Raw genomic sequence first — 144179 nt, 5'->3', positions numbered from 1 at the left:
GCTGGGACTGCAAGAATGTGACAGCATTGTGCAGCTGTACCTTGCTTACATAGATAATACACAGCCACGGTCAGATTCTTTTTCTCAGGCCAGGGTGATACCCCATCATAGCAATTCTAGTCATAGAGCTAATCCTGAAAAATCTGAGTGAGTACCAGGTACGGTGACCAAATGCACCGATTGGAAAAATGACTTAAGCTAGTCAGACCCACTGAAACACAAACTTCTCATCTTTTCTGAAGATCCCACAGGGATAGCTATAGGCAGGATGGCAAACTCCTCCCCACAGGAAGGGCATGCCATCATTAATGCCTCCTGTGGTTGGGCAGACCCTGCTTAACTCTTTCATGCCTGCTCTATTCTGCTCACAGAAGTTCTGCTTTCCACGGGATGTACTTGATCATCTTCCATCCTTCACACAATGTTTAACCCTTAACCTGCCTGCCCTCTGTGTCTTAAGGCAGTGGCTGTCTCATTCCTTTTTTGTGGGGATAACCTTCTCAGTGCCTTGTGCATAGTTGGTAGTTGATGAGTACCTGCAGAAGAAGGGCAAACCGAAGAAAGGATGTGTATAGATACTACACACTTTCTGTTCACGTGCTGAAGGCCTGTGTAAGGAGTCATCAGGCGAGGCACGTTTGTAGCCTGTGGCCTAAATGACTTAAGGCGTGATTCAAAAAGCCTGGAGGCAAGGATCTATCACGGCAAGTCTTCCTTCTTTACCCAGAGACTCAAAGATAATCTTTGATTGGCAGGCACAGCCTTCTGTAATAGAAAGGGCATGAGTTTACACAGAAACTGATTAAAAGCTAGGCCATTGGTACAGATACCCTGGGACTCTAGAATACTAAGACATTCAGACATGAGAAGAAGGGGAAAGAGATGGGAGAAACTGTCTGGACTCACAAGCACAGACACACACAGACACACATACACACAAACCCTCTTTGTAAAGCTATAGAAGGTTTGGAAGAATTTTTTAACATGTGATGGAGGGCATGAAGGAAGAACAAAGGAACTCAGAAATTCCCAGCTTTCTCCAAAAACAGGACCTGTAAGAGACAGGACTCTGATTTTAATAAAGATATGTGGGTTTGAAATCCAAAAAAGAAAAGCTGTGTATGGTCGTAAAGGGCCTTTCTTCTCTTTCCCCATTGCCATCCTCTCAGCCTCTTGACCTCTGTGTCAGAGAAAGAATTTCAGTTTGGCTTTGTAGATGGAGGAAAACAAAGTAAGTGTTTATTTCTGGCCTTGAACTAGAGAGACACAGATCTCCATTCAAATTTTAATTTAGAGCTGGCTTCAATCCCCAGCACCCACAGGATAGCTCATAAACAAAGAATGATATGTACCTCCAGTTCCAGGGAATTGGAAACCTTCTTTTGACCTCTTCTGGGAGTGCACAGATATAAGTGCAGGCAAAACACTTCAACATGGCATGGAGCACGTTAACCAAGCTTGGGTGTTGCAGAATATTTGTTCCCTGTGCATAAACAACACTGTGGGTGTTGCTGTGATTGGTTTAATAAAGAGCTGAACGGCCAATGCCGAGGAAGGAGAGAATAGGCAGGATTCCAAGGAGAGAGGAAGAGGAGGAGGAATCAAGGCACTGCAGATTTCAACCTCAGACTCTGAGATCAGGATATGTAGCATGGCGGTGAGGCGACAGGTGTCACGCAAGAGAATGGAGATTTAAAAATATGGGTTAATTAACTTACAAGAGTTACTTGAAAGAAGCCTAAGCTAAGGCCAATATTTCGTAATTAATAATAAGTCTCCTAGCCATTATTTGGATGCTGGCGCTCCAAAGATAGTCCCACAAGAAAGTTTGCTACACTTAGGGGTTCCTCTAAGCCTTAGAGTCCAAGGGCAGGGTTCTGAAGAACTGAAGATTTAGCCCAGGCATGGTGTCCTGGGTGTTAGCTGGTTTCCTTTATTGTAACAAAGACCCTAAACAATTCACTTTAAAAAAAAAAAAAAAAAAAAAAAAGGAAAGGTTTATCTGATTCACACCTTGGCGGACTCATTGTTTTGTACCTGTGACTTCACACACCATCCTCTGGAAGCCTGTGAGAAGGAGCTTCACCCCAAAGCAGAACATGAAAGAGAGGCAGAGATTAGGGTCCCACAGTTCCCTGTTAGGGCCTGCTCCTGAAAACCTAGATGTTTCGCTAAACCTGGCCTCATAAAGACCCCACGGCTTCCCAACAGCATCAAGCCTTCAACATGCAGGTCTTTAGGGAACATCTAAAATCTACAACATAGCATCCTAGGGACTTTGAGTTTGTTTATGGGAAGACAGTTGATAAAAAATGACCCCTCAAGGCTCTTGTGAGGGTGGTCTGATTTATGAGGTGCAAAGTTCCCTGTTAAGGTAAAGGTTCAGTAACTATTAGCTCCCTCCCCGCCTTCTTCTTTCTTTTCCTCTCACATTCTTCACTATAATAGGGATAATATGTTAAATACACCTCTGCTATTGGTTAAATTAACTGTCAAAGAAACAAATATAATGTACATGTAGATAATGTTAGAGATAATTTTCTATAATAGCAGAGAGCGTATGGGATGATTGAAATCCATGAATTATCTCAAATCACCTCCTGAGCCATAACATAAACCTTCTCCCTATCAATTGCTTTTTAATGAGAATTAATAGGAATCCATTTTTCTAGTGCCATATTTCACAGTTGCACGGTATAGCACTAAAATCAGAATAAAGATCTCCTCCCAGCTCAGCTCCATCCACATCAGAGCGCTGTCCTTCAGGGATCTTAGCATTCACCGCACAACCACAAAACAGTGTCTCCTGTGTTGTGTGTTTTTAACAGACGATAAATCATAAGGGTTGGTTTTGTTTTGCTTATTTTTTATAGTCAGTTCAGACGATAGCAGCTATACAATGCATACCAAGTGCTCTGAGTGGGAAGCTTCCGAAGTTTCTAGGAAATTCTCTCCTGAAAACCTTGAGAGGCTGTCAGAGTGTCTGCTATGTAAATTAAATCTCAGCCTTGGGCAGCAGTGAATTCTGGGTCATTCACAGTATAAGGCGAAATGTCTTACTTTCTCTTAACTAACATGAATTCCCTCTAGATTTAAGGTAAGAGGTGCACACAATTACATAATAAGTACGGAAAATGCAAAGGATCAGGCTTTGTAGTCAATCACGTTATAAAAGAGTATAGATTTTACAGACACTGAATAGTGTGTTTCCCATCCCCTCTCCCATCTCTTTCTCTTTCTCTCTCTCTCTCTCTGGGTGTGTGTGTGTGTGTGTGTGTGTGTGTGTGTGTGTGTGTGTGTGTGTGTGAAAGGACAACATGCAAAAGATAATTCTTTCCTTCCACTGTGTGGGTTCCAGGGATTGAACTCAGGTCATCAACAAACCTCTAGTCTCCGGTTTTATCATGTCAGAAGCCATCCCTACTGCCTTCATCACAATAAGGAGCTGAGTGGTGTCCCAGCACTTGGGGAGTAGAGGCATGTGGTATTTTTGTGATTTGAAGACAAATGAAGACAATGTATCTAATTCTAAGCTAGCTAGAATAACAAAGTAAGAGTCTATCTAAAAAAAAATGATAGTAACACAAAGAGTGACTAAGGAAGACACCCAATCTACACAAGCACACACAAATATGTATAAGAATAGACATATGCACACATGAACATGTATGTATACATGCCTACAGAGAAGACACACACATGTGATGTGGGTGGAGTGTAAACTTACTCTGACCATCAGCAAGCTCAAATCTGTATGCATAGCCACACTGATTCTAAACAGAAACTAAGCATAGAGACTAATATTAAAATCCATAACAAACCAGAGCTGTGCGGAACCTGAAGCTCTAAGTGATGCCTCTGACAGTGCTAGACTTCTTGACGGTCAGAAGAGAATGGAAAAGACATGACTGTCTTGAAAATAGCCGGGCCGCTTCTTATTCAATGTAGCACATACACCCAGTCTATTGCACTTATTGTTTTCTAGAAACAATGTTTTTTAAACCTAATAGGATAAAAATAACTCATGGGGGAAATTAGGGCCTGGAAATTACTTTGGAAACAAAAGGAAGGAGTAAGAAGATTTGAAGTTAATATTGGTGGCTTTGTTGGAGATTAAACTCAGAGCAGTAGACATACACACACTAGAAATTGAGTTTCATTTAGGGAGGCTAATGCCAAAGATCAAAATTTTGACTCTAATTAGCTGTTTTTGTTATTTGTAATCATTTAAATTAATAATTAAAATCTTTGGAATTTGAAGTTCTGATCTTTTGCTTTTTAAAGGATGAAATCTGTGGGGCTGGAGAGATGGCTCAGTACTTAAGAGCACTTGTTGCAATTGCAGAGGGCCCAGATTTCCTGCTCAGCACCCACATCAACCAGCTCCTAACCACCTGTAACTCCAGCTCCTGTAGAGTCTGCTGACGCTTTCTTCTTACTTGTGAAGGCACCCTCATATATGTGCACAAACACACATCCAGAAAAGCACACATACACAAAAACAAAAACAAATCTTTAAACTCAAATTTCTTGCAGTTTGAAAATTATATCTTTATTGGTCTCTTCAAAAAATTCCTTTTAGGTTCTGGGAAATTTTGCAGCGGAAAGTGTTACCTTGTGGATGAAATTGTTTGCATAATGTTTTAGCATCTTAGAAATTTCCCTGGATTACAAAACACTTCTTCTAACAGCTAAGAGTAAACCCCTCCATTTAAGGTCCCCCAGATGTGGGTCCACTCAGCCTTGATTAAAGGTCAGAGAGTTTGAGCCTACTCTTGCTCTTTCAAAGTTATTGACAACGGGTCTGATTCAAGGTGTGGCTACAACCAAGATATCCTGATTTCGGGTATGGTTACTTGGTAATTTGGGTATTGGGATGGCCAAGAGAGGTGGATCCGCTCCACCTTGACCAAAGGTCAGAGTATTCAAGTCTATTCCTGCTCCTTCAAGGAGATGACAGGAGGTTTGACCCAGGGAATGGCTGCCTACATGATGCTTGCTCTAAGGTGTGGTCACTACATGTCCTGTCTAAATAACAGAGAACTTAACTAAGGATATAGTTGTTTGATGCTTCATGTATTGAAGCAAGTGATTGTTCTGTCTTTTTCATCATATTAAAGTAGTCCTTTGCCTCCCTGCCCCTTTTGATTTGTGGTATATAAGCATATGGAAAATAAATGGGGGCGATTTTTAGTATTCACTGAATTTCCTTCCCAGTGCTATCCTGTGTTTCTGTCTTTTCCTTTGTACTTCTGATTTTTCTGCCTGCCATTTTCCAGTCATCATGCTTCCCTCCAAGCACAGACAAGTAAGTTGGGCGGGACCCGATTGATGTTGTACCTGGTCGCAGGCTACGCCATCTCTGTAGTTGAAGTAGAGAGGAAGGTCACAATAGCTCTAGGTAATTTTTTTTTTCATACTGCAGAACATTTGCTAAAATTCTCCATCCTTCTTGTAAATTAAAGATTAAGGCAAGGGCATAAGGAAATTGGATATTGGTGATGTGGAAGACAAGGATCAGATCTTGAATGAATATTCAACGCCCCAGATTCTAGACACTGATGCAGCTGCTCTTGCAGCAAATGGACCGCAACTACATATTTTGAATTATTGAAGCGGTGGCTTGAAACTATTCAGTAGATCAGATGTATTGCCTTCCTCCGTGAGATTGATGAGAATTCAGCTCCACTCGCCACACTCCAGTGCAGAGGACTGGAGGGCATTTAACACACTGAGAAAGGTCAGAGTCAGACTGCATCGGTTTCTGAACCTAAGAAATTCCCAACTCCTTACTACGCATTAAAATGAATGAAGAAAAGCTGTGTTGCGATGTGTAGCATCCCAAAGACTTGCTTGAGGCATAAGGGAAGAAGCTACGAGGCTTAGCCAGCGAGAATCTCGTTCCGCGCCTTCCGGAGCGTGTAAAGAAAGCGTGTTACTGTGTGCTCTCTCATCCCTGGGACGTTATCATCATCTCAAAAGTTATGTGCAGCTTAAATAATGAAGATTCCAACATGGAAAATACATTATTACTGCAGTTGACCCTACTTTCTTGGCAGATATTCCAAAAACAAAATAATAGCAAAATGATTTTGTGATTTGAATTGATTGCAAACTGGATTTTTCATGCAAAAGCCTGGAGTCTGACTTCACTGTAGGCAAGAGTCCACAATAGTTTTTTTTAGGATGCTAGGTTCTGAGAAAACATTTCCACTATGATCGAAGGCAGCTAACTCTGAAGTTCGACTTTGCTGTTTGAGCCACAACAGTACTAAATAGTAGTACATCTTTGTTTCCTAAGTGAGGTATACCCTCCACTAAAGCTGTAAGACAACTATTGCTTCAGCTGAAGTGCTGTGGATTTGAAAGAGAGGCTCACCTTCCCCTTCCCTGGTTATTTCCTTCTGATTAGCATATCTGATTGGTCAGGATAACAGTTCTTCCCCACAATTCTTTAGTCTCTCCTAACAGAAAAGATGACACAGAACTCAACACAGTTTTTTAATAATTTTGTTTCTTCTTCTGAAGGGAATATGGTATAACAAACATAGACACACACACGGACACACACACACCACAACAACATATCCTTACGGTTCCTTTTCTTATAATTGACATCCAAAATTACTTCTAGTGTCCTCATCTATATTAATTATAAGGTTCAAAATAAGATCTTCCATTGAGACCCCATGATTAACAAGCTCCTGGAGAAAGAAAGAGAAATATTTATTAGTGGTAATTGGGAAAGCCCAAGGTAGTTGAGAAAAGGAGAGTGGTAGTCAGTAAGGCTTCACCGACACTCTGTTACTGACTAATATCTGACACACTTGTAATCATTTATTTAGCACAAATAATTTATGAGACACAAATTTGAAGAGTTACAAGCTGAACTTTTTTTTTTAGCCATAAGTATCTATTAAGGAAGAGGGAGAAAGAAAGATAGAGAAAAGAGATAAAAGGAGAGAGGAGAGATAAAAGAAGAGAGAGACAGAGAAAACGCATGCACACACCAAGGAAGCAGAAAGAGGAAGGCACAAGCTGAACTTTTAGCTTGAAGCTTTTAACCAATGATGTGGCATCTACCCATATATCCCTTTCCTGTTCCATTTGTCTCCTCCTTGACACAAGATAGAACTGTGAAACTTTTCTTTATTCTTCCCATAATGTTGCCTTATAGCTCTAAAAAAAAGTTTCTTGTTGTTTGTTGTGGGGTGGCATGTGCGCATCTTTGTAATGTGTGTGCAGGTGCCTATACACATATGTGAGTGTGGAAGTCAGAGGCAGATGGTAGGTGTCTTTATCTACCTCACTCGAACTTATTCTCTTTTGAAACAGTCTCTCACTGAACCTGGAATTCATTGATTCAGTTAAACTGGCTGGCCAACAAGTCGTAGGTATCTTCCTTTGTCTATCTCCCCAATGCAGAGACTATATATGTGGTCTCCTGTATCCCACTTTTGTGATCCTAAGCTGGGGGTTCCAATTTCTGATTCTCAGCTTGAATGGGAAACAGTTTAGTCACTTCCGCTTCCTCATGGCTTTTCATCACCAATTTGTTGGATGAAACAGTATTTTGTTTGATGAAGGAGGGTAGAGATTTGTAAAATAGATAGCCATTGTAGTTACCACTCTATTATTTGCTTGTTCAAACAAATGATCTACCTCAAGAAGGAATCCATGTGGTTGCTAGTAAGCGTAGGTCTAGAGTTACTTTTCTGTTGCTGTGACAAAACCCCATGAGCAAAGTTACTAATAAAATAAAGCGTTTAATTAGACTTGTGGCTCTAGGGGGTTAGAGTCTATGATGGTGGAACAAAGGGATGGTGTCAGGAACAGCTAACAGCTCACGTGTTGACCTTCAAGTAGGCTCAGAGCCCACAGTGGGAACGACAAAAGGCTTTTGAAACCTCAAAGTCTACCCCAACTGACACACCTCCTTCAACAAGACCTCCTAATCCTTTCAAATCAGTTCTACCAGTCAGGACCCAAGCATTTGAATATCTGAACCTATGCGGGCTGTTCTCATCCAAACCAGCACAGTGGGGTATTCATTTTCCCTGTCACATGAAATCACACAGTAGGAGCACCATATCAGAACATGGGTGGACATGCCATTCAAGCCTTTACCAACTCAATTGGAGGCTGAGAAGTTGACCAATAAATTGATTTTGATCTGTATTATCTCTTGATGAATTATAATCTTTCATAGGAAATAAGCAAAAAAGATCCCTGGGGTCCTTGGATTTTTGGAAGAGGAACACTGGGTCCTTTAGTTAGTATGGTGGTTTGAAAGCAATGGCCCCCAAAAGGAGTGGCACTCTTAGGAGGCGTGGCTGTGTTGGAGGAGGTATGACCTTTTTGAAGGAAGTACGTCACTGTGGAGACAGGCGTTGAGTTCTCACACATGTTCAAGCCATGCTCAGTGTCTGAGACTACTTCCTGTTGCGTGCTCGTCCATATGTAAGGACCCTGAGCTGCTGCTCCAGCACCATATCTGCCTGCATGCTGCCTTGCTTCCTACCATGACAATAATGGACTAAACTCTGAAATGTAAGCAAGCCAGCTCCAATTAGTTGTTTCCTTTACAAGAGTTGCCATGGTCATGGTGACTCTTCACAGAAATAGAAACCCAAACCAAGACAGTTGGTTAGCCATGTCCTTGGACCTATCAATTATTGTTCTCTTATCTTTTTATTCCTTCGCTTTGCTGTCCCTTTTCCCCCTGTGTACCGGTTTTGTAACACTACATCCTGCTTCATAATCACTCTAAATGAACATGATTTGAGTTTTGGATTCTGGAAAAGAAAAACAATTTTTATCTTAATGAACAGAGTTGGCATTTTAAATTGAATCACACCTGGGTTTAAATTTTGATTCTTCTGTTTTCTAATTTTGCAATCTTGGATTATTAACTCTCCCGTGTTTCAGATTTTTTTTTCCTTTGAAAAGATGGAAATAAAGGCATGTGTTCATAAGATTGACAGCGCTGTTAAACAGAGTAAGATATTAACGCTCACCATTATGTCTGGCCCAGAGAAGGTGTTGCGACGTTCAAGAAATAGAAAGATTGACAAGTCAATAAGCAAGGGAGTGAGCAAAGAAGCCACAAGTGAGCAAAAAAGGAGAAAAATGCTGGCAAAACGATGATGGAAGTCAGATGCATGTACCTTCAGCAAGGGCTACTGAGGCCATAAAGGTCCAGATGGCTTCCTTCTCCATGGGATGCTACACTGCACAAGGGATGCTACACCACACATGGTAGTGTGCTTAGAACTGGATGGCACCGCAGCTTGCTCTATAAAGTCCTCATTGAAGAAGATAAGAATGATCTTGTTGAGCAGGGTCAGAGGGACCCTGATCGGGAACTTCCTGACCAATGGCCCTCTTCGGAGCTCCCTGGTGGGAGACTGAAGCACAGACATCAAGGAAGCGGCCTGAGTGCTCTAGCTTTTGACAGCCAGAGTTCTAAGCAGGACCAAGCTGAGAAGATAGCAGGTGACCTGCTGCCACCATAGCTGCCAGCCACAATGCAAACTCCATGACAATTCTTCACTCATTGGTCCCATCTCTAACCTTGTTTGCACACTCACCTCTAGTCAGTCTCAGCCTCCTGTACTCCTGTATAGACTCCCTTTTGTCCTGGGTAGGAAGTTCACCAGAAAGGGCCTCTTCAAAGACTTCCTACGGCTAAGGTTTTGAGCCAGACTCTAGGATTCAGCCAATGAGTGCAGGCAGAGGGGCTGATTCTGGTCTCTTCCACCAGTGACTGCAGCCTTTGAGACCTGCTGGTGACAAGAGACCTGTCGCTAGTATTTCTGTCAGTGACTTGTGGTGTGACCTGCAGGCTTGTTATGCAAGGGTCTGCTCTTAAAGACTGGGAAGCCCTTCAAGAGGGGCAGGTCTGTAAGACTTGCAAGCTCCGGGATGAGCGCCTCAAAGCCTACTAAGGGATTAGAGCTGGAACACTCACAATTTCCTAGATGGAATCCTGTTGCTGCAAAGGGCCTCAGAATTCTTACTTCCTGTACAAATTGTTACTTACATGTGACAAATCATGGGGGGGGGGGGATCCCTGCAAGCATCCCAGGAGGCAGGGAAATAAACTGTGAGAGGCAAGAAGCAAAATTCAGTTTGACTCAACTTAGTTGGCACTGGGTCAAACTTCTAGCGAGTCTGACCCCAGAGGTGGTTTATTATAAACATATTTAAACAGTACAAATTGGGGAAAAAAAGGTTTTCTGGTGCAATGCAATCCCTAGTGTACAAGGAGGCATAATTACGCCAAAACTCAACCCAGAGGACATGGCATTTCTTCCAAGAAGTTGGGTTCTAGAGATAGGCCACATTTACTAGCTTAAGGGCCTAGGGGATTCGGTGTGTGTTGGGTCACACAGATAGCCTAGAGGTCATTTGGGCTACACAGCCCATGTGACATCTCCCCTAAGAATGGGTTCTATTGACTGAGAAATAAAAGCTAAAGAAAAAAGTCTGGGGGTGGGGGGGATAGTCTGGGATGAACATTCGGGGGGATCGGGCCAGTGAGTTCTGGCTCTACAGAGAGCAAATATCACCAGGTCACCAGGCTACTCCCAGAGTCCTGGGTGGAAAATGAATGTTTCCTCCTTTGAAGAGACAAGCCTGCATGATTAACATTCCTGGTTCCCCTAATGATCTGTGGGCACAAGGGCATTTGTGTAACCAACAAAAATCAAAGGCGCCCTTGTTTTCCCTTTATTGTCTTGCCCGCCCCATTCTTTCGAGGTCAGACAAGAACCTGGGTGGAAACAGGAGGCTGTCTCTACTGACCACTTCGGTGTGGCAAAAATGAAGCTTTTCTGCTTTGAATGTCCTGACACAGTCAACCTGAGCAACAGTCTGGATTTAGTATCACCATGGAAACAAACCTAAGGGCATGTCCAGGGGGGACTTTCTAAATTGGGTTAACTAAGGTGAGAAGACCCACCCTGAGCATGGGTGGCGCTAGTCTCTGGGATACTGGCTCTAATAAAGTTAAGGAAGCAGAACTGAGCAGCAGCATTCATCCCGCTCCGCTTCCTGACTGAGGATACAACGGGACAAGCTGCCACCACGATGGCCCCACACTAAGGGACAAGATCCTTGAACTCTGAGCCCAAATAAGTCCCTCCTTCCTTAAGGTGCTTTGGTCAAACATTTCGTCACTGCAACAGGGAAAGGAACTAACGTAGTTGCCTTGCGTACTGCTACTGTTTTATCTCAACTAGGCATGGTGCAGTCAGACCAGACTTGGAAAATCTAAGACACCTCACCACGACAGAGCACGTACGTACAGGAATCAAATGAGCCTGCCGGATTCTCCTCGGGAGAAGACGCTCTGTATTAGCTGCTTTTCTTCTCGTTCTGGCTGAATATCTGAGAAGCATCTTAAGGGAAGGGGGGTATTTTTGCTTACAGTTTAATTGGCACCACGTGGAAGTCACGGCAGCGGGAGTTAGGCAGGTGCTCGCCTTTGGAGTCAAAAAGAGATGGAAAGTGAAAGCCAGGCTTTAAAAATCTCCAGGACGCCTTCTGCAACTGACTTCCTCCAGAGAAGATCCCCCTGAAAGTTCCAGTACCTCCCAAACAGCCCCACCAGCGGGAGTTCAGATGTTCCTATAGGTGTGCCTGTGGAGAACGCTTCACGTGGAAACTGCAAACGTTCTCCTGTCTAGTTCCCTGACTTTCTGATTTCCTCTACTTTCTGATCTTTGTTTTCAAAAGCCCTACTCCTTTATACGAAGAAGTTCTGTGCAGCCTGTGTCTAAATCCCTTTCTTTTCACTTTCTGGACATCTCTGGAGAAACTGTCATTTTGCTTGACTGTTGGGTATGGATAGAAGAAGCTATGCCCAGCTTAGACAGAGGATGTTATGGTTTATGGTGGTGCAGGTGACCCGGGCAGGGTCTCCCGACCCTGGGAGACCGACCGAGAGCTTGGGTATAGAGTTTATTTAGTGGGTATTGGAAAGGATATAAGGGTGGGGAAGTTATGGAAGGGAGAAAGAGGGACAGAGAAAGAGAGGAAAGAAATAGGGTGGGGAGGCAGAGGCTGCCTCTTCAGAAGAAGGACAGAGAGAAAACGAGAGGAGGCACAGATCAGCTTCCCTCAGGGTGGAAAGTGGGGAATTGGGAGTAGGCAGAGCTTCTCTTAAAAGACAGGGTACCCACGTGACAGGGCAAGCCAGCATTAATTATAATTGTAACACAAGATCCATAGGATTTGTACAGTGAAGTCTTTCTGTTAGACATCACTGTTAATTTGAGTAAGCCATGGATCAGTACACGGACCTTAAACTTGTAAGTTTCAATTTCTTTCAGTACAATTTATAGGCGAACATTTAATGAAAGAACAAGAAAAAAAAATGGCTCTGTCCTACCAGATTCTGCCTACCTACAAGATTGAACTTGATCAATCATGGTCATTGCAGCCCTCTTTACCCTTTCTACATCTTGATTCTCTTTGAATTGCCCACAGTTGCCTCTAGATGATGATCATAGATCCAGATGCCTAGAAATCATATTCCCAGATAGGACAACACTCTGCTCTGGAAGCTTCCCTCGTGTATCTAAGTGATTTTCCTTTATTTCATCTTAGTAACCTCAAGGGGGAAACTGTATCACCAAGAGCCTGGTAGTTTTTTACATAATATCTCAGCAGGCCTCTCTTCTCATTACTAGGAATCTCTGAAACACAGGACAGACAGACTTTGACCTGCTGGCTTCGTGGCATCCTTAAGACTAGCAGGGTAATAAGAAAACAATCAATAAACAGAATAGTGTTGAAATAGGAGCGGTGGCGGGGCTGCGTCCCCAACACCCCGGCCGCTTGGCTAGCTCATGCCCGAAATAACAACAAACTGTATTCATTTAAAGAACTGCTTGGCCCATGAACTCTAGCCCTTACAGGCTAATTCTCGCACCTGGACTAGCCCATTTCTAGTAATGTTTGTAAGCACCCCAAGGTGCGCTTACCAGGAAGATTCTAGCCTATGTCCATCTTCATCGCGTGTGCCTCAGAGAGCAGAGCTATCGCGTCTACCCGGGAGAGCTGAGCATGGCGTCTCTTCGGGAGCAGAGCAGAGTCTGACCTCACTTCCTTTTCCGCCCAGAATTCTATTCTGCTTACTCCTCCCATCTATGTTCCAAGCCATGAGGCCAAGCAGCTGGTTTATTATAACTTAACCAATGAAATCAACAGATTGATATATGACACTCCCACATCAGAATAGGTTATATACAACATGTGACATATAAAAGTTACAAACTTCTCATCTTATGCTATGTTGTGTATCACTCGTGGTGGTTACAGATACTAAGAACCTTAATACAGCTTTCCTGGGGACATTTGTGGTACCCCATCTCATGCAGTATTCCTGAATGTTCTCTAGGGACATTTGTGTTACCGCATTTCATATAGTATTCCTGAATGTTCTCTAGGGATGTTTGTGGTATCCCATCTCATGCAGTATTCCTGAATGCTCTCTAGGGATGTTTGTGGTATCCCTTCCCTTCTCATGCAGTCTTCCTGAACGTTCTTGCTCTTTCTCTCTCATCATATGTGACTGTCACTGTGAGCCTTTCTCAAGCTATGGGTATTCTTTGTTGTCTGCTATTTACTTTCAGGTCTATGCTTTTTGTTTTTGTTTTGTTTTCTTTTTCAAACAAGGTTTCTCTGTGCAGTGCTGTCTGTCCTGGAACTCACTCTATAGACCAGACTCATCTCAGATTTACAGAGATCCTCCTGCCTCTGCCTTCTGAGTGCTGGGATTAAAGGAGTGTGCCACCAACACTCAGATAAAGTCCCTGTTTTGTTTGCTCAAATGCTAGGATATGTATATGGAATAATTGTCGGGCTGAAAGACAAAAAGTAAAATCTATTTCCTTCCCAAGAACAAAAGAGGAAGACACGAAATAAAAGCCATTTCCTTTCCAAGAACAAACACTTCAGCATTACTCTTCTGTGCTCCGGGTATCTCATCTCCTCACAGACAGCCTGCCCTTTGCACTCTAAGGACCCTCCCCTGGAAAGCAAAAGTGCAAGAGTCTTCATCCGGATACTTAGTCTACATTAGAATTATAAGCTTGTTTTTCTTACATAATACTAAGTCCAGCATTCACTGTGTCTTTCAAATGCCATGGAAAAATCTAGGTTCATTCCATCTTTTTGCTGTGTGTACTTAATGTAAAGATTCTTTTCTTTCATTTACAAAATAACGACTTCCCCTCCATGCCTCACATCTATGTTGAGAGAGGAAGGAAGCAAACTAGCAGAAGACTAATGTGCCTTCCTCTCAACAGGGTTTCTCTTCTGGGCAACTCTCTCCCCTCTGATCTAAAATGATATTACCCCTGATCAAAACTGTGTTCTCCTGGACAAGCCAGTCTGTAACCACAGCCGGGGCGCAAGTTATTTTAATTTTCTAGCCTTTAAAATAACGAAGAATATTTTACAAATATATCACCTCTTCCATTGATTTAAGGGAATTATATTCATCAATTTAAGGGAATTATATTCATCAATTTAAGGGAATTATATTCATGGGCTGTATATACTGTGTGTATACTGCTGTGTATATAATGATGTGTATATCTTTTACATTTTATATTGGATTCGATGAGGTTCCATCCCTAAGGTACTACAAGCAATTCTCAAGCGGTAAACATTTTGCAGAATAATTTCTTAAAGATCCTACTACAGAGCTAGAAGTATGCAAAGGGGGTAGGAGAAAGTGGCAGAAGGCAACAACGGGAAAAGAAACACTAGAAATGAGAGGCAGAAGAAGAGAAACTGAATCAGATGTCAGGACAATAAGTTAACAGCCGCCACAAGTGCTTGTTTCTCAAAATCAGAGTCAGAGCACACTCAGTCTCTCTTCCCAGGGTGTTGATGAGGGCACCGCCGGAAGAGAAACACATCCAGATGTTTCAGTGCCTCCACAAAAACACATATGTAATGTTTCTAAAAGAGAGAAATTATTGATTGCATTATACTGCATAAGAATATTCAAGCACAGACAAAGATATTTTTTTCTCTTTTGTCTCTTAGGAATTCAAAACTAGCAATAGCCTTTAAACTGTATCCAAAAGAGACCCGCTAACAGTATGCCATGTACAGAAACTAGAGGGAGTCCAGCTGAGGATGCAGCTCAGTTAACTGGGAGAGGATTTATCTAGTGTGCATGAATTCCTGTGTTCCATCCCCAGCACCACAGAAACCAGGGGTGGGGATCAGAAGTTCTAGGTCATCCTCAGCTACATAATGAGTTAAAGGCTACTTCTACATGAAAAAGAAAAGACGTGGCCATAGTCAAAGCTCACTTCACTCCAATTTTATACTCCAGGCTTTAATTCTTCAATTTTATATTCCCTCCTTCCCTTGCTCTTTTTCTTCCTACACACACACACACACACACACACACACACACACACCAAATCTCTATATCCCTCTAGTGTTTTGGACAAATACACACAAATTTTCAAAATAGCAATATGGTTTTGCAAGTAAAGGCAAAATATTAAAATATTAGAGAATCCTGTTTAAGGAGAGGAACATTTTTAAATTATTCTTTTTAGTTTTATGTCTTTAAAAATTAAAATGGAACAAAAAATCCAACTAATGTCTTGTTCTTCTTGTCACAGCTTACATCCTTATGCATGAAAATACACAGATAATTTACCACACACTTATTATGCAATCCTGAAATAGTAGCAAAAATTGTTATTTCCTTTTAAGGTTTATGTCTCTAGCATCTTAATTCTGTATTTAGTTCTCACTTTCAGAAGCACTTCAAAATCCACTTTTAATACGTATCCATATACCATGATTCCACAATTACAAGTATGTTGTAAGCTTAAAATATTGCTCATAATTAATACATTTAAGAGAGATCTCATGAATAGTATTTAACATTTTATCACAGTAGGATGGTCACATTTTAAATTCATTAATTCACCTGACTTACTCGTCTGCACCTGAGATGTACGAGTATATGCGGTTGCGTTTTTCTTCCTGTGGTTTGTGCTAAGGAGACTAGGGATAGACTCTGCCATCTTCTCTAAAGACTGCCAGCATCTACTGTGGTATCTGGACACGGTTAGTGTCCAGCAGACATTTCGGAATGAATGGATGAGACCAGCCTTCATCGTCAGCATTTGTTTCTGCTTTCTGCTGCATTTCTTGGCAGCTAGGCAGCTGATTCCTTCTCTCCCACAGAGCAATCCACAGCCAGATAGGGTCATTTGTCTATCTGTTGCTTTCATTGGTTAATTAATAAAGAACAAAAAAAATGTTGAAAAAATCCTGTAGATCAGCTAACTTCTAAATAGCTCTTAGAACTTGTACTGTCGACAGGAATCCATATTTTTAAATAACAATGAATGAGAATTCTAATCCTGTTCTGTCACTATTTTGTTTTGTAATCTTTTTCTCATTCCATCATAAAATATACATAAACTTAAGTTTCTTAAAAGGGCCTATGAGGTCTAATTAGTATATTAGTGTGTGTGTATGTGTGTGTGTGTGTGTGTGTGTGTGTGTGTGTATGTGTCAGTCTTGGAAACTCAGAGAAGAATTATAGTAATTCTGAGTGTATAGTAACAGTATATGCTTATAGTAATTCTCTAAGTTTATACATATGTAACATATAGTATTTTTATATATAATTCTACATAGTTATAAATATATAATATGGTAATTCTATATAGTAATATAGTATATAGTAATATATTATATATAATATACTCAAGTTACAAAGCAGCTTTATAACAATACATATTTTCAATGTGACTATTTTAGGGTTTTGTTCCTCATGCCAATATTGGAATCTAAAATAATGGTAGTAGCTTTGCTTCCCGAAAACAAACGTAGAAACACCCTTTTCTTAAAGCACCCAATGCCCCTCATTTCCCAACCATTGTTAAAGTAATAACCTTAGTACTTTCTGTTAAGAACCAAAATCATAAGCAATAAATTCAGCGTGAGTAAGGAAGATGGCTGCTACACTTGGCTTGGGCTCTGTGTGTTTCTAATGACATACTGACACCATCCATGATGCATTAATGTTCTATGAGTAGGGTGCTCAGGATCCCTATAACGAGCCAAATGTTAATTTAAAACAAAGCTGAATGAAACAATGCCTACGGAGAAAAAGGCAACAATACAAAGGGGTGGGGGCAAACTCTGAATGTCACAGTGACAACCCCAAATTTTCTTCTGTTTGTTCCGCTGAACTGAAAGCAATAACAGCCATCATGCATCTATTATGGATTGATTCCCATAACTTGTCAGTGACTAAAAAGCAAATGTCCAATCACTTAAATATTTCCAGTACATATCAAGAGTGACAGTATCAGATTCCCTCAGAGTATAGATTTTGTTATCACAGAATCCAATTCCTTTGCCTGCCAAATCCCTCATACATATATACACATAACATATACAAATGTACATATATGTGCATAAATATATATACTTATATATATATATAGTGACATCCTTCTAATAACAGAATTATTTGAACTCAGCCTGCCTATCTTTTTCTATTCTCATCATTACTACTAATCAATAATCTAATTTCATCTGCACTCTGGGTATTACTGCTTCTGTTTCTACAGCCTGTCACTGAAGTCGGCCCTGTCTGTTTCTGCCAAGATAACTGATTAGAGGAATTAAGAGTGGAACTGGAGACCAAGGCGAGATTGCAGGGTGGGTGGACTGGGGGTTCTGATGTGACTTTGTGCTGTGCATCAGGGTGGAGGTGACTTTTCAAGCTATGGTTCTATAAAGAATTCACTTCAAAGAGTGAAGTGTAACTCCACAGCATGACAGTAGGTTCAGTGAAGTCGGACAGCGCAACAGCCGGTAGCTCAGGATAGAAACACTACCATAATTCAATCCTCTTCATCCCATTCCTATTCACTCCACATCTGTTCACACCATACCTGCTCACACCGCATGGTTGTGTACATTCCAACCCAAAACAATACCAACTAATAGGACTCATTTTTATTGTTTCCTCCTTCAGATAGCACCATAGTTAGGGACACAATTGGAGGGGGTGTGTGTGTTGCTAGGGTCTTACCCAGAATCTCCTCCAGGGAAGGTTAACATTCTATTATTGAACTATATGCCTAACCCTTCATTATTTTTTTATTATCTATTCTTCTACTATGGTCTTAGCTTAGTAACAGTAGGGACTTTGTCTTTTAATCTTTGTGTCCTCAACAGAACCTAATATATCATATAGAATTCATGCATCTTATATAGTGAAGACATTGTCTAGGATATAACAACGTCCTAGTAAAGAATATAAGCCACATGGAGGTTCACGGAGGTTCAGTAATCCTGCAAGTTTCCAAACATGGGTTTATCATATGGACCAGAGAAGCCATAGGGGGAAGCAAAGTTATTTACAGGATTGTCTACACAACACTTCTAATCACACACACACACGCGCACACACGCACACACACACACACACACACACACACTTTTCTGTGGCCCATACAGAAAAACTTACAGCATTTTTGCTCCGAAACTAGAATATGATTGTTACCAGTGAAAACTTTTTCTGTAAATATCTAGACTTTCTATTGTAAAACTCTACATAAGGAGAATGGTAGCAGAGACTTTAGACCTACGGAGGAGACGGAAAAGACAACTCTGCCCGAAAGAAAGACTCTAGAGAAATCAGCGTGATCCTTGCAGCTTGTATCTCTCAGCTCCGCTTCCTTCCACTCCCATTCATCTAAGTTGAAACAGTCATGATTATAAAGAGAAAACCCCAGATGTCTACCAAATGCATGGAAGAAAACTATTTGGAAACAGATTGCCCAAGCATTGGTGTGAACCATTGCAATGTATTTTAACATTAATTGGTCGTTTCTTAGGACTGCTCCATAAGGTATCTATAATCTGACAGATAAGGTTAAAATGGTGAAGTGATCAGTCCATCCTCACAGATCTCAAGTGCAAAGATATGAAACTAGAAAGTTTTGCTCCATACCTCTGTATTTTTTTTTACCACTAAAGCCTCGGTGGAAGAAATCCAAGAAAATTCCTCATGTTGATTCCTTTGGCTTTCCATTCATTAATGGAACAAGAAGGGAGAAAAACAAGACACTTGAGGTGGATATGTAACACCAAGTAGAGCGGCTAACATAATCAAACAGAACAATTAACACGATGGGAAGCAAAGTAAGTCAGGGAAATTATTTAGTAGATGTCTAATAATATCCCTTAAAAAGATTCAAGGGGCTGTTACCTTCATAACAATTCATATAATCAAGCTGTTTTGAAAGATGAAAAATCAGAAAATAAAAAAGATCTTGGAAGTCTAACATGTTGTTGAAATTTTCAGAGTACAATTCCTCTCGAAGAATAAAAGAGACACAACATGAAACCAACTGGTAACACCTGGTCATGGTAAAGCAATCCCAGGAAATGTAGCAACAGTAGCATGCATAATGTTTAATGTGATTGACACCATTTTTATATGAGGAGCTGATCGAGGACAAGGTGTCATAGTTAGCTCCATCTGTAAACCTAGAGCCATCTGCTGAAAAGAAACCTCAATGGAAGAATTGCCTCTCTCAAATTAAAAGTAAGTGCCACAATGCCTGACAAATACCCCAGATTTAATAAGAAGCATCTAGGCAAGCGGGAAGGCTCGCACATAAAAGTACTTGTCTCCAAACCTGATCTCCTACAGTAGATCCCTGGAATCCACTGGAGAAGAAGAGAAGCACATCCCAGAAATTGCCCTTTGGCCTGCACACCTACACTGTAGTATGCACATGCTTGCGCGCGCGCACACACACACGCTCACACACACACACACACACACACACACGCACGCACATCATATAGACAAAAGCAGTATCGTTTCAATAAAAATGTGATTCTAGAATGTCGATCTATTTTGCCAATAGAGAAAAGAAAATTCAACAATGAACTCAAGAGAATACATAAAGCTCTACCAGAAAGCCGGGGTTCTAAACTGAGTCAGGGGTTGGGGGACTGACTTTCTGCGATCCTTTGTAAGTCCACTTGACATAATGTTAGACCGTTCAGTGTTGAGGAGTGTAATTTTAATCACATATGATTGTGTTTTCCTTTTTTTTTAAAACTGGCAAATCACACAATTTGGGTACTGATGTCTCATGTTCTATAATTAGTTATAAATATTATTTTTAGCTTATAACTTTGAGTCGAAATATTTCCAAAATCACAGAAGTTCTGATTTTACTTATAAAATGATTCAAAATAAATAATTTCCTACAATGGACAGTATTAGAATGACAGAATTTAGAAGACCGCTAGGAGTGCTGGAAGGACAAGTTAAGGGCCTTTCCTCTTCACATTGTGTAAAAGTACCTCAAGAGATTCTACTGAAATATGATACACCAAAAAAACAATATTAATGTTTAAAATTACAGCTGTTCTAGTTGACCTTGTATCAGGTTAACCCATACTAGAGTTACCTAGGAAGAGGAGATCTTAATTAAGAAAATGCCTGCCCCAGATGGTTCTGTGGGCACGTTAGTGGGGCATTTTCTTGATTGGTGTGGGACAGGGCAGCTCTCTCTCTGGGTGGTGCCACACCTGGGCTGGTGATCCTGGACTGTGCAAAAAAGCAGGCTGAGAAAACCATGGGGAGCAAGGAAGTAAACAGCCCCTTCCTTTTCATCCTATGGCTTCTGCTTCTGTGCCTGCCTCCAGGTTCCTGCCTTGAGTTCCTGCTTTCACTTCCCTTCACGATGGACTGTTTGTTACCTGGAAGCGTAAGATAAAATAATCTTTCCTCCCCAAGTTGCTTTTGGTCACACGGTGTTTTGTCACAGGAATAGAAACCTAACCAAGACGATGACAATCACCGCTAGGGTAACTAATATAACAAATGGGAAAGAGAAGGAGATTTGGATAGAAATGTAATTGGGGTCACTTTCAATTTGCAGCATTGTTTTCATTAATATCATCTAAATTTAAGAGCAGCAGGTGTACAATCTTATTAAGAGATATAATGGAAAGCTTCTAGAACAACAAACGGTATGATACATAAACAAGCGTTCCTATAAAATTAGTAAATATCTTGGCACCTTGGTAACACCTGGCTAAAATAGTAAATGGAGAAATTAATTAGTCTTCAAGTCATATGGCTCAAAAACAACATGTTTTTACAAATTGAAAGCATATATTGTGAAAACAATAAATTATGTGACATTAATTCCAGAATAGTGACCATTTCTTAATTGAACTGAAGACTAAACAATGTCAGATAAGCAAAGATACATAAAATAATAAATGTATTTAAAATATTCATTTGTTTTAATCACCAAATTTCTCAATAACAAGCTTTACTGTCATTATCACTATTTGCATGCGAATCAGAAGGTCGTCTTGGACAGCTTCTTCAGTATTTGGGTCTGGTGTAGTGAAAGAATAATCTAGTAACAGTCTGAAAAGTGACAGCCAGGCAGTGGTGGCACACACCTTAAATCCCAGCACTTGGGAGGCAGAAACAGATGGAGCTCTGGGAGTTTGAGGCCAGCCTGGTCTACAGAAGAGTTCCAGGTCAGCCAAGATTATACAGAGAATTTCTTAGTATATATTTGAAAACTTCAAATATAAAAAATACAACATGGAACCCCACTCCAAATTATCATACAGCAATTAATCTTTCCTTTCACCTACTAAAAGAGAAACTGTTATCATTTTATTTACTTAGTTTTAAGACTTTGCTTTTTAGGAATATAAGATTTACAACAAAATTTGAGAAAAGGCATAGAGATTCTTACCTCCCTGAATAGGTATAATTTCTCTTTTATTTCCTGCCCCACCAGAGTGGCACATTTATTTTATTTGCTGAGCCTAGACTGTACATCTCAGTTACCCAAATGCCATAATCTACTTTTTGGGTTCAGGTTTTGGTGCTTTGAGGTTATTTTCATTTTGTTTTGTTTTGTTGTTGTTGTTGTTTTGTTTTTTGTTGTTGTTGTTGTTGTTTGGGGTTTTTTTGAGCTTTGAGATATTTTCGTTTTGCTTTCTTTTTTGAGATAATGTCTCATATAGCTATGACTGGCCTCAAATTCATGTAGTCAAGGCAAGATGAATTTTTTTCCTGATATATTTCGTGAACAATCATTTCATTCCTCACTATCATTGGTATTTTAAATTATTGATTTGTCATTAATTCATGAGTCAGGAATACATTTAAAGTGGGGTTAGTACAAGACATTTTAGATGGGAACATTATGAAACAGCACTTCTTGCAGCCTGTGAGATGGTCTGTGAAGGAGGCTGAAGGAGTTTTGCTGGTGTGATCATGGAAATGTGCTGTATGTGGATGAGCTTATGTGCTGGCGTACAAAAGAGTTCCACAATAGCCTGGAATGGAGTATAACAAAGGTTTATTTATCTGGGGATAAACTCACAGAAAGAGTAGTGATCTGCAGTCCTCTGTGTGCGCTGGGAACTGGAAGAGAATCCAGCAGCCAAGAGGCCTTCGTACATTTTTGGTCTGCATTTATAGACCTGAGACTATGCCCAAAGTGGGTGGGTATCTTAAAGGCTATGGGCTGAAGGAGTTCCCACAGCACTTAAGTTCCAAGAGAGAGCACTATCTAATGAATATTTAAATGAATAGCTTTTGCCCAAGGAGTCTGTTGCCTTGACCCAAACTACCTGAACTTCAATCTGTAACTCTTCCTTCTGATTCTGTTTTCCTCTTCTCTCTCACAGATACCAATCCTACACCTCACCAATCATCCCTCCAGGTCACAAATAATTCAAATCAGGAGAAAGTCTAGGATTTGAGGATCATGGAAGCCTTTATAGAATTCTTATAATAACCAAGATAGATACATTTATTAGCACTGATGGCATGTTCATACATAAAAATATCTATGTATGTGCATTTAAACATACAGAAAGGAGGAAGCAAGGAAAGGAGGGAAAGTCACAGAATTCAGTTTAACATCTAGAATTTTTATTATATTGGGACTGGGGAGGGTAGCAGAGCAAGGTGATCTCAAAGTAGCTCTTCGACTAGGTTTCCATATGTTGCTGGGCCCCTGGATTGGAGATAAAGAAAGAACCTGAAGAGAAAGAAGAAAAAGATCAAGAGAAATATGGCTGACTTGTCTTTTGGCCCATGTGGTTCCTGCTTCTGAAAGGGAATCCAGCTTGTTGAAGGTCAATCAAGCCCATCTGAAGTTATCATCATTACAACTCAGGGGCTAGGAATTACTTACATTTCTTTTCTAGCAGATCTAAATTTGTCTTGATGGTAAATCATGCTTGTTTTTGTAAAATGCGTTTTACATAAAACGGTTTTATAAGAACTACCTTCTAGTAGAGGTCAAAGAGAATTAAATTTGCCAAAGGATTTTTTTTTTGTCAGAAATGGTATGTCTTATGCTTAAGCAGCTCTTGAGGGTGTGCTTATGTGTCTGTGAGTTTTTTGCAGTTCCCTTCTGTTTCACCTCTTACATTGGCAACCATGCTTCAGATAGGCTGTGTTTTTCTAATACCATGTTTTTCTTTGTATGCCAAACATGTCTCACAAGTTGGTTCACTGTTATTTTATTAATATAAACACAAACATCGTATTTGAAAGAATACCCAGAAGAGTACTAGGTATAAAAACACAGAAGCTACAATGAATAAATGCTGGGAATTGACTGATAAAACAGAACATTTATTTGGAGTTATTACAATTGTCTGTCTTCAAAATTGCAAGGACATCAAAAATGGTCCTTTAGTGTGGTCTGTTAAGGGACACTATCTAGACATCCGTAAGATTTACTAGAAAACAAATTGAATGATGGACTAGAGAGATGGGCCAGTGCTTAAAAGCACCTCCATCAGGAGGTTTCCCTTTCCCTGTAACTCCAGCTATAAGGGATTTGATACCCTCTTGCCTCTTCTATGCTCCACAGGTATTGCTCTCTCTCTCTCTCTCTCTCTCTCTCTCTCTCTCTCTCTCTCTCTCACACACACACACACACACACACACACACACACAGAGAGAGAGAGAGAGAGAGAGAGAGAGAGAGAGAGAGAGAGAGAGAGAGAGAGAGAGAACTGAAAGTATTAGATACACAAGATCCATTAGGAGCCTCCACAATAGAGAGGGGGCCAAAGATTAAATGAGGAGCCTGGAGTCTGGGTAAGACAGCCCTTGTCTGGATTGTTTTGTTCCAATTGTAGTAGCACCTAGAGACCAGAAAGAAAATAAACTATTTGGTGGCCTATATTCGTTATGTTTATATTGATGTCATGAGGCATGATATTGGGTACAGCACACAATAGTAGCAACAAAGGTTTGCTAAGTGACCATTTAAGTGATGACTGGGTAGCCAGATCCTGGAAGTACATCTTCTTGTGCCAACAAGAGAACTAGGCTCTGCGGACATTGGATCTGATGCAACATGCCTGGCAACTTTTCTTTTTAGATGTCATAGTAACCTGACAAAATTAACTTTAATAATGAGTGTTGGCAGGATACTGCCAGTGTGATTTCATCTGAGGTTAAGAAAAAAATCCAGAAGTTAAGATGAATCACACATAATAAGTTCATTCCTGCTTTCTTTTTTAAACAAAAAGAGGATCCTGGAAAGACAAAATGTTGCTTTCGTTACTTTAATTAAATATACAAATATCTAACAACCTCAAAGCACTTACATGTTATTAAAATGAAGTACAATGTGGGTAGGGCTGGCAAACATTTTCTATTTTGTTTCCAGACCAACCTATAGCCTAATTACTGGCGATAATTTGTTTCTGTTGTTTTTATGGTTCTATTTGGAGAAGTCCAATAAAGCATATGCCACCGAAAAGACAGGGTTTCTCTTCCCCATTTCTGAAATAATTCCTCCTTAAAAATGTCCCTGGCTTAAAGAAAATTTGAAACAGCTTTTTTTCTTTGAAAAAACTCACATGATTGAAGAGATTTCACCTTCAAAGGGTTTGCTTTCCAAAGGAGCCCCCTTTGAGAATTTTAAGTATTGCATGGGAAATATATTCTTTGAAGATTTTCATGTTAAAAAACAGTTGCGTGTCTTGGGTATCCTCTTTGAAGCTTTTTTTTAAAAACAATATTTAAAGGATTTCCCCCCTTTGAATGTTTTCATGAGACAGAGACTGGTTTTCCAGGAATATATTCATTCTGGTAGAGCCATTTGCTTTTCTTTCCCCCTCTCTATTACTCTACCTTTGATTATTTTGTTCTGGTGAGACTACTATAACAAGACTTCTAGATACTATGAAAATAAGATGGGGTTTCCCAGCCCCTTCCTGTGTCATCTCAGATTTAGAAGTATTATAAAATTACTAACTCCTAAGTAACCAATGTAGAAATAATGCCATGTCCCATGATATAGTTCTATAATCCTAGATATTCAGGAACTTTATGTAGGAAGCTTACAAATTTAACACCTGTCTGGGCTGCACAGTAAGTTCAGGACCACCCTGAGCCACCTAGCCAAGCCATGTCTCCATAATAGGAAAGAAGTAGGATGTGGTGTGGTAGTAGAGCATTTAGGCAGCATGCATGGGAAGTCGGAGTTCTGTCTTGGGGTTCTTGTTCTCATTGATACACGAATTTAAGAATGGACTCAGAACTGAAGCACACAAATAATTTTATTAGAGTTTAAAGGAAAACCTCCCAGGCCAATAAAGCTGTAAATCTTATCAGCTTCCTGGAAGAGAAGAATAGAAGAGAGAAGGGAAAAAAATAAGCCACGTTATAAAAGCCATGACAGAAGTCACCCATGTGGCAGACAAGAGTCCCGGGGGGGGGGGGGGAAGCATGGGTTTTTAGAGAAAGAGTGATGACGCCCAAGTGTCCTGGTTAGGGTTACTATTCTGTGACAAAACACCATGACCAGGATGAACTGAGGAGGAAAGGGCTTATTATTATTTGACTTGCATATTTTGAAGCACAGTCCACTGAAGGAAGCCAAGGCAGGAACACACACGGGGCAGGAACCTGGAGGCAAGAGAGGATGTAGAGGCCATGGGGGAGTGCTGCTTAGTGGCTTGTTCCTCTTGGCTCACTCAGCCTGAGTTATTATAGAACCAGGACCTCCAGACCAGGGCTGGCACCACCCACAATGGGCTGGGCCCTCCCACACCAATCAGTAATTAAGAAAATGCTCTGCAGGTTTCCTAAACTGACAGAGGTATTTTCTCAGCCGAGGCTCTGTCTCTCCAGTGATGCTAGCTGTGTCAAGCTGACATAAAACTAGCTTACTCACCAAAGGAAATGGGAAAACATCCTTAACTTGTAGCCAGCATTCAAATGAAAGAGCTGAGAAAAGAAAAGGAGAAACTCACACCTTTCTGATCCCGATCTCAGAAAGGCAGGAAGATCCGGCTGAACATTAGGGTGTCTCGCTGGGACTATGCTGGGGGCTGAGCAGGGGAAGAAAAAGTACAGTGTCTTACTAAAGAACAAAATATCCCACTGCCACTTTAGCATGGTTTAAAGAGAGTTCATCTTCTTAGGAATGGCCCCTTAGCCAGGCGATTGACCTGGCCCAACTCGAATGTTAGGTCTCCACTGTAGCCAGACAAGCTAGTCTCTTGACCAGGAGGTATTTTCACTGATCTCTGTTGCTACTCTGATATAAGGGAGTAAGGCAGAGGCAAAGATATCAAAACTAAAGAAGTCTTGGTATCAGGGTAACTGTAGCTTCATAAAAGGAATTTGGCAATGACTCTTCTGTTTCTATATTGTGAAATACATTAAGGAGTATAGGTATTAGCTCTTCTTGGAAGTTTTGGTAGAATTCTACATTGAAACCATCTGGTCCTGGGCTTTTTTTGGAAGGGAGGTTTTTGATAACAGTTTCTAATTCTTCGCAACTAACAGGTCTATTTAGATCGTTCACCTGGTCTTGGTTTAACTTTGGTATATGGTACTTATCTAAAAAATGTCCATTTCTTTTGCATTTTCCAGTTTTGTAGCATACAGGCTTTTGTAGTAAGATCTAAGGATTCTCTGAATTTCCTCTGTGTCTGTGGTTATGCCCCCCTTTTCATTTCTGAGCTTATTAAGTTGCGTGTTCTCTCTCTGTCGTTTGATTAGTTTGAAGAGGGGTTTGTCCATCTTGTTGATTTTCTCCAAGAACCAACTTATTGTTTCATTGATTCTTTGGATTGTTTTTTGTGTTTCTATTTCATTGATTTCAGCCCTCAGTTTGATTATTTCCAGTCTTCTACTCCTTCTGGGCAGATCTGCTTCTTTCTAGAGCTCTCAGGTATGCTGTTAAGTCCCCAATGTATGCTTTCTCCATTTTCTTTAAGTGGGCACTTAGTGCTATGAACTTTCCTCTTAGCACTGTTTTCATAGTGTCCCATAGGTTTGAGTATGATATCTCTTTATTTTCATTAAATTCAAGGAAGACTTTAATATCTTTCTTTATTTCTTAATATTAACTTGAGACATCTCCCTATTTGTTATGATTTAAATATGAAACCATAACTTGTCTCCCACAAGCTCGTGTGTTAAATGCTTGACTCCACCTGTGGTTCTGGGATATTCCGGAAACTTCAGGAATTGGTACCTCCTAGGAGGGAGCAGCCACTGGAAGTGGGTTGTTAAGCACTCTTATTCCTGGCTCTTTGTCTCTCACCCTTTCCCCATCCACCTTGAGGTCAGAAAGCCTCTCTCACACACGCTAATACTACAGGTACTTTCCATGAAGGCAAGAGAACTGGAATTCGGATCCCAGAACTCACATAAAAACTGGGTGCCCGCAGTCCCTCTTGCTATTCCAGCCTACAAATTAGAAGAGATCCGCAAACCAAGCTGAGGTCGGCTGAGAGACTATAGAAAAGGATATGTTGAAAGCGTAATCATGGAAGATTCTGACATTTACCCCATGTGCACACACATGCACACACACACATATGTGCCATACGTGTGTATACGCACATGAGAAGAAATAAATGAATATTATTTAAAGGAATGAACTCCTTTAAAAAGCAACTCTTCATTCCATTCTGATAGCCTATGGCAACCGCTCTTTCTGCTTTTCTCATCTTTGGCTTCTGCAGAATCCCCATATAAGTAAAATCACACAGTATATGATTTCATACTTTAGGATTTCATTTAGTTTGATGCTTTCAATCTTCCCTATGTTGTATCACACATCAGAATTTCATTCCTCTCTAATGTGACTACGTGTTTTTACTATAGCATCTCATGAGATGCTAACTTAAGGATTCCCTGAGATCCTCTTGTAGGCTTTCGTGCTTTATCTGACTCTAGCGCTCGGCAGGCCAGAGATGTGGGGTTCTTCCTGCTGCCTCTCTGCAGGCTAATCGTTTCCAATCTCCTATTTTAAAAAGGGGGGGGGAGCTAAAGGGAGCCTTTGGCAGCACCACCTGCTGAAGAGCAGGTCAAATACCCACAGCCTTGTCTCTTCCCAGTGCTGCCACACTTCAGTTTCTGGACCGAGGAATTCATGAACCTGGACCTTCCTGAATGTTTCACACATTGTCTGACCATTTATCTCCTCCTCCCAAGCTCCCAAAGCATCCTTCCCAATACTTCTGGGGTAATCGGCTATTGTGATATATTCACTAAGCATTAACATGTTGAGATTTGCTAAGAGGATTGGAATTCTTTATTATTTTAAAACACTTGTAGTCACTGAAGCATCGCTGGTCACTTGGAAGAATGCTTGATAATCGCACATGTAATTCCATGGTGACAAAAAAAAAACTCTCTGTGAATATGTTTATATGATAATATTTTGAAATGGCTGAGATATTTAATTTCCAGCTCCACTAAATCAGTTTTGTACCATTCTCTATATACCTGAGACGGTTGCTAAGGAACTATTCAATGTAAATATCAAGTAATTCAGATTTGGGCTTCAAAGGGCAAAGTGATAAATCTGAGAGATCAGAGAGAGATAATGGTGCTTTGTTTTCTTTTTCTCTTTTCTCCACTTGCAAATGCACAGAGATATCCTGAAGCCTCCTTTGTTCCTGTGTTAGGGGCCCCTATACCTTGCCTGTCACTGCACTCATCCCTCTTAGGATGCTATCAGGCCTCGGGGAGAATGTCCACAGTCGCCTAAGTACCGCATGAAGTCTGTCTTGTGTTTTTTCATGTTTCTTTCAATTTTGTCATTCAAATTGAGGCCTGACAATAAGCTTAGGCCTATTGTGGATTCTCAAATACCTGTTTTAAAATGAATAGATGGCTGACTAGACCAATGGAGTCCACTCTTTCTTCCTTTCCTAGCTTTGCCTCCCTTTCTCTTACAGAAGTAACAACTGGGTGTGCAGGTAACTGAGAAGAGCATACAAGTCCTCCTTCTAGGTTCCACTCTACAGCAGTTAACTCGAGTAGCAATGTGGTTCAAGGTTGACCAGCTCAAAATCAATACTTGGTTTTTCTTGGAGTGTGTGGGAAAAAAGAGAATCTTCTCATAGAGTGGCTGAATTAAGAAACTGTACCTCAGAACCAAACAGAGCCAAGCAGAAGAGAAAAGAGCTGGCAGCTAAATGGAATGTCTCGGGTTCCCAGACAGATTTAGGATCTCTGAAGCCATGTCTTCCTGACCTTTCCTATGTGTATCAGTTCCGCGAGCCAATGTATAGCCTTTCTATTAGCACATGAGTGGAAATCTGCTGTCATGTACAAATAAGATCTTGCTTATTGTAACAGTGAGCTTTAAAGTAGATGGTACATTTGAAAATCCGTAGTAATTATGAGTAAAACACGTCAATGTGAAGATAACTGGAATTGTTAAGGCTTTGTTGTTAATTTTCATGAGAACCGTTGTTCTACACAGCACAGGGTTTTTACTCTGTGGATTGACTACATACGAGCAACAACCTCTCACTGTTCTGCTCCTTGGAACCTCCCAACTGTTCCCACTCTTTTGTGGAAGCACACAACATACCTTAGCTCTCATGATTTGCTGGACCACGAGTGCAGGACCTAAATGGATGTCATCCACCCTACGAAAGAAATAGCGCTTTTCCTCAATGGTCTTAACCACATCCCTGAGATCACTAAGAACAAAGTGAGAGAAAGAGTACTCTCCCTGAGGAGGGTGGTGATGGGGGCATGCTGGTAATTAGGCCCCTGTTATATTTTTTTCTAGTTACCTATGACTGTTCAATACCAGACAATGCTTAGGATGCACACATACTGACAAGTAATAATATTCACCTTAAATTAAATTTAAATACTGACATATGACTAATAGGTAAGCTACTAAATAGCGTAGCTCTGAACTGAAAATCTCTCTGCTGTCCCTTCCTAGCCGAATGATTATGGTTAAGTGCATGAAACTTTGGTCTCAGGTCTCTTGCCGTTAAGACAAAGTAGAGTACCTAAGAATCCTCCAACCCTTAAAATCATTTCAAGCTGTCTGGTAGTTTTTGCTACAAGTTTAGTAAATTTTTGTAGGAAGTTTGATATTTTGTAAGGCTGTACAGATGGTATGAAAGTTTCTATATTCTTTTTTTTTAAGATTAAGTTATTTATTATATGTACAACATTCCTTCCATGTACACCTACACACCAGAAGGGGGCACCAAATCTCATTGCAGATGGCTGTGAGCCACCATGTGGTTGCTGGGAATTGAACTCAGGACCTCTGGAAGAGCAGTCAGTGCTCTTAACTGCTGAGCCATCTTGCCAGCCCCTCTATATTCTTTTTTTTTTTTCTTTTTTTGGATTTTTTCGAGACAGGGTTTCTCTGTAGCTTTTCTGGTTCCTGTCCGGGAACAAGCTCTTTTTAGTCCAGGCTGGCCTCAAACTCACAGAGATCCGCCTGCCTCTGCCTCCGGAGTGCTGGGATTAAAGGCGTGCACCACCACCGCCCGGCTCTCTATATTCTTTTTTAAAGTAACATTTATAGTAATTTTTTCTGACTTCTGAGTAGAGAGCACACTATATGTTGAATACAGCCCCCCTCCCCGCAGATTACTATGTTGATCTTAACTGCCAACATGATAGTAGTCAAAACTTAGGCCTGTGGTAGGTTAGGAAGCCATGAACATGAAGCTTTTGTAAATTACATTCTTACCTTTAGAGACTTTGTGAGAGACTTTCCTGGGCATGCGCGTGCACACACACACACACACACACACACACACACACACAGAGAGAGAGAGAGAGAGACAGAGAGAGAGAGACAGAGAGAGAGACAGAGACAGAGAGAGAGACAGAGAGACAGAGACAGAGACAGAGCTGGGGGAGACAGAGGGAGAGAGTCCATTTAAGAGAATCCATGACAAGCCAAGTTACAACCTGGCGAAACAATGAGTTTTTATGGGGGTTACCATCAGGAGTATGCATGAGGACATACATGAGCATGTTATCAGTTGTATAACTGAAAAGCCTACCTCAACAAGGGTTAGGACTCAAGAAAGCTACAACCCTGAAGCACCCTACACAGCTTTCTGACCGCTCCACAGGTCCGAGGATTTCCTCTCTGCTGGTTGGCTGGCCAGAGTCCTCCCAAATCAGTTGTTTACTCCCATTGACTCTCATGAAGAGCTTAGAGAATCTTCCCAGTCTCTCCTTCCTTAAACATGTGATGTTTTGCTTCCTGCCTTTATTTCTGGAGCCTCCCTCACCATCCAAGCTGGAACTTTCCAGCTAGCTCTTCCAAAGAACTATTAAGGTTCCTTTAGCCTGCACCCATGTGAAGACAAGGTTAGAGGGCACCGTCCCGGAATCTGGAAGCAGGTTCTCACACACTGAATATAGCAATGCCTTGGTCTTCCAAGTAGACTGCTGCTGTTTCTCAGAACCTGATCCTGTGGTGTTTCGATACATAAACCTCGACAGGTTAACACAGAACACGGGAGAGAGGTGATGATGTAAGAAAGCAGAAAAACATGTAAGGAAGAGAAACTCACTTATAACTAGGATGGCCATATAATTTGGACAAACGGACAAAATCATGATGCCTTAGACAGGGAGGACACTAAGGATAATTCCAGCGGATTGGCATCTGGGAGTTAGAACTGTCCCAAACAAACAGTACACACAGTGTGTGTAGTCACTCTGTGAATAACTCACCAAGGCATTTGAAAGTAAACTACCAGCACGCGAGAAGGTCAACATGACTTGGTTTGTAGACAGGTGCCATCAGATGTCACAGCCCAAGGATAGGTTTTGTAGCATGCAAGGAAATAGACGAGATTGCTTTCAGCCAGTTCTTCAAAAATGCCTTTCCCCCCGAGCCAGACCTTTGAAAGACACTGAATAACAATGCACTCAAGATTAGGTACTACGCAAACGCATCTCTTGAAAATTGCAGGTTGAAAACAGACCTGTGCATTTCGCCAGTCAAAGGAAAGGTCAGAACAGCGTCTCGTGTTATTAAAATTAGCAGTGGCATATGGGAATGTTTACTATCACTTTAATTCTAGAAAAATGGAAAAAGTTCTTATTTCTGTGAATAATAATTTGCTTACACGTGAGAAGGTGATTGAACTGCGACTTATTGCTGATGATGCTTTACAGTTTCATAGCGCTTGGAAAATAAGATAGATTTTTAAAAGATGGCACTATTATTTTAAGGTCTAGAGATAGGCTCAGTGGTAGAGCACCTGCTGAGCATGTGCAAGGCCCTTTCATTGAATCCTACATCACAAAATAACCAAATAAATAAAATACTATCATTTTGCTGCCAATTCAAACAGCTACATGCCCTTCTCCTACTTCCATTGTATTTAAGCGGTGTTTCTAAGTGGACGTCGTGGAGTTGGTTCTGCTTTTTCCTCCAGGAGCAGGATACGCTTGTCTCCATCCCTCCAGTGCTGGGGTCGCAGGCGTACACAACCATGTACAGCTTGTACGTGGTTGCTAAATATTCAAAGTCCAGTCCTCGATGCTCGCAGAACCTGAGCTCTTATCCGCTGAGTTGTCACCCGATTATAATTTTTAATAGATTATTTTTAACATGTCTACATTCCAATATGCCCACCTAGCAACTTTTACAATTCAGGTAAATTTAAAATTCTAAACTCTGGAAGCGCCATGTTATTTAAAAAGCAAACCCAACTGTATCTTGGATCTTATGTAATAAAATGGTAAAAGAAAATTACCTTCTTTTCACAGAGGTAGGTTTCCAATCCAGGGCTTCATGCATTCGAGGCAAAAGCTCTCCCACTAGAGTACACCACCAGCCCTGTAATAATGCTTTATGTTTTCTATTCCTGATCTCAGACTTGTTAATGCTTCATGATCTTTTTGCTGTCTTTTTTTTATTTAAAAGTTTTGAGCATATTATAATATCTAAAGTATCTGCTAAGCTCCGTCATCTCAGGCTTGGGTTAGAGCTCAGTTGGGGCAGCACTTGCCTGGCGTGCAGAGTTGTGGGTTCAGCAGCACGCACCTGGTTGTGGTGGTGTAAGTCGTAATTTCAGCACAAAGAGCTTGGAGGCAGGAGGATCCGAAGTTTAAGGTCATCCCTGGCTTCATAGTGAGTTTGAGGCCGGTTTGGACTATGAGATCCTGGTTCAGAAATAAACAAAAACCATCACCTCGATAATTTATGCATATAGTTCCATTGATTGATAGCTCTCTGATAGGAGACTCATTTTTTTCTGCTTGTTTGGATGGCTTTCAGTTTTATATTGAATTCTGGACATGGCAGTTTTTACATTGTGTATGTTTGTATTCTTTCTCCCTCTCTCTTTCTCTTTCTTCCTCCTGTCCTCTTTAGTCAGTGCTGAGGGGTTAATCAAGAACCTCATCCATGTTGAGCACTTGCTCTACCACAGAGCCACACCCCCAGCTCTCGTGTTTTTTGGTGGATGTTGACATTTGTTTGGCAGACATTTAAGGTCTTTTTGGATGAGACTGAAACTTTCAAGATTCTTTTTATAGCTTGGGTAGGGATGATCGTGAAGAATCTTAACACCAATTCAGGCTGCTCATAACTCATCTGTGGCCTTTCATGGATCTCTCCTGAATACCCAGGGGGACAGACTCCAGTTTGCAGGGATTCTAATCTCTCTCCACCTTATGTGGCACTGGGGTGTCTCAGCTGACACCTCCTCAGTCACTCTTACTGCTCTGATTTTCTCTCTTTATTGAAAATACACTATTTTCTCATACCACGTATCTTGACTACAGTTTCCCCTCCCTCTGTTTCCTTCCCATCTCCCATCCCAAGTGGATCCACTCTTGTTCTGTCTCTCATTAGAAAAGAACAGACTTCTAAGAGACAACAACACAATAACAAAATAAAACACAGTAAGATAAAACAAAACCACCACGTCGAAGTTGGACAAGGCAAACCCACAGAAGGAAAAGAGCCCAAGGGAAGACACAAGAATCAAAGACCCTCTTGTTCACACACTCAAGAGTCCCATACAAATACTAAGCTGAAAGTTATAATACATGGGCAGAGGGCCTGGGGCCGAGCTGTGTAGTTGCTTCCATCTCTGTTTTTTTGAGTCTCTTGAGTTCTTACGAGCTTTGCTCAGTTGATTCAGAGGGCCTTGTTCTCTTGGTATGCTTCATCCCCTCTGGCTTTTACACTCTTTCTGCCTTCTCTTCCGAGGGGTTCCCTGAGCTCTTAGGGAGGGATTTGATGAAGACCTCCCATTTATAGCTGTGTGTTCCAACGTCTCTCTATATAATGCCTGGTTGTGGGCCTCTGTACTCGTTCCCATCTACTGGTCTTGTAAAGGTGCCGCTCACTGAGCACCAGCACTCTTTCTGATGGCTGGACCTTTTCTATGCTCCTTTAGCATCCCGTCCTCAGCACTTCATTTCTGAGGTGCCTTAGCTTGGCCCAGATCTGAACGCCGCAATATTGTCTCTGCTTTGCCTGATTGTCACCTCGCGACAGCCCCATAACCACTTTATGGTACGAGCTGGAGGGTTCCCAGGGCTTGCCTCAATGTTTCCCTTTTCTCGCTTCTGCACTATTTGTCCAATATATGAAAACACAGTTCTTTGCATTTTACAAAGTTCCCCCACTGCTTCCAATTTTAAATCTTAAGGTGCGCTAAAGAATCAGCCATTATTCTCTAATGGAAAAAAAATCCTATTTTTTTTTAAAGAAGAAAAAATTCTTTGTGATATTCTTATATAAGAAGGGAACCGTGTCTATCAGAGCTCCTCAGGGAAGTGCAGCATTATTTGAGAGCATTGTTTCTTGGAGTTAATGCTAAAGGCTCCCAACACCATGTGTCACTGAAATGATACATAAGAGACAGGCGGGCTTGAACGTGAAAGGAGACCTAGCACTCAGAGACACCAGCTTGGTGCCTTTTCTTTGTGGTCAGTTTGTTTTATTCAGAAATGAATTTTCTATTTCCCATTCCAGCCACTGCAGCTGGGTTAGGGGGTTAGCCGAGAACCCAGATATTCTCATATGAAAATGTGTTCAGTTTGGGAGTCACAGACTGAAGACAGTGATCTTGGGTGGGGAGAAAGGGAAAGAGTGCTGCTCCCTGCGGCCATCATCACTCTGGCTCACAAACCTTGTCCCCATTCCAATTAGGCCAAATGCCCAGACTGTGGTGAACCTTATTGCTACCAGAGATTCACGCAAGATCTTGGCCATTATTTCTTACCCAGCTGGTGCAATGTAATTAATATTTTAAAACTTTTAGTACTGTAAATACTTACATGCTATGTTATGTACTTACATTAAATGTTATGAAATATTTCATAAAACACATGCTTATAGTGAGATAAACTTTGTAAATATGAAATTCATAATTTCCATTTTAATTTTTTTGAGTTGGCTGCTCCTATAAATACTTTGTTACCAAATAAACAACAAGCAAAGCAGACATAGGTTGGGGCAGGGGAGGTAACAATCTTCTTTCCAATGGATCATCAAATTTAAAGATAAAATATACAGAGGAAATGATGAATTGTTTTGTGTAACTTGGTTAAATATATTTCGGCACTATAGTACAAGTAAAGGGATTGGTTTATCAAGGTGAATGCAATAAAGTTTCCACCCTTGAGATACTACAAAGTGTGTATCAGTGAAGGACCTGAAACACAGACTTAGGGAGGTAAGTAGAGCATTGTCGATGAGAATGGATGGTGGAGATCCAAGGGATACTACCATAGCCCAAAGGGAAAGGCTCTTGTATAGAAGTGAAGCAGGCAGATATTAGTTAGGTGAAAGGTAGTGTAACATGATGTGGCATAGTTGAGCACGGGAACGCTAGATGTTAGATAAGGGCACTGAAGCAAGAGATGGGGTGGAGGATGTTAGTATCAGTGCCATAAAGTGGAAGGCTGGAGTACCTGGGAATGAGACTTCCCGTTATGAAGGTTTCATCCCGTGCTAATGAGATTAGACTTCATCTCTAGTGAAGGAGAGCCATCAATGGATTCTAAAACACGTGGTCCTATAAAGAGTTCTAGATTTTACATAGAGGGGAACGTGGAGCTAATTTAGATAATGATGACTTTAACGATCCAAACGTTATGATAGCAAATAAATAAAGAGGTGATCATGTCTGCCCCCCAACAAGGGGCAGTGTATAATGAGGGGTATTGATGGAAAGGAGAACACAGCACAGATGGGTACATCATAAAGGAACTGAAAGCTCTTCAGCCTCAAGACGAGAGCAAAAGGCTTGTGTGCACTGATCAGCATGAGGTCTGCTAGCTGAGACTTCTTTCTTTCCAACCGCAGTGATGACCATGAAGGTATAGGAGAGTTGGGAACCTTGGAAGGCGATTGAAGTCATGTTTACTCCAAGTTTCCAGAGTCACTTCTCCTTTTTACAGGAGTAATTACATTCCAATAGATGCCACAGAAAGGGAATCCTTTTTTGATCTCCCTGGGGGAATGTTTCTGTAAATTCCATAGACTCACCTACCAAGAGGTCCGTGTTACACTGGAAGTTCACACCTTAGTATCATAATAACACCTCAATGTTAGAGGAGCATGTTTTATATACAGATATATTGTCAATCTCTGTTACATACTGTACTAATTCTTACACTGTCTGTGGTGTACTTTAGTCTGATGCTGATATGTAACTAAATTTGATATATGTGTTTACATATGGAAATGAAGAGTGAAGGTTTTTAGTAGATATGGCTTTATCACTTTTTAATTGAGAAACTTTTTAAGGAAATTATATATGTACAAGCATACTCCCTTTTCTCCAAGCCTATGTCTTTCTGTTAGTGTTCATGTGTGATGCGTACAAACGAGTAAATGCGACGTTGCGTGCTCAATTTCTACAAAACATGTGCCCTTTGAAGTACCTCATGTTATTATGAAATAAATAGCAATGAAATGATTTTTGAAAGAAAAAAAAAAGACCACCGGGACTCGATGGCCAGCCAGCCTTGCTGAAATATCAGCTAGCTCCAGGATCAATGTCCTGTCTACAAAAAACAAAAGGAAGAGTGACAGATCATGACACCCAACATCTTCTATGGTCTCTTTGGGTGTGCATGCAAGCACAGGCACCTGCACACACACACACACACACACACACACACACACACACACACACAGAAGACAGCCTCACAAATACCTAGAGAATATTGCTTTATTCGTGTAAATAGACAAGGGACTGAACTTCACTTGCACATCAGGACCAAGTGTAAAGATGCAGGAGACAGACACACCAACTGTAGCCAGGGCTGATCATATGGAAAAGAGCCCCCAGGCCCAGGCAGTGATGCTTCACATACAGTGTACCTCAAAATTAGGATGATGCCCTGCCCCCTGCAGCTTTGTGTTGACACAATTCAAAGATTCCGCTCTGTGTCTCCTGACCTCCTTACATAGGCCTTATACCCCCAAGGATGCTTACTTGATAGACACCATTTCGAGTCATCTTTCTCAAGGGCATCCGCTACCTTTTCTAAGAGCAGCTGAAGAGAAAGTGACTGGATCCCTGACCTTTTATTGCTTCTAAGTAAACAACTTGAAGCACAGCTCAGTACTGTCATTTTCATATAACACGGCCATGACATTTTCAAACAGCAGAGCACTGCGAGCGTGTATGAGCTCTTTCTGAGAGAGGCCATACGAGCAGAACTATCCGTGCGTTCTGAGCCACTACAGACTGGTGGCGCTGGACTAGGCGAGAAAGCCACACTCACAACGACCCTCTGTTCACAGATCCAGGCATTGGCCCTTACAGGCATAGGCTGGCTGTCAGGTCTCTGTTGGTGGGCCCAGGACATTGTCTGGAGAAGGCTCATCAAGTCTGTCGCTATTATAGCTAGGCTGGACTAACCTGGAATTAAGCTAAATGTGTGCTCAGGATGTCAACAAAGCAGGGCCATCATACTTTTCTCTTTTAAAGAAACAGTTCCTAACTGTGACTGAAGGAAAAATGTGTTGGGCATGGTTTAGAGTTTTTGGGATGTGGGAACCTATCAGAGGTTACAGAGAAACTCAGCTGTGCTTTTGTGAGCAATTATAACTTCAAGACTTATCACTTGTATCTGTGGATGGATGTTATTAGCACACTTGGGAGCACTGGGTGATGAAAAAGTGGATTAGCTGAACAGGTTAAGGTAACTGCAATGTGATTCAAATTTCTGCTACTCTGATAAGTACCCAAAATAAACAAATTAGGTGGAAGAAATGCTTGCTTCGATGTATGATTGCTTGGTTCGGTAGCTTTGGGGCAATGGGAAGGCAAAACATGCAAGAGACATGTGGTGATACAAACATGTTTAGCTCGTGATGGCTAGAGAGGAGAGAAGGAAGAAAGGACTCCGTTCTTCTTAGCCCATGAAGGGCACGGCCGATGACTCAATGACCTTGCCTGAGACCCTACTTCAACCACCTCCCAAGAGCTGCACCCTGGAGACCAAACTTCCAACCTTTCAGAGATACTCTGGATCCAAACTCCAACCGTCATTGAGAAAGAAAAAGAAAAATGCCCTAGTGCATTTGACAAAGATAAAAGGCAGAAAATAGTTCATAATTTCAGCTTCATCAGTTAAGTCTTAAGTAACTTAAACTCTTATAGCTAACAAACAACATATTACTGAATATAAATTCCTAGGGGGATGATTTAATGGATAGATATCCTGAGCGAGGTAACCCAGACCCAAAAAGATGAACATGGGATGTACTCACTCATAATTGGTTTCTAGCCATTAATAAAGGTCACGGAGTATATACCTGAAAGAAAATAATTGTTCATAAATTAATCATAATTAGTATATCAATTGTATTTAAATTCCCTACTTGTGAAGTACTTGAAGTTGTTGAAAGTACTTAGAAACAGTTTCTGTTCTGCGCTGTTCTGAACACACTGTTTAGAAATAAATTGTAATAACTGTAAGCAATGTGGCAAAAATTAAATTTTATTCAAGTCCAGTTCTGCCTCAGAAATCCTAAATTATTATAAAATCTAAATGTTGTGGAATTTTAAAGGTAATTTGATTTTAACTTTTTTTTTTTTAAATGGGCATCATGGTTTGAGTGTGAAATGTGTTTTAGCTCCTCTCTTCTAGTTGTGATAAAATATCCTGACCTAAGCAACTTAACAGGAAAGGGTTTATTTTGGCTCGCAGTTCCTAGGGCTATGCCAAGCATAGATGGGAAGGCATAGAAACAGGTAGAGAAAGCTTGGCAGGCAGCAGGAGCAGGAAGCTGGCTAGCCACACTACACCCACACTCAAAGAAGAGTCAGAAGGTGGAACTCAGCTATAAAGCTTCAAAGCCTGGGGGCAGCGGCCCACTTCTTCCGGTGAGGCTCCACTTCCTGAGGGCAACACCACTTACCATTCTAACTCCATGTGGTCTACAGAAGTGAAGTCAAGAAAACAGCCGCAACACAACCAGACCCGTAGCCAGCAATCTTAAGTGATTAAAAGTCTCTGTAAAGACAATCTGAAGGGTGGATGGATTCACTCCTGAATTCTGGCAAACTTTTAAGGAAAAATCAAATTTTGAAGGAGTAATGCCAATACTTCCTCCAACTGTTCTAACAAATAGAAAGGGATGAAACACTTACAAACTCATTCTGCAAAGCCAACAACAGTCAGATAACAAAGCTGACATAGACACAAAAAAAAAAAGCAAACAACGTGCCAATTCCCCCAGTGAACACAAATGAGAACGTTCTCAAGAAAATTCTTGAAACTGAAGTTAAGAACACAGATGATCATGCAACATAACCTTGCGGGTATAACCCCAAGGATGCAAGTTTGCTTCAGCATACACAAATCATTAAATATTATACAACATATAAATAGGCTGAAGGACAGAAATCATATAGTCACTTCTATAGACTCAGACAGGCATTTGACAGAGCTCAACATCCCATCATGACAAATAGCCTAAAAAAGTTCAGGTTAGAAAGAACAAACCTCAACAGAATAAAGGCTACACACAACAAGCCATATAATAGGCAACATTATACTAAATGCAGGAAAACTAAGAGCATTTTTTTTCAAATTTAGAACAATATTTGGATGCCTCCTCTCTTCACTTTTAGTTGGCATAATGCCCAACGTCTTAGCTGAAATAATAAGAAAAGATAAACGAATTAAAGGAATACAAATAGGGATAGGAAAATATCCCTATGTAGATGACATAATTCTTTCTATACCTGAAAGGTCGTAATCACTCCATTATAAAACTCTAAATTCTTATAATGTCTACAAAACCAATGTATAAGACAATAACTCTGCTACATATCAATATTGAACTTGTTACGAAAGCAGAAAAAAGCACTCCATTAACAGTAGCTTTTAAAAAATACCTTGAAATAAACCTAACTAATGTGCAAAGTGAAAGAATTCTATCATGACAATTTGAAGACACTGAAAAAAATAAATTGATGAAGATACTAGAAAACAAAAAGGTCTCCCAAGCTCAAGGGTTGGAAAGATTAATATCATGGAAATGGCTATGTTATTGAAAGATGTGTACAGATTAAATACAACCCCTCATACACACATTCCAATTAATTCCTCACAGAATTAGGAAAAAGTGATAAAATTTGTGTGCAAACACACAGGGCTCCAAATATCCAAAACAGGGCTAAGCAAAAAGAAGAATGCTAGAGCTATCATAATATCGGACTATACTCCAGAGTTATAGTGACAAAGACAGCATACTTTTGGAACAAACACAGATGAGTAGACCAATGGAATAGAATAGAGGAAATAAACCCACACAGCCACAGCCACAGCCATCTATTTTGTGACCAAGGTGTCAAAAACACACATTAGAAACAAGTCAGCCTGTTTGGTAAAGTAGTGCTGGGGAAATTGGATATACACACAGATGCACGTTTCTCAATGTGCACGAAAATCAATTCAAAGTGATTCAAAGACATTAATATAAGAACAACAATGTTGAAATTGCTAGAGAAAAAAATTGCTAGGTAAAAAAATCTTTTAAGATATAGGTGTAGCCAAAAACTTCCTTTCGAGGGTAGAAATAACCTCAAATAGCAGTAAGTGGTATTACATTAAATCAGGTACTTAGCACAGGAAGCAAAAAAAAAAAAAATCACCAGAGTGGAGAGTTTCATATCTTGTTGTTATGAGGACACAGCCTGACAGAAGCTTCTTAGTGGAGAAAGGGTTTATTTTGGCTCGCTGTTGTGTGTTACTGTCTGCCAGAGTGAAAACTCACCGTGGGCACAGCATGAAGGAGCTGATCACATTACACCCATGATCAGAAATGGAGAAGAAAGAACGTATGAGTAGTGATATTTCATTTGTCATCTAACAAATAAAGCTTGTCTGAAGATCAGAGTGCGGAGCTAAGCCATTAGTTAGCCATAGAGGCCAGGCAGTGGTAGCACACACCTTTAATCCCAGCACTCAGGAGACAGAGGCAGACAGGTCTCTGTGAGTTCAAGGCCAGGAGATTGATCCAGTCGGTGATAGCTGGTAGCTTTGGTTCTAGGATTAAAGTACTTGGGAAACACAACCTTTAATCCCAGCACCAGGGAGGTGGAGACAGGAGTGATATGGCTGGGCGACGAGAGGAATATAAGGCAGGAGAAGAGAGGAGCTCAAAGCACTCAGTCTGAGGTTTCAGTCTGAGGAAGATTCGTGGAGACACGGTCTCGCCCCCTTTGGGTCTGAGGATTCGGCAGAGGTAAAAAGTCTCTCTAGTGGCTGGATCCTCCATTTCCCTGATCTTGATCTTTCACCCTGATGTCAGACTCTGGATTTTATTATTATTATTATTATTATTATTATTATTATTATTATTATTATTAAGACCAATTAGAATTCGCCATACATGCATGCTTGTGCTGGGTTCACTCTTTTCTCTTTTGTTCAGAACAAGTCCCTACCGGATGGAATGGAGTCACAGTTGTCTGTAACTTCAGTTCCAGGGAAGTAAATGTCCTCTTCTAGTCTCCATGGGCTCCTGCACGTACGTACAAATACTCTTACACGGACACGCACAAGAAAAAGTAAATAGATATTAAATCTTTCTTTAGAGACAGCTAGAAAGGGGACGATGGGCAGAAGAAAAACTCCTATGTGGGCGAGAGTGGGGATAAAGTCCATGTGACTGGATGAGCTCAGAAGAGGGGCTGTGTGGGAGGGGGGGGGGCGAGGGATTAGCAGAAAGCAGTTAGGGAGGTCAGAGAGAAGGGAGTGGGGAGGTGAACTAATGACGAGAAGGAAGCATATGTGAAAATGTCACGATAAAATCCATTACTTTGTACACTAACTGAGAAGTCCAGTTGTTTTGCTGACTGGGCCTCGCTATGAAGCCCTGACTGTCTTGGAACTTGGAATGTCAATCAGGCTCACAGAGCCCCACCCAAGCGCTGAGGTTAAAGACTCGCAGGTCCACGGGTGACTTAAAAAGTCTCTGATCCCTAACACCTGTTTTATCACAGCCACACCACTACTACCGCACCTAAACCCGAAAAGACAAAAGGGTCGGGGAACGGGGAGGACCAACAACAATGAACAAACGCCACCCCTCCGAGTGAGTAGGATGTAACAACTGCCGTAGGGAAAATGAGAGTGCACGGCACATTCATGATATCCCCAAAATATGTAATTGTAGGACTTTGCATTGGGTACACGGTGATGATGGGCAAGCCAGTGATACATTTTGAGAGATGTTATGTAACTTATTTTACAATTTATAGTCTCTCATTCCAATTAGTGCAGAGAAAGGACCATAGTTTTACTACTTTTACGTAAATGGTGGAAGATTTTTTTGTGGATTCAGTCAATTAAATACAAATGAGGAGAGGTGAAAATCAAAATAAAATGTTTATGGCTTAAGACTCTTACACTGTACCTAACAGAAGTAATTGGTTAGCTTTAAAAAAAAAAAAATAGAAGGAGGTGAACAGGGAGCGAGAAACATGCTGGGTGCAGAGAGGCAGAGAAGGAGGAAGAAAACAAAAACTCAAGGTACCAGTGTCAGATGGGCCATGGCAAGTCTCAGAATTAAGGTGTGACAAGCCAGAGCCTAAGTATCCTCTGTCCCTCAAGTCCCTTCTACTGTGTTCTCATCTCTCTACACTGGCTTCATTCTTTTGCTTCTGAAGAATTATCGGCCTCTCAGCATAAATAGAAAATGGCTGTTCACTACTCCTGGGTTAAGATGCCTACAGCCAGAGTGCTGGAGTCTTTCTCTCTGAATTTGTAGGCTGTAATCTATGACTAGACAAGCTGCCTGTTCATGATCGAATCAGCTATGGCCAAGAGGATTCTGCTCACAGAGTGCAAGCGCTGGAAGCCCCTCCGTGCAAAGAGGGTTTAGGATCTAGGAAAAGACACGGCGTAGAGAAAGGTTTTGTTTATGGAGAGCCCACGGAGTCCACACTGAAACGCATTATGATACATTCTAGAGTAGAAATCACCAGGTCCGGCCAAGGCTTTGTTCGAGACCAGCCTGGTCTACAAGAGCTAGTTCCAGGACAGGATCCAAAGCTACAGAGAAACCCTGTCTCAAAAACAAACAAACCAACAAACAAACAAAAAAAAAAAGAACAAGGCTTTGCCTAATGCAGGGGTGCCTTCTGCCGTCAATTCCAGACACCCAGCTGCTGCTTGTGCACCTCGCTAGCAGAGTTGACTAAAGCAGGAGGCAGTTCATTCCAGTGTGAGGCAGCTTCATTGTTAGAAGTTAGTTTTTATGCTGAGCTGAAATTTGCCTTTCTATAACTTTAATCCACTGTGCTCTGTCGAACCAAAGCTACAATAGGCCTAATTCCTCCTTTTGTATATGGCAGCCCTTTGTTTGTCTGAAGATAAGTGTTGTGTTCTTCTCTGGTTCTCCCCAGGGTAAACGTCTCTCCCTCCTTCCAACCTTCTCCGGAGGTCATGGATGGTTCCTTCTTCATTATTTTAATACGGAGTTGACTTTCAAATGTCTAAAAACATATTCTGACGCCAACACATGAGGTGTAAAAGAATTACCTTGCCTCCCACCAGATTCAGTGTTCAGAGGAGACGTGAGCTAGCAGTGGCATTATTCCTTCATGCCTTTCTCAAGGTGTAGGAAACAGCTACCATTCACCAGGTGTCTTACATTCCTGGGGAGGGAAGCAGAAACCAAGCAATGGATATTTTTTAAAAAATTACTATATAGCATGCTCTAATATTAACATGCGCTTTGAGAAAGTCAATACTACAAGGGCAGTATATTTACAGGTGGCTATTAGGTAGCTAATCAGATATTAGCAGGCTAAAAGGTCCATCATCATTAGCAGCTGATAAAACCAGAAACTCAAATTGCAGGACTTTGATTACTGGTCAAAGAAGAGATTCTGAATAGCATCTCATGTTTCTCAGAAACATGGCAAGTTCTAAGTTGCCCCCAGAGAATATAAAATTGCTATCTAGCTCGATGCTTTCTGGTAATGAACAACAACAACAAAAAAACCCATACCATTTGTCCCTCCCCTTAGGAGTTAATTCACAAGGTCCTGTCAATCACCTGGGCAGGAAAACAGTTTCAGGAAAGCTCTATGTGCTAGAGACTTGAGGAAAACGTTTAAAGCCTACCCTAAAAATGTAGGTTGATGCAATGGTCTCTTGGGCCTTTGCCCACTCTCATGCCCCACTTTACTAAGAATAACCTCTATCTTTTACTCTATGCTCTGTGTCTCATCTGGATTCTTTTGATAGAAACATAAGGAGGACAAGGGAGTTGAACAGAGGCCAGCATGGGATCCTGATAACATGATTTGGGTAACCCTCTGAGATGGCGGGGGTTGGGGAGTGAATAAAGACTGAGAAATGAAGGCATTATCTGTCAGGGAGACAAGAAATACTGAAGAAGAACAGAACAGCTTATACTAAAACCCTAAAAGGAGATGGGCTCTTGCATGCCAACCACATCAGGGACTGTAGAGGAGGCTGATGCTCTGGTCAGGAATGAACAAACAAGAGAGGAATGAGGTCAGAGAGAGGACAGCAGAGCAATGCATACTGGCTTCTAAACCTCTGTTAGGATATAAGTTTCTACCCACATGAGGGAAGGTTTCACCTCGGAGGAGTCTAAGCAGAGAAGTGAGAAGGCCATGCGTCCTAAAATGATCTCCTCAGTTCTTAGGAAGAACAGGTGGCTAAGGCATAGCACTGTTTTCTTTCTTTCTGCAGGCTTTACACTTAGGTAAGTTTCCCGTGTTCTCTGTGTGGTTACTGGTGTCCATCAGAGCTCTAAGTTCCCAATGAATGCATTTGCGCCATCATCAAGCATACATTTCAGGGTTACTGATTTACCTCTGAAGCGATCTATGCTTCAGCTTAGTTTGACTTTGGGTCTTACCGGAGCTATCATGGTAGCTGGGAAACAGTACCTTGATTAGCTTATCCCAGAGCTGGAAAAGAAGGTCAAATGCATCGAAATTGTTGGCTACTCCTTAAGGGAAGGAGAGAATGAAAGTAAATCTGCCCATCACAATACTTTCCCCATTCATCTTTACATAAATAGTATTTGCTTTCTTAATGCTTATTCTAATTCAAGACAAACAGTCAGCAAAATCTGAGTAGATGCCAATGGGACTATGGTGCCCTTAGTTGAGTACATTAATTTCATTAACAAGATCTAACACTTTAATTGCTTAAGGTCAGTGTCTCATGTTTTCTTTATGGGAATTGTTACAAAGGCACGAATCTCCTGGTATGTCGAGCACTTAACATAGCAGTTATTTTATTTTTTAATGAAATGTATTTATGTGTGTGTGTGCATGTGTGTATGTGTGTTTGTACACGTGTGAATGTGCATAGTATAGCACGTGTGTGGTTTCAGAGGACAACTCGAAGGAGTCAATTGTCTCCCTCCATTTTTTCGGGGCTGGGGATGAAAAGTTTATAGTCTTCACCACTCATAGAATTCACCCTTTTTACTTTGTGCTTGCTGTTGAAGCTGTGATCTCTCCCCTTCCTGTTTCAACTGCCTGCTGTCTCGCCTCCCACACCATTATGGATGCCTCTCTGGACCTGGAAGGCAAAATAAACTTTCCCTATAATATCTAAAGCATCTCCTTTTGTTTATGCTATTTTTATCACAGCAACAGAAAAGTAATGTATTGGGCGTGCTGACGAGCATCTTTTTCTACTTTGCTGTCTTGCTGCCCTAATATTTTATGTAGTTCTGTTTTTACATGTATTTATTTATTTGGGGGATGTCACAGAACACATGTAGAAGTCAGAGGACAACTTGTAGAAATCTATTCTCTTCTTCCCATGATGTGTCTGGGGAATTTGTATCATGAATTCTAGTTGGTCTGAATAATAAAAACCCATATTCAGATATAGGGGTTAATGCGGAAGAACAGAGAAGCAGAGGGGCCAGCCACTAGAGAGTTCTTTTACCTCTACCAATGCTCAAACCAAAGGGGTGAACTTGTCCTCAGACTGCATCTCCAGACTCCATCTGACTCCACCAAACCTCAGGCTGTGCTGTGCTCCTGACTCCTCTGGCCTTATATTCCTCTCTCTGCCCAGCCATATCACTCTTGTCCCTACCTCCCTAGTGCTGGGATTAAAGGTGTGGGATCCCAAGTGCTGGGGTCACCTTTGTGTGAGCTGTTTCTCCTTTAGACAGAGTCAAACTTGTATAACCCAGGGGGGTCTTGAACTAACAAAGATCACCCTGCCTCTGTCTCCTGAGTCTGGGATTAAAGGTGTGTGCCACCACTCCCTAGCCTCTAGTGGTTTAGCGCAGTACTTTGATCTTCAGGAAAGCTTTATTTGTTAAAACACAAACAAAATATCAGTACATGAATTGAAAACAGGTAACTGAAGTGTTGTTTTAATCTAAATAAAAGATTTCGTGTGTATGCTCATGGTGCAGTCCTTTCAATGTTTTATGTCACTTATTTTACTTTTGTAGTATAAGTCATCTATCACTTGAAAATCCGGTTACCATTATTTATTGGAAATATTCAATAAGAACAAAATTGCATTCCCTTTCTTTTCTTAACTTTTAAAAATTCCTATAGTTAAAAATAGGCATGGGGTGAGAAAAACATAGACTGGAGGAACAGTGCTTCATCAGAGACATCTATTATGAATCAATTAAGGACAACCACATTGGGAGTATTTTCAACCCTCATTTCTCATTTCATCCTTTCTATCACTAAAGAGTCAAACTACTTTGCAAGCTAGAAATAGTGAGAGATTTTTAAGAGGCTAACTACTTGTGTTTGCAATGTTCCTTTTTTTTGGGTAATATTTGTTACTTAGTCTACGAAAATTTCTTCCATGTAGTCAAGATATTTTGATCATATCCGTCCTACACTACCTCTGTCCAACTCCCACTAAGGTGCCATTTTGTGTTACTCCCAATTTTATATCTTCCCTTGTTGTTGCTGTTATTAACAACTTTCTGAATTCAATTAGTGATACCCATAGGAGAATGAATGTGGGGGTCATGTCCCAAACAAAAGTGACTCTTACCAGCAGTCATCAACTTTCAATAGTTCCTCATTTCTAGAGTGGAATCTTGAGGGTCCTTTCCCAAGCCATGCTGGAGTTCTGACTGCCTTGACCTAATATTGGTCTTATGTAGGTAATAACAACTGCTGTGAGTTAGTATGTATAAAAGCCATGGTCATAGTCAGAAATTTGGATTTCACAGCTCTCCTCATTTGTCAGCTCTTACATTCTTTCTATTCTGTATTTTGTGATGCTCACTGAGCCTTGGATTATGGGAGGTTGCTATAGATGATTTAGTTATAGCTAAGCATACTCAGTTACATATTTTGACACTTTGACCAGTTATTAGCCTCTACAATAACTGTTATCCATGATAAAAGGAAGCTTCTCTGAGCCAAGTTGAGATTAATACAAATCTATGGGTATAAACTTAAATATTTAAAAGCTGTTTGAGAGCATGACCAGTTAGCAAAACAATAGCAAGTTTCCTGTTAGAGCCCATAATCTTTCCCATAATGTTTGACCATGTTTACAGTCCTGGGAATGACATCCCTCTTGTGAAACAGGCTATAACCCGGCAGAAAGTAGTTGGTAACAATCACATCATTCACGCCACTATTGCACCCATAGGATCATCTTGTCATGCAGGTCAGCATGGTCTCATGCTGAGTCCAGTGTTGGGTGAAACCATTGATTTCTTTTTTTCCTCCAGAAGCCAGAATCATACAAAATAACATAGGCCACTGCCATTACTCTTGATTGCTATTATAGGGAGCCAGCTTTTCATCCCAGCCACCCAGCTAGCTTAGACCTGAAATAATCACACAGAAACTGTATTAATTTAATCACTGCTTGGCCCATTAGCTCTAGCTTCTTACTGGCTAATTCTTATATTAATTTAACTCATTTCGATTAATCTGTGTATCACCATGTGGCAGTGGCTTACCAGGTAAAATTCCCAGCGTCTGTCTCTGGCGGATCCATAGTGTCTGACTTTGTCCTTTCATTCCTCCTTCATTCAGTTCATTACTCCTTGCCTACCTAAGTTTTGCCCTATCAACAGGCCAAGGCAGTTTCTTTATTAACCAATGAAAGAAGCACATAGACAGAAGGACCTCTTACTAAGTGATAAAACTCTATTGCTGAAGACATCCTTTACTTTGGATGCAGGACATAAAAAAAAAAAAAAAGCAAGCTCAACTAACCATGAAAACTTTCCTGCTGGGTAGCTTACGTAGTGATGAAATCTGGTTCCTTTCTTTGTAAAGTTATAAAAGAATTTAATGTGTAAGCCTTACTCTTTCCTGGTATGACCTAAAATCTGTATATTCACAAATCACTACGCTTAGCTTCCATTTATGTGGGTGTTTGCACACAGCCACATATATTACGATATGGATTTCAGATTTCATTTGATGGCTTATAGTATTCCAAAGTGAGGTGATGTTGTTTCCTTTGTATCTCATTTCCCCACGTCTCTTTCACTTTTCTCTGTGTTCTTTATTTTCTGTCTCACCCTTAGGTTGAGTCTTTATGTGGTATCATTCTGAAAAATGCTGATCCAATCAAAGGTATTGTATGCTCTTCTAGGAATAATCTTTATCATGTGCACAATATGGGAAGGGCAACCATCTCCGCTGAACTTTCCTTCAGTAAACATGCTGACAAGCAGTACTGCTGCTGAATACAAAGAAGGCAGCACTGCATTGAAACCATACTTTGCTCCCTATGATCTAATCCCTTTTCCTTTCTTTCTTTTTTTTAGAATTATTTATTTATTTATTTATTTTATATGCATTGGTGTTTTGCCTGCGTGTATGTCTGTGTGAGGATGTCAGGTCCCCTGGAACTGGAGTTACAGACAGCCATGAGCTGCCACGTGGGTGCTAGGTATGGGACCCATGTCTACTGGTAGAGCAGTCAGGACCCTTAACCACGGAGCCATCTCTCCAGTCCCCACCCCAACCCCGTATGCTTCTCTTTTTCAATCTGAAACTTAGTTTCTATCAAAGTAAAACATTCACATAGCTTTTAAAACAAATAGTTCTGTATGATCCATGAGGAGATAAACTGAACCAAAACTGCATTTTAGTGACTCAGGTAGGAGTGACCACTTTCAAGTTTCCCACATTTCTCTGACCTAGTGACCTCCTATTCCTCGGCTCCGGTGTACTTGCTTATCTGTCATTTCTCAGCTGTGGATTGTATGCAAACTATCCGTTGATTTCCTGCTTCAGAAGATGAAATATTTTAACCCCAACACATTGGAGTTATACATGTGCACACACATGTATACACACGCATGCACACGTGCACACACCCACGCTTCTCTACTATTGTCTGCAAAATTGCTTCACAGTCTTAATTTTGAGTGTACTATGATGCTATTTCATTGCTTTTTAGTTATTCTGGAATTTTATGTTTTTAAAATCTGGTGTGGGGAAGATGGCTCATTGTTGAAATAAGGAGTGGCGGGGCTGCGTCCCCAACACCCCGGCCGCTTGGCTAGCTTATGCCCGAAATAACAACACACAAACTGTATTCATTTAAGAACTGCTTGGCCTATGAACTCTAGCCCTTACAGGCTAATTCTCGCACCTGGACTAGCCCATTTCTAATAATGCGTGTAAGCACCCCAAGGTGCGCTTACCGGGAAGATTCTAGCCTCCGTCCATCCTGGGAGAGTGGAGCATGGCAAGCATGGTGTCTCTGCTTCAGAGCGCAGAGCTCTCCAGGAGAGCTGAGCAGATTCTGACCTCACTTCCTCTTCCTCCTGTTTATTCCTCCCACCTATCTTTTAACCTATCAGGGCCAAGGAGTTCCTTTATTGCTTAACCAATGAAATCAACAGATTGATATATGACACTCCCACATCAGCTCATCTGGTAGAGGCACTTGTCCCTCAACCTGATGACCTGAGTGGATCCCCAGAACCTACATGGCGAATGTAGAGAACTTGCCTCTTAGAAGCTGCTGTGCACTTGCTCCCATGCTTGGACAGATGCAACACAGGATAAATACATCCATGTTAAACTTTTTAAAAGAAATTCCATGTATTTTTGCTTGTTTTCCTATGTCAAGAACCACAAGTCTCTTTTTAATGGATCTATATATTTAGTGCCTGTGCACTCCATGTCTTTCCTGGAGACTTTCCTGCAGCAGTTACTCTCTGTTCCTTCCACAGGAACATAGGGACAGTTTATAGCTAGGGCCTGGGACTTCTCTCGCCCACATCTGATGTCCTCTCAGATCACATATGGATGTCAGCTTTTCTGGAAGCTGCATTTCCTTCTTTCCTGAGCACTGAAAGACCCATCACAACAAAAGAGTTTGGGTGTGTGGAAGAGCTTTGTGGTTGTTAGTTCTGATTTGTTTTACTTTAACAAATACTTTAAGGCATTGAGAAGGAGTATTTTTTTAATTATTTTATTTTAATCTATGTGAATGTGTGTGAGAATGGGCAGGTGAGCGCAGGTGCCCCTGGAGGCCAGAGGTGTCAGCTTCTCAGAAGCTGGAGTTACAGGCATTATGAGCCATTGGACATGGTACTGGGACCCAAACTCAGGTTCTCCAAAGGAGTGGTACAGGCTGGGGTTTTAACTGCTGGGCCATCTTTCCAGCCCTGAAACAATTTCCTTCTGTTTCCACATGCCAATGACAGCACAGAAGAGACTCTTCTTCCCCGGGATTCAGTCTTGTGTTTGTCTGTTTTGAGGGATGAAAACAAAGCAACCCAGCACGGTATTCCCAGGACTTGGTTAAGTAACACCAAGGATATTGGTTCTCATTTCTGTGTAAACTTTAAATATCCTATTCAAGTGCTTTGCCCGTTTTTCTGTTTGATTGCTGGTTTGATTTGTTTACCTTTAGACTGCATTTTTATTTCTTTACTGTGTGTTTGGTATGTATGTATGTATGTATGCATGCATGCATGTGGATATATACATGCCATGACTATCTGACAACCTGTAGGAATTGGTTCTCTCCTTCCTCGGTATGGTCCTGCCACATGTGTGGGCTCTCAGACTTGATGGCACACTCCTTTTTCCTACTGAGACATCTCCTCTTGGCTTTTGACAATTGCTTAATTACATTAGCAAATTCTAATCGTCCCCAAGGGTCTCAAGTCCCATGTAGGACAATTTACTAGCATCTTTCACAATTAAGGAAAAAAAGAACAACCAACGCTTTACCTTTTAGTTTTTATTTATGGTAGTCACCTAGCAGATAGATGTATTCAGGTATGAAAAGTGACTAAGGAACAATAGAATTAATTGTATTAATTATTGTATTAATATTGTTCACAAATATTAATATAAAGGCCACCTAAGGCTTCATTGATGGCTAGTTAAATAAAGAATCATTTACTTGCGGAATACACAGCCATGTAGAAAGAACAAGATACTTCTAAACTCCATAATGTATTTTTATCTCTTAGATCTCAAGGATACATATCTTTAATTTACAAAATAATACCAGGCACATAATGATTATCACCTTTGAGTAAGAGAATAAATATTTTTGTTCTACTTTAGGCTCCGATTACTGGGATAAAATAACCGACAGAAACGACTTGAAGAGAGGAAGGGCCGCCTTCCTCTTACAATTCAGGTGGCACTGTTTTATTGCTGTGAAGAGACGCCAAGGCCGACTTATGAAAGGAAGCATTTAATTGTTGGCTGGTTTACAGTTTCAAGAGGATGAGTCCATAGCCATCCTGATGGGGAGGGTGAAGGCAGGCAGGCAGGTGGGCATAGCACTGGAGCAGTAGCTGATCCACAAACAGGAGGCAGAGAGTAGGACCGGACCCCAAAGCCACCTCCAGGAACACACCTCCTCCCACAAGTCCACACTTCCTAATCCCTATAGTTCTACCAGCTGGGGAACAGGTATTCAAATATGCGAACCTGGAGGAGGGGGCATTCTCATTCAGACCACTGCAGTCCATCATTGGTGGGAAGTCAAGGCAACAGAAATGTGAAGCTGCTAGTTACATCCACAGTCAAAGCAGAGAGCGAAGGAAATCTCTCATGTTAAAGCGAAACCTTTTGCCTATTTACATCTATTTTACACTCCCATTCCCAGTGCAGAGTAGCCTAGTATCTGCCTTCTGTTTCTAATTGTTTTCCATTTCCAGGGCGTTTGCATACATTTTTATAGCTTTTGAATTTCCTTTCTTCTACTTTGAATTTATATTAGCTATTTAAAAATAAAACATTATCTAATCAGCATTATTATTCTTTCTCTTGTGAAGAGTTACATGATTCTCTTCTGAACTCTAAGCAGACCATAGTGGGGCTAAGAATCAAATCCTCATGTTGTGAATACGGTCCCATTTCCTACTTTTACTCCATCAATATTAGACCTCATTTTGGCTTAGCCTGTGCTGAAATTTAGATTTAATCATTGTTCACATAAGTGAAAATCTCTGTAAAAGGTCAAAACATTTACCATTCAGATGGGAAAGAACAAATCGTTATACTGAAAGAAGATATGGGTATGAAAATAATACTGTCCAGACACTTCATCTTTTTATAGCCTTATTCTGTTCCGAGTCCATAAAATGAAGAGAATCTTGTCAGACATTACAAAGGCTGGCCACCCTCTACTGTTGAGATTAATAATCCAGGCCATAGTTAACCCATAAAAACCAAACAGAATGAGATTTGGGTGGGACTTTACAAATTCACCCATGACATTTCCCTTAGTTTATGCATTTGCACACTAGTTTCATTAGTGACACGTTTAACCTTTGTGAAGACTGTCCATACAAATATATCTACATGGACATTAGGCTGATGCAAAAATTCTAAAAAGCGAAACATATGGCCTGTTCCTTCTTCAGAGAATAGACCAATAAGAACATTAAGAACAGTAATCAGGGCGATAGTAACATTTACTGCAGCCAGTCAAACCCTTTGGGCTTCCCAGCCACTGAGGACGAGGGCATCACCTTTACTCTCATTTCCTTGAAAGAATTCTTCATCCCTGGGTTATAATGAACATGTCTAATGTCACATAGCTAATAAATGGGACATCTCAAATGTGCAGCCAGGCTCTCATGGGTATGTTCCTGCGGTATACATAGCACATAGTGCATATAATCTTATCCCACCACCAGGAGCCTATAATTGCAGATGGCACCAAACTCGGCATCTGTCATTTCTTTCTGTACATCCATCTTTACACAACTTATGATAAGTTAACTTCACAGTGCTAATAAATTAGACACAACCAGAGATTAACAATAACTAATAAAAGCAGAGGAATGTAAGAACATACCAATGAAAGCCAAGGGAATGTGGTTTTTTGAGGGTGTCTTAGGATATCTTGCTGCATTTCCACCTGCAAGGAAGCATTTCCCAACTTCTTGGCATCTGTGGACTGCCAGGATGACTAGCCTTGTGTTTTCGGACCACCGTTGAGTAAAATAAGAGGGTCTTGCACACATAAACCCTGAGGTACTAGGACAGTTAAACTGATGAGAGATACCTGTCCAGTGACTAACTGGAAGATAGGATACACAGCCTTGATACACTGGACGTGGAGATGATTCAGGTCCCGACTGCACAGAGAGGAGACTTCATTATGCTTTACTTGAATGGTGTATAATTTACAACTTCTAAATTGTTTCTTCCTAGAATTTGCACCGAATATTTCCAACCATGGTTTACCACTGAACAAATGGCTGAAATCGAAACCTCAGGCAGGTGTCCAAGGGAGCCTCCTGCTGTGTGTTGATGCATTACTATCATCTCCAACTTACAATATATTTAAAAAACACTCTTATTTCCTTTTCCCTGTTTTTTGTTTGTTTGTTTGTTTTTTGGTTTTTCAAGACAGGGTTCCTCTGTTTAACAGTCCTAGCTGTCCTGGAACTCACTTTGTAGACCAGGCTGGCCTCAAACTCACTGAGATCCGCTTGCCTCTGCCTCCCAAGTGCTGGGATCAAAGGCGCACACTACCATGGCCTGTCTACACTTTTTATTTCTTTACTACACTTTAAAATCTAGTACTTGATGTATGTTAACTTGTGAACTACCTCAAATATTTTCTATGGAGTACTGATTTATGTAAGCCAGCACATTGATTATGTTGAATGTTTGCTCTCCTCTACTTTACTAGGAAGAAAAACAAAGAATGGATTTCAACGAATACTTGACACTTGACAGAGAAATTCTGTCCCTCATGACACAGTTTGTCTTCCCCAAGATAAAGCAAGAACCAATTAATCAATATTGATTGAACCAATGTGAGATATATAAGAGTATGAATGTCGTATTCCTCCCCCTCCTTGAGAGTATAGAAATTTAATTGTTGGGCGAAACCATGTGAACAAAGCCACAACACATGAAAAACTATTATTAATGGAAATTATGATGCGTCCTTTACGTATCCTAAGTCAATTGTGTAGTCAAAACAAAGGCATTATAGGAAATTAGATTTGTAAAAAACAATTGTCAGTCCCTGAGGCAAATCAAGAATATTTGACCATGTGGTAACTTTGAAAAGTTATTATAGCAACGGAGTGTGTGTGGTGTTGTTTTTTGCTTTTGAAATAGGCTTTCACTAAGTTGCCTCATCCTCTGGAGTAGATGGGCCTGGTTCTGAAATATTATTTTAAAAAGTCATCCACAACCTACCCTTTAGTGAAGTGAAATTCCAGCAGGTAAGGGTAAGCGATCTAGAGGGGACATTGAGAACAATTGGAGAAACACGGTTGGTTGAGTGTTGAGAAGTAGGTTGAGAAGAATGAACAAAAGAGGGTGCCGGCATTAGTGTCACCCAGAGAGCATTTTCCAAAACCCAAACCTTGTTGATGCTATGCTACAGATACATTAAAGAAAAACGGAAAACGTGCACTATACTATTAAATTTAAGGTCTTGAGTCCTATGGGAAAAAGAGAGACTTTGTCTAGGCCATTTTAACATTTTCACCCTCTCTGACCAACGCTAACTCAATTGTCTTCACCCCATTCTCATTTTTTCCATATTCCCAAAAGTGCTGGAATGTACACCTCACTCAGCGTGCGACCATTCTCATTTAAGGAACTGGGAGATACGGTTTTTTGTTTTATTTATTGACTTTTAACAGATGCACAGCAATTACTAACCGAAATGAGGATCACGTTTTCATCCACTTGGCCGGATTGACTCCAGGTTTGGAAGCAAACGCCAATCGGATGAGCTCTCCTCGGTTAGAAGTACAGTTTTTTTACTAAGCAGTGGGTCTTGTTCAGTGGGGTAAGACTTTGGAGGAAGGACAGTCTATACACGCCCTAGAGGATGCAATTGTTAAGTATTTTCCCTGGGGCTGAGAGGGTGGAGAGGGTCACCAGGCTGGGCTGGCTTTGACCTGTGTGGGTGGAAGGAACCCAGCTCGGGGTTGGAAGGGTAAAGTGGAGGCTGCCTCGGAGCAGTCCTGCAGCCCGGGCCAGCCTGAGGCATAAGGGTGCGTGCAGGCTGGAGGCTGTCCTACTCACACTGCCCACAGAAGGGAACCCAGGCCGCCCAGCCAGCCACTGCAGCAGGTACGTCGCAGAGGGCGGGAGCAGGCGCGCGGGCAGGCGGAGGCAGCCAACGGCGGAGGCGCCCACTCCCCCCGGTCCCTGTGCCCCGCCGCTCGTCTCCCGCCGCCGGGCGCCCGAGCGCTCGGCTCTTTCCGCCGCCGCGCGCTGCCCCGTGCGCTCTGGCACCTTCGGCAATTTCCGTCGGGCCCTGGCCGCCATTTTCTCGCCGCTTGTGTGGCTCGCTGGCTGCGTGGCTCGGTTCTTGGGAGCGAAGCTTTGTCCGGTTCGGCAATGGACGGGTAGGTACCGGGGCCCGTGAGGAGATGGGGGAGGGAGACGAGGGTGTCCGGGCCGCGGCTGGGATCCCGGTCGGGTCTGGGAGCGGGGCTCGGGCGGCCCCTCCCAGGCCGCGCCGCCGTTACCCAACCCCCGCCCCATCACACACACCCCTCCCCGGGCTTCCCTCAGCGGCTCGGGCGGCGAGCGCGAACCGCAGCCGGGCCCGGGAGGCCGGGGAGGCCTCGGGGCTTCTGCGGGGACGCGGTGGGGGCCGGGCGGCGGGGGATGGGGCGGGAAGCCCGGTGCGGCCCTGCCCCCTCGGGAGCCATGTCGACGCCGCGGGGGGACCCGAACCCTGGGGTGGCGGCGGTGGCGGCGGCCGCGCGAGCGCGACTTGGGAACGCCGGGGAGGCCTGTGCGGAAGCCCGTAGCCCGAGGCCCGCCATCCCCGGCCTCGCCCGATCCACCGCGGCGGGAGAGCCGAATGGGAGCCGCGGGGAAAGGGAGGGCGCGTGGCGGCGGGAGGGAGGAGGGCACATGTCACACTCCTTTGTTTTCATCCGAGTCTGGGAGCGGGGGCGGGAGGCCATCGAGATGCCTTTACAACAGCAACAAAAAAAATGTGAAGGCTCGGCCCACAGGGCCCAGAAATTAAACCATAAACAAAACAAAACCCCGTGAAGTGTTTGAGGTAGCATCAATCACATGGGCAAAGGCCACCGAGCCGTGGCAGAGTCCTAGAACAGATATTCCACACAGGGCTTTTTTTTTTTTTTCTTTTCTTATTCCCTTTAAAGCTACTTTGGTTAGTTTCTGGGGGTAAAAAACTTAAACGAAAACCCAGTCAAATATGGAAGAGTCGTGATGCATCTTTGCGAGCCTGGGCGTGAAGATAGGATGCAGAGTGAGGAGAGAGCTGTGAGAAAAGATGAGGACCAGAGTCGCGCCCCTGCTAACACCACAGCTCTGAGGACTCAGTTCAACTCATTGTTAAGAGAAGAGGGCATAGGTTTGGGTAAAAATATGATACTACTCACGGCTCACTTAGGGGAAGGGGGTTTAAAAGAGACTCAGGTAACATGAATAGTTACTAAAATGAGTGTCAGGAACTGAAGAATCTAAAGTCAAATCTGAGTTTCTTAAGTTCGTTACCAGTCTAGCGTTTTCTGATTTTTTTTTAAAAAGAGTTAATGAAAAGTAACAACAGAGAGTAGAAATCGTGCCACAGATTACCTTAATGGGATATCATTTTCCACGTGAAATGCAGATTCAGACATGGTCTGAATTCCCTCCAAACAATTGGTGGCAAAACTTGAGCAGAAATCGTCTTTTCCGATTCCCAGCTTCTATCTAGATTACCAGAGAACTTGAGTTACGCTGCTTCCGTCCGTATTCAAGCACTGTAGGAATGAATGGCGCAGTGTTCTGGATTTTTATCTTGCTGCTAAAGGTTCTGAAAAATTAGCCTAAACTGACCGAAACAGCTCATGTTTCAAGGTGTTTCTGAAACTCCAGGTAGATAATAGCTTTAAAACACATCACTGAGCATCTCTGTATTTGTTTTCTAACTTTATTGCCAGTGTCCGGAGGATTTCTGAAAGACCTTGAAAGTTTTAAAGTTAAGCAGTGGCGGTGAGAAGAATAAGAGGTTGACCCTGTTCTTTTTTCCTTTACAGAATTGTCACTGAGGTTGCTGTTGGTGTGAAGGTAGGAGATGGTGTTTGGAAGTGAAGTGGAAACTAGACATGTTGACTATACTATCGTTACAAAGAATTGAGAATTTCAGTTAGCTTTGACAACAAAACCCAGTTAAAATCGTTTCCTTTAATTTCTAAAGTCAGTCTATAGACAACTATGCAGTTGGATAGTGTAAATGACTGTAGGCTTTCATAGTAAGTGTTTTTTTTTTTTTAACTCTTTAAGTAGTGTTAACTTTGTTAGTTTAAAATAGTTTGACTCTGATTAAAGTGAAATGTGCATGTTAGGGATGAAGCCCATTGGAAATTGGTTTCCCTGACACCAACAAAGAAGAGTTGCACAAGTACTTTCAGCTGTCTTGTCTGTAGTAGGTTTGTACTTGCTTCTTGAGTAGGAAAAATGCTCAACCCTTACAGTTGACTCCATGCTTCCTTACCATCTGGCCCTTCCTGGACGACAGAGATTTTGTCTGGGTGTATTACAGACTTGTTTGCAAGTCTGTCTGCCCTGTTAGGGCATATTCCTTGTCTTTTAGCTTTGGCCCAAGCCTGAAATAAGGACATTTCTCCTCCCCCTCACCCATATTATAAACATAAATATAAACCCCCTCATATATAAGTACCTGTAGGAAAATTGTTAATATTCCTGGTTTACTGAGGTTGATCCTCAATATTTTTCTTGGATCTTAAAAAATTGAGTTTGTGATGGCTTAATTTTTATAACAGACTAGTAGATGTTACTGTGTTTTCTGTTTATTTCTTGAGTTCACGTTGTATAGAACATTTAGTTTTATTGTCATTCATTTTCCAAGTTGAGATAGTTAAGAGCTTTGCAGTCAGTAATAGCTCAAGAGTACAAAATGTGTTGATGTTGTAGTTTTTATCCAAATAGATGGCTTCTGTGAACTTCGTAAAAGAATAAATGATACAAGGTATTTTGTACAAGTGACTATAAATTTGTGGTCTGTTATTAGCAGTTAAGTTTTCACACAAAACCTCATTAGTAGTCAGGAAAAAAGGGAGGAGATTTAGGCTAGACTGCCTGGATAGGATATGTTAGCTTTACCAGTTTTTAGTATTCGAGTTTAAGGAGAAACTATTAGAAACTTCAATAAATATACTACCCATTTAAAAGGTTGTTTTATATAAAAGTTTGCAAAGTTAAAATTTTATATACTTTTCTATAACATTGGTTAAATAAATATTTCAGTATATGATCTAATTGCCTGTATTTAAAGTATGCAATGTTTTGCTTATATACACTTGTGAAGCCACCACTCCAGTCGAGGTAGAAGCACGTGTTACTCCTAGAAATGCCATCTTGTCCCTGTGTAGTCCTCTCTACTCTCCCACAGAAGCCAGGGATCTGCTGGCATTACTGAGTCATTTGCATTTTTAGAACTTTAAACAAATGGGATCCAAAGGGGAGGTCTTCTGGCCTATTATTACAACAGAAAATTTTAAGTTATTTACACGTGTGTATTGATTGTTCCTTCCCCCACTCCTTCCTTAGTAGTATTATAGTACCTGGTAATTAAAAACTCTGGTGGGCATTTGTGTTTGGAGGTATTAAAAGGTTGCTGTGAACATTTCTGCACATTTTTGTGTAGACATAGGCTTTTATTTCTCTTGGGGCCCATTGTTAAGAATGGCTGAATCATATGTTTGGCATATGCTTAACTAATTGAGAAACTACAGTCTTTTCCACAGTGGTTGTACCATCTTGCCATCAACAGGGTATGAAAATTTCAGTTCCTCCAGAGACTTCTCAATGCTTTTTAGTGTTTAGTGGGTGTGAAGTGATAATTTAATTGTGGTTTTAATTTGTACTTCTGTGTGGAATCTCTAATGAGCATTTTCAGTGTGCCTTTTGCCAGCTGTTGTTGATTCCTCCTCTTCCTCCTCTTGGTTTTTCGAGATAAGGTTTTACTATGTGCACCAGGGTGGCCTTCCAACTAGACTAGAGATCTGCCTGACTCTGCTTCCTTGTCTCCTGAGTGCTGAGATTAAAAGGCTTGCATTACCGTGACTGGTGTATTGTAGTCAGGGTTCTAGTCTAGAGGAATAGAACTGATAGAATGAATCAGTCTCTCTTTTTCTTTCTCATCCGTGTGTGTGTGTGTGTGTGTGTGTGTGTGTGTGTACACAGACTCACACACATGTAATTTATTAGGATAGTTTATAGGTTGTTGTCTTGGTGTTTCTATTGCTGTTAAGAGACACCATGACCATGGCAACTCTTAGAAAAGAAAGCATTTAATTGGGGCTGGCTTACAGGTTAAGATGTTTAGGTCATTATCATCAGGGTGGAACAGTGTGGTCTGCACGCAGTCGTGGTGCTAGAGAAGGAACTGAGAGTTCTACATCTGGATTGGCAGGCATCAGAAAGAGAGAGACACACACTGGGCCTTGCTTGAGTGCCTGAAACCTTAAAGCCTGCCCCAGTGGCACAGTCCTCCATCAGGACCAGTCCTTCTCCAACAAATAATGCCACTCATTATCAGCCTGTGGGGACAATTTTCATTCAAACTACCACAGTTGTGGTTCAGCTAATCCAACAGTGGCAGTGTCCCAGTGGAAAATCCAAGAAACCAATGGTTGTTGAGTTCACCAGGCTGGCTTTCCCAGCTGGTCTTGTGTAAATGTGTGAATCCTGAAGAAGCAGGCTCTAATATCAGTGAAGGAATGCCTCCAGGATATATGAACTTGCCATCGGGATTGAGGGTAAGCAGACAAAAAGCAAAAGCTGCTTTCCTCCATGTCCTTCAGATAAGCTGCCACCAGAAAGTGGTCTTTCACCTCCAATGAACTAACCAAGAAAAATCCTTAGAGTGCGGCCAGCAGCTTGGGTGTTGGTTATTTTCAGGTGTAGTCAGGTTGACAACTAATAGCTATCACACCTGACTTGTATCTGTTTGAAGTCTTTTGTTCATATTTTACTTTTGGATTTTGACAGTCTTTACTCTGGACATGTTCTTTATTAATAGCCTTCCAATTTTTTCCATCTCGTTGCAGTCTTTGCACAATGCTTTGAAAAGTAGTAGCTATGGTGAACTCCATTATAGTTCCCCAACTTTTTCATTTATGGATGGTGCAGTTTGTCCTATCTAAGCCTTTTCTAACTAAAGTAAAATGACTTCTTTGTTTTCTAAGAGTTCTCATTTTAGTTTAATACTTAAATCTTGTCTGCGTTTAAGATGAAATTGTTGTTTTTAAGTGCCTTTCCATATTAGTTAGAATAAAAACAAAACAAAACCCTAGAGGAAGTAGGGGAAAGATGGTGAAGAAAATATAGACTACAACATGAGAATCAGGAAGAAGGGGGAAAAAGTTAAGAGCCCCACACTTCAGAAGTTAAAACTTTTTAAAAAGGATACAAAGCATGGATTTAAAATTCTGATTTATATGTAGACCTCAGTTTTTCCAGCACATTTGCTAAAAATAATGTTTTCTTTATTAATTAACTTTGTTGCTTTGTCAGAAACAAGTTGTCTTACAAAAAGTTGCCTGTATGCTGGCACACGCCTTTAATCCCAGTACTTGAGGGGCGGAGGCAGGTGGATCTCACTGAGTCTAAGGCCATCCTTGTCTGTAAAATGAGTTCGAGGACAGCCAGGACTGTTACTTAGAGAAACCCTGTCTTGAAAAACAAAACAACAGCAACAACAAAATATTTGCCTATATATGGTTTTATTTCTATACTCTTTCCTGTTGACTGGTTTTTATCTATCTAGTTGCCAAAGGCATACTGTTGTAATTACTAGTTACACACATACTGACTCTTAAAATCAAGTTGCCTTGATTCGCCAACTTTGTTCTTTTTCAAAGTTGTTCTTGCCCCTGACTCAAAGAAAGCATGCTAGAATTTTAACTTGAATGTGTTAAGTGATTTGAGGAAAACTGACAATTTAATACTGAATTTTCCTGTTAGTGACAAAATACAGTTTATTTTTTCATTCACAGGGGCCTTTTAATTTTTTTGCATTGTTCTTTATTATTTCACTGTCAAGTTTTATACATTATTAATTGGGGGGGGAGATTGGATTCATCCCTAAGTATTCACAGCTTCTGTTGTTATAAATCATTGGTTCTAAATCTGTGGGCTGTGACTCCAGGGGTCACCTAAGATTATTTGAAACAGATATGTATATTAGGATTCATGACAGCAAAATTATGAAGTAGCAATGAAAATAGTTTTAGTAATTTAATCCACCTTGTAAATCTGATGTGTTTGTTTTATATTCTAACAGAATTTTTACGTTTACCTTTGTTGTACTTAGACAGTTTTCCCTCTTGGCTGTTTGGGCACCATTTTTTCTTTCCTTGCCTATGACAGCCAGTAAGTATTAAGTTGGTAAGAGTTGTCAGTTTTACCGTGTTCTTCCCAAATTATGAATTGTAAGTTGTACAGAACAAATAGTGGAAGGAAGTCATTGCAAAGTGAAGCTCTGTAGGTCTCGGGTTTGTTTTCTCTATGAAGACGTTTTAAGCTGCATATTTAATAGAGTAGGGTTATTTAGGCTACCTATTTCTTCTTGGGTAACTGTTATAGTTTGATCTTCTGTAGACTTGATGAATATATTTGGATGGAGTTGTTCATTGGACTCTGTTACACTTTATATTGTTTCCTTCTTTTTGAGGTAAGGTCTCACTGTTGTTTTGGTTGGCCTAAAATCCTGTGTAGACCAGACCTGTCTTAAGGTCACAGAGCTGCCAGCTAATGAGGCTGGGTTAAAGTTGTGGTCCACTGTGCTCCTGTCCCTTTTGTACTTTGATTATTTAGTACAGTGGTTCTCAGCCCGGGAGTTAGGGCCCCTTTGGGGAGTTTTCACAGAGGTCACCTAAGACCATTGGAAAACACAGATATTTACATTATGATTGATAAGTAGCAAAATTACTTATGAAGTAGCAATGAAATATTTTTATGGTTGGGGGGTCACCACAACATGAAGTGTATTAAAGTGCATTAATAGGAAGGTTGAGAACCGCTGGTTTAGAACCTGTAATCACTTGAACTCTCTGGTTTCTAATACTCGTTATTCATGTTTTATTCTACTTTGTTTTGATTGTCAATTATTAATGTTACAAGTTTTCATCACGTTTTTGTCTTTTTTATTGATTATTTTTTCCCTTCTGCCTTTGTCCCATATTAATTTATACTTTTCCTTCTTTTTTATTGAAAGAGGTTCTGTGTAGCCCTGGCTATCTCAGAATTCACTATGTAGACCAGGCTGGCCTAGAACTCACAGTTATGCCCCCCTCCACCTCTTTTGTTCATCAAATCCTGGGATTAAAGGCATATGCTTTTTCTACCAGGTGGTTTTATTTGCTTGTTCATTTCTGTGACTGAAAAATGCATCTTGGGGATGTTTACAAGTTATAATCTCTGCCAGGGCAGGAGCTCAAGACAGGAACTGAAGCAGAGGCCATGCAGAAGTACTGCTTACTGTCAGGTTTTTCATTGCTTGCTCTGTCAGCTTTCTGTTACATTCTGTGACCACCTTTTTAGATGTGCCACCACCCATAGTGGGCTGGGCCCTTCGATGTCAATCATCAAAGAAAAAGCCTCATTGATTTGCTCATAGGCCAGTCAGATAGAGCAGTTCTTCAGTTAAAGCTCCCCCTCCTTGGTGTTTCTGGTTTGTGTGTCAAATTGACAAAATCTTAACACACACAAACCTTTTCTAAACATGGTTTTGCTGCTATATATCTATCTTAGTAATGCTTTTATGGTGTCCTCTTAAGTTTTCATTGTTGATTTTCATTGAATTGTCTTAAGTTTTTCATTTGTTTGTAGCTACTTAATACAGCAACTTTGGATGCAGACTTGTATGGCCAGATTCTTAGAAGTTGTTTTTTTAGTGAGTTAACTAAAAATCAAGATGTAATTATAACTGGAGTTCTAGTGCTGATAAAGTGTTGTTAAAAGTAGCTTAATTTTTTTAAATAAAATTGGATTTTTCTTTAAAAGTATTACAAATTACATATTCCTAACTCAAAAGTTTAGGTTCTACTGTGAGTATTGAACTCCTCATGATTGGCCTCTTTAATGAGTTATTAAATAATGCTAAGCATATTTTTTTATAATAGTTGAATATAATTGATTTTTAATAAGGTATGTGTTTCAAAAAGTTGTTTGCTTTTTTTAGATTTTGATTATTCTTTTAATGTGTATACTTTGTACTAGAATTTTTTTCTTAAAATTTCAATTTATTGCATAATCTATTAAATGACAGCTCTGTTGAGTATAGGCTTTTAAAATAGTTTGATTGTTCTTCCGTTATTAAGTGTGCATATTAAGTAGTAGATAACTCGGTTAATACTTAATGATTATGGAAGTATCTTGAGCTTTAATTTGTTTATAATCCATGAACGATTTAGCATTAAAAAGATAAATACTAATTTTATTTCACTACATTCCTATTTGTAGGAGATCCAAAAGATTAGTCTTTAGATGGATCACATCTGGGAAACTGTTGATGGTTTTAAGTAAGTGCCATACTGATAGGATCACAGTATGCTCCCAGGAAATCGTAAGCTGTTCCTTGTAGTAGATGGGTTGAGAGACAGGAAGAACACAGCAGTACACATTGAAGCAGTGACAAATCCATGTGTCGATGGGCAGAAATTCAGTTTTAGCACTAAGTTTAATAGTTTTAGTGTTTTTTTTTAACTGTAAAAGTACTTACTGATCAATAAACATTCCTCTCAGCCTAGGAAAACAAAGTGAATCAAAACATAAAAGAATATTCTTGGTGATAAGCATGCACACATTTGTTAAATGCACCTTATTTTAATAGAAAAAAATCGTGGTACTTAGTCATCCCCCGACCCCCAAACTCTGTCAGTCTCTGTGTACACTACCACCCAGTTAACCGAAAGTGCAGAGAACAGAATACAGCAATTGAATTCAGGCTCTGTGCAGTTCTGTAAATTCTGTAAGTGCGCATCAGTTCTCTGTAGCAGATGAGATGTAATAATTAAAAAAGGATGGAGAACTTCTGGGTAAAAAGATGTCTTAAGAGGTAATATCAACTTGGTCACTGTGACTTTTGTTACTTTCTGATTCTTCTTCCCACTTAATAAACCCTATGAAGTAGGATAACATTTAAGAAAAGTTACAAATTGTAACACAGATTTAACTTTGACAATACAAGGCAATTATAAACTTTTGGATGTCCCAAAAGGTTTTATAGCTATTGGTTGGTTTTTGAGAGTTCATGTTTTGAAAGGAAAACACTGAAACATTTTCTTAGGAAATATCATAAGTATATGGAAGTTGTCACAGTAACTGGAGGAAAGTTGGTTGTGCTGAGTCTCATACTGTAGCTATGGGTTGAAGATTCCTATAGTTTTTGATGTTATCATTAAAATACAAACTTACAGGAGGAACTGATTGCTCAGAACTTTTTAAGAATGCTGTTAAAATTTTGCCACACAGAGAGACCCTATTTTGTCTATATTAAATTGATCTTGAATTCGTTTGTAGTTTTCTTTAAAAATACATCAAAAGTGAAGAATGATCTATTGATTACATTGACACCATTCTTTTTATACAATAAAATTTACAGTAACTTAATATCATGGGTAGTTTTCCTTTGATATTAAGGACATAAAAAAAACCAACATGTTGATTAATGTCTCTTAGGTTTCTTTTTAATCAATAAATCTCTTTTCCTAATACCTTCTTCTTATAACTCATTGTTAGAGAATCTAAGTCATCTGAACAATTTCTACTCTTCAGTATTCTGCTGATTATATACCTTGTTTCATCTGTTCCTTGTATTTTCTGTATTGATTGTGAATATATAAATTAGATGAGACTTGATCAAATACAGGTTTAATTTTTAGCAAGAATATCTTGTATATATGATCCCTATCATTTCTATCATCAACATTTATCAATAGGGTAAGGTGTTATATACTCGTTACAGAATGCTCCTATCATTTCACATTTAGTAATAATATGTAATTTTATTGCTATAGTGAAAATAATATATTTTTCCTCTTCATTTATAAAATGTTGACTGAGGTTTCTGTCCCACCTAGCCCTGCAGCCATTAAGTCCCAAAGAATCACACAGAGGTCTACATTAATTAAAAACTTATTGGCCTATTAGCTCAGGCTTCTTATTAACTCTTTTAACTTATATTAGCCCATAATTCTTGTCTGTGCTAGCCACATGGCTTGGTACCTTTTTCAGTGAGGCAGTCACATCTTGCTTGCTGTGTCTGGCTTCCTCTGTGACTAGGTGACAATTACAGTCCGAAACTTCTCCATCCCAGAATTCTCGTTGCCCCGCCTTTGTTTCCTGCCTGGCTACTGTCCCATCAGTGTTTATTTAAAATACAAGTGACAGGGTACAGACCATTGTCTCACAGCAGTAAAAATTCCTTTAAGAACTTTGCCCATGAATTTTTAGCCACACACCATTTTAAAACTGGAAGTAGGCTGGATTGAATTCTTGTATAATCTCAGGGATGTATAAAATGCATCATAGTTGTTCTCATTCCCATTTTCTTCTCATTCCTTCTTCCCTTCCCTCTTCTGCTGTAACCCTCCTTTTATTTGTGTGTGTGTGTGTGTGTGTGTGTGTGTGTGTGTGTGTGTGTGTGTATGTGTATGTGTGTAACCCACTGGTCTACCTGGGATTTCTTGAATGAGCCTGGATGGGAGGTTATTTACTGGAGTATGGACAATTTTTCAGTGCCTATACCACTGTAGAAACTGAGCCCTCTCCCAGCAACCATTAACTGCCAATACTCCCTTGAGGAAGGAAAGGTTGGGTCTCATAAGCTTCTCCCCCATTCCAGTTTTCTGATGATTGACCTCCAGTTTAGTTAGTGTGAGTTCCTTCTTTTTAATTGTTACTACCATTATGAAATCAGGCATTTTAATGTTAATCTTCTAGTCCATTGTGGCGACTATTTTTAAAATGCTATCGTGAATGGTGTGTTGGTGGCTTGTGCCTTTAATCCCAACACTCGGGAGGCAGAGGCAGGTGGATCTCTGGGAGTTTGAGGCCAGTCTGGTCTACAAGAGCTAGCCAGGATAGCTAGGGACTGTTAACACAGAGAAACCCTGCCTCGAAAAATCAAAAAAAAAAAAAAAAAAAAAAAAAAGAAATGCTATTGCATCTTGAGCAGGTGAAGCTTCAAATACCAGTAACTTTGATAATGTGGTTGAAAATTTGTTTTAAAATTTACCATGCTTTTAAAAAGTCTCTGTGTCCAAGATGTGGAAAATGTTTTTTAGAAACTGCAATAATGGGGGGACAAGGGGATATTTGCTCTAAGATTGTTACTTCTTCAGTGAACATTAGCACTTTTTGATAGAAATATATTATGATCTCTTATTTTCTCGTTTGTATTTAAGGTTATAGTTTTTTCTTATTTGATTTTTTTAGGTTTATTTATGCGTGTCAGTGTTTTACTCACATGTATTTCTGTGTATCGTGTGCACGCATCCTCGAACTGGAATTATGGACAGTTGTGAACTGACCCCAGACCTCTACCAAAAAATGTGTTCTTAAACACTGTGCCATTAAGGGTTGTATCTCTTGTCCCTGAAAAACTTCGTTTGCTAATACTAACCTTGGTATACCACACGTAGCACTTTAAAAAACAATAGCTTTTTAAAATACTTTTTAAAAAAGCAGTATTATATTGTACTACACATTTAATATAATTTATTTTTGTAGTCATGTTTTGTCTCTATGATACAAAAAAGCATAGTATAATCATTGAATTTTAAAGTTTATTGAAATTACTCTTTGTTCTATCACTAAATTAATGGTAGATTTGTTTTTATTTGTAAAAAAAATTTAAATTTTCTCTGAAACAAGCTGTAAAGAAATGACCTCTGCAGCAGCCTACATTCAGAGAAGGTTAGCTAGCCTACTGTGTTGTATTCCTTCTTACATATATTTTCATTACTTGATTGTTTTATTCAGCTCATTCATTATATTTGAGGTTATACATTCATTTTCCTTCCCACAATATGTAGAAAGTAGCACAGTGTGCATAATGTTTATATCTTGACATTTTACTAAATGATGTATATATCTCATATATCTCCTTAGAGGACAAGTCTAATAAAGAAACATTCTCATTGCCTTCTCTAGTCTTTCACTGTTTCTACAATTGCTAGTATAAAAAAATTTCTGTATTTCTTTAGCTCCTAAACAAGAATTGTTTGGTCAATGTGTAATACCAATACAGTTTTACTAGATATTCCTAAATGTTTTTGTCTGGGGGTTTGTTTACTATCAAGAAATAGGAATGCCAGTGTCTCATAGCAAGAACAGATCTTGTAGACTGTGCCTGTAGCTTCAAGTGGGTGGTTGGGGAGGCAGTAGGATCCCAAAGGCTTGCTTGCTGGTTAACCCATGTGGAATATAGGTGAACCCCAGGTCCCAGTCTCAGGAAAGAAAAAGTTAGAAGTATTGCTAGTCTCGTGGGTGAGAAAGTATTCAAATACAGAATTAATTTGGATTTGTTTTACTGTGAGGAAGATTAAACAGATTTTCAGCTTGTGATTTCTACTTCCTATGCCAAAAACTTCCAAGTTTTTAAGTTTGTGTTTGAAGTTTAGATTTCCTTTATGATTCATTTAAAATCTATTTCAAAGTTTTATCTGGTTAAACCAGTTGAACTTGACTGCATTTTTCTTTTTCACTATGCTTTTCATTAAAAATATCTTACTGTGTTTGGCTAAACGGGATGTATTTTAGAATTCATATTACAGTGAATTTCATGGGCATTTATCAGTATTAGGATGATGTTGAAGGAATGAAACAGATTTTCAGTCTACTGTTTTGAAGTTTTCCTTTGGCCAAAAAGAGTATGGTCTCATGTTTTCCTCCTTTGCATATTCCTGTTTTAAAAATATTGTGTATATATTGTCTTTAGAAAACAAATCTTAGACCTGGATTGATGAAGTTAAGAACACTTGCTTCTCTTCAGAGTACTCAAGTCTACTTCCCAAGACTCTTGTCAGGCTATAACTCCAGCTCCAGGGATGTGTCCTGCTAGTATTATTTTAGGATGCCTATAGTTATCCTAAAAGAGGGAACCTTAATTGAGATAAATGCCTCTTTAAGATCCAGTTGTAGGACATTTTTTTAGTTACTGATGGGGGGAAAGGACTTACTGATGGGGGAGGACTCAGCCCATGGCAGTGGTTCCAAACCTGAGCTTTCTGTCTTGGGCTCTATAAGGAAGCAGGCAGAGCAAGCCATGATGAGTAAGCCAGTAAGCAGCACCCCTCCATGGCTATCCATCACCTTCTGCCTGTAGGTTCTTCCTCCCCTGTTTGAGGAACTAAGACAAGATTCAACATTTTTTTTCTATAACCCGTGGGCACCTGCGTACTTATGTGCTATAAATGCATGTAGACACTTATAAAATAGTAAAAATGAATTTATAAAAAAAGTCTTACTTGGTGGGTAGGAGAAATGACCAGAGGCAAATTTTATGTAGTGTCAAGTTGTATCTGTTGCTTATGAAATAATTTTGTGACAGCTTTAAAAATAATTATTTATTTTATGGGGGGCACATATATCAGGTTGTGCACGTGGAGTTCAGTGGACAGATTCTGGGAATTTCTTACCTTCCACTTTGTGGAAGCAGTGTCTCTCTTATTTCTATTTTATTTCAGCCTAACTGGCCTAGGAGTTTGAGGATCACTCCAGTCTAGAGCTTCTGTCTTGCTGTAGTAGCATTGGGATTGCAGATTAGGGGCTCCACACATCCACCTTTAATTATGGGTTCTGAGGGTCTGAACTCTGGTCATCAGGCTGTGCTATTAGCCATTTTACGTGTGATCCCTATACCTGGCCTTATATGATATGATGTCTTAATCTATAGTATTGGTTGTAGTTTGTTCTGACCTTTTTTCTTATTATTTGATTATTTTACAGAAGTGACTTGTTGGGGTTATTAAAATGCATTGTTTTTATTCATTGTTTTCTTCCTGGAACCTTTAATATAATCAATTTGTGAGAATATAATTAGACCCTTATCTGCCACTTAAAAATGTTACCATATAGGTGTGTATTCCTGTATCAGCTTTTATTTCCCTCTGTATCTTAACATAGGTGTGCTGTGAAGATTTTTTTTAACTCTTTCCAATTCGATGTTTGTCATGTAAATGCGAAAGGTTAACATGGTCTTCCATGTTCATTGGCTTACGTTCTGCCTGCAGGTAACCTTGGATTGAAAATACTACCTCCAAATTGTTTATGTGAAGACTTTCTCAATGTAAACCATACATTATCTTAATGTAAACAGTGCTGTTGACATTGTCTTAGGTATTTTTATTTATATTACATATTTTAAGTATTTTAGAGACTTAATGTATGTCTGGAGATGTGTACAGACTATGAGCAGTCACCTGTTTGAGCCCCCCTAAGGATCCAAAAGCTAATTCTCCCAGATACTTACGATCTTAGGAACACAAGTGCACAAATGCAATTCATTTTATGAAAATAATGTGCCCATATGTTTTATATAATTTGCCTTTTTTTCGGGGGTGGGAAGCTGGGTCTTACTCTGTAGTCTAGGCTGGCTTAGAAGTCACTATGTAGCCCAGGTTGGCCCCCAACCTGTGACTGTCCTTCTGCAACAGCCCCTGGGTGCTGAGATTCCCAATATGAGCCATTACACCTGACTGTGGCTGTGACTTCTGTTTTCATTCAGTGATGATTTCAGTAATTAGCTAAATTATATGTGCAGTTGCATAATACTGTGGAGAGCTCTTCTGTGAAAATGTTCAAATTATCTCATTTGATAGATATTTGGGAAGTTGAACAGTGCTGGTATATGTATGACCGTTTTTTGAAAAGTGTGCACTGAGACTTGAGTATGTTAACTTTGCCCAGTAGTAGTAGACTGTTTCCAGTGTTTCATTCTGATTTATGTCTCAGATTAACATAGAAGAGTTACATATCAAGTTCTTACTGGTACTTTTAAGTATGTAGTTTGTTAATTTCTGCTAGTCTGGTGTGTTGTGATTTTTTTGTTTGTTACTGTTTTCTCCTGATTAATGGAGTGTATATTGTTTTTGGTTTTTATTTTTAATGTGGAGCTTCACATTAACTTTTCACTTTCAGTGTCAAATATATTTCATACACTTACCTACTACTAAGAACAAAAAAGTCATGACAGAATTAGAACTAGAAATACAATTGTTTTATATTTATCTTTCATAACTCATGTTTCATTGCCTGCTTTCAGGCCTGTTTAGCCTTTCTTCTCTATAGCATGTTACTTTAACCACATGTACATTTATTTACACATAAGCATGTATTAACTACATTTCACATATGGGAGAGAACATGCAGATTCTCTGGGTATATGATGAGAAGTGAAAGAGTTCGGTCATGTGGTAGTTCTTTGTTAACTGTTGGAGAAATCTCCAAACTGTTTTCCACACAAAAGCTGTATTAGTTTGCACCCCTACCAAAAGGGAAAGGGAAAAGAGAGATTTGGTGATGGTGGTCATTTTTATTGGTGTGAGATGGTATTCAAAGTAGTTATTATTTGTGTTTCTTTGGTTGCTAGCGATATTGAATATTGATACTTATTTTTACCACTGTTCATTCTTTGTTATTTGTTGATTGGTTTTTTATTTCATTGGTATATAATTTCTGCACTTTGTAAATTCTATATATAGACACTTGTTTGATGTATAGTTGGTAAAGATTTTCTCCTATTTTGTGGGCTTCTAGTTCTGTATGCAAAAGCAATAATCAAGTCTTCAAGTTTTTCTCCATTTTGGTATGCCTGTCAGAAGCCCCTGGTTGTGTGCCATTGCTTGGAATGTGTAGTTTCCACAGTTACCTTCTTGGGTTCACTTAATTTACTAAAGAAAAGGACTCAAAGCTTTATTAATGGTAAGGTGAAGAGGTGCTCAAAGTGAGGGAGAAGGGCTGTAGAACTTTTTTAGGTTTCCTGTGTCTGGGGTTCTCTACATACTAACCTTGGAAACTGGACTAGTCTTTTTAGTGTTTTCTGGAGGTTTCATTACATAGGCATGTTTGATCAAACCATTGACTGTTGGTGATCAACTTAACCTTTACCTCCTCCTCTCTTCATCCTTGGTCTTCCTCCAGTGACCAACTGCTATCCTGAACCTGCCTTGAGCCTTGCAGCCATCAGTAATCTCATTAGTATTATTTTTATAAGGACTTTTCAGAGTTTTATGCCAGAAAATGAAAATAAAGACCATATATGTATATTGTGCATATACATGTATTTGCAAATTTATATGGACTTTAATCATTTTTAATTTCTTTAATAGTTTTCCCCAGTGGGGATTTTGTGACTACATAGTTCTAGTCTTTACTAGTGTTTCCTTTCAGATTTAATTTCTTTGTAGGGATTTTTGAAATAAAAATAATTGTTTAAATAAGTTTCTGATGGTGTAAGAAAATGATTTCAACAAGCCAGATTTCTTCCATCTTGCATTTATGATCCCTATGCTTTTTGTTCTTGGCTAATTGGTCTGATACTGTGTAACTGCTAATTTTTATTTTTTCTTGCTATTATTCCTGTAGGTTTATCTGTATTGTTAATAGTTCTTCACATGTAACTTTTGGTTGTGATAGTTCTGTTTGGTGTGTCATTGTTCTGTGTATTTTTATGGGTAGTGTGATGTGCTTTTCCAGCATTTAATGAGAGGTTAATTCTCATACCTGTTCAGCTTTTTCTGTCAAGGATGAGTAACATCATTTTCTGAAAGTCAAGTTTTTCTCTGGAACTTGATATTTTTTAATTTTTGCGGGTCATGATTTCTTAGGCTGACATCTTTAGAGTAGAAAGTGCTTGGCTAGAGGTCAGTCTTCTACCTAGCAGGGCCCATGGACTTCCCAACTTCCTCAGCTTCTGCTTGTTACAGTTGGCAGCCCTCAGAACTCTCTGCAGGAAGCAGTAGATGGTAGTTAGGTTCAATTATGATAAGCAGAAGACGATTTAATAACAGAAGAAAAACCTATTCATACCTTTTAAATTAATGACAAATGACTTGCATTTTTAAAAAAAAATTATATTCATTCCTCTGACAAACTTTCTTAATTCAATGAAATAATTTTTTGAAATGATCATTTGTACTATAATAGATGTCTTAGTTTTTCTAATCATACTTATTTACCAAGAGACATTCAAACTCATTTTGATATGTAAATTTTTTAGTGGAGTGTAAAACAGGTTGACATTTTAGATGTTTTGGAGATTACAGATTACTTATTAGGATAGGTTTTGATTCTGAATTTAAATATTACAAGTTTGATTTGTTTTTAGCAGGAACTACAATGAAACAGCCATCACTTATCATTGTGTGATTTTTTTTTATAGTATCAAAGTTAAATGACTAGGTTGCGTAAGAGTTCATGTAAAATTCTATTAGTTAATGTAGTAAATTTAACATCAATATTGTAGAAAAGTTTCCACCATATAAAAAATTTTAAAAACTCAACAACTTTACCATACGTTGTGAAGGTTTGTGGTAGGGAGAAGGAAGTGAGTCAGTTAGGGATTTCCTACCCATCACTTTGTAGTTAGTTACCATCTCATAGAGTGGAAAGAAAGGATACAGTGATACCACACATCTGAAAGGATGTTGTGTTTTCTTTTGGAAACTAGGGTATTTATTTGTAAGGATGGTGGTGAATGCTTAGACATTACATTCTGACCCTTCTAAAGGGTTGTATGGCTTCTTTGGCTAAGTAAAGCACTAAGACTTGCCCCTTTTATTTCCTCCCGCCTTTTACTTTTAGAATCAAATATGGAATGATTTAGATAAGGGCTGATTTTATTCACTGTAAGAAACCCCCATCCTATAGTTGGAAACCAACTTTGTGTATATAATAATTTGATTTTGTCTTTTTATATTTTGTAATATAAAATTATTTTATACTTCATCTTGATTTTTTTGTTCAACTTATTCTGATAAATTCTTCAAGTCAGTCACTATTATTTAGTTATTTTAAATATTAATGTTCATCTAGTAAATACATACATTTTAAAAATAGGCAAAACAGTTGATTTATTTTCAATATTAGTCTAGTAAAGTATATTTTTATAAAATCCAGGTATTTTCAAATACTTAAAACATTGAGTAATTTGAACATACAAAGCATAACCTTTCCCTAAAGAATTTAAAGGTGAGTCAATTTCTTTTATTTTGTGCAATGAACTTTCTCATTCTTTAGATGTTGCTTTTGTCTTCAGTGTTCTTGTTGATGATATTTATACCTATTTTCTTTTTTTGGATTATGATAACTAATAGCTCCCCTTTTTGAATTTTGAATTTCCTAAGGACCTGACTTATCTGATTGCGTAAAATTAGTAGAATGAAAGATTCAAATAATGCTTTTGAGAAAGGCTATCTCCTCTGTCCTATTCTTTCCTTTTTGGCAAGCAGTTGAGGTGTAGCCTTTGAAAAAATTATGAAACTTTAACTTTTCCTTTCTTGAATTTTGGGTATAAAGAAGGAAATGAACACTTTCTCTTGATACAGGTGGGAAAGGAAAGTTTAAAAAAAGGATGAAGTTATCCTTTGTTTTAGGGCATCAGTTTGAATCTGTGGGTCACAATCTTGACAGGGGTCACATATCAGATAGCCTGTATATTAGGTATTTATATTATGATCCATAATAGTAGCAATATTAGGTATGAAGTAGCAGTGAAATAATTTTATGGTTGATGATCACCACACCATGAGTAATAAAGGATTGCTGCATTAGGAAGGTTGAGAACCATTGTCTTAGGGATTTGTCATGTTCAGTAATTGAAAAGTTAGAAATAAAAGATAAGCTTTTGTATTGTTTTTTTAGTGCAGTGTCTTATGGTAATATGGTTTGTTTTTTATAGAGAGGATCTGACGAGCTACTCTCAGGCAGTGTTCTCAGTAGTCCCAACTCTAATATGAGCGGCATGGTAGTTACAGGTAAGTGTTGCTGTCTTAGCAGCCCTCGTTTACTGTTTTCCAGGGCAGAACATTAAAACTTCGTTCAGAACAGCTTTTGTTTTGAAACCTGAAATTGATAATTTTCTGAGGAAGCAGAGTTTAAATCTGATTCAATTTATTTGTTATTGTAATGCTAGGGACTGAATCAAGCACTTGTAGGTGGACTTTTCTGTCCCGTCAGCCACTCCCCAAATAACCACGGCCAATAGCTTAGACTTGTTTTTAGCTAGCTCTTCTAACTTAAATGAACCCATTTCTATTAACCTGTGTGCTGCCCCAAGACTCCTTTACCTTATATCCTTACTTCCCATCCTGCTCACTTTGCGGCTCATGGTGTCTTCTCAGACTCCTCCTTCTCCTTCCCAGCATTTTCTTAGTCTGATTCTTCCACCTAACCTTATTCTGTCTAGCTGTTGACCAGTCAGCTCTTTAGTAACCAATGAGAATAATATATCAGTGCACAAAGAATGTTGCACAAGTGCTTACACCTGCCAGGGATATACTCTACCACTGGGTCATACCCAGTTTTGAAACTTTCCCGTTATCATACTGTTGTTAAAGATTTATTTTTGTTAACTGACACAGATTCTATATACTTGTTTACAGTTTGACATTAAGCACATACACTGTAATGATCAAATCTGGTGGTAGACAATATTTTCTTTATTATTTTATACTCAAAACCTTGTTGCCTGTACTGTAAATAAGAAACCAAAATTGACCAACACAATTATTTTCTATGTAGTGTCATCTTCTTTGCGCTAATAATATTTTAATGAATTTGCATTTTGTTGTCTACTTATAAATCTAAGAGGATTTATTTAATCTGCACAGAACTCTTCTTTGGTAAATCTGAAATAATATTTTAATATCTTTATCATTATTGTTATTGTAGGCGGAGGCTGTTTGTTTCCAGGCCATCCAGACTCTAAATAATCACACAGAAACTGTTAATTACCATACTGTTTGGCCTTTTAGCTTATGCATATTTTTAGCTGGCTCTTACATCTTAAATTAACCCATTTCTATTAATCTGTGCATCACCAGGAGGTTGTGGCCTGCTGGCAAAGTTCCCGCAAGCACAAGAGTCCTTCTCCTTCAGCAGCGATATGACTTCTCTTTGACTCCTCCTACTCTTTCCTCCTCTGTCTGCTTGGAATTTCTGTCTTGCCCTATTCTGCGCTGAAGGCCCAAAGCAGGTTCTTTATTAACCAATGGTATCCACAGCATACAGAGGGGACTCCCACATCATATTATTTGGTTAATTTACCTTAAAACTCTACATTTTACACCTATTTTCCTGAAGCCAGTTTTCCTTTTTCTATAAACAAAAAGGATAATATAAATAATTATCTTTCAGTTAATTGTTTCTGTTTTGATACACTTTGATGTACACATAAACAATCCTATTGTTTCAATTAACTAAAAATGGTAAGATTATATTTGCTAACTGCAGTATGCTGATGTAAAGATGAATTTCTAGTATATATTAATATTTTTCTGAATAGCCATTATGAAACTATCGTAGTGCCATATTCTGAGAATGAACACACAAGTTCACATATCTGCAGTTCTGCTTTGTTAAGTTTTTTTTATTTATAATAGTAATTGGTACTAGGAATATTTTAAAAGTTAAAATCTACAGCTATACATGAGTAACTGTAGTAGCCTTGACCCCTTTTCCAGTCATCTTCCGAATCAAAGTTGGTTGTTGGAGTTGATGAACAGAAAGTATAAGCTTAACTGAATGGAAACCCCTGCAGTGAGCCTCCTACTCCTTCTACTTCTCTGCAGAGAAGCTTCCCTGAACCAAGAAACTCATTGGAATTAGAAGCATGTGGGACTTGGGGGCATGGGTCCTGAAGAAAAGGAAATTGTACAAATTTAGGTAGACAGAATTGGTGTAGGGGTCATAATCAGAATTTTGATACTAGCTAGGTTGCATTTGTATTATAGGCTTTATTATGTAGATGAGATTATGACAACAGCCCAAAAGTAAAAACAAATGGGATTACTTTTGACAAAGTTCTTAGTATTTTACATTAAGTAATATAATGTTGACTTTAACATAAAAATATTCTGAAATTGAGCTTATATACTAAAATCTTAGTGATACCTCTAAGAAAAGATAAAAATGTAACTAGTACATAATCGTGAAAAAGCTGGAAGATTGTTTGATTTTGATAATGACTAAACAAGGTATGCATCTCTGATGGGTTGACTCCTGAAGTATATGCTAAATATATAATTCTGCAGTATGTAGCATACTGTTTTGGGTTAAAGATAAATGGGTTTGGTCAGTTGACCACAATAGAGAGAAGTCAAAAGTAAGTCCACAGATTTATGGGCAGTAGATTTATGGGAGGTACAAAGTCTTGTGAGGAGAAAAGAGATTTAAAGGAATACTATGTAGCATTTTGCCTTCCTATCCCATTGCAAGTGATTTTTGGATTTATGTTTTCCGATATAGGTGGAAATGAACTCAGTTGTAAATGTAAATCTGAAAGTTTTAAAATTTTTAGAAGAAAACATTTTCTAGGTAGTGACTCAAAAGTCATTGAAAAAAGAATTAACTATGTCTGCCCTTCAGAGACAAAGGCAAGCCATGTGTAGCCAAATATTTTTTTACAAAGAGTATAGCTATAAAAGCTAATATTAAAAGCTGGGACGTGGTGGCACATGCCTCCTAGAACTTGGGAGGCAGAGGGAGGTGGCTCTCAGTGAGTTTGAGGCCTTGCTGGTCTACAAAGGGAGTTCCAGGACTTTTTTTGTAGAGAAACCCTGTGTCTAAAAACCAAAACAAAAAACTAATAACAAGATTGTATATAAACTTATAAATGGGCAAACTCATGTTTAACAGTAAGATTATAGATTATGAACAACCCAGTTTTAGAAATTGATCAAAATACTTGAACAGATATTAGGCAAAGAGAAATAGTCCTCAGTCAGTGATGGTCCCTAAAGGCTGGTCCAGAAAAGTGATAGACTTCAAGATGAATGTGCGTGCTTATTTCATTTTTTTAACATTGTTTTTAACCAGAGTACTATCTTAATGCAAAGGTAGTTTGTAATGAATTATAGGAGATCTTAAGAATATTTTGAACAAACAACAATATAAGATAGGCAGTTGTGAGGAAGGTAATTAGAAAAGAAGCCAGAGCAACATGATTCTTTCACAGGGTCCAGTATGAGATTGCTCTCTTTACTCATTAAGACGTTGATATTGGGCTGGGGAGAAGGCTCAGCGGTTAAGAGCACTGCCTGCTCTTCTAAAGGTCCTGAGTTCAGTTTCCAGCAACCACATGGTGGCTCACAACCATCTGTAATGAGATCTGGTGCTCTCTTCTGGCCTGCAGGCATACATGCAGACAGAATACTGAGAATAAATAAATAAAAAATTCTAAAAAAAAAAGACGTTGATATTAGATTGAAATAGGAAAACAGGATTTGACTTAAGAGTAGAAATAGTTTTTAAAGTTTCATTTGTTTGGATTTTAAGAGTAGAAACTGTCCTTAAAGTGCTTCAGAACTGAGTACTATATGATAAACGGTACGCTTAGAGGCTTCCGGGATCCTGGAAGCCTCAGCAGGCGTTGGCTGTCAACCTTAGTAACCTACATGTGATTCCTGGGGCCCACCTGGAGCAGAGCAGTGACTGAGGCAAGTTGTCCCCTGGCTTCATGTGTACACTGTGGCATCATAAAGTATTTAAATTTTATTTTAAAAAGTATCTGTGAATATATTAGCATGTATAAGAATTTTTCATGTCAATAGACGTCTTAGAAATACACTTGAGTATTTAGTAAATTACGACCAACTGATTAGATATAGAGATGCCTTACACACAGTTCCATATGAAATATTATCGAATCTATAGGCATCTGTAATTACAGAGAGGTTTTTTTGGTGAAACTTTATAATGAATGCAGATTTATTTATTGAAATGGATACTGCCAGTACTTTAATGATTCAAAAGTACGTACTTTTACTTCATTATGTTGTTGTTTCATTCTGTTTTATTATTTGTTTTTAGTAAGCTCTTACTGTGCCCAATGTAAATTAAACCTTGCCATATGCTTATAACATAGAAAAACCATCTGTAGAGCTTTCCCTAGTTGTTCATAGATATAGAATGGGACTTTGCAATGTATCTCTTTGGGTTAAGGGAGTTCGCTGTTATTTGTTAGTCTGTAAAACAAATTAAATGGTGATACACTTATGTACTTGGACAGTTTTTATATGAAGTTGAATCTTAGCCAGGCAATAGTGGCTCACGCCTTTAATCCCAGCACTCTGGAGGCAGAGTGCGGGGGGGGGGGGGGGGGGGGGNGGGGGGGATCTCTCTAAGCCTGTCTCAAAAACAAAAAAAGAAAAAAGAAATTGAATTTTAATTTCTTTGCTGATTACTTATTCTCTCTACATAGACTGTGCACATGGCTAAAATTTCTCCATTCTTTTAAAAGCCTAATTTTAGTTTTTCAAAAATTCATACTTACTCACCTATATTCTAAGATTATTTTTGGCTTTTCATAAAAATAAGGAAAATCTGTGTACTTTTGTCTTACTAAAATATAAAGAGTGTTTTTGAATATCTTTCAGCCAACGGTAATGATAGTAAGAAGTTTAAAGGAGAAGATAAAATGGATGGGGCGCCCTCTCGTGTACTTCATATTCGAAAATTACCTGGTGAAGTGACTGAAACGGAAGTCATTGCTTTAGGTTTACCTTTTGGTAAGGTGACTAACATCCTTATGCTGAAAGGAAAAAACCAGGTACAGTTCTTCAAACATTGCTAACATGCTAAACCTCACACAGAATGAGAATTGTCTGTTACCTCATTAAAAAGAAGTCTTTTTTTTAAATAGCAGAAACGAGGGACACTAGTAGCACCTCTTGCTTATTGGTGGCACTAGTAGAAATCAGTCTTAAATTTTAGATACTCGTTCAGTAAATGTAACAGTAGCAGTAAGGTCCAGATATATTAAACATGAAATTTTGTTTAAAAATATTTAATGATTCTATTTAGAAGAATTTATGAAACTTAACATTCTCTAAAATATAGCTAATGTTAAAATTATGGCGGCCATTTAAAATTTTTCCCTTTATATTTTTTAAATTAGACCTCTGGGTAGTAATAGTAAAATTCTGGTACTAGAAAATGTTTTATTTTTTTTTCTAGTTTTTGTTAGAAAGAAACGGATTTATGGGGTAGAGAATATCATGTAAGTCATAGATGGAATACATAGTTTGTTCTCAAAGGGTATTGCTTGAATTAGCTCGAATTGTATATTTAAAATTAAAATATTTCTAAGATGTATTATTTTCAAACTATTTATGTGTGTGGGTATATGCATGTGAGTGGAAGTACCTAAAGAAGCCAAAGAATTGTAGTTTAAGGCACTTGTGAGGCACTATATACATGGATGTTGGGATGTAAGCTTGAGTCCAAAGCAACAAGCTCTTAAAACCCACCTCTTCCAGTCCTTCAATAAGATACGAAATTCTCTTCATTAAAATGTTGTTGTAAATTGAGGGTTGTAGTCTAGGCAATGTTTAATTAGCAAACTAGATTACACAGATACTTGAGTTTGGGTTAAAATTTGTAGTTCTTATTTAAAGATTTAATTCATAGTTTTTTGGTTTTTGTGCTTTTTTTAAAACTCATTTTCAGGCATTTTTGGAACTGGCAACAGAGGAAGCAGCTATTACTATGGTTAATTACTATTCTGCTGTGACACCTCATCTTCGTAACCAACCAATTTACATCCAGTACTCCAATCACAAAGAACTAAAGACAGATAATACACTAAACCAAGTGAGTGTATATAGGTACCTAAATAATAGAGCTGATAGCATCTTACGAATCTCATAAATAGTATATATGAATAGAAAATAAATTGCTTCTATATGCATTTTCTTGTTATCTTTAGAATATTTTAGTTTATATGTGTACATATTGAATATTTATAAAAATATGTGACTTTCTGATATTCATTTTCATGGTCTAAATGAATATTAGATTAGTTTTACTATTTAAGTACTTTGTCAGAAATTTCTATTTCTGGTTACATTTTAAAGTTTTTAGTATGGAAACTAGAACTGAGAGTTGGTTGAACATGTTTGAGGTCCTGGGTTTATATTTATATAGTTCTAGTACCAGACAGCAAAACGAACAAACACTGACAAGTATCTGTAGTCACAGCTGGAGCTAGAGTTAGATGTAGGAGGGGAAGCTGGAGAAGTTGGAGAGACCGTTGATGAGATTGAACTTGTTACTATAAATTGTACTATTCTGTTGCTTAAACTTAAGTTAGGAAATGCAGTGTCTGCGATTGATTCTTAGTATTCTTTTCAGTATCAAAGTTTTTTGCTTTTATTTTTTACCCTAAAGATATATTTTCTTGGAAAAAACTAATCAAGATTGTATGAATTTGTCTTTTGAAAATATAGTACAAAAGATATTTTAAATTAATGTTAAAATAGATAAGAATTTTTTAGACCCAAACATGTTGAATTGCCATAATGGTCTAAGAACTTTCATTTTCTTTAATTTCGTGCTTTTAATGCTTACTATATGTATTTGCTTCAGTAAGATAGGAATGTATCTGGCTATTTGTTATATCAAAAACTTCATTTCTTGTAGATTTTCCTCACTTTGTGAAAAGTGACTTGAAATTATTTTTAATAACATACGAAAAACAAGCTGTAAAACTTTCTTAAGGGATAGGGTTAACATGCCATGTGCTTTTATTGTTTTAATTTGTAATAAAGATTTCATTCACTTTGAATCGAAGAAGTCAGAAAGTATGCCAAAGGAAGTTATCTGTTCTGTACCTCTTATTCATGTTTTTTTTTTTGCATTTATTTAATATCTATTGGCAAATCATGAATGTACGTATTTAAGGAGTACAGTGTGATATTTTTATATTTGTCCTTTGTGGGGTAATCAGATACTAGCTTCTCTACTACCTGAAATACCTAATTTCTCAATGGTGAGAATGTTTAAAATATTTTGAAATTTACAAGTAGCTGTAATTTTCATGATTTGTCATAGACCACTTAGACCTATCCTGATCAAAGATCATCCTTCAAGGGTCCTTTTTGCCCTTGAAGCCAGTCTTCTTGCTACTTTTATGAGCTTGATAATGTGAGGTTCTTGATGTGAGGTCATGTACAGCATGTCTTTCTATATGCATTTTATTACACTTAGTAAACTGTCTCCTTAAAAAGAAACTTATCCCAGTTTTATTTATTGTTTTAATTTTTGATATTTTGAACACATCATTTTGTGTATTATTATGGATAAATTAAATCCAATGTCTTGAACCTGGTAGTTGAATACTCTCACTGGGCTGTGCCTTCCATCATCAGTTGAGAAGATTGAAAAGAAAGAAATATACAAGAAAGGGAACAATAATAGGGAATCCCTAGATAGATAATTTTAAATAGTAATGGCTACTTAAAGCTCCAAATAGAGGGGACTTTAGCATAATGAAGTTCAAAGTGATTAGGGAATAAATCACTTAGTCTTGTCTATTTGATTACATTACAGAAGGAATGTTCAAATTAAGTCAAGTTTTTAATTTTCAAAAGCCCTTTAGTGTTTTTATTTTGTGTGTTTTTACATTGTAGTTGAGCACAGAGAATACATTTCAGTTTTTTGAAGATTCTAAGTACAGTTTATTTTTAAAATAGTTTTGCAGAGTTTGAGTGGTATCTCCTTCAGTTTTACCTTTTAGTTTATCTTGTTCTTATTTTCCTTTCTTGCTCTTCATTTTTATTCAAGTTAGAATGCAAAATTAGAATTTTCTGAGACTACATGATTTTCTCCAGACTAAAGTGATGAGGAATTGGATGTCATGGTAGAACCACTCTGCCCCACCATCCCCGTCACAGAGCCGTTTATTTTGAACTAGCAAACATGCCTTTTAGGACCTTTGATTCTTTTGAGGGATGTTTTGCTGTTTTTAGTATTGAGATGATGAAGCAAGAATTGTGTTGCTTATTCATCTTCTAGACTTTGTATTAATCTGTGTTTGTGCTCCCTATCTTGTCATCCTGCCAGTTGTTGCTCTGATACCTTTCTTTTATTGTTGTTGCCAGTTCAATTCCCAGCTAGCTGTGTGTTCACTGTTTTCTTGGTCTGTTTCCATTCATTTTCTTTGTTCTGGAAATTTGATAAAAATCCTTCTCAGCCTGTTGTTAGTATTTGATGCATGGTATTCACTTATAGGCATTTTGATATTTCATAATAGAAGAGAGGCAAGTAAATATGTGTTACCATAAAGTACTCTAAAAATATCCTTCAGAATATATCTGGAAAATTTTTCAACAGTTATATGAGAAACCACCTTATTTTATTTTTACTTTTAATTTTTAAATTCATCTATTTTTTTTATATCTGAGCTTTAGCCTCTCCCCATCCCCCAGTCTTTTTCCACCACCTCCCCTTCTCTCCCCCATTCCCTAGCCCCCTCCTCTTCAGTCTGCATCCAGGAAAGGGCTGTTCTCCCATGAGTATCAATAAAACATGGCTTATCAAGTTGCAGTAATACTAAGCACCTCCCCATTTATTAAGGCTGGACAAGGTGACCCAATATGAGTAGTAGGATCCCAAAAGTCAATAAAAGAGTTGGGGGCAGCCCCTGTTGTAGCTGTTAGGAGTCCCACAAGAAGACCAAGCTACATAACTAACATATATGCAGAGTGTAGGTTAGTCCCAGGCTTCCTAGTTGTCCGTTCAGTTTCTATAAGCTCAGGTTGGTTGGTTATGTGACCCTTGGTGTGGTGTTCTTGTCCCTTGTCTCCTCTGGTTCCTACACTCCATTCTCCTCCTCTGGATTCTGAACTCTGCTGCCTGTTTGGCTGTGGTTCTGTGCATCTACCTCCATCAGTTGCTAGATGGCGCCTCTTTGATGACAGTTGGGCTAGGCTCCAGTCTGGTCACAGGAGATGGCCAATTCAGGCTACTGCTATTGCAAGGTGTCTAAGCTGGAGTTCTCCACTTAAGTCTCCTGGGATATTTCTGTGCCAGACTTCTGACTCCGAAATGCCCTCAACACTCTCCCTCTCCACTCATTCCCCTCCATCCTGATCACTCATGTTCTCATCCCCACTTACCCTCAGTCCACTCATGAAATCTCTTCTATTTCCCTTCCTAGGGAGATCTGGGTCGTCCTCCTTCCCTAGTCTCTCTCTGGCTCTGTGAACTGTAGTATAGTTAGCCTTTATTTTACAGCTAATATCCACTTGATGAGTGATTACGTACCATGTTTGTCTCTATCGGTCTCGGTTACCTCTCTAGTTCTGTCCATTTGCTGTTTTCCTGGTGTCTTTAAAACCATTCCTAGATTGAGGAAAATCTAGATTGTTTTCAGGTTCTGGCTATTACAAATAAAGCTACTATGAACATACTTGAGCAGTTGTCCTTGTGGTATGAATGAGCATCTTTTGGGTTTATGCCCAAGAGTGATAGAGCCAGGTCTTGAGGTAGGTTGATTCCCAGTTTTCTGAGAAACCACAACACTGACTTCCAAAGTGACTGTACCAGTTTGCACTTCAACCAGCAATGGAGGGGTGTTCCCTTACTCCACATCCTCTCTAGTTAACACTTGAAGTACTATATTGACAATATATGGAGAGAGTGGACAGCCTTATCTTATTTCTGATTTCAGTGGAGCTGCTTTGAATCTCTCTCCGCTTAATTTGATGTTGTCTGTCGGTTTAGTGTAAATTGCCTTTTTTATGTTTAGGTATGTCTCTGGTATCTCTGATCTAAGACTTTTTATCATGAAGGAATGTTGGGTTTTGTCAAAGGCTATTTTAGGATTAAGAAGATGATCATATGTTTTTTTCCCCTTTCAGTTTGCTTATATGGTAGATTACAATAACAGATTTCATGTGTTGAACCATCTCTGCATCTCTGGGATGAAGCATACTTGGTCATAGTAGATAGTCTTTTCTATGTGTTTTTGGTGTGAAATCTATTCCCTGAGTTTTTCTGGTGTAGTTAATTAACTTCCTGGGATTGGAGTTTTCCTTCCAGTACCTTCTTTAGGGCTGGGTTTTTGTGTTGATTTTTTTGTTTAAATTTGACTTTATCATGAAATATCTTGTTTTCTCCATCTATGGTGGTTGACAGTTTTACTGAATATAGTAGTCCAGGCCCTTCTGGAATTTAGGGTCTCCTTTGTGAAGTTGGTTGTGATTCTAGTAGGTCTGTCTTTATATGTGTTACTTATTTTTTTTTCTTACTATTATTTCTCTTCATTCCATGTGTTTAGTTTTTTGATTATTATGAGGCGAGGGAATTTTCTGAATCAATCTATATCTGGTGTTCTGTAAACTTTTTGTGCCTTAAAAGGCATGTCCTTATTTCCTTATTTTGGTTGGGAAAATTTTCTTCCATGATTTTGATAAATATATTTGGTGGATTTTGAGCTGTTTCTTCTCCTCCCTCTATTCCTATTGTTCTTTGCTTGGTCTTTTCATGGTGTCCCAGATTTCCTGATTGTTTTGTATTAGGAACTTTTTAGATTTAACTTTTTCCTGAGAATCAGCTTCCTTTATTGTTTCTTCAACAGTTGAGATTCTCCTCCATCTCTTGTATTCTGTTGGTGATGCTTGCATCTGCAGTTCCTGTTAATTTTTCCAAATTTTCCATTTTCAGGATTCCCTCTGTTTGTGTTTCCTTTTTTGCTCTTATTTCTGTTTTCATGTCCTAAATTGTTTTTTATCTTGTTATGTTTTGTTTTCTTATAGGGATTTACTGATTTCAAATATTTTTGTCTTTTCCTCAATTTCTTTAAGGGAATTTGTTCATATCCTCTTTAAGGACCTCTATTATCTTCATAAAGTAATATTTTAGGTTGTTTTTTTTTTTTTGTGCTTCAGCTGTGTTGGATTGCTCAGGTCTTGCTGTTGTAAGATAGCTGGGAATAGTGATGGAAGATTGCCTTTTCTGTTAATGATTACTCCATGTAGGCATCTGAATTTGGGATGATTTTAGAACTAGGTGTTAATTCCTGTATATGTTACATGGGTGGTTTGTTTCTTGATTTTTCTCTCGGGTCTTCTGGCATAAATGATCAAGGGTTTGGTGACTAGCGTGTCTTCAGGTTCAGTAGGATGTCCTCTGTTTTTGGGGGGGCTATATATGTCCTTTCTGGCCTGTCTTCCTGTAAGGCCAAAGCCCTCTTTCAAAGTTGTAGATCAGGATATGGAGGCCAGGGGAGGGGGATACAGACTGAGGTTCCTAGATCTGACCTAATCTCTGGGAGACCACATTAATTTCTGCTCAGAAATTTCTAGAGTGTTAGTATGAAAAAATACTTGTTTTTAGTCCAGTGTCCAGTTGCTAAGATTGTATTAGAAATAATGTTAATGGCAATTTTAGTGAAAGATCACTTATAGTCCCTTCCTGCAGTATACCTGTTTCATCAAGTGAATAATATGAAGTTAAGGTTTTGTAATTCAGTGAGTTTCTCTTTGAATGGTTTCTGGGTGTAAATATCTGCCCAGGTACGTTTTTTGTTTGTTTGTTTTTAAATAAATGGCATTGCCTATCTGTGTCAGCATCGGTACCATAGTACTTAGGTAAGTGTTTTGAAACAAATATAGTAGAATATTTGAACTATAAAGAGACAGTAGTATAATATGCAACAAAATGTAAGTGTAAATAATGGCTGAGCTACTAAGCTTCTTGTCTTGTCAAATTTCAGCGTGCTCAAGCAGTTCTTCAAGCTGTGACAGCTGTCCAGACAGCAAATACACCTCTTAGTGGCACCACAGTCAGTGAGAGTGCAGTGACTCCAGCCCAGAGCCCAGTACTTAGAATAATTATTGACAATATGTACTACCCTGTAACACTTGATGTCCTTCACCAAGTAAGTGTAATGTAATTTGCGTACTTGTTTATAACTTGAAGAAATAATATAGTAGGTAATAATGCCTTGATTTAAATGTTTTCACAGATATTTTCTAAGTTTGGTGCTGTATTGAAGATAATCACATTTACAAAAAATAACCAGTTTCAGGCTTTGCTCCAGTATGGTGATCCAGTAAATGCTCAACAAGCAAAACTAGTAAGTTTGAGCCTTTTGGGATAGTAATGTGTTTTTCATTGACTTCTGGTATTAATTTAATGTAGTTTATTTTTAGAAATAACTGTAGCTGTTATGGTCATTTGTAACAGGCTTGTGTTATAAATTTGTTCATTTGGTACAAAACTTTCTGATCTTGGTAAGATGGTGGGATTGCATTGTATGTGCAAACAGTTTTATGTAGTTTTTGATAGGTGTTTGAGAGTAACTTTTCAAGGTAATTTGGTTCAGATACTTCAATATAGATATAGTGCAGATATTCTGATCAGCTGTAGTTACATTGTTTCTTAAGTGGTTTTTAAAGAATTCTTAAGAGTTTATTTTTAGATTCTTAGTCTGTGTTATAGTCATAACACTTTTTTATTTTTAGATATGGAAGGTTAGACTGTAGAGAAAATTACCACTTGTCATGATGCCATTGGAAACTCAGATTCTTTCTGAATGCCTAAATCTTTCTGTGTAATTTATTCAATGATGTTTTTACTGTTTAACTTCTTTTGTCATACCATCTCATTTAATTATTAAACCCTTAAAAATTCATATTAACGTAAATGTTTTGAAACTATTAAGTCAGCTCTTTATCTAGTCTCAACCTAATTTTTTTTTACTTTTTATTTTATTTTTGTACTAATCATGTTCCTTACTACTTCATTGATTTCTTCAGATCAAAATTGTCCATGTGAAAGTTGGACCAATTTTTACTTGTTTTCATTTGCTTTCACTTACAGTGTCATATTTGGCTAGTAAAAAATGCTTCAGATGGCAAAAGGCTATAGGAACAATGGCATTATAGTAATATAGCACGTTTCACTTTCTTAATATAAAACAGTATTAAGATTTAAAGAGCTTTATTATTTCTAAACTTTTCAGGGATTTCAGTCTTAAACTGCTTGTTCTCAGGTTATATAATCTTATTTCACTATGCTTTTCTTTTCAGATACCGGTTAACTATTAAAATTCTTTCTTGCCCAAAATAATTATTCTTCACATGCCTTGCCTCCCAACTATGGACAGTTTTTATATTTATCAAGTTGCCAAATTAATGTGGTATGAAATTATACTATTGGAAATGACTAGACACTGTGAGTTTATAGCATTTTCCACAATGTCAGACATATTTGTAAATCGTATACATTTTCTTGGTATGTATTATATATTTGTTTGCTTGTGTCTGTGTATCTCTTATCTGCCTAATCCAGAGGAAAATACTGACAGAGGATCAGTAAACCAGAGTGATTAGAATTTATGCTACATTTGTTGCAGAGAAAATAGCTGTTCTTATCTTGTCTGAAATAATCTATAGTTAATGTTGGTAAAGAACCAGAATTGTTATATATATTCTTTTGTACAGATAATCATCCAACCATACACATTTGTGATTATTTATATATACTCACTAACATTCTTTATGATAGAAATCTAAAAAAGTGATAATTTTAAGAGTAATACACTTTTGCGGAGACAGGGTGTCTCTGTGTAGCCCTAGATACCGTGGAACTCACTCCGTAGAGCAGACTCACCTTGAACTCACAGATATCCACCTGCCTCTGCCTCCCAAGTGCTGAGATTAAAGATGTGCACCACCACCACACAGCTCAGTAATACACTTTCTTAAGTATACATTCTGGCAGCTCAGCCTATTACAGAAGCAAAGGGGTGTTTACGTTCCACACTTAACTTGCCCTGTTTTTTTTTTTTTTTTTTTTTTTTTTTTGCCATGTAAATGATATGGGAAACCCTTTGATGATTATTACATACAATAATATTATCTGGTACTTAAAATGCTTTCTGTTTTGTTAGTGTGGTAAGAAAGTATTCATTCTTGGGGCAATCTTTGCACAATCATTTAGTCGGTAGCACTATTATACACAGTGCCAGATTACACTTTGCTGTGTCTCTCCTCACTTTTAATTTGTCTGATTTTTAAAACATCAGATGGGAATTCTAGTAGTTTCTAGCAAAATCTGATACTTATACCTGACTTTCTAATAAAAGGCGTATTTCATCACCTGTTTAAAATCAGTAAAGAACAGACTCATAGACCTCATTCTTTACTGCCTTGGGCTTTGTTAGTAATAATTGTCTCATCTACTTTGATTTTTATCTTCCACTTTCAACTGCTTATCTCCAGGATCTCAAATATGCTCAGCTCTAGTGAATTTACTTCAGTTCTTGCTGATTCTACTGCCCTACATGTTTCTCAGTCCCCCATCCTTTCTTCGTTTTTATTTATAATCAGACTTCAGAAAGCTGTTTGCTGCTCATCTTTTATATCCTCCTCATTTCTCTGTCTACTGTAATTTGGTTTTATTCATGTTTACCAAAACTCCCCTTCAACTGTTAGCCGTGGTCATTAGAGTAGAGTAGTTCAGTTTAATTAGTAGTTTCTAGTCTTTATCTTGCTTAATCTGTAGATAATATTTGACACTGAGAATCCCACATCGATCGATCGATTGATTGATTGATTGATTAATTGATTGATTGATCTTTCAAGACAGGGTATCGCTGTAGTTTTAGAGTCTGTCCTGGAACTAGCTCTTGTAAACCAGGCTGACCTCAAACTCACAGAGATCTACTAGCTTCTGCCTCCTGAGTGCTGAGATTAAAGGCGTGTGCCACCACTGCCCAGTTTGAGAATCCCACTTTTTTGTTTTTCCCTTTTTTTTTTTTTCCCTTCTGGTCTCTCACACTTTTTACCTAGACTTCTCCTTCCTCTGCAGTGGTTCTTTTCCCCTTCTGTTGGGTAGACTTCTATTCATACAGCTTAGTTAGAATAGTGTTTACGCTAACTTGTCTCGCTCAGGACTTTACTAAAAGACCCAGACTAGGATTCTAGGCAATCATTGTACACTTTCAAACATAGAATGTTCACTGCAACTTCTGGTTACTCGTTTTTCCCTATTTCAGCACAAGATGCCAACATTGTTCTCATTAACAAGCCAGAAAACATGGAGCTATTATTCTTTCTTGCCATCCTATTTCAAGATACTCATTCTGATTCCTGAATTCCTATTTGTGTGTTTCTCAACACTGTTTTCATTCTAGTTTGAACAGGTGTTGCTCAAAATGCTTTCTTCTTCTTCTTTTTTTTTTAATTTTAAACTTATGCCAGTGTGCAAAATCACCTATTTGTAGCTGTAGTTTACTTAGTGCTTATGCTGATAGAACTTTTTTTGAGTGTTTAAAAACAAATAATGCTGTATATTTTGTCTTGTTTTAATAATGCATATAACCTTTATAACATTCATACCTATATAGAATATATTTTAATCAAACTCACCTATTATTACCCTTTTTGTTCTCCTACCATTCCTATTGATCTCTTTCCTCTTCCATACTAGTTCCCTTTCTATTTCATGTCAACTGCTTGTGTGCGTGTCTGTATGTACACTTATGCACCATGTATGAGTATCATTAGGATCACTTACAGGAGTGTGTGTGTCAAGGATTATTTACAGGAACAGGGGTCTTAGTTTCATTTCTGTTGTGAACAGACACCGTGACCAGGGCAACTTTATTGAAGACTTAGAATTCCAGAGGGTTAGAATAGAGTCCATGACTATCATCATAGCAGGGAGCATGCAACAAAGAAGGCAGGCATGGTCCTGGGGCAGTAGTTGAAGTTTCCGTTTGATCCATAAACACAAAGCAGAGACAGTTAACTGGGAATGACATATGCTTTTGAAAGAAACCCTACTCCCAGTGACACACCCCTAATCCTTTTTTACACTTTCCATCAACTAGGAACCAAGTATTCAAACATGAGCCTATGAGGGCCATTCTCACTCAAGTCACCACCAGGAACAACTTACCATTGCCTACACTACTGAAGAAAATGCCTGTTCCTAGTACTCATGAATGCCTGCAGATTCTCACCGCCTTCTTTTTTCTCTGATAGGACACTGGAAGGTGCAGTCATACACACATCTTGTACAAATAATTGCAGATGTTGAGGGCTCAATAATTCAAGTCCATGTCATGCCCAGAAGACAGTTCATAAAACTCCACCCCTTCAACTAGCTCTTATATTCTGGGCCTTCGAGGGAATGATACAGTTTTGTTACTTAGTGCTGAACACTTGTGTGTGCAGTAACTGCTACTTACTGCCAAAATAAGCTTCTCTAAGCCATAGGTAACAATAATACTTATATGGCCATTAAAAATAAAAAAATACCTAAAAGGCAGTTAGAGAATATCAAAATTTTTGATACAAAGTCATTTTATGCAGAATGACCTGAGCTGCTGGTCCCTGGCCAAAAGTGTGAGTAGCATTGGTCTAAGTCATCAAGACATCATCCTTTTGCAAATCTCTGCTTTAGCATCTGTGGTATTCTTTTGAAATCCACCAGTTCAAGATCTTGGCATTCCCAATGTTTTTCCACAGACTACATACATGATGACCTCAATTTAGTCCGATTACTTACATTCTTAATGTCCTTCAGTGATTACATTTTTGTCCTTAGAATAAAGTCTGTAGTCATTAGCATGGCTTAGGAAATTGTTTCTCAAGTCTCATTTCCTTCTTTTTCATCCATGTTAAACATCTTTAAATGCTGTGTAGATGTATATTCTCTGATCTTGGAGACTTAATTGCCATTTCATTTGTTAATAATGGCTTTTCTCTTCATCTCTTACACAACTTCAACTGGGTTTTATTTTGTTTGTTTTAACCAAATTCCAGCTTAGAAATTTCTTCGTCAAAAAAAGAAATTTCTTCTTGGAGAACTCTTTCCATATTGTACTTTCAATTATATTTGCTCTTTATAATTATTTCTTACAAGAAATTTTTTTTCTATTAGAATGAGTAGATACTATGTCTACTTTGTTCTTTGCTTCATTTATTGAACTCTGACGTTTAAGTTGATAAGCTGAAGCCATAACAACAATTTTTAAGCATTTTCATAAAGTATATGGTCTTCATAATTTTGTAAGAAAACTCATGCAGTATGCTGGGAAGCAAAGGTATTCTTTCCATTGCCTTTCTAATAACATTTTAAAAACTGGAATGAATACAACTAATTGCATTTACATACCCCAGTTCTAAATAGCAAGATACGTGGTAGAATTTAGGTTGCTTTTTGCAGCGAAGTTATAACACTAATGTGTGAATACCAACAGTTTTTTGTTTTTATCAGAAACAGTTTCTCATGAATGTCTTCTTTATAGATACTAGATGTTGATGCTGCATCTTCTAGAGTCTTTTGCATACTTGTGGGTTACTCTTCAGCTTTTATTAAGACAGCAACAGTAAAACTGAGATGGTTGTAGCACTAAGATCATGTCCCTCAGTCCTTCTTACAAAGAACTCACAATTTTATGCAGATGTTTTTGAGAGACATAATGAGATCATGCTTTGTTTACTTAAACTTGCTTAATACTACCTTTTAGTTTTTAACTTTCCACCGTCATAAGAATTTATAATGGTTCAGTTTGAAAGAATTGTACATAATCTAGTGTAGAGTTTTGTTGCAGTTAGTTGATTTGAACTACTTTATTACTGTTAAAAGCCCTATTTTATATTTTTGATGAGTATTTTTTTTTCTCACTTGGCTAACTACTGGACAGAATAGTAAGATTTTCAGAGAACTTGGACTTAACTTAGAGCTCCCTAAAACATCAACTAAGTCTTATCCCCAACAGTCTCTCAATATAACAATCACATACAATTAGTGCACATGGGAGTATCTGCAGATTTCACTGTACACTTATTATTGTATACTCTATTTTAACTATTTTGATACTTGTGTTTGGTCTATAAATTTTAATTTTTTGTGGCTAATTTTTCCCAGTTATTTTTGCTTAGTGTCTAAACTTTTATTGAAAGTAGGAACATTTGAGAAGTCTGCTTGCTACACATTATCTTGAGCTTTTTAAATGCCAGAAATCTTTGTTCAAGCCAGATCATTGCATTCCTAATGGTTGCACCACAGGACGGGTTTGTGTATTACTTCCTCTTTAGAGTTACAAGCACAGCTTGAAATGAAGCTTGCATAAATTTTTTTAGGCATTAATTTTCCTTCTCCCTTTCTTCAGAATCCTTTTGAAAAATGTCGGGATTTCTGCTTTGCTCTCCTTTGTTCCACCTGATTATAATTTCAATTTCGTCTCGGTGTTTCTCCAGCTCGTACCAGTCTGTGTGTAACTGTGTATCTTTCATCTGCATGCAGATATTTTCTAAAAGTTAAAATTGAAAATATCAGAGGGTGTTGTAACAATTGCTACATTGTCTGTGGATAATTTGGAACTCTACCTTACTATTGCTTTAATTTAAAATAATGCTTTCAGAAATCTCTTGTAGGTTGGGTAATTTTTGTCAGTACTGTTAGCATTAACCTAGGGATGGTGATCCAAGCCAGTTCTTCTCAGATGTTATTTTCTCTTTAATAATAATCAAATAATTAGTATGCTCCCAGATAATATTTAAATGTTTACCTAGCAGTAAAATCTGTCTACTCACCCACTGGTAGACATTTGCAACACTGATATTAACAGTGCCATTCAGACTGCATAGAAATTGCAGATTCTGTCTCCTGGCTCGCATTCTCCCTTCAGTAATAATGCCTTTATTTATTGTAAAGAGACACCTATTTTTGGTGCGTTATTTGCCTCCATAGGAGGATGTTGGATTATCTTACCTTAAATTGTTGATGAAGTTGATACATTTGGTGACTACTTTTACATGATAGATTATTTTATGTGATTTGCTTGATCCAAATGTCATTTGTCATAATATGTATGAAATGCCTTTAGTTTTCACCATCCCTGTCATCTTCTGATTAAGAATTTTTTTCCTGCTCTTTAGTAAATAGTCCTAACATTTTTGTAGATCAAGGAGAAAGGATTATTGTTCCAGAGAGTACGAATATTTTAATGTTTTGAATAAATTCCAAACTTTATGTACTTTAAACACCTAACCAACTATAGAAGTTTACCTTTTTATTAATAGACATTTTCTCTCTTCTAATTAAAATTAACTCATTCCCATTTATAGTTTGTTTCTATAGTATATCTTGGTAGACTAGAAATGATTGATATACAACAGCAGCAAGTCATGATAATAGTAACATAGTTAATAATTCATGATAAACTTTCACATGTGGCATCCTTAATGTATTCTTAACAATAGCCCTGTAAGGAAACTTAGTGGCCCTTATCATTTTTATTTTCTGTATTACTATATTGATACTCAGGGTTAAATAGTGGTTTAAGTCTAGGCTTTTAACTCTAGACTTGACGCTCTTTTTTTCCAGAATTTCCTGGAATGACATTGATCTTTCTAATTTCATCAGGATATTCTGATTCAGGTCAAACAATTCATCTTAAGTGTTTGTTTTTATTTCATTTCATGAGATTTATTACAAATCTTGGGGCTGCATTTATTTGGTATGAGGCAACTTCATATGGTGTGGCATCCGGTAGTAGTCCTATCAACTCATATTAGTGTTACCCTTAATAAAATGTGTGTAAATATATTGTTCAAATGAATAAATGTTATTAGGGCTGACTGTATGTGTAACTATTACGTGGTTTTATTTTTAAGCTCTTAGCACTGTTAGCATCGATGATGAAATGTTGTATTTTAGAGTTAGATAGCATTTCCTATTTAATGAAGGCAGTGAATGGTACAAACTAACACACTTAGAATGGAAGTAGCCTGGCTTGATATATGAAATTGTAATCCCTTTCCTGTTTTTGCTGATTTTCAAATTTAAAATGGCTGATTCATTTTATTCACTTTCACAGGCCCTAGATGGTCAAAATATTTATAATGCTTGCTGTACCCTAAGGATTGATTTTTCCAAACTTGTGAATTTGAATGTAAAATACAACAATGATAAAAGTAGGGATTATACACGACCCGATCTTCCATCTGGAGATGGCCAGCCTGCATTAGACCCAGCTATTGCTGCAGCATTTGCCAAGGAGACATCCCTTTTAGGTATGATTTTTACTGTCTATACCACCTTTCTTCCATTGTTCGGTGGAAAAGTACCTGTTAAACTCCTGTAAGTATAATTAATTTTACATATTAAACCTTAAAAAATTATGTTCATATTTTATGAGTTTTTGTTTTGTCTGTTCAGAAGAGTATATGAATTCCATTATAAGGAAAGCTTTAGCTTGCTAAGTATAATTAAAAGTATATTCATTTATCCCCTTTCTGTCACCTCATTTTGTCCTTATAACTCTCCTAAAACAAAAGGAGAAAAATTGGAATGAAAAAGAATGTTAAGTTTGTCCAAATATGTATGCTTCAGATTTGATATTTAAGCCTAAGGCCTTTATGCCTACTTCTTAGGGTTAATCTGATTGCTTTAGCAGTGTGCAGAAATAACAAAAGTATTAACACAGTTAAAAATAGGAGTGTGGGTAAATGGAGTATTTAAAAGTATAATGTACCATAAATCTTGGAAATTTATCATTGAAGATTTTTTCATAAAATGTATATTGCTCTTCCTTTGGACTCTTACCTTACCCTGCAGTGCATTTGTGCTAATTATGTAAAATGCAGTGTAAAATAAGCAACTGATTGTTGATGGACTGAAGATTGGAGAAAAATTTGTTAGAATAAGCAACCTGATTTATAGTGTCAGAATTAATAGTTTTCATGAATTTAATGTGTTCTGGGAATTTTTATTTCGGTATTTAGTATTTTCATTTTTATTATGTGTGTTTTCTCTGTATATATGTCTGTATACCATGTGTGTGCAATGCCTATAATGGGCATCAAATCCTGCGGAACTGGAGTTTACAGGCAGTTGTTAGCTGCCATGTGAACTCCAGATTCTAAACCCAGGTCCTCTGCAAGAGCAACAGGCGCTCTTAACCACTGGACAGTCTCCATCCCCAACTAATACTACTTTTAATTTCAGATTATTATCTAAACAGAATTCAAGATTTATGGTTGAGAAAGAAGAAAGTAGCTCTTAAAATTTTAGTTTAAGTTTATGCCCATCATTTTAAAAACCAGACAGATGTTGAAAATACAGTAAATATGTAACTATCACATCTACTTGCACATAGGTAAAATGGTTGGTATATGTATGTGATAATGAGTTTAATGTTTGTTGTTATTTTAAGTCCGTTCTAATGAACACAAAAACTGACCCCTTATAGTAGTATTTGGTATCTCTAGTACAACCACTACTTCTTATTGTGGCTGAAATAGTACATGTTTTAGGTTACCAGGAGTGTTCTTGACAGAATCTTATTTGCTATGGGTCTTGTTGCAGCCTTATGAAGTCATAGTTTAATGACAAAGTCAAGATTGAGGCCATAACAAGTGATAGCTTTTGCTTTTAATTCTTGTCAGAATTTGTACAAAAGAAGAATAAAGATTTGTAATTGAGTAGCTTGTGGGTCTTAGGCATTCTCTAAATACTTGATAGGTATATTAGTGAAACTGAAATAGCCAAATAAAGTAGGCAATGGCATGAAGATTTTACAATCATATACCATTTCTTTAAAAAAAATTGAGGGTAAAATACAAAAAAATCCATTAAAACATTGTTTATATACAACATTATAGGATTCTAAGTAGCTATGTATGTGCTTAGATCCTGAGTAGAGGCCTATTTTGAAGTCATTTGGACTTTTCTGGGGAATGTGTTGCTTGTATATATTTTTGTGGTGATCTCAAAGCTTTGGTGAAAAACATTTTTTACACACACAAATCTTTCATAAATTGAATCTAGGAGATGACTCAGTTGGTAAAATGCTTTCTCTGTTGGCGTGAGTTCCTACGTTTGAATCCCAAATAGCCTTATAAGAAGCACAATGATGGCCATTTTCAACTAGGTGTAGGGTAGGGGCAGGAGGAGATGGAGAATCCTGATGCTTATTAATGAGCTCCAGGTTAAATGTGGGGACTTGCACTCGCTTTCCTAAATTCTGTCATCTTTTACTTGTTTTAATTGTTCTACATCTGTAAGTGGGCTTTTTACTTTAACCATCCTCAAACGGTTTTAAAAGTAGGTGAGTTTAACTTTCAAAGCTCCACTAATTCTGTAAGTTGTGGTATTCATAAGAGATAACATTTGTATGTTTTTGTTCTATCTCGCTTCTATTAGTACATTTTGGTATGAAATTAAAACCATTTTTAGATTTTGAATTTTACTGTAGTTGCCATTTAACTAAGAACTTTTAAATAAAAATGATAATTTTGGTAGTTTATTATACTGGATATATATCGTCATTACTTTTTTTTTTTTACTGCTGCAGTACATTAAATCTTTGAAAGTGGACATTAAAGTATTTAATCAGGTGACTTCAGAATATAACCGAAGTAATAGTGACAAGATTCCTTTCTTAGTCTTTCTGAGAACTTCCAAAACAATTGCTACAGTACTCCGAACTATTCCATCAAATATTTTGGGGTGTTTGCTTTTTACTTTCATTTTTACGTTTAGTTGCTTCAATGAATGTCATTACTTATTAAAATCTGTATTACAAGTTTCATTTTAAGCAGTAATTACTTCTAAACTTGCTTATACCTGGTCTCCCTACATCTTTTTCTAGGAATCAGACTGTTTTGGAAATTAGTTTATTCAGAGAAGGGAGACACAGTGCTTTGTAGTTGGAAATGTAACGTCTGGATGCATTCTTATTAGCTTGCCACTCCATTTATTTACTCACATACTCTTTTTCTGAGGAAGAGGTGGTAAAAAAATTACTGATTATAAATTAAGACATAATCATTTTTGTCAAGGTAAATGTTAGTGTATTGAGAGGTGGACAGTTTTAGAAAATTGCTAGAGTTAATTTTTCATGATCATGTTGCCACTTAAAAATATTAGAGCAACTAATTCATTAAAAGAATAGAACTTTTTGATATATTTCAAGATGAATAAAATAACATCTATTCTTAGAATAAGTTATCAGAGGCAGAATAAACAGTTGATTTTTATGAAGAGATTAAACATTTTTATAGAGGTTAATTTGTATTTCTTGTGTGCTGACGCTTTCCAAACTTGTTAGCTATTCAAATCCCCACTGAAAATCAGTGGGAGTGGGTTCAAGGCATTCATCGAGTTTTTAATATCCCAAAATATTTTAATAAAGCAAGAGTTGAAAATTAACTGCTATTGGAATTTTTATACACTAAATTTTGGGATTTTAGTATTTATGAATGATATCCACATGACATGCTTCATAACCATTGCACAGTATTTTAATATTTTTTATTTGTCATAATTTACCTTGGCACATTTCTGATATTACTTTATTGTTAAAATTGACTTACTGTGTTTCTTCTTTTGTATGCCTAACCTTAAAATTCCCAAGTAAGCTTATTTCAAAAACTCTAAAGCTTTTATCTGTTGCTTTTTAATGGGTCATTCACGTGGTAATGCTTTACAGTTTGCATTTATATTTCAATCACTGTCTGTCTTAGAATGAATCCTGCATTTTTGTAACCACATTAGTAATGATAGCCATGGGTTTACTTGGGGGTTTTGAATCAAAGCATTGATTCCACGTGTTACATCTCAACTATCACCACAGTATTCCCAGATTTTCTTTCCAAAACCTAATATATCTCTACCACATCAAGAAACATCTGGTTAGATTAATAGAAACAGGGGTCTCACTGTGTCTACAGTTTGGCCTTGGAAATCTTAGTAGCACAGACTGCCCTCAATCTTAAAATGTTTTGTTTGTCAGCCTCCTGCATGCTTACATAACCCAGACAGGTAGTGGATTTTTGTTCTTTTTTAAATTATTTTTTCATTTATTGAAAATCGATTTGTTTTTATTACATAATAATATCTTGATTATGGTTTCCCCTCCTTCTACTTATTTCAGTTCCTCTCTCCCAATCTGGATCCACTCCCTTTCTGTCTCTCGTAGAAAGTACACAGGTTTAAAGAGTAATAATAAAATAAAGTAGATGACAAAGCACACAAAGAACCACCCCCTCCCAAAAAAAGGCATAAATAACAGATAGAAGCACAGAAACTCACTTGTTCACACACTCAAGAATCCCATGAAAATACAAAACTGGAAGCCGCAACAGAACATGTAGTGTTATAAAAGACAAAAATAAAGAAGAGGAAAACAAAAGGCCTTGAAGAGATATTATAAAACAAAGAACCGATAGAGATACTGTGGAGTTCATTTTGGCCATCTACTGCTGAGTGCGAGGCCTACCCTTATGAGCAGTTTGTTTCCCCAGTAAGGCTCCCTAGGAGAAAATTTAATTTTCATTTGCAAGAAGGTATCTATTGGAGATTGCTTCTGGGTTAGGGATAGGGACATGTACAGGGCATGTGTCCACTTTGACTTTTAGTTCTAGGACCCCATCTGGTGCAGACACATGGTGATACTGTGCTTGCTGCCTTTTACTATGTGTGCTGATCCTCTTTATTTAGAGGGCCTTGTTCCTTGGTACCTCCTATCCCCTCCAGCTCTTAAATTCTTTGTACCTGTCTTCTGCTGAGTTTCCTGACCCCTGAGTGGGGTGGAATTTGATTGGGACACACCTTTTATGATCGAATGTTCCAAGGTCTCTCACTCTGCATATTGTCTGACTGTAGGTCTCTGTTCACATCTGCCAGGCAGCAGTTTTGTAATATGACCAAATGTCTAGCCTGCATTAAATTTTATTTTTTTAAAAAGTATTTATTTATGTTTGGTATTTTAGGCAGAGTTTCATGTAGCTCAGGCTGAATTGCTCTGCCAGTCCCTGCATTTAAAAAAATGTTTTGTTTTTTTTAAAAGGTAGCTTTGTGCAGAGCAGGATCCTAAAAAAAGGTCTTGGTGTTGGTTGTTGCTGTCTCCCTAATTCCTTTTCATCATGTGACAGTCCCTTCTCCCCTGTGCCCCAACATCACTTTCTTTGGCTTGATAAGCCTTAAACTTTAAGATGTTGCTGGTTTTATGTTGCTCTGATTATTTCCTTGTGTATCATAATTTGTTCCTCTGTTCTTTGCATTTGGGCTTATCTTGGAAAAAGACTTGTAACATCTGGTTCTTCCATGTTTACTAACTTAGTTATGCTGGAGATTGATTGTGGCTCCATGTATTAACATGAAGCCTTCATTCTCTTCTTCAGCTAATGGGTTTAGTAAGGAGTCCTGCCTTAGTGTCTTTCATAAGAGTGAGCGAGCAGTTATAAAGATTGCCTCCCTTCACATACTTTTTTTCCTTTAGTTAGTAAAATCTAGATTTTTTTTCCTTAATAAACTAGACCTATATTTTATATAATAAAGTCTGTGCAGAACAATTCTGGTTTTCCTTTCACTGACTTTCAGGGCTGAAGGAGGTACTGGAAATTAAACCCAAGATCTCAGTCCTTTTTATTTTTTTATTTATTTTTTTAATATTTATTTAGTTATTTATTTATTATGTGCACAGTATACAATATTCTGTCTGTGTGTATGTAGGTCTGCAGACCAGAAGAGGGCACCAGACCTCATTACAGATGGTTGTGAGCCACCATGTGGGTCCCGGGAATTGAACTCATGACCTTTGGAAGAGCAGGCAATGCTCTTAACCACTGAGCCCTCTCTCCAGCCCCCTCAGTCCTTTTTAGAGATACGCTGCATCTCTCAGCTGTATCCCTAGATGTCTATAGAGCAATAAATTCCTCATTCTCTTTGCTAAAGAAAATAGTTGCTGGACATAGCATTTGCTGTAAATAGTTGTATTTTTACAATAATTTATAAATGGATGGGTACACGTATTAATTCTTGTCAAGTTTATGTATTGGTTTTTAATAAGTAGCAGAGGAATTTATATCACATCTTTTACCATGAATTACGGGAACAAAAGACACAGATGTGACTGTGAGCTAGTAAAATGATAAAAGTTTGTAATGTCATTTAATTATAGTTGATTTGACCCTGTATTTTCCTTGTTTGCTCCTCCTTCTCCGTTCCTCTTTCACTTCCCCATCCCTACTTTCACGTCTCTTCTTAGAGTCTAAATCCATGTATGACAGAACATTTGGACTGGGTCTTTTCATTTTCCACAGAATCTTTCATAGAGCATGTTAATCGTTTTGATGAAGTCTTAATTTACTGGCTTTTGTCTCATTGACTTGTGCTAGATTGTGAAGGTGTTCTTCAGTTACATAGTTTAATTTCATTATCCATTTTGAATTATTTTTGTATGAGGAATGAGGCTTGGGACAGTTTGTTGTTGTTTTTAAACTAGGAGATTCTCCTAGACCAACCAAGACTAAATGTTTGTTGAATTACATTTTTACTTTTTCAAATAATAATTAGAAATATGGTTTGGATTTAGTTTTGGTTGTATGTTTGTGTATGTGTGTATGATCAATTCATGCTTCCATGTTTTTGTCAGTATTAGATTGTTTTGGCTATTTTAGCTCCATATTAAGTATTAATATAAAAAGGTTTCCATCATTTTGTCATTTTCTTTTTCAGGATTACTTTGGATGTGTTAGTGCCTTACTGTCAGTTTTCTCTTTTTTACAAAGCATTTCCTGAAATTACATTTGCCTACTGGCCTGCTTTTTTGTTGTTCTGTGACATACACAGAAAAGCTTAAACAACTTTTATGAGACATTATATGTATTAATATTTATTTTATAACAGTTACAGGAGAAAAACTGCAAATGCAGACAGTAGCAAATGGGCACTGGAGCAGTGAGGAATAGCACTGGTCTCATTGTTTCAAGTATTTGTACTAGTAACTGTGCTTTCCACTTATCTGTGTTAGAAAAACAAAGATTGATATTTTTAGATATTAATTTTCTTCTAATTTGTTCAGGGTTTCAGAAGTGAAATCACTCCAAAGTGATTGCTACTTCTAAAGTGTCTTACTGAACCATTAGTAGAACCATTGCTTAGAAACACACAAATGCTGCTTGTTAGTTTTGTGAGTAAGCAAGGCTCCTTCCTTTCAATTAATTAAGACAATGGTGGAATTAAGTATCTTTCTAAAAAGAAGTGCCAATGAAAAAAGTTGTACGCACATGAATCTTAGATACAAGGATTAGCGCTCTCTCTCTCTCTCCCTCTCTCTCATCTCTCATCGCTATTTAAAGTTTTGGCTCCACTGTTAAATACCTAGACAGATCCTTTCGGGAATAGTTTTTACCTGCAGAATGACTAGAAAAATACCAGTTTAAAAATAATGACTTAAGATTCCACCTCTATTTAAATTTCTTCATGTCATGTGTTGTGACAGAAACATGAAATAGAACCACTGAGTGTTTCCTTCAGCAATGGGCTCATCTCATGAGGATGTTCCTATAAGATTATTATGTAGCTAAGAAATTCTACTGTCTAGTAATATTATATCGCAGTGCATTATAAAACCGTTGTGCTGCCCACTGTATAAAGTGCAGTGCATATAGTAAATGTACAGTACGCAATACTTGATAATGTTCTTGAATGACTTGCTGGCTTATATAGTTACCATACCTTTTAAATATTATTTTAGGAACACCAGTTACTTCTAAAACTTATTATAAGTTAATATGCCATGTTATTTCAGCAGCAATTTTAATGCATCTCCTGTTTGTGAGTATGATATTTGAACAAAGATGATCTTAGACAGTGATGTAGAGTGTTGATTTATTAACCAGTCTTCTATTTTACTGTAGTTGAGTTTTAAGTTGGGGAACAACTGGTGACTCAAGTCTATAATCCCAGTACTCAAAAGAGTTAGTATTTAAAGACTGAGTAGTAGCCTGAATTCCATGATAGTGCACTCTAAGGTTAGAACAGATTTGTTAAGATGAAACCCACCATAGTCATAAACACATGCAGTCTTTTACCTGGAGGCTGAAGCAGGAGTGTCATGAGTTCAAGAACTATTGGGACCACCTAGTGAGACCTTATCTCCCCAGAATAATAAAACAGAAATTTGTATTTTTAAAAATGGACAGCTACAGATAATAATGAGTAAATAGAGAAATGTTTCTAAAGATGTGCATGCTCTCTATGCAGTTGAAGGTGACATGGTATAAAGTCTGTGGCTTGAGGTGAAGATTATGCAGGAGAGTTTCACAAACTAGAAATCAGAAGATGCAACAGAACATTCCAATTGATTTTTAAGCATATTTTTTTTTCTTAATGTTACTGTGAAGGTTTCTGATCTCACAGATTTTGTATTCAAGTGGAAAGAGGTTTAACAAGACTGGTTGTAATTGAAGGTAAACAATTACACATATTGTGGTTTTGAGTACAGTGAAATGAGTGATCTTCCTTTGGGAGATAAACAAATACACTATAAAACTTCTGTATTTTATGAGAGACAAATATTTTGAATGGCATATGTAATAACTGGGAAAATATGAATGAAATGGTGCCACAAAAATTTTTACAGAGCAAGATCTTAGGAATGATGTTATCTGTGAAATAAGAATTTTATATTGAAATTATTAGCCTTTTAGCATCAAAAGAGATAAGTTTACAAGTATTCTGTAACTATCTCATTAAGATAAGATACAGTTAATCAAAATAATTGGTTAAGAACCTTTTTGTGAAGGAACGATCTGTTAGTAGTCAGCGATTGAATAAGGATGATTATTTAGGTTTAAACTGGTTGCTGGGTATATTTGGGAGCTAAAAACAAGAGTACTAAAGACTTTTAATAGAGTAAAATAGTAGCATGAGATGAAGAAATGTGGGAAAATAAGTGCTAAAGTATTATATCTTAATGATGATTACTTACAAGAATGAAATATGAAGATCTTTATCAGACACTAGGATATTTAGTGTAGAAATTTGTTTTGAAGCAGGGTCTCACTGTGTTACCCTGGCTGATTTAGAACTTACTATATAGACCAGGCTGGCTTCCAATGTACAAAAATCCATCTACCTCTTGTCTTTTAGTGCTGGGATTAAAAGCATGTACCACCATGCCTAGTTTAATGTAGAATTTTGAGTTTTAGTGTAAATTTTGGCAAGGTTTGTGAGTTTAGAAGCCAGAGATTAATACAAAAACTCCACCTTACAATTTCCCAAATATAGGAGAACAAGATAAATGTTGAAATCAAATTTTGGAAATATACATCATATTGTGTATCAAAATAAGATTGAAGCTGGGAAAATAGTGGTAAAATTTCTTCCTTACCAAGTTCAAGGCCGTGGTTTCAATTTCCAGTACTCAAAATGAAATTGATGGCAGTAAGAGTTAGGATTAAAATTAAAAGTAGCTCTTCAATGCAGTATGTGCCATAAGATTATTCACAAAAAATAAAATGTGTATTAGGAAGAAGTAGATGATATTAAAAGACAACAATAAATTAATACCTAGAAGATGTGTATCAAAGCAAGGAGAAATGGCCTAATAAAGTAAAGCATTACCCAAGGGAGAATATTTGCAGTGTGGCAGAATTCACTTGGGAGTTGAACTCCAGCATTCCTACATTGAAAATCTGACTTAGCTTTGCTGTCTGGCTTACACATTTGCAATGGACATAATGGTGATAATCCATAGTTAAATACAGTGATGCGTATGAAGGGTTTTACTCAGTGTTTAGCATGTAGCAGATGTCTGTTGCATGTTGGCAGGTATTCGTTTTCCAGGTTAAAATGGCAGGTACTTGTTTTTTCAGGCTAAAATTAACAGAATTGGTTGTATATTGGATCAAGAAATAATGAAGATATTAAGGCTTAGAAAATACACCTTTTAAATAGGACCATTATGAGACCTAGAAGGAATTTTTATCATGTTCATACTGAAAGTTAGGGCCAAAACAATAGCTAATGATAGTTTTAGATATTGTTTCTACAAAGGTTTGTGGTTTAGAGACTTGATCAAAGCCTTTGTGGCAGTAGTGAGAGGTGATGACACTTTTAGGTAGAATCTGGTAGGAGATTCTTGGGGGATGTCCTGTGAAAGAATTGTTTTAGTGGTTCTCTTGAGATAAGGTTTCTGAAAAACAATGGGACTGGCGCCTCCCTCATACCTCCCCTTGCCATCTCTTTTCACAGGTACTTCTTTCCTAACACCAGTACCTAAAGGCGCTCATACCATATGTGACTGCCTAAAAGCCAAATACACTTCTTTTCACAGTACCTGGTTTCAAGTAGCTTGTTAGAGTAATGGAAGATATGTTAATGTATTTAGCTTAAAGAGTTTCTAAATCATTAAAATTATAGTTTATCCTCCTAAATTGTAAATCTTATGTATATGACATGTTTAAGTTTTACAAAGGAGCAGTTATCTTGTAAAATAATTCAGTTGGCATTTATATAGAAATTGCAATTTTATTGGTAAAAATATTGCACCCTGAAACATTTTTTAAGTTTTCTTATAGCCACAAGTACTTAGGTAAAATCTAAAAAATGTCTGTGTTGATCAAAGATAATTTCCCAGAGAAAATTATTTGGGAAGTTTGTTCACAGAGGCTTTAATGTTTGATAAGTGCTTAAGCTATCCCTATGGTTTGGAAGTGGAGGTAGTTTTCCTGTTGCCAACCTAGGGGAAGAAACTAGAAGAGAAAAGCGTAACATGTTATTAAGAAAAGGTAGTGGTTGCCACAGGTCTTCAACCACTGGGTCCATACAGCAGGTTGCGTATGACATAACTGTCCACGTCCTTTGACATAATTTGATTAACCTACTTTGTAGCTTGATAACCAAGGAGTAGTGATAATAAATAGTGAATTATCATCTAAATAGATAAAAATAGTGTTGGGGTCTTCAAAACTTAAATTTTACATTTTGGTAATATTTTTATTACCTCCTTTCTTACTAAGAGGGAGATAAGTTGCTTCTGTTTTGAACTCAAACTTTTCTTTCATGAAAGCTTTCTTTTTATTAAAGCATATGTATTGAAATCAGCTGAGACTGTTTAAACTGTCTCTTGAGTCTATAACAATTAACATTTGCCTTTTAATTCTCAATTATCTTAGGTTCATTTAGGTAATTTTTTTAGTTTTATGGCATTTCCTGTTCTAAAGCTTTATCTAAATATTTTACCATTAAGTTTGCTCCCTTATAAAACCCAAAAACACAAATTTAAAAGCTTGAAGTGTTTTTTAAAACTATTATGCTTAAGTAGTTAGAGATTTGAATAAATTTTAGTTTCAGATTTTTGATAATTTTGTTAGATTATTGAAATGTATCTTAAAAGAAGTATTTTTTTCTTTCTGCCAAAAGTAAAGTAGGAAATCTATTCAGAAAATTTAAATAGATTTTGTTTATATTTTAAGAATAATTTTTTTGAGAACTCAACAGGTAAATGAGTAATAAATGATTTAGAACTGTTTTAGTAGTAATTTTAACCATATACCCTGGTATTCTTTTGCAGATGTTACTACAGCGTTTTCTTATCTTTGCAATGAGTTATTTGTCTTTTAAATTCCTTTGTATATTTTATATAAAGCATAATGTTTACAAAGTGTTACTGAAGATTGTGGGCAGTCTCCTAATGTTTGTTGGGGTCCACAAAGTCAAAATTTCTGACATTAATACTAAAATAAGTTTTGCCTTTTTGACTTTGATTTTCTTACTGGTGTATTTAGGGGTTTTGTTTTCTATATCACCCTTAAGTCTAATAGAGTGCATAATTGTATGTTATTTTTAAATTTATTGTAGTAAATGTCAGTAGATATAATTCAGGTAAACAAAAGCTTGCTTTTCTCAGTAATTTTTAAGTGTAAAGGGGGACATGAAACCGAAAGGTTTCGAAATTTCTTTAGCTTAGGTATAAAGCTCAGGAAAACTAGTATGTAAACAGAAGATGGATGATAAGTTAAGAGGCCAGATGTACAGAGAAAATACTAGGGGGTTGGGGATTCTTGATGTTATTTTTGTGTTATGGTTGGTTTTTCAGGGAAAATTTTTCTGGGTTAATGGCTTTGAGAGCTTTTCCTTGCTTGTTAGAATTGAAAGTAGCCTATAAATGAAGTTGACTTTATGTATTATTGTGGGAAAGAACTTAACAAACAATTGTTTTTGAATTTTGAAATCCTTGTATTCAAATGTGATGCTTAACATGGAGCACTTGTTTTTCTATTGCACTCAGTATATTGCAGTTGGTGGCTTTGTTTTTGTTTGTTTAATTTTGCCACGACTAATTCTGAGTCTCATAAAGACCATGGAATTTAACAGCATTTTAAATTAGCTTTTCTTCCAAGAGGTAGTCAATTAAAGCCACTAAAACAAAGAAATGATTTGACAATATAATTACTACATCTGGTATTTCCACTATTATTAAATAATTGTATTGTCAACCTAAGTTGAATGCTTTGTACATTCAGCCAAACTGCCTGAAAATACTGGGTGTTTTCCTAATCATGCAAAGGTCACTTAGCACAAGAATGTAAGAAAAAAATTACTGAGTACAAGTATCTGTAGTTAATAAGTGTATATACATACCTTGACAAAAAATACAATTATATTTTGTTAAATGGACATAACCTGTGAGATGTCAGAGAAGTATATTTAATAAGTCAGGGACAAGGAGATGGCTTGGTGGGTAAAGTGCCTGCCATGTCAAGCCCAAAGAACAGAACCCTCAGAAAAAGCCTGGAGTGGCAGTACTCCTATAACCCTAGTGCTAGGGGCTGTGGAAGCTTATCTGCCAGCCAGCCTAGCTAGCTGAGGTAGTGAGCTTCAGGTTCCGAGAGAAACTAGTTTAAAACATGAAGCCTAAGAGCAACACAAAACATTGGGGCCACACACTCCCATTATCAAGTCCACATACCACATACAAGAATGAATAAAATGGCTTAGTAGCCAGTAAAAGGTTGGGCCGGGATTACTGGACACATAGGATGGTACTTGGTGGTTTGTTACTGTATTCTTATTTTTCTTTAAGCTGGAACATTCTGAAATAAAACGTAACAACCAAGGAAAGTGGGCAAAATGCTGCAAAATACCCCCACCCAGAACAACTTCATAAATGAGAATCTTCATTCTAGTGATCGAGTACTCACAGGAAACGAGGAAAAGCTGAATGAATTGGAGGAGGTGACCGTGTCAGAAACTTAGGAATTTTGTCCTTAACTCTAGAGACTTTCAGTGGAAGGTCAGTGCAGTCTATGTAAAGCCCACCTCAACCTTGCTAAGTAAGTCTCTGGCCCTGAAGGTATCCGCAGCCTCACAGGAGCACATAAGAACGCTGCAGCGAGAGAAAGAATTTGCACAGCCACAGCAAAGGGCTCTTTCTAAGCAAGTATGTCATGAGATCTGTGCCATTTTCATGGGAAAGTGTAAATTCTGTGTTGTTAGCATTGTACTTAACAAGAAATAGGTGAATAAGAATTTAAGGGTTGAAGTAGATGGGCTTCATTGTGTGTTTACTTGAGTAGAAATTAAGGCAAATCGTTATGATTTTCTTTAGGATTTCTGTGTGAATTGTTTAAGAGGATTTGTCTGCAGTAGCTGAATTTTATAGGAAAACAATTATTTATAGGAACTGAAGTACGTATTTGTTAAGTGCAGAATGGTTTTAAAATTAGGTTCTAAAAGAGACAACCCTTGTAGAAATGGGATGATGAGTATCCTTGTCTTGAAGGTTTTCTTATATTTACCTCTCACTGTAAATCATGGAAGTGAAAATTGACTCTTCATACTTTGTTAGTTTTTCCATAGGGAAGATACAGAACTATCATGTCTGTAATATGCTAACATTTTACAGGTATGTACCTTAGTTCAAATAATAAATGTTTAAATCAGTTATTTTTCTATAACTGCTCCACACCAACAAAACATTTTTCTAAACATCTTAAAAATTAACTTACAGGAACCATTTGGACCGGCCAACCATAAGCCATGCAGCCATCGTGCTTAAATTGGTTTTGTAAACGACTTGTGTGTGTTTCGTAAAATATGCTTTATTTTAAAATTAGGGCTTCCTGTTGCAGCTGTTCCAGGAGCTCTCAGTCCTTTGGCTATTCCAAATGCTGCTGCAGCAGCTGCTGCAGCTGCCGCTGGACGAGTGGGTATGCCTGGAGTCTCAGCTGGTGGCAATACAGTCCTGTTGGTTAGCAATTTAAATGAAGAGGTTAGTGAAATAATTTTTAATGCTTTTTCATCTCCATTTCATTTGTGAAAGTTTTCATATTTATTTCATTTTGCACTTGCCTTTCCTTTTATGTATATTCATTAGCCAAAATATCTTTTGTATTTCTGCTTCTGAATAAAATTTACATACTTGTTTAGGTAGTACTGTTTTTTTAGACAGTCATATATCTTTATATATGTTTATATATTTTAATATAGCTACCTATTTTTCCTAAGAAAAATATGGTGAAGTACCGTAGTTTGGCTTTTTATTTTTCTGTTGTTCTCAAAGGCAAATGTGATCTAATTTTGCAAATGTAACTCGAAAACAATTTTGCCCTTTGCCTTTTCTAATGATTTGCTTGTTCATTTCATGCTTATGTGTCATTGCATTTTTTTTAATCTTATTTTGTGTGAACTACTCTAATACATTTTTCTTTGAAGGTTCTTCCAAAGATCTTGACGAGGCACTCTTCCAGTCTTTCTTAGTAATTTTTTCTTTGCAGTTTTTAGTCATTGTCTTCTACAATATATTTCAACTTTACCCTGCTCCCTTCTTGTTAAATAAAGTTGCTGTTATTTTCTTCAGTTGTACATTTTATGTCTGGTATATTTTATTTTGATTGCTATGAAAGCTGGTATGAAATGTGGGACCCTCAAATGTATCAGTTTATGGTGTCTAATTTGAGTATTTGTCTCATTTATGATTGGCCTCTGTTAATAATGGATATAACTAATTTTATCATTTAATACTGTTACTATTCACAGTTCTGCATGCTAAAGTGTTTGAATCAGAGTGCCTTTGTTTTAAGACTTTTGCCTGCATTTCATAACCAGCCATGCTTATGCAGTTAAAGTTCAAAGTTTAAAATTCCTATGCATGCATTCCTTCCCTATGTTGAGATGAAATGCTGTAATTTACTCTTTGATATAGATGTACTTTACCCATATTTGTCTTGGATGACTACATTTTGCTCAGTTTTTCTTGTACAGTACATAAACCAACCATTTTCTGACCAAATTCCTGCATTTCCTATGTACTGACCTATATTTTATTTTTTTTTTGTTCCCCGATTCCTTATTTTTTTCTTCTGCATTGCTGTTTCCCTTCCCCATTTCATCCTTTTCCCTGTGTGTTCACCTCCCCTTTCCTTGTCTTTCCCCAAATGCCCATTCCCTTCCCTGTCTTATCCTTTATTTTCCTTGTCCTTGTCTTCATTCCCTGTCTCCATTCCCTATGTTCATGCTTCTGTGCTTGAACAAATGTTCCTCGGACCAACTTGCCCCAATTAACCGCCTTGAACCATGATCCATGACCACCTCACCATTCTGCGGGAACCACCCTTCGTTATGGATGATCTGTTCATCTCCGCTCTTCCTCGACTCTTCTCTCTTCTTGTCTTACGCTGCTTGCTCTTCTCTCCTTCTAAAGATGGTTACGCCCCAAAGTCTGTTTACCCTCTTCGGTATGTTATTGTTAGCACTATACTTTTATTATTGATTTGATTTTTTTGTTTCACCTTAATTCTTATTTGTAGCTAGCACTTTGGCTTAAAGTTGAATAGTAAATCTTTTGCTATTTTTCTTTGCTATTTAAAACTCTCCATAGACACAAAGTTTGTTTTAATGCATGCTTATTTATTTTGCATGGTTTTTAATTTAATATCATTCACATAGCTTTGAGGGTTTATCAAAATTATTCTTTTCAAAATTCACTGTTCAAAATCTTGTCCTTCTTTATTCATTTGTGCAAATGGTGAGATTGAGTGAGTGATCATGTTGATGTCTGAGTGTTTCATTGATGTGTCAGATAATCTTTAGCTGGCTTGCATATAAAATTAATTCCATTTCTGGATTACCTCTTTGTGGCTCCACAAAAAGGTGTTTATGGAGATGTGCAGCGCGTGAAGATTTTGTACAATAAGAAAGACAGTGCTCTGATACAGATGGCTGATGGGAACCAGTCACAGCTTGGTAAGATTTCTATTCCTTGTTCAGATAGGTCATAAAACCCTGGTTAATGTCCTTGTATTCCAAGATCATTTATAAATATCGATTCAACTTAGCAATGAAAAGGAAAATTCCTTAGAGATGCTAAGTTTTACAAAATGAAAAACCTTTGCCAGTGATTAATGGTAAAATGTAGTCAGTCAAGTTACATATATATTGTTGTTTTATACATGCTTCAATCTAGAATACACCTGTATACTCAGCACATAATAATCTGTAATCTGTATTTGCATCACCAAGCTAATTAAATTAATTAACAATTTAATTCATTAAGATTTAAGTGATGCTACCTTATTCTGCTTGTATTCACATTTTTTTAAACTTTGGAATTTACTTTTTTAATGGAATTAATGTGTTTTGATGTTATAACTATCTGAAACTGTTAGCTTAGTTAAAATAGAAAACTATCTGAGTTTCTGATTTAAAATGACAATACCCATGTTAAATGTGCTATCTTTTAGCATAGGTGTTTGGGCTACTGCTTTCTCCTTGGTTTGTGTGCGTGTCTCTTTTTGAGGTGACGCATTGACATTATTTTGTTATTACTGAGTAGTTTTTGTGTTTTTTTTGGTTCTGGAAATCAAATCAAGAAATCCAGAGATCTTGCATATACTAGGCAGGTCTTCTGAGCTATAGACCCGTCTCACTGTTGTTTTTGTACTGTAACTTTTGGGGGGAACGGGTTCAGAACAGGGTTTCTCTGTGAAACAGTCCTGGCTGTCCTGGAACTCATTCTGTAGACCAGTCTGACCTCAAACTGAGAGATCCACCTTCCTTTGCCTTCCAAGTGCTGGGATTAAAGGCATATGCCAGCACTGCCCGGCTACAGTAACTACCAAGACTTACTTTAAACAAGTGATATTTAGTTTTTATTGTGCTTGGTTGCCATAACACAGTGCTCAAAGTATGAATGATTGAGAGTTCTAGACCAGCAGTGACCTAGCCCAGTTTTCATTAGTGTTATCGCAGAAGACCGGTTTGTAGAGTTTCTTTTTTTTTGTGAAAGAAGCTCTTTGCTACAGTACCTTGTCTAGTAGAAATTGAAAATGAAATTTAAGTTTTAACTACCAGTTCTTATGTAAAATTCATGATTTATTTTTAAATTGTAAGGAAATTCTAATTTTTCAAATTAGAAATATTACTTTCATATTTTAATAGATAGTCTTTATTTTCTAGCCATGAATCATCTTAATGGGCAGAAAATGTATGGAAAAATTATTCGTGTTACTCTCTCTAAACATCAGACTGTGCAGCTACCTCGAGAGGGACTTGATGATCAAGGGCTAACAAAAGATTTTGGTAATTCCCCATTGCACCGTTTTAAAAAACCTGGATCCAAAAACTTTCAAAACATTTTTCCTCCTTCTGCCACCCTTCACCTGTCTAATATCCCGTGAGTATTTCAGCTGCTTACTGAGGATATTCATCTTGTTTAGCAAAGCATGATTCTTATTATTGGATTCTATTAATTTTTGCTCTTTCTGCCTATCTTTTTTAGTCCTTCTGTAGCAGAAGAGGATCTGCGGACTCTGTTTGCTAACACCGGGGGCACTGTGAAAGCATTTAAGTTTTTTCAGTAAGCATGCTTCTTTGTCTTAAATTCATGACTTGATAGAAATTAAAATTTTCTTCAAACATTTTTGTAGTCTTTGTTTAACCTCAGATGAGTAAAAATCAAATGTTTAAACTCTTATGAAGTATCTAATTTCATAATTTTGTTTCAGAAGAGATCACAAAATGGCTCTTCTTCAGATGGCAACAGTGGAGGAAGCTATTCAGGCTTTGATCGACCTTCATAATTATAACCTTGGTGAAAACCATCATCTGAGAGTGTCTTTCTCCAAGTCAACAATTTAAGGAAGGGAAGCTGAAGATTGTGGGCAAATCACATTGTTTGGTGTCATCACCTATTGACTGTTCAGAAAAGTGGGGACCAGAGTTTGATTTTTTTTTTCATGCTGTTACCATTCCTTGGTTATAAAATGAAATGGCGTATGTAAAGGCAGAGTTACTAACTGCTGTGTTTCATCTGTTCTATAGGGAAGCCATTTTTCTTGTCTGTTTAAATTTTTAGTTTAAGTTTGCTTTTTTTCTTTTTTTCTACTTAGTTGACATACGTGCCTTACAAAGGAAAACTAGTGTTGCTGTTGTGCATTTACTAGGAAAGAAGAATTGGTTGTTTAGGGCACATCGTTATATGGGAATTAAAATATGTTTAGGCAGGGGTGTGTCAAAAGGTTAAGTTTTTGTTTCTCCTGCTTGGAACTTATTTTGAATTATTGGCTTATCACATTTCTTTCTATTTACTCTAATAAGATACTTGATACTGAAAGAATAAAGCAGCATTTTTAGTTTCTACTATCTTAGGCTTTATTGCTTTTGAAAACATTGGCCTTTTGTATCTCACAAATCTGGTCTAGATTCAGTTATGAATGTAGGCATTAGTTAAAATTAACAAGATGCAGAGTATTAATTTCTTAAGACAGCAAGTGATTTCTGTAAGTTTGAGCCCTATGTGGAAAGCGTTGTGGAACCTTAACCTTTTTGTACACACTCTTGTGGGACGTATCATATAAATGTCAGCACTAAGTAACGTCTTGTTTGTGGCTGAATATTTTTCGTAGATGTTTTTGAAGTTGACATGACTTATGTGCATTTAAATATATATTGCCATCCTTAGTTTGTAATTAAGATTTGGAAAATGGTTGTGGATTTCTGAGCATGTGCAGACTGGTCTAGCTAGTTCAGGAACTGGTGCATGTATTTTTCAAAGACAAAGAAAGTGTACTGCGAAAACTTGCAGGAAGATTAATTTTGTGGCAGTTTTCTAAAACTGACAACCAGGTGGGACCAAAGTTTATGTGCCTTTAGTCTTAATTTACCTTGCATTGTAATATTCAGTTTTAATAAATCTTCAAAATATTTTGTATTTAGGAATAGATCTGACTTTAATAAAAACATGGCTCAGAATCTACAGGTCAAATTTATTTGAACAGTTCGTCAATCTGAATTGTTGATTCTGTTAAATGACCAATACTTTTTGAAATTGATGTACTTAGTTTCAAGATTCATAGATTCTGTTATCTATGTAGACAGAATGGTCATGTATATTTTCTATTAGTTGAGTTTTTACATCCTTAGAAATGTAAAATTCAGTATAGTTTGAAAGCGGCACAATTAAAAATTAATTTTCTAACAAAGTTGGGAGGTTTGATGGTTGTTTAATTTCACTTTGTGTGTACTCTGCTTACCTCTGTAGCATGCTCAATAAACACTTCTGTAGCTCTGTATTCACCTTTCTGTCTTTCTCTGCTGCCTTTTCTCTCTCTTCTTTGTTTTCACTCCACTGTGCTTCTGAATTCATGTTTACTCTCTGCCAGGGTGGGAAAGGAGTAATAATATTACAATCCTATGGCTTTATACCATAAATAAATCTAGATGCTGTGAAAATGCACCAGCTGTTCCTTTTTTTAATGCAAAAGACGGTAACTGCTTTTTCAGGAGGACACATATTAAACATTTCCCACCCTGTTTATAATCTGCTTTAAAGACATAACTTCTATTGTAGCTCGTTAATTCTCTCTATCTCTTTTGTTGTTGTTGTTGTTTTCCTGTAGATTTATGCACTAATAGATCTTCTGGATTTGCCATGCTCTCTTGCTGCAGTTTCATCTTTCATCTTTGTGTCTGCTCAAGATTTCCTACTAATTTTAGACTACCTTCTGAGCTACAACAAAGGGCTTTGGTGTGACTGGAAAGAAAGGAGTGTGTCACCTGCCTTTAGTTAGGTGGGGGATACATACATTTACGTTATTTGGGCAGACGGTATTTAAGTGCTGGCATAGCAGTGTTCACTCTTTCTACTGATGCTGTCTGGTGCTAGTTAAATTATTTCTTTGGTTACCTTTTATATACAAATATTGGGATTGACTCACTTGGGAGTTACACATGTATACCTCAAAGTCATACAATGTAGACATTAAGATGATTTCTTAAAATGAAGAGCATGTTTAAAAGTACTGTTCTAATGCAAGAGTTCACTCAGCCCCAAGAAATAAATAACAGTAAGTAAAAAATGATTCTGTTTTAGAGTTAAGAATTTGAGTGTTGCTTGGAAGCCGTGAGTGATCATTCATGTTTTTTCCTAAAGTGGTGTGGCAATACAGTGACATGGTATGGGAGATCGCCCGTGCCTTAATTCTGTTTTACAACCAGTGTTTTCCTCAGTATTGCATGATGGTTCCAGGACTCGAAAGGGGTTAAAAATTTGCTGATGTCTTAAAAGAGGATAACCCGAGACCAAGTTTTCCCATTCAAGGATGTGATGACTAGTTTTTACCCTTTTTTAATAGTTCTGCTAACACAGTCTTATTTTAAAAGTATCAAGACACTGAAGTGGGAATTTTGATACTCTAGAATTCTTTAAGTTCAGTGCATTAGATTAAAATAGCCCACTTTGTCAAGAAAATTTTAAATAAAAGTACTATCAATTTTATATTATCACTGCCTCAACCTTCCCTTTTTCAGTAGCTAACGTTAAAATAATGTTAGGGATAACTGTTCTGTTAGAAGATTTGCCTTGGGAATTTAGAAACAAATAACTTGACTTTTTAAATATGTAGTTGAGAAAAACTATTTCTTTTCATATTAGATAAGATCTCATTTGAAAATGTGTTTCAAATCACCTCCTTAAGTAGGGGGTTCATATTGCTTACATTCAGTGTTGGAAACCTAGTTTTGTGTGTGAAAGCAGCTAAAGACCTTTGCCAGGAAGATTATAACAAACATCTGTAAATTATTAAGTTATACTAATATTAACTAACGGTATTGAAGATTGAAGGTTAGAGTAGAAAAGTATTAATTAATTAGTTCATGTAGATCTATTTGGATCACCAGGTATATAGTTTTCAAGAGAAGAATAATTTTCCTAAGCCTGTAAGTAAAATTGAGTCTGTACATTTGTTGCTTCCTTGCAACGGTTTTTGTGAAGTTCAGGTAGGATATGTGCCGACATGCTATGCTTTTGGTCAATTCTTAAGTTTATTTTATAAGGTTACATCCTAGCACTCAGGAGGCTGAAACAAAGGATTGCTAGCCTGGGATAAGTGAGACACTGTCTCTAAAACAAACAAAAATATTAAAATGCTAGAATTCCCAGCCTGCCAGGTTTGCCTGAAGTAAACCTAGTTACCAGCAATCCACATCATCCCAGTGTCTTTCTTACTATTGTAAAGAAATGTATGTTTGTTAATGTTTTAATCGTTTAAGTGTTACTTGTTTAAGGAAAGGGTATAGCATGCATTTACAGAATACATTTCACTGCCCAAGAAAAGGACTCTTTGGATATAGCTTCAGATTTCCATTTCTACTATCTGATAGTTGAGTAATAAAGTATAGCTATTTTTCATTACAAGACTACCCAAGAAAAGGAGATTGTTTATAAACCTTTAAAATTTGCCATGAAACTTGAAGGTAATGCTAACATTACTTAATAAAGGTTTTTCAGTGTAAGATGGAAGAAACAGCGTATTTTTGTGAGTAACCCAGGAGATTTAACGGGAGCATCAGTCTTCATTTAGAAGATGAGAATATAGAATTGTTTGATGAAATTGAGCACATGTAGAATTCTATTTTAACTGAACACTCGTTTCTAGAAAGTCTGAAAATGGGAAAAATTATTAAACTGGTATTAGAATATTTATTAGTTGTCAGTCTTCATTACATAATCATTTCAGAATCTTGAATAGTTAACACTTAAATCTGATTTTATTTCCCTTAAATTATCTTATTAGTTTGGTTTTATAAGTAATATATATTTTATAGATTATCAGTTACTCAGAGTGAAAACAAGTCTAAAGATGAAGAGAAAAAACATAATGGATAGAAACCTGTCCACTCAGCTCTGCTGAAGCTTGCAGACTGACTTGCCTGCTCTTTTATGTACTTCTTTTCTTAGTACCTACCTCATTTTGCCACTGAAGACAATCATTCCCATGAATTTAATATTTTATTTAGTAGTTCTTTTTCAAAGAGTTTGTTCCATAGTCTGTCATTGTGTATGAGCCTTTCCTTCTTAGTAAACAAACGTACTGTTAATAGCCAAGCTATTCGGTGCAATCTCTTTGTGCTTCACAGTTCATAATTGTGATGATTGCAATATTAAGACACTGATACTTTTCTAAGGAAGTTTTATTCTTTTCAGTGAATAATAGTTTTCTTGACTCTCAAGTGTTTCTGAAGATACATGTATATATCTGAAAATAAATAAGTGGTCATGACTAATGAAGAGCTGCTATATTTAAAGTCTGCATATAAACTTACCAATCAGCCGCACAAAGGTATCTTGCAACCTCATTCTCTTTTTTTCTTTTTCTCTTTCTCCTTTTCTGTTTCAGCTTGTCCCCTTTATCTGGTATTAGTGTTGTATAGCATTTGTGTTCTTAAATCAAGAAAATTAGAATTTTTTATTAAAAGAAATTGAAAGAAATACAGCAGCCTTATATAACCTTGGTTTTACCCCCCAGCCTTTCCCCATTTTAATGCATAGCCCAAGAACCTTTTTCAAGACTGTACTTCACAGTATTTTCTCCCTTGTTTCAGATGTCTCTCCTTTTATATCTAAACTCATTTAACTTGGCAGCGTTGCATTTCTCCCTTGCTACCTAACATAAAACCAAGGACAGTTGGTACCTGTTATCATAAGGAACCTCTCACCAGCTGAGAGACAGCATGTGAGCAGGATTTCTGGACATAAAAACATGAGGTACACTGTAGAACAAGAGTGGATATGGTTTTGTTTCTGGTTTTCTTCCCTCAGGATATTTTACATTTCATAGGAATTTTAAGTTAGAATAGACAATTCTGGTGAGACGAGAAGAATAAATAGCAAGCCACATATGTTAGTAATGACTAAATTGTAATGAAAATTCAGGTTCTGGGCTTTTAGTCCACTTTTGACTTGCATTGTACCGATTAAAGGAAATGCAGAGTTGCTGTTAGTATTAATAAGCAATATTTGAGTTGATAGGTCAGTATGATTGGAAATCGTTGTGTATTTAATACTTATTTAAATCTGTATTTAATACTTAGTGTTAGCATAGAAGGGAGGGAAATTTCCACTAGAACTGACTTAAATATTAGTGTAAATTAACTCTAGCCCTAGCTTGGTCAGTGTATTAAGAGGGAAGGCAGCCTTGGGTCTTTTTAATAATTAATCATTTTCTTTTCACTTTGCACCGTTTAAATGCCCCTTTCGCTTCCCTTGGAAGCACAGATAGCTAAGGCCTTAGCTGGTGAGTACTATGCCAGCAGGGGCCGCTCCCCCACACCTACAGTACAGCAGGTGTCTGTTCTGTCCTGCTTTGCCATTGCCTGTTACCTTCCTCATTGCTGTGTCAGCCTGCTACTGCTTCAGCCGCCCATTTTTCCATTTGTGTCACCATCCTCTTTGAAGTGAACTTTTTTCTTGCTTCTCTGGTTTATAATTTAAAACTGTAATCAATTAGATTATAAAAAGTTTCTAACAAGTGACGATGCATTGTATGTTTGTAATAAGGTGTTTTACTTTGTCTTGTTTGACTCAATAGTTTTCTTGCATACAGATACACGCAAGATGGCGATGGTTCACGCCTCCTGAAACTTTAAATTTCAAGGTGTTTTGTCCCTAATGTATTCAGTCTTAATGGAGAGAAGTTGGTCAAGTTGGCTAAAGAAGTCACAGTTCTATGAAGCCTCAAGTTTGTAACATCAGTAGAAGTTGCCTCAGGGAGAATATATAATACTGATGTGGTTTTAGCCCCTTTCTAAATCTGGAATGTTCTAATGTGAAAGTATACTTAATTATAGTGGCATCTTCTAAAGTATAAGCACTGATGACACTAAATGTTACTGCCACTGCGGGACCTTCATGAGCCTGAGTTTTCTTAATCTGCAACATAGAGATAACCACTGGGTGCCGTGAAGGTTATGTGAAATAGTTACATTTCGTTGTCACGGACTTTTGACAGTCCATTTAGGAAGGGGGCCCTGCTCCACCTCAACTGATTTTTGGCTTATCTTCAAGAGATACTTGATGTATGTTCTCAATTGTCGGGAATACAAAGACAAAAAAAAGTCCCAGTATAATTAGTTTCTTAGGACGTCTTGAAAATAAAAATGTTTGACCTATCCGGGAACAGCTTAAATAGATGTGAATTTCATGTTTGCTTATATGTGAGTCTTTTGAGATGCTATGAATGGAAACAGGAAACCACCCAGTTGAACTAAGCTGGGTAGGAATATAAAGATGCCATGTGTACTTTATCATGTGTGGGCAGCTTCTGAATTCTGCATGGGTTAAGATGCACTCGTCTTTGGTGCTAACTTATTTCAGGCAATCCTCCTTCCAACACTTCACATCAGGCTACAGCCCTCCTGTGCCCTCGCCATCAAATACATCCGTAGGCCTTTTCAGAATAGAGTGTTAATAGCAGTAAACATTTCTTAGGCTACTTAACATGGAAAATTATGCTGGTGTTTTAAGTCTTTGTGTCATTGAAGATTTTGAGTGTTTTATTGCAACCTTACCATTTTTCCTTATGTTGTATTTTTGCCTGTTGTGATAAGAAGTAGGGTTACTGTTTTTTTTTTAAGTGACCATTCAAGGTGTTGCAGCATATAGCAAAAAGCTGTTAAGTTGGATGTTGGAAAACAAGATTGAATTTGTTTCCAGTGTAGCTCGGACCAAACAGGCCAGCCACCCAAGCCCCTTCCTCATCAATGAGATGAAGCTGATGCTAATCTGTCTTTACTAGGTGAAGTTTTTAAAGGGTAGCCTTAGTAAATCCACTATAAATTATCAAGTGCTGTGGAAATAAAAGTTTAGTAATGCTTTTTGCATTAACTTAGATGATATTACAATTTTCTAAGTGAGCAGATTTTCATCCTCAAAACACCTATTTTCTTTCTATATTGTAGATGAATAACTGTTAATTGCAAGAGAGCAGAAGAGGCAAATTTTAGCCTTAAGGATTGTATGTCATGTAATCCGGTGGTATGCTTTCAAGTCAAATAGGCTCTTTTAAAAATTAGAATTTCTGCCACCACAAACATCAGTGTTTTGTTTCGGTGAGAGCGGGTACACACGTGCATATGCACATGCCCAAACAGGTGTTCATGTTTGAATTCATGTGAACCTGAGGCTATTGCCCTATACACTAGTTTGCTTAGCTAGCTTGCTCTGGAAATTACATCTCTGCATTCCTTCTGCTGAGATCACAGGCATAATTGCCACGAATACCTGACTTCTGTACGGGTACTCTTCCTGTCTCCCATGTCATCGTTTTAAAAATAGTAGAAATCCTTTGCTAACATGTTTTAGCCACTTGAGGATTATCCCTTCAACATTACTACCTAGTAACATGTCAGCATAGACAACTGGTGGTGGATGGACACAGATACATTGTTGTCCTATAATGGGGCCTTCAGCCCAGTGTAAAGTAGTACAGCTTAGTAACAATTTGTGGAGAAAGAACTAGACTTTACTGGCATATGCTCAGCTTTCAGAAATTAGGATTCTTGGGAGTGAATTATCCAGGTTTTGGGAATGGGCACAAATGTAGATAGAATAGTTAAGGAAAAAAATAAAACAAGATAGTGACATCTTTTAGAAACTAAAAATTTATCCCATCAAAATTGGATAATTATTTAAACTAACAAAGTATTAGAATTGTGGCATTTCCCAGTGGTGTTTTACCCAGTGGTTCTGCCGACTAAAATCCCCAGCCAGTCTGTCTTTATATCCCGTAAGTCATTTCGCACCACCACCCTCACCCTCCCTCTACAGTTTCTCAGTCTCCCCTCTCATAGTCTCTCGTAGTTTTTTAGACTTTTCCACACTCAGCACCTGCATATAGTACATTATATGCATAAATTGCAGACTTGAATCTGCATATTCAAGAATGGGTTTTGCTCGGTTTGGATCACCTGCTCAATAATGCTTTCCAGATCCTTTCCTAATTTCCATTTTTATAAAATGTAATATGTGGTGGGAGTGGGGGTGTGTGAATGATTGCAGGTTCCTCCTGAGAGCAGAAAACCGTATGGGCTTTTTGGACCTGAAGTTATTAGTTGAAACTGAAACCAAACTACACAAGAACTGTGCATGTAATTTGCCACTGAACCATTCCTGGTTCACACAGTTTTATTGTCTTTACAGCAAAGTGCCATTGTGTATCTGTGCCATATTTCCTTTTCTGTCATAGACTAAGTTTAGGCTGGTTCCATATTCTATGATAAAGACCAAAAAAGTGAACAGAAATAGGTTTACATGAGACTAAATGAAGAGAGGCGAAATGGTCAGGTTATGGGCACTACTGAAATGCTTACTGTTCTAAGACCAGTGATTATACTAGAGATTTTAACATAAAACTGCTGCTTTAAATTCTTGTCTCTGAGCACGTGTGTTGTTCATCTAGTTAAAGTTTTTGACTTGGCTTTTCCTCTTTTAAATTTTATTTTAATTAATTTTTTGAAGCAGAGTGTGTGTAGCCCAAACTGGTCTTGAACTTAACCCTGATTATGAAGCTGAGGATGACTTATGTCTAAGCCAGGGAGTGTTTGCTTTGTTCATAGACAAAGAGTCTTGATAATTGGCTCAAACAGTAGTTTTCTGCCTCTGTCTCTTGAGTGGCACAATTAGAGATATGCCTTAGGATTTCTATTGCTGAGATAAAACCCCATCACCAAAAGCGGGAGGAAAGTGGTTATTTCAGTCCACATGTCCCAGTCCCGGCCCATCATGAAGAGAAGGAACTCAAGACAGGAACCTGGAGGAAGAAACGGAAGCAGAAACCATAGAGAAGTACTTAGAGGCTTCTCAGTACCACATCAAACATCAATCAAGAAAATGCGCCACAGATTTGCCTACCAGCCAGTCTTACAAAGGTGTTTTCTCAGTTGAGATTCTTTTTTTTTTCTAATGACTAGCCTGTACCAGGTTGACAAATATATATAGCCAGCACAAGAGCCACCAAACCTGACCTCAACTTTTTTAAATAATAATTGATGTTGTCTTGGGGGGGTAGATGAATTATTGATTATTTAATTATTTGAAACAAATGAAAAACTAGACACTAGAGAGTATCACATAATGTGTTGATATTTCTGAAAGGTACCAGATGAGCCTTTTTCTTGTGGGCCTACTCTATCCAACAATCAACTCCTTATGCATTTGGGTCTAGAGTTACAGTGACTCCTTATCTGTCCCAAAGAATAAAACTTTTTTTGTTTTCAGGAGCTTATAGCAGCTGTTGACAACTTGTAGAAATTACAGTGTCTGTATTAGATACTAAACTTTTACTTGCTATGATGAAGACACAAAGTCAATTTGGTGTCTATCCAGGGATCTATGCTTTGTTAGATTTTCACTACAAAAGAACAAACCCCTTTAGGTTGTATATTCAACCCAGCACTGGAAGTAAAGCATTTGATTCGTTCCTTCAGTGAAAGATGAACTCCCTCCATCTTAGCCTTGGTTCTCTACTGTGTCACCTCTGCCATTATTTGATACTGTTGTCTGCTAGCTCTCCTTGAAGGAAAGAATTCCAGAACAAGAAGTCTGCAGTTCACCATGTCTAAGATCAATTGTAGTCTGTATTACACATAAGTACAAAGCCAGAGCCTCCTGCATAATGTGGGGAGGGGCCCAGATAGAGCACTGTCTGGATTTATATGCTTTTTTGTTGTTACTTTGAGGCAGGGTTTCTCTCTACCTCTGACTGTCCTGGAACTTGGCTTTGTCGACCAGACTGGCCTTGAACTCACAGAGATCCATCCACCTAACTCTACCTCTGGTGTGCTGGTATTAAGGCATGCAACAACAACACCTGGCCTTATATACTTCTTTGGTTTTTCAAGATAGGGTTTCTGTGTGTAACAGCCCTGGCTATCCTGAAACTGATATGACTGTATAATGCACAGTCAACTAGGGACTTTTGAAACTGAGGGAAGCAAGCCCATGGAGCATAACTGTTGTCCATATCACTGGCCCACAGGGCAGCTGGAAGGGAGCCTAGTTTACCCTGTGGGTCATCTGTGACCCTCAGAGGAGTAGGGAAGGAAGTTGGCTCACTGGCTGAGAAGAGTCCAGCGAGCTACTACAGGGGGAAAAGGCTCGGTAATCTGGAAGGTTTGGTTGGATAAGAGCCCAGGAATAAAATGCTCAGAGATCAATCTGATTGGACTTAGGTAGGACCTCTCTTTCTAGACATCTACCTATTTAGGAATTAACTATCTCCCTCCTCCCTTCAATACTGACATTTCTTCTGTCCTTTGTATATAAATCCTGTACATTTTATTCATGGGTAGGTATACAGTATACATATGGATTATGTAACCAGTATATAACAATATTTTTGAGTAAAAGTCAGACTTTTTTCTCAGCTGTCTCCTATCTGTGCTACAGAATCAAACAGGAAAAATACCAATATTCCCTTTTTAATAAAGCTACAGGAAATAACATGTTGAAGCAGTGACAACAGGAAAAATACTTGATGTCCAGTAGGTGTGGATTGATCTGTTCTGTGACATGTTTAATGGGAAAAATAGATAGCGTACTTTTATTATCACAGGCTACCCTCTATCTGCATTAGCTCACTTGAAACCTGTGACAAGTGTGAGACACATCTTGGGGCAGAATGAGGCTCAGTAAACAGCAAATGGCAAAGCCTGGCTATGTTTTTAACAAGATTTCCCCCATCACTCTAACCCAGACCTTTAATGGTAGTACTTTGTCATGTTTATAGAAATACCTTTTGACACCTTCTTGAAAACCTAGTTTTATTTCAGGGTCTACCTGATGCTCCGATGTTCAGAGTCAGGCAATAGGACAAATAACTGTGCCAGGCTCGCTTCCTAGTGGATCTGAGTTTCAATTACTGTTGAACCTACAAGTTGGGTAAATACACCAAAAGTGCAACCTTGCTGTCTAGTAGGGATGTGCTGTGTGCACAAACTAATCACGGTCCACTTCAGACTAGTTGCTATCTCTGTGTGCATTTTTTTTCTTTTGAGTTCCATTTTTTTCTCTCCAAAGCTTGCTTTCTCTAGCTTATATCCTTTCTGTTCCAACTGTAGCCTTTCCAAAATCTCTGATGTCTAACCACACACTGTTCTCTTCATAATATTTATTTGATCGCCTCCTTTATTCAAAATAGACCTTTTATTGCACATGTCTAATTGCCAGGAATGCATCTACATTCAGATGTATCCTTGTGGTACTCTTCATTGTAGTCTCCCTAGGACAGCATTAGCTCTACCCTCTGTTCACTGACTAAGAATCCCAAAGGATTCAGGATCTGTTTTTTGTTTTGTTTTTCTTACCAAGCTCTCTAGATGTCTGATGAACACTAATGTTCAAGTTACATTGGCCTAAACACCAGGCCACTACCCCAGCATCCATATCTATGCAGGCTGCCAGACCTGCTCACTTGCTGTGTTCTCATTTTTAAGGACTTCAGGACGGGGAGGTCTCCATTCATTCTGAGTTTCTTAATGCCCTAATTGCCATTTTCATAGGAACCTACCCTTAAAAAAAACTATATAAAGTAATGTTTTATTAGAATTCTGAGATGACAGCAAATTTGTACAAATGTAATAACTATGAGGAAAGAGTGTTGAAAACCTTGCTACAGAGTCATGGCTTTTATTTTTTGCCTTTAATTTTCCTTTACATATTCTGGTAAAAATTGAGGAAATTCCATTAAGTCTTGCTGTTCAGAGTAAGAAAATAAGCACTCGTGTCAGCTAAACAGCACAGATGGACTAATCACATCCTGACTGACTTGCTTCCCAAACCAATTCTTTGAGTTCCAAAAGTTCTGTCACCTACTCACCCCTGTGTTGACGGAAATTTTTCTCACAATTACCTCAATGTTTTTTTAATTCCACATTCTATAATTCATATATTCTTTTTTTAACTTTTCAACAAAATAAAATATGATATAAAATATAAACTATCACATCAAAGTTGGACAAGGGAAACCAACAAGGAGGAAAAGAATCTTAAGAGGAGGCAAGATTAGAGACCCACTTGTTCACACACTCGAGAGTCCCATAAAAGTACTAAGCTGGAGCTGGACAGGAGGCTCAGTGGTTAAGAGCACTGGCTGCTCTTCCAGAGATCCTGAGTTCAATTCCCAGCAACCACATAGTGGCTCACAACCATTTGTAATGAGATCTGGTGCCCTCTTCTGGCCTGCAGGTATACATGCAGGCAGAACACTGTATACATAATAATTAAGTCTTTAAAAAAATACTAAGCTGAAAGCTATCATATATATGCAGGAAACCTGTTGCCGACCTGTGTAAGCCCTGTGCTTGCTATTTTAGTCTCTGTGAGTTCATATGAGCTTTGCTTAGTTGATTTAGAGGCCCCTTTTCTGGTGTCCTCCATCCCCTCTGGCTCCTATGCTCTCCATTTCCTCTTCTGAGCGTTTCCCTGAGATCTCATTTAGAGTTGTGTGTTCCAATGTGTAATATCTGGCTGTGGGTCTCTGTCTTGGGGGGAATCTATTCTTAGTACTAACTTCCATGAGTACGCATCAGACTTCTGTTTTCCCTTGAACCTCAGCTTATTAATACTAGATATTTAGGAATTCCTGTGTACTAACTGGATACAGAATACTTGTAGTGTTTCCCAAGTCTAGGTAAAGCTGCAATTTTACCTTCAGAAGAACCTGCCCTCATTTGTAGTATTGTGACCCTTAAAACTTGCAAGTCAGCTAGCTCATTCTTAGACTGCTGTTCACAGGGCTAGCTCACGCCCTTAACATCACTTTACTCTTATTGCTGTATGCCATTGTGCTTCTGTGAGCCAACTCTCTACTGCCATTCTCTCCATGGTTCTGTAGCTCCCTTGCTCCATATACAGATCCCTGAATGACCATAGTGTGCTCTACTGGCTTCCCCACCCCAGTAATACCACCACCCAGGAGTTCTCATTTCACATGCATTCTAAAGGTGCCTTTTCTCTTCATGGATTCCATAAAAGCCTCTATTTTTGGAAAAACAGAACAACAAAATCAAAACAATGGCTACAGTGAAGTATTTACTAAATCTGGCCACATCCTAACCATGCCCCCTTTTCTACCATTATCATCTCATCAACCTTGTTGATTCTTTTGTATGCACTGAAGCCATTTGCACCTGTTTTTGTTTCCTAGCCAACTCTTCCCATCCCATTAACTTCTTTCATCTTTTTGATTTGTAAACAGTCGATTTTATGTTTTAGCCTTGGAGTTTCTTGTTCTCCTTAACTCAGAGGATTCAGATCCCCACTACAGTTTTTCTCTCTTCTCATGACAGTGTAAGTAAGGTCATGCATTTCCAAAACTGCTTTACTTCTAGAAACATGAATATCATCTTGTCATTTTCCCCTCTCCACTGAACCTCCAGAACCTAAAAGTTATTTGACCCATGGAAATTGTTTTCTACTTACTGCAAGCATGAATTAAGACGTACAGTATCTCAATTCTAGTAGATCTGCCTTTTGAAAATAGTTTATTTTCCTGGCCCTACATAATCTGGAACCAAAAGAGCCATTTGACCCACACTCAATAAAATCTTCACTTCTGTTGCCATATGTAGCATGTTTCCAACTTTACCTCTAGTAGATGCTTTGACATCACAGAAGCCAACGTCTGTCATTCTGCCTGGAATGCTCCCTTGTTTCTAGCTGTCTCATTTGCACTTTTTTCCAGGATTGAATTGTGAAGTTGTTTCCTTTATTTTCTTTTTCCCCATCCTCGGTGGCCCACCACCCAGCTATCCAATAGAAACAAGGAAACATACGGAGACTTATTATTACTTACGAATGCCCAGCCTTAGCTTGGTTGGTTCCTAGCTAGTTTTTCTAACTTAAATTAACCCATTTTTCTTTTTGCCTCTGGGCTTTTTACCTTTCTTTATATGTCTTTCTTCCCTTCTTGCTCTGTGGCTGGTTATATGGTTGGGTAGCTGGCCCCTGGCATCCTCTTCTTTTTTTCTTCCTCCTTGCTCTTCACTCTTCTTCAAGCCTAGATTTCTTTTCCTATTTATTCACTCTGCCCAGCAGCCTCGCCTGTTCCTCTCTCCTGCCTAGCTATTGGCCATTCTGCTCTTTATAGATGTTTTAGGCAGACAAAGTAACACAGCTTTACAGAGTTAAACAAATGCAACATAAAAGAATGTAGCACATCTTTGCATCATTAAGCAAATTTCTATAGCATAAATAAATACAACATATCTCAAACTAATATTCCACAGCAGAATTGTATCATGGCATGCATCAATAAGCAGAAATTGTAAAGATAATAATAATAATAATAATAATAATAATAATAATAATAATAATGAATTAAATAAAAGTATTCCATAGCAAGGTCGAACAAAGTCAGAAAAGTCCATATTGCACATGGTCACAACACATACACACATTGATGCATGCACTATATGCGTGTGTATGAGTTATTAGAACAGACAAGAAGATAACTCATAAGAGGAAGTGATATTAACTTTTGAAGAGTCACGAGACATTTACCAGGAGGAGAAGACAGCGAATGCCAGGAGGATGCCATCTTGGGTACAGTGAAAGATTCTTGAAGTAAGCAGTTGAATCTCACAGGTGAATCATGGCAGAGGGAAGACTGCAAATTGGGTCATCTCATCTATATGCAGACGGAAGAGTTTGTCTTCCCTAAAGATAGGAATAGCAGATACTTAGACAGGAGCTCTGTATACTCAGATTTCAAAAAGTTATAAGAGAGATGACTGATGGAGATGAGGATGGATTGCAGTGACTTAATTAACTGAAATCAGCTGGAGTTGTTGATGGACCATTGCAAAGCAAAGATAATGCTATGAGCTACAGAAATGTCGTTTTGAGGAAAATATCACAGATGAGCTGGGGATGGACTGACAAGAAGTGAAGAGGAAAGAGTTGGCCAGAGGGTTAAGCTGCTGTCTGTGTTAGGGAAAGTAGCTCTTGGTGTGTGGTACAAAACAGGAGACGATGACTACATGTTAGTTTGAGGACTTTTGTTAGAGTATCTCCTTTAGAAAAGTATACATGAATCACAGAAAGGAGGCAGGAGCAGAGTCCAATATCTGCAGGGTCTTTGCACTCCACCATAGGAATAATCGCTTTAATAGAACGGAGAAGACTACTATAGAAAGGAATAGATGGTGACATATTTATCTGTTTACTTTATTATCAATGCTTTCTGCTGAAATTAGATTGAGTCCATCGAGGGCTGATGAACTCAACCATACAGCCTATCCCACTAAAAATTGAACATCACAGAATGATACTTCCCAATGAAAGGTATCTGGTTAAGCAATATGCTCTTTTGTGTTGTCTTGTTCTTTCTTTGTGCACCCTGCTCAATTCAACACAGGGTAATTTAGAAAGTATTTTCTGGTGAAGTGTACAGTGTAAAGAAATACTACCCTAGGAAAGGACTTGGGTAACTCTATAGACTCACTACGTAACTGTCGACAACTTTTCAAGAACATGCAAAAGTTTTTGTTGCTGTTGTTTGGCAAAATGATGTTGACATTATATCTTAACTTGTAGTTTAACTTTGAAGTTTAAGTTTGATGCTAATCTGGAAAACTACAACATACAATTCAGTTTGAGTGCTGAGTGCCTTTTACCACATATATGAAAATATACATCGGCCGTTACTGTTTATTCTGTGACAAAAATCGTGGAGATACTATTAGCAAATAGGCTGAATCTAAATTTATAGACACATTAAATTTTTTGCTTTTTTCTTTGTATTTTCCTCTATTTTGGTTAGATGAGTGTTCTCCCTTGCTCTCATTCTTTTTTTCTCTCTCCACACTCACATTCTCCTTGTTCCATTAAGACCCGAGTTAAATAAGCAATTTCCCAAGATGTCCTTGTCAAGCGACATTATGGAAATTATTTGAATATCATTGCGAAGCCAGGTGAGCCATTTAAAAATGTAAATAGCTTGCAATACCATGAATCCAGCTGATGAAGAGCAACCTTAATGCTGATTGGTTTATTAGAATCTTTTCCTGATTAGTAATTGCTTCAAAATCTCTTTTCTGTGGTTCAGTTTCTCATTCTAGTGTCCGCTCTTAATATATAACTGTGGAACTATCAAGTCTGCAATAAGCCTGTTCCATTGTTAGTTCTCCCTGCATTTCTAGCCAGTGGTCGAGGTCAGAAACTGTATCCCTTCTAGCTATTGACTGCACACCCTTAGTGCCCGGCTGGTCGTATTAATAATCTGATTTATAAATATGTAAGAACCCTGCACTGGTCCTCCTCAGCACTGTTTTTTTCCAGACTTGTCTACTTTTAAAGTTACTATGGCAGCAAAAGAACATTCAGGTTATGAATGAATTTTTGGATTTTCACTTATTCCTCAAAATTACTCCAAAAGAGAGAAAAAGTATAATGATGACCTTGAGACATTTGAACTTGAGCCTCGCTGAAAATTCACAAACTTGATTATGATTTTATGCAGCAGTGTCTTAGAGTTGCCTTAGTGCTGTAATGAAGCTGCCAGGAGTTTTCATTTATTCTCAAGTTAAATCTTAGGAAAGCTATCTCATCACAGAAAATCAGCCAGAGCTAAAATACTGCTTTGACTCTGGAGTTCAAATTTATTTGTAGAACTCCTGAGAAATGCCTATCAGTCAATCACAGGTATTTTATTGCCTATCATATTTATTTTTAATATAAATTTCAATTTAGCATTCTCTGATGGTAAGTACTCTGTGTATTGCTACTTTATCATGGGTGTATCGCCCTTCATTTAACTATAGGTATGTTGGGAAGTTTGCCGAAGTCTTCATGTCATTGACTTTGGTGGTATTGTGAGAGCTGGACTGAGTGAAATACACGTTCATTTTAAATTCTATGATTATGACAAATTTTCTGTGTTCCAGTTAAAAGAAATAAAAGACAGAGTGCACACCTTTACTTGGGCTGGCAAGATGGCTAAGCAGATAAAGGCATTTGCCACTAACCTGGTGACCTTAGTTTTAGCTCTATGACCTCCACAGATACACATCCAAATAAATAAATAAATAAATTAATTAATTAATAATATAGCTTTTAAAAAGTTGTGGTGAGTAGTGCACATGCCTTATAATCCCAGGGTTTAGGAGCCCGAGGCAAGAAGAATGGCAGGTTTGAGTCCAGCCTGGCATACATAGAGACCCTATCTCAAAAGACAAACAACTGCAGTACATGGGTGGCAATTGGAGAGAGAGAGAGAGAGAGAGAGAGAGAGAGAGAGAGAGAGAGAGAGAGAGAGAGAGAGAGAGAGAGACTAGACTATAAGAATGTCTGACAGTTTGGAATGAAGATTGTTGTGAAGTTGTTTTGATGGCTGTGATGATCATAAAAGTCAAAATGAACCTAAGGCACATCTGCCTTTATTATATCCCTGAAAAGGAAGACAAATCATTTGCTATCATAAAAGCAAGTTTATACAAACTCTTTTATTTGTTCACCAGTACTCAAATACTTAATATACTAGCGCTGTTTTTTCCAAAAATATCCTCCTATGAAAAACGTAAATCTTGGAGCTAAAGTGATGGTTCACAGGCTAAGGACATTTGTTCTTGCAGAGGACACAATTTCAGCTCCCAACACAGATACAGGGCAGCTGACACCCACCTGCAGCTCCAGTTCCACAGGTATAAATGGCATACACGTGCATACATACGCTGCTCACTCATGCTCTTCTTGTGGTTTTCTATTGGTGTGATAAACATCATGACAGAATGCAACTAGGAGAGGAAATGGTTAGTTTATTCAATCGTACAGCATACAGTTGATCATGAAGAGAAGTCAGGGCAGGAACTGGGAGGCAGGAGCTGATGCAGAAGCCATGGAGGGGGTGCTTTTATGGGCTTCCTCCCCATAGCTTGCTCAGTCTGCTTTCTTAAATCTCCCAGGACTGGGAGTAGCACCACCCACAGTAAGATGGACCCTCCCATTTTAATAATTCATTATTCAAGAAAATGCCCTACAAACTTGCCTAGAGGGCAGTCTGGTGGAGGCATTTTCTCTATTGAGGTTCTTCTCCCTAGATAACTTTAGTTTATATCAATTTGACAAAAAACCAGCCAGGATATTGTTTACTGCTGTAGAGGTGGTGGGACCTGGGAGAATGGAACTCCTAAATGAGGTAGACTGAAGTCTTAAGCAACAGTCAGCTTTATTCATAGCATCAGACAATTTATACTCGCAGGGTTAAGAGGACCCATATGAGTACAGTGCACAATCACAAGGGTAAGCCACACATAGTGGACAAACCACACACGGCAAAACTGTGTTTCTCCATAGATGCACATAAATGAATAACAACAGCCAATTTTAATGAATAATCTAAAGTAAACTTTATCTGCTTATCTGCTATACTTTGGAGGGGCACAGAAGCATAATCTAAAAATAATTCCATGTTTTTGAGGAAACTGAAGTCATTAGTCACTCATAAGCACTCAGAAATCTCCTCACATGCCATTCTTGAACCATGTTCTAAGAGGACGCAAATTCTCAAATTTTATTAAAAAGAATTAAAAGCAACAGTTATATAAATGATGGGCCAGTATTTATTACTTTACAGTGCTTATTATTAATGCAAGTAAAGGCAATGTTTCAAAGATCATAAAACTATGGTCTACAAATAAAATATCATTTCTCTTTGTGTGTTCATCTAAATGTTAACTAATTTGGGCAGCTGGGATATATATGTGTTTCATAAGTTCTATGCCCTTTTCTTATGAAATATAGGATAATTCAATTCTTTTTATGTTTGGATAGTCAGGAATTTGTGAGGGGTAAACAGGCCACTTGTTAGAAGCCATATACTGCTAGAATTGACAAGAACCATACTATTTATGAAGTTAGTGGATGACTGACAAGCTAGAAGGAGCCTAGCAAAGACCTTAGTGTAAGATCTGAACTAGAAACCACTACAAGAAGATACAGGGAAAAGCCTATAAGAAGATAAAAGTATGGATAGGGGCTTCAGGACTCCAGCTTAGGACAAGTAATAAATAATAATAATGTAATTAAAAATGACATCGCAGGAAATGGAAAAGCTTCTGCATAGCATAGGTAGCAATAGAGTGAAGAGACAGCTCACAGAATGGAAGAAAAGTTTTTGCAAAGCTATTCATCTGATGGTATTAATTTACAAAAAGCTCCTGATCAGTAGATGGGGAAATGAATTGAACTGACACTTCCCTAAGTGAGAAGTAGAAATGGCCAATAAATATACAGGGAAATGTTCACTATCCTTAACGAAGGAAATGCAAATCAAAACTACCTCGAGATTCCACTCACCTCAACCAGAATGGCCATCCTCCAGAAAGCAAACAACAGGTGGTTAGCATACAAAAGACAAAGGAACAGCACAGGCAAGTAATGCTTGTGTGAATGTCAGTGTAGCCTCTAAAAAAAAATCAATGTGTAATTTTCTCAAAAACCAAGAATAGAACTCTATAATCTAGGGATAATGCTTCTGGCTGTAAACCCAAAGAATCAACACATGCAACAGAGATGTCTGGATATCTGTATTTATTGCTGCACTAGTCACAAGAACAAAGTTATGAAATGAGTCTAGATGTCTAACAAGTGAATATGTAAAATATGCTTGCACACATGTGCTCATAGGCATATAATGAAACTTTATTGAATCATTTAATAGAATGCAATTAGATCATTTTCAAGAAAACGAAAGGATCTGGAGATCATCATGTGAGGCAAGTAAGACTCAGGAAGACAAATACTGCATGCATGCATCCTTTCGTACAGAATCCTCTGTGTGTGTGTGTGTGTGTGTGTGTGCGCGCACGCGCACATGCGTGCATGCATGTGGTGCATAGAACATTAAGATAAGGAGAGGGAGGGATCAGCATAAGGGGGGAGGGTGACAAGATAGAGTAATGGTAGTGGTGCATATGATCAAAGTGTATGATATACATGTGTGAAAATATTATATAGTCTCTTGGTTTTAATTTCATCTTTGATTGCAAAGAATGGCCGCTAGGCCCATGTATTTGAATCAGATAATTCACTATTTGAAAGGATTATAAGGATTAGGTATTAGAAGGAGGGTTTCAAAAGTGCATGTCAGGCCCAATCTTTCTCTTAGCCTGCAGATTTGAATATAACTATCATCTATTTATCAGCACCATATCTGCCATTCCTGTTGCCATGCTGTCTGCCATTGTGATCATGAACTAAGCCTCTGAAACTGTAAAAAAAAAAAAAAGCCCCCAATTAAATTTTATAAGAGTTTCTATGATCATGGTGTCTTTTCACAGTAATAGAATAGTGACTAAGACATGTTGAAATGAAACCTATTATTTTATAGAATTAATGTATGCAAATAACAAAAGATTCCTGGACCACTGAGATGGCTCCTCAGATAAGGATACTTGCTACCAAGCTGACATCTGAGTTTGATCTATGGATACCATATGGTGGAAGGAGAGAACTGTATCCTGGAAGTTGTCCTCATCCATCCATACTTACTATGTGCGTGCTTTTGTATACACATAAAACACATATACAAATTAACAAAATTTTAAAAAGTTAGCATATTTATAGTGCATTTATTTCCCAGGTAATTTTATTAAATCTCTCTTTTTGTTCCCCAAACAAGAGATAATTCAAAATACTTAGTTGAAGCTTTAAGTATTAAAATAAAAATAAAATAAAAAAATATTACTTTGTAATATGGTGAAGCCCACTTGTAGAACCTAGACACCAGATAACATCAGATTATACATATATTTAGTTCAATTATATCTTTTAATCTGGAAAATTTGTATTCTATAATGATTTTTTTACAATTAAAAGAATATATAAAAGAACACATTAAAAACTCTGAGACAGTGATCCAGTCTTGGCTCTAATTGATTTAAATCTGACCTTAAATAAATCATTTATCCATTTACTAGATACTTTTTCTCATAAATAGATTTAATTTGATTAATGATTGCAATTTCAGAGAAACAAAAGTATCTTTCCATCTAGAAAAAAATACATTTCCACCTATCCATTTCCATAAGTCATGGTGCCATTTCGAAAGTGCTGAGGAAGGATACTCCGCACTGCAAAGTGATTGGAGACTTGATCTCTAGGAAGACAAATCATTAAATTCAGTACAGGGAGCAAAACCCTCATGGTAGCTGAAAAAAACATGGATCTAGATGATAAGAACTGGATCCCTAGACTAGCTCTGACTTCGTACTAACTCCCTTATTGTGGTGATCCTGTCGGGTCTCTGTGGGACTGATGTTTGCAGTCTGCTGAGGAGCCATAATCATATTGGGTAACTACAGGAGGAACATGCCATCCGTTGGCCTTGTCTACTTCAGAGTTCAGAGTTGAGGATAACATAATGGTATGATAGTAGAAGGAGGAAAACGGATGTATCTTCCACATCTGCACTTCACTTTCTCTCACCAGTTTTCTTTTTGGTTGTGTCTCCCTGGGAACATTTCAAATAATGGGTATTAAGCGTGGATTTGTGGAACAGGTAGTATACCTTAACTGATGAAAGGGAAGAAGGCTACTGTGATCCCAGGCAGGTTGTCATGAGTGGAGTTTTAAAAATGCTGTGGAAGCTGACGATCTGGAGGCTGATTTTATTTTTAAGGCCATTGTGCTCACCTCCCTTGAAATATCTTGGCCTCCTGCAGCTATTCCCAGCCATGTTTGTCTCAGCACTCTAATTAAACCCCTCATAGATTAATGTACTGGCTTCACAGTTTGTCCTTCCTCTTTCACAAAGCTGCAAGGGATTCAGAAAACTCACAGAATTCACCCACAGATGGCTGTTAGAGTGACTTTGATTAGACATAACCTTTACCCAGAATTCTATAGGTTCTTAGGACTCTGTCTGTCTATCTATCTATCTATCTATCTATCTATCTATCTATCTATCTATCATCTATCTATATATCTATCTATCGTTCTATCGTTCTATCGTTCTATCTTTCTATCTTTCTATCTGTCTATCTCTATGTGTTATGTCTTGTAAGATCAGAAAGTTAATTGCCCTTTAGTAGAAGACAGATTCTGTTTTGGTGCACGTCCTAAAGTCATTAGTCAAAGTCAGAATTTCTTGGACCCAAGATTTTATCTAGAAAGAAATAAATGATTGTAGAAAAAGTAAAGATTAGAATGTTGGAAAGATTGAGGAGAGGTTATATATTCTGTGCTCATATTGGGCTATGTCTTGAGAATTGATCTTCGATAAATTTGTGGAGCCAAGAATAGAGAATTCTGTATTTTATTACCAGGGAAAAACCAAGGAAGGATACAAACCTTGGCTGGTCCATAGGCTAGATGCCTGCTCTCCGAAATCCATGCCCACTGTTAGGTCACAATGGCAAGAGTTCATGCAGTTGGGACAAGCACCTTGTGACCTTCAGAAGCCCATACAGAAAAAACTGTTAAGCCTTAGCCCAAGATGCTGGCAAATTCTAATACCCTAAGCTTATCATTGTGTGGGAGTAGGAGAAATGGCTATTATACTTGAAATAAGCATAACACATGAAGGCCAAAGATTCCCAATGCACTTAATATGACAAGATAGAGAGACTAAGACTTTTCTGGGGAGTGCTGTGGGCATGGAGTCAGCAGAATGTTAAGTGTGCAAGTATGACCAAGAAAGCCAACAGCTACTGGAGAAGCCAGCACAGATAACAAAAAAGGCATGATCAACATGGTCATCATTCTATGATCCAATGGCCACAGCACCAAAGGATGACAGATAGATACCAAACAGGTATGTATGTATGTATGTATGTATGTATGTATGTATGTATCTATCTATCATCTATCTATCTATCTATCTATCTATCTATCTATCTATCTATCTATCCATCTATTGTCCATCCATCCATCCATCCATCCATCCATCCATCCATCTGTCCATTAATCTATCCATCTGTCCATTCATCCATCTATCTATCTATCTATCTATCTATCTATCTATCTATCTATCTATCTATCTATCTATCTATCCATCCATCTCTCTATCATCTTTAACCACCTGTCATCCATCATCTCACATGGCAACAGATGCTATGGAGAAAAACAAGCAAGCTAAACAAGGAAGAAGTACATTAGAATGGAGGGGTGTGCTTAAAGAATGCGATTAGGAAAGCTTTATTGATTGAGAGACATTTGAGTGTCCTGCAGGGTGTGTAAGAGATCTTCAAAGAATGGTCTCAGAACAGCCTGAGGGTTCCTCCACCACTTTAGAAATTAGGGATCTGTAATTAGTTCAGTCTGAGAAAAATGGAGTCCCTTTTCTATCTCACCTGAGACTGAAATTTATTACCTGTGCACTAATAAAATAGGCAGCGGCCACTTTTCTCTCTCCTTGTCCTTCCTGCTTTAGTCTCTATTGCCCTGTGTCATCTGTTGATAGTTTCCGGGTGCCTGTTAAACCTCCCAGATGTCTGCCCTGGGACAACAGCTTTGTCCCGAAGTTCTTCTGATGTCTAGCCTGGGACAACAGTTTTGCCCAAAGTTCTCCTGGCTCACCGCACTCAATTGTCTTCTTTCTGCATATCCTATGGGCTTTGTGGATCAGACAATGCACATAGACACACACACACCAGTGTGCAGGAAACAGAACATTTTGGGCACCAACTAAGGGAGCCGGAGAAGCCAGGGTACTCTTGAAACTTTTGCTGGGAGGAAGCTGAGGCACAGATTCTGAAAGGATTTCCCTAGCAGGCAGCACTGGAGATGTAAGTGGCTTGGCGCTCTCCTGATTCCTTGCTCTGATCTGCTGACCAAGGCAAGTTCTCTCATGCACTACATGGAATGTGCTGCCTTCCTCCAGAAGCGGTGTGATGGTTTTTACCTTACCGGGCATAGCTCAGACTCTTAAAACTGAACTTAACATACTTATCCTTCATGCTACACTTACCCAACATTTGCTTGCCATGTCTCTACGTTCATTGACTATTAACATTAAGTTCTCTAATGTATTCTTTTTTTTAAAAAAAATATTTATTTATTATGTATACAATGTTCTGTCTGTGTGTATGCCTGCAGGCCAGAAGAGGGCCCCAGACCCCATTACAGATGGTTGTGAGCCACCATGTGGTTGCTGGGAACTGAACTCAGGACCTTTGGAAGAGCAGGCAATGCTCTTAACCGTTGAGCCATCTCTCCAGCCCCTGAGTTCTCTAATGTATTCTAAGCAGCCCACAGTGACAGTGACAGTAACTTACCTTTACCACACCCTATCTATGGGTTCCTATCAGTTCTAGAAGATTTCTATACATTAGCATTTGTATCTCAAATCTCACACAAAATCTCATGGGATTCCTGATCTTCCTCCACTGGGTAGGGGAGGATAACAGCCATTTAGTGTCAATCTCAATAAGGAATATTCAGGCCTCAGGATTGATCTACCCTCTTCATCCCCCCCATAAGCTAAGTAATGAGTACTTGTCGTAGGCTAACATACGAACTGAAATTCTCTTGAGAAAAGCATTCTTCATGAAGTCTTATTATATACTCAACATGAACAGCCATGTTCCCTCCCTCAGACTGTTTATTCCACGATAACAGATGGGTGGGTGGGGTGGGGGCCCAGAGTGCCTGCTCTGCATGCGTGAGGACCTGAGTTCAGATCTGCAGCTGCTGCAAGACAGCCAGGTTTGACAGTGTACTTCTATAACCCCAGCACTGGAGGGTCTGGCATGAGAAACAAAGCCATCCCAACAAATACATGAACTCCAGGAACAATGGAAGGCCAGGTCTAAAAAATAGAGATGGAATCTAGGAAAATGCACAAAACCAGTCTCTGACCTCCACATACATGCATACCTAACTACAGATACACTTGCACAACCCACGTGAACATGCATTCACCCCCACCACACACACACACACACACACACACACACACACACACACACACACACCAGACAAAACCAACAAACCCTAATGTCCTGATTTGAGCGCAGTGGCTGCTCTAAGTTAAGGCCGAGGAAGATCCAGACTGGAGATGGGAAAGACATTCTTCTGGGAATCCGCTGCAGCTCAAGAGAAATAAGCAGCTGCTTGGTGAACACTTGCATCCTTAGAGTATTCCAGCTTGTTCCCATAAACACCGTGCTGCTTGCTACAGTCTCTTGCGTGTCTATATGTCATAGGCAGCACCTCCTCAGTGAAACAGAACGGAAGCAAAGTATACAGAAAGGTTTCCAACGCAGCTCCACGCCTCTTCTTGTTACCAATCTGCTGAGTCCCACAGCACATATTTTCTATCATCTTTGACCATTTTCATCTGCAGAAAAAATTTTTGGTTGTTGTTGCTTTGCTTTGTTTTTCTTTTTACCAATGGTTGGTCTGTTAGTCAGCTTTCTGTCCTTTGATAGTGTACATGGGCTATTTCAGAGGGAATCAAGGAGGACAATTAAGGAAGCAAGGCTTGTTTTGGCTCAGGGTTTCAGAGGTGCCTGTCCGTGTCAGGCTGATGGTATTGGTTGGGGGTCTGGGGTGGGGCAGAGCATCATGGTGGCGAGCAGGAAGTACCTGATACCTGGAAAGGGAATGAGGCAGAGGGACGGGGAGGAGAAACAGCAACAGGGATAGAGAAGGGATGGATGGATAGCTAGGGAGAACCTGAGACAGTTGAGTGATGGGCCAGGCTTTCAATATCTCTTGAAAAGCCACACCCCCAGCTTTAAAAATTTCCTTCCTTTAGGTCCCACCTTTTAAAGGTCCACAACCTCCCTCAAAAGCAGGACAGACTGAGCCTTTGACACCCTGGCCTTTGTTCGACATTCAATCTGGACATCTGGCGATTCCTTCTTTGCAGCCCTCTCTGGAACTTCATCATCTGTCTCCTAGAAATGTAGAAGCTGAGGTAGGAAAGTCAGGAAGTTAAGAGATTTCCAAAGAGCGAAGGAGGTATTTTGCAAAAGCTGAGATTAAGATGAAGCCAGATCTTTGCCTGAGGTTCTGCGCTCACAGACTTCCCTTGCTCCATGAAAAATACATGCCATTTAAATATTTACATTTTGCTAACAGTAGCAGATATAATGCCAACAAATGTTAATTAAGCAGGCAGAAGCCGATGCTCACACTGGCACCGGCCTCCCCAGCAAGTGTAAATCTATTAACATTTCCTATTGACTCAGATGTCTCACTGTGATGTCTCCATGAGCTAAAACAAAACCAGTTTTTTTTTTTTTTTTTTTTTTTGATCAAAGAGATTTTTCTCAGGGGGGAATAAACTTCGAAAAGCCGTGCTGGCTGGTGGGGAGTGGATGTTTATCTGAGGGCGGCTGGAAATGGCAGCCTGCCCCTTAACAAGAATTTGTCATTAAAAAGAGTTACTTTCTGGGGGCCAGGCTTGAACCAACACTACCCAGTGCCTGCTGTTACTGGCTTTAGCCATTTCTTTAACAGAAGGATGTCCCTGCTTGTTACTCTGACACAAGAGGTTCTGACAGCTGCAAGGAGAGTCCTCTCTCACCCCAGGTACTGTAAGCCTGGAGAGCATGTGTGTCAGGAAGCATGCTTGTCTCCTCATGTAGAGAACTCTTTCCTTACTAAATCGGGGGCTGGTACACACACACACACACACACACACACACACACACACTTTTAAGTTTTACTTCTTTCTTTTCTTTTTTTTTCTTTACAATTAGCGCCCCCTCTTCTTGACCTAGTTTCTGCCACTCCAGACAGACAACCTCCAGTATCCATGCCAAGAGTTACCTCACATGTTGCAAGCATCATGCCTAAGCTTTGACCCTACCACTGAGCTCTACTCCCACCTCGGGTTTCTTTTGAGTACCTTCCTAGGTAGAATGCTGGCCCCGGTGATGGGAGTGCCGGGATGGGACAGGACTGTCAGAGAAGACATGCTTGCTTTGGGTGTTCTTTTTTGAGCTGCTTGCAGCCCGACTAAGTGAAGATGGCATTCTACTTTCTCTTTGAGTTTCACAGTGTCATCTGTAGGCACAAACCAAACAAATGTTTTGTCAGACCCTAGTCGAGCAAGTCCCAACTAGCAAGGAGTCACCATTTTTTAAACAGCAGAAACCTTTTGTAAGTTCTTTATGGATGCATAGACTTAGGACCAGAAGCTCCCATAGAGGACAGAATTGGCAACACCGGTCTAACCATTACCACAAGCCGTGGACATCAATGGAAGAAATGTATTGCTGTTGGCTGTTGCAGGGAGGATGAATGGCCAAAGGAGCTCTCTTCTCTAACACAGAACCATGGGGAATGAGGAAGCCCTTCTCTGCATGAATACTAAGCCTACATTGTTTGGCGTGAAGAAGAAACCTGAAAATAGGTATGCACTGAACCATGTTGCAGTTAGATATCCTCATCCAAGCAAAAGAGATTCTTCTCTCCATGCAGAACTCTTGAGTCACAGGTCCTCCAAAAACCTAGAACAAGATTTGTCTGACAGAGAGTTGGAGTCAGAATCTGAATGACAAGATCATTCTACCTTGCCATTTCCCCCCTCACACTTCATGCTATAAAGCAGGATAATCTAATATTTGTTGAATTTTATAATGCGTTGCTGAGTACCATGAACTGGAGACAGAAAGAAGAGTTAAGATGTGAACTCCACCTTCAGAATGCACAAACCGGCAAAATAAACACATTTGTAAATGAAGCATTGCAACATTAGTTCTGTGAGCGAGTGTGAGTGTTATGGGTCTGGAGCTGCAAAGATAGCCTGACTTATGGGGAAACCAGGCTATACCTAGGGCCACAGTAGGACAGCTCTGGAGGGTAGAGAGAAGCTGGAGCTGCTGTAGGACAGCTCAGCCCGGGAGGGAGAGGTGTTCTGACTTGTCCAGAAGCCAGAATACCTGAAGCTGGGGTGTGGTGGGGGATGGTCTCCCCTCAGGACATAGCCATCCTGCTCTTCTTCTTGAGAAAGCCTCTGCAGCTGAGCTCTGCTCTGTTCCCCTAAAGGAATGTCCTAGCAGAGCTATCTGCTTCTTCTGCAGTCCAAGATGCTACTTCTTCTGCATGCTCTAGAAAGGAAAAGCCCCTGCAGAAGTGTAGCAATCTCCCTTGCTTCTGCTGAAAAGTTGTTACTTTTTCTGCTCAGCCTTGCTCCGTCCTCCTAAGGGAATATCTCAGCATGGTTTTTCTGCTCAGTCCCATAAGGGATGCCTCAGCAGGGTTCCTCTATTCTAAACTGGCGAATGAAGATCTTCACCCAAGACTTGTTTAAGAAAGAGATTTCTTTGGGAAGGAGGAGTCAAGGAGAGTGAAGGACAGACCCCAACTGAACAGGCAAAGGGGCTTATATAGGGCTTCTTAGGGGTTGAGTTTTCTTGGGGAGGAATTTCTGCTCAGGGATTGGTTAGTTTTCCTGATCAGAGATTGGTTACTTTAGTTGGTTAGAAGTAGAGATGGCTCTGATTCCAGGGCCAAACTGTTTTTTTTTTTTTTTTTTTTTTCCTACTAGTCCTTTTTAGCCTTTTGGCTCTAATCTTAGGGCCAGGGCATATTTCTTTCACTGGTTCTGATTCTAGGGACAAAGTGTGTTTCCTTGGCACTGCTTTCAGAGTCAGGGCATGTTTCTTTGGTTCTGGGTTTAGAAATAAAGTGTTTCTCTCCCTGACTCAGGTCTCAGATCCAGGGTGTGTTTCTTTCATTGGCCTTGGCTCAGGGTCAGGGTGCTAGATTTCATGCTCAGGGATTGGTTAGTTTCTTTGGCTGTCGTTTTTACCCTACCAGTTCCTCACTTGTTCTTTTGACAATTTTTTTTTCTCTCAAAAACTTAGGTAAGAGTGATATGGATTAGCAAGGTGAAGGAACTTCTGATAACTGAGGACCTGAGTTAGACCCTTGCAACTCACAAGTTGTCCTCTGACATTTCACCTGCTCCTCGACACACACACACACACACAATCACACACACACACGTACACTTGCATGCATACATGCCAGATATGTAAAGTAAACTTTAAAAAAAAAGTGCTGGGGCTGGAGAGATGGCTCAGAGGTTAAGAGCATTGCCTGCTCTTCCAAAGGTCCTGAGTTCAATTCCCAGCAACCACATGGTGGCTCACAACCATCTGTAATGAGGTCTGGAGTCCTATTCTGGCCTGTAGACATACACACAGCCAGAATATTGTATACATAATAAATAAATAAATAAATATTTTTAAAAAAAGTGCTGAAAAGATGGCTCAGCAGTTAAGAGCACTTACTGCTCATGCACAGAAGACTGGAGTTTGTCTGTGAAGAGTGGCTCACACCAGTTCTAACTGCAATTCCAGCGAATCTGATGCTCTCTTCTGGCATCTGTGAGCACCCACACCTGGGATTCTCTCTCTCTCTCTGTCCCTCTCTCTCTCTCTCTGTCCCTCTCTGTCTCTGTCTCTCTCTCTCTCCCCCTCATCCTTCTCTCTAAAATTAATATTTCTTTAAAACATTTAAATCTTTAAAAAAAAACCAACATGTTTAAGAAAGCAGCAAGTGGGGCCATACTTGGACTCTGTTGTGCTTTGAAGGTGAAATGCCTTCATAGACACTGCTGGGATACTTCAGTGCAATGAAGGGGCCTGAAAATACAGCTGACATTATGTATTCAAATTATTTGGGTAGAACACATGTGATTTGAGGGCCGTGGTTTCAAAGGCATTGTGAGAACATTAAAAATTCTCCGAATTCAGCCGTTCCCATGTGCCAGGTGTACCTTGATGGCCCTGTGTTGGCCTCGTCCAGCTGTCCCATCCCCTGAGAGCCTTCACCCAGTCCAGCAGGCGCGTAAAGAGAACGCGACACTTGGATTTTAGTTCTTTACTCAGTTCATCTCATGCTACCTCCTTTCTCAACTCCTTAACCGTCCCATTAATCTGTTAGCCTCTCTTTAGATGTTGTTTGCTTTAGGTTGCTTTTCTCTACCCTGGAACTTGATTAAGGAAACCATCTATACCATTCACCAAAGCCAGGGGGAAAGGCAAGCAGTCTCTCCTTTCAAGTTGAATGCAATTTTTGCTTCACCCCCATATTTACTGATTAGGTCAAAAAGCCGACGTGGGTCCCTGAAGGTCTCTGTTTGACCTTGACGTAGGGCCTGCTGCTTTGAGGAAACAACAGTGGATGTGACTGTCCATTGTTCCTGATCTTGCAGGTATTAGATCCAGTTTCTCGGGTTTATTTCTACCGCAACTCGTATTATGGACGATGCTCATAAGTGCAACACAATTCACAGTTACACCCAGGTTATAGAGTGTGCCCAAGATTGTACTGAGCTCAGTTTAGAAGCAATTTCTGGTGGCCTGGCTCTAAGTCCCTTTTCCATTTTTACTGAGGAGCACATGCTGAACTGTGAGTAAGATTCCTGTCATCACAGTGGCCTCATCTGGATTTTGGTCCAGTGTTTACAGAAAGCTGTGTGTTGCCATAGCCTGGCATTTAGAGCAGGTGACAAGTTACTTACGGCATTTCATAACCGAAGGGAGAGTCAGTGGATTGAAATGTCCATACCAGGATCTAGACTGGATGGGACAGATGAGCCAAAGTCTTGACCCTTCAGCACCGATTATTAGCGTGAAGAAAACTATTGTGTGTAAAGCTCTCTGTGTTTCTAAAAACTGAGAAATTTTCAGTTAGGTCAGTCTTTGTTTTCATGTTGCATCTAGTTATTTATCAGTTTAAAACACACACGCGTGTGCACAGCACAGACACACACACACACACTTGCACGCACAAGCTGACATTAGCAACTCCTTGCCTTACTGGAGCAGGAAGAGACCCATTTCACCAAGCTTCAGAATTGCCTTTCTTTTTAAAAACCATT

General features: G+C 38.4%; 1 protein-coding gene across 4 annotated transcripts; it reads left to right on the top strand.

Annotated features, from left to right (window-relative positions):
• The first annotated feature begins 56503 nt into the window (after positions 1 to 56503).
• Ptbp2 (polypyrimidine tract binding protein 2) lies at positions 56504 to 114542 on the top strand. Of its 4 annotated transcripts, none has more exons than XM_050136896.1 (14): positions 56504 to 56657; positions 58314 to 58344; positions 75206 to 75281; positions 79902 to 80074; positions 80974 to 81117; positions 87023 to 87187; positions 87275 to 87385; positions 95147 to 95342; positions 109194 to 109333; positions 110765 to 110798; positions 111214 to 111306; positions 112519 to 112735; positions 112841 to 112918; positions 113070 to 114542. In XM_050136896.1, the coding sequence occupies exons 1-14, from the start codon at positions 56650 to 56652 to the stop codon at positions 113197 to 113199; spliced, it is 1596 nt and encodes a 531-aa protein (XP_049992853.1). In that variant the 5' UTR covers positions 56504 to 56649; the 3' UTR covers positions 113200 to 114542. The 4 variants fall into 4 exon arrangements, with proteins under 4 accessions (XP_049992853.1, XP_049992768.1, XP_049992678.1 ...); XM_050136811.1 differs by having other exon boundaries at positions 113067 to 114542; XM_050136721.1 differs by having other exon boundaries at positions 109179 to 109333.
• Positions 114543 to 144179: the final 29637 nt, after the last annotated feature.

This window comes from Alexandromys fortis, unplaced genomic scaffold (assembly GCF_014885135.2).
Source record: "Alexandromys fortis isolate MF-2015 unplaced genomic scaffold, M_Fortis_MF-2015_v1.1 scaffold_19, whole genome shotgun sequence".
NCBI lineage: Eukaryota > Metazoa > Chordata > Mammalia > Rodentia > Cricetidae > Alexandromys > Alexandromys fortis.
This window is presented reverse-complemented; position numbering and strand designations above follow the sequence as displayed.

Coding starts and splice junctions, on each gene's coding strand:
- Ptbp2 (XM_050136634.1), top strand. Junction 58,345..75,205: donor AGGTTGCTGTTGGTGTGAAG/GTAGGAGATGGT, acceptor TGTTTTTTATAG/AGAGGATCTGACGAGCTACT. Junction 112,919..113,066: donor AAAGCATTTAAGTTTTTTCA/GTAAGCATGCTT, acceptor ATTTTGTTTCAG/AAGAGATCACAAAATGGCTC.